The sequence below is a fragment of the Catharus ustulatus genome, chromosome 4, assembly GCF_009819885.2.
Source record: "Catharus ustulatus isolate bCatUst1 chromosome 4, bCatUst1.pri.v2, whole genome shotgun sequence".
Taxonomy (NCBI): Eukaryota; Metazoa; Chordata; class Aves; order Passeriformes; family Turdidae; genus Catharus; species Catharus ustulatus.
This window is the reverse complement of record NC_046224.1, coordinates 74,749,941-74,868,556: the sequence shown is the minus strand read 5'-3', so window position 1 is coordinate 74,868,556 and position 118,616 is coordinate 74,749,941. Positions and strand designations below refer to the sequence as shown.

The window sequence follows — 118,616 nt, the reverse complement described above, 5'->3', positions numbered from 1 at the left end:
CGCTCCCCTGCTCGGTGCCCCGAGGCGGGCTCGAAGCCGCTCCGCTCCCCTGCTCGGTGCCTCGAGCCGGGCTCCCTCGACGGCGCCCGGCGGCCGCAGCGGCGCTCCTGGGGCAGAGGCGGGCGCGGTGCCCCCGGGGCTCGGCCCGGCAGCATGGCCCGGGCCCCGGGGCAGCCCCGGCAGGCCCTCAGGAGGCGCGGGCAGCCCCCGCTCGCCGCCGGCCGCAGCTGCTGCTGAGGGCCGGTGCCTGCAGCATGGAGCTCTGGGCCGTGCCCTGGATGATGCTCTGCCTGCTCTGCCTGCCGCCCTGCGCCAGGGCCCAGACGAAGATCCCGCTGGAGACGTGAGTGTTTGTGTGCTGGCGATGCCGAGGGCCGGGACGGGCGGGTGGGAATGCTGGGCAGGCTCCTCCGGAGGGACACGGCTCCAGGGCCGCGGCGTGTCCCTGCCCCGGCCGAGGACACGGATGCCGAGCCCAGGCCTCGGTGTGCTCTTCCGGGTTTCAGGACGCCAGGAGCACCTTAGGGAGGCACAGCACTGGCCAGGCTCTGGCTGTGGAGGGTGCCCACGGGGCTGTGTGAGCCAGGACACATCTCTGTGTGCCCAGACGGTGCACAGCTCCAGAGCTCTGCTCCCTTGCATCACTGCTGGCTGAAAAGGCCGGGGTGGTTCGCACAGTCCTGTTTATTCACGTGTGTGGCCGGCAGAGGATGTCAGTGCCAGCAGGCGAAACAGAGCAAAGAGGCCTCAGCCCTTCTTGCTTGCGCTTGCTCCACCTCTCTCCAGAGGGAGAAATGGCCCTTCCCAGAGCCCTGGAGCAAAGGAACGAGAAGCTGAGCTGCAATACCAAGCCCACCGAGCCGTGGCTGCTGCACTCGCTGCACATCAGGGACTCCTGATGCGGTTTTTGGGGTGTGTTTGCAGGGTGCCCATGCCCGTGTCAGCGTGACGAGCGGCTCTGTCACACAAAGCTCCCCGACAGCCCCCCAGGAGCCCAGCAGCTCTCAGCAACCCCAGGTTATAAAAACTTCACCTTGTTAAGCTGATTTGCACACGTTAAATCCTGTAAGGATTAAAAATGTTAGCACTGCCATTGGTAAAAGTAGTGGGGGAGTTTCTGGGGTGCTGGGATAGGGCTGTGGGCGCAGGACGGCAGCTTGGTCTGGAGAGGAGACACCACTGCCAGCCAGTTTCAGAAGGAAATACATCTGAAAAATCAACTCAAGGCAGCTTAAGCCCTTTCCTGCGTTTGGGGAAATTATTTTATTCAAAAGTTGCCAATAACACCCCTGCAGATGTGCCACCAATACCCATCTGAGCAGGAGCTGCACTGACATTACCCAGGAGGGTCTCAGGAAACTTTGCTACCGATTCTTTTCTTGCACCATCCAGCCCTTCCCCAGCAAAAGTGCTTCTGATTTGGGTTTCACAGAAAGGACACAAAGGTTACAAAAGATAAAATCCAACTTCTGCCAACTTCAAATCATGCAAATCAACTTTCCCTGTCCAGGATAAATACTGCAAAGGAATGCCTTTCAGCATTGAAACCTGTGGTGTTTAGAAGCCAGCCTGTCCTTTCTGCTGTTCTTGTCACTGAATACAAGAGCAGGGATTAGAGGCAGGCAATCTCTGACCAAATCCTTTTCTGATGTGTTTTGTTATAATGTGATAGCCCTTTACTACTGAAAAAAAAAAAAAAAAAAGAGGTTTACGTCACTTTGCACAATTTGGAACTTATTCCTGTACAAGAATGAAGAATAAAATAAACAATAGAAAAAGAGCTTTTCTCCTCTGATACTAAAACCAGACCAACAGCTGAATTAATCCCTGGTGTTTCAAATCCACTCATAAATTTGACCAAAACACAGAAGTCCTCTTTTGAAATGAAATTTCAGTAGAGAAATACGTTGGCCAGAGGCCCAGAGGGAGTAAATCAGCAGAAAATGGCTCTGTTTCATGGGTTACATGGGGACATTTTGGGGACACAAAAGCAGAAACCCTCAGGCAGCAGCTGGGTTTGATCAGGGTGAGGTGACACACAGCTCAGCCTGACGGTGCTGCTCCCCAAGCCGTGTCTGGCTTTGCTGCGTCCTGCTTGGATCTCCTCCAGCTTACTCCAGAGCTCAGGCAGCTCCAGCTCCAGCAGCACAAAAATCTGCTCAGTCAGTCGCCAGTGATGCTCCTGGAGTGTGAGTGAGCACACAAAGCACCTCTGCTTCCCCACTGGGCACAGCTCTGCTCGTGTGCCAGCCACAGCGTGGGCAGGAGGGTGCTAGGGAGCTAGGGCTGCCTCCTTCTTGGGGCCATGGAAACGCTGCACAGGGCTGCTGGGGGAGGCACACATCAGCCTGCTGTGGCCTCTTCAGGCTGCTCCTGTTGCCTTTATACATCTGCTCCTGAGCTGGACTGAGCCAGACACCTTACAAGAAACTTCTCTGTCACCTGATGAATTTCAGACTGACTTTTTCTCTCACTTGTTTATGAAAAAAGATGAGGAAACGTATTTAAGTTCAACAGGATGCCCTTAATTTCCCAGTATTCTAATGTTGCTCATTTTCCTGGCAAATGCTTGTCTTTTAAATATGTAAATGACAGTGTATTTCTGCCTCTTCACGTTCCTACTCTTCAGCTTCCATGAATGCCACCATTTTTTGATGGCACAAACTTCAGACCCGTAGCACAGGGATTTGAGACCTTTGTGCCCTTTCATTCCTCTGTGGCCTTTAACTTTCCAACCAGTCCTCCAAAGCTCCCAGTCTCTGGCCTTCTCTTTGCTCCCCCTGTCTTTATTTCACCTCTGCTTTGAGACCAGAAGAAATCCCAGTCCCTGGGCCAGAGTAGACCTGCCAAAACTACACAAACTCCTTTTTTATTCAAGTTCTGCTGTTACTGGTAGTTTCAAGAACTTTCAAGAAGATGCTTAACTGTACTCATTAATGAGAAATTAACACCACAGACTCTTCCACCCTGCTGGGTTGAAAAATGCTGAAGGCTGGAAGGAGTAGGGGCACACTACACATATGACACAAAACAGAGGTGGGGGGAGGGAAATAGGGTAAAAATAAAAATCTCTGCTAAAATTACTGCCTCTTCATGTTTATGTTCTCTCTTTCTGTAGTAAAAGGTGAGGAGACTGGAGAGTATTAGTTAAATTCAGCACAAAACATCTTGTACATAAAACTTGTAAAGCCAGCAGAAGCAGATGGGCATCAAGTTAAACGTTGATGCAGAGATTCTCATATCTGAAGGAATGCATTAGTCACTACTACAACAAACAGGAAAGCTTCCCATAGGACCCCTGTTTCTTGTTTCCTCTTTTATTCCACGCTTGCTAGAATAACTCTGACACAGCCCAATAAATCCTGGTCTCCTAGAAAATACCTGTATTCTTTTTTCTTTAAGGATAAAATGATGAGATAAAAGCTCTGACTCTCGAGATGCAGAGCACAATGAAGAAACAATAAACTGACTTTAGCTGGTGCTAGTTCACACTGAGTGGTTAAATATGAAGTGCTCATTGCCTATTAAGGATTGATTATAAAAGGCACCCACTCTCTCATGCTTTTTCTGTAACAATAGAGCGATGCAGAGTAGAGCTGGAGCTTTGTGTTTGTGCCAGATCATCCCCTGTAGCTGCTTCTGTGCTCCTATGTGTGAGGGGGTCTGTGGAGGCTTTCCTAGGCTGAAGTGAGCTCTTGTGAGTGTTCCACCATTGCTGTGCTGGCTTTACTCCTGAGCATGTCTCTGTATCAGTGTGCTATTTGTGGTGCAGTGCACTGGGAAATCAAGCCCTGAGGTTCCTGTCTGGAACTCCAAGAATTCCACTGGAAGCTGTAGGTAAGACTCTTACACACCATGAATAAAGACTGTATTCTAGTAAGCAGAGAACGCCCCTTATTGCATTAAATAAATCTCTCTGAAGTGAATCCTTGCTGAGGAAGCTGCATGGAGATGGAGCTGCCTAACATGTAGCAGCTTTCTGATGGAATGCTCTGTCAATTTTGGGAGCTATGTGTTTCTATTTGGGTGGCTCAGTGTTCAGACTGCTCCTCGACATCCAGATGTTCTCCGTGTGGGATCACTGCCATCCATGATTTCCAGGATGGTACAAGTGTGAGAGGTGCTTTGCAGTGGCAATGTGCATAATCTGTTGTGGCATTTTCAGGCATCAGTGCCCCCAGTGAGAGCAGAGAATTTGTCTGGCTCATCAATCTCTGGAGGAGCCGAATCCAAGGGGTGCATCATGGCACCTTCAAGTCCTGACACATATTTCTCTTCAGCAGATTTGGCAATGAGTGTCGAGCCTTTCACTCCAGGGCCTGCCAGGGAAGACAAATAGGTGTCTGGAGAAAGCAATTTATTTCACTTTGCTAGTGACAGAAGGAGCTCAGATGCTAAGACCAGGTTATGTATGTCTAAAGTTAGGTGGGACAAATTCAGCTCCAAGCACAGTGCCTGAAACCAGCAGAACTCAGTGTTTCTCCCTGCTGACCAATGTCCTGGTACATTAGTGAAGAGCAGCCCTGTCTCCTGCTTCACTGCTTGTCTGTCTGTCTGGAGTCTGGGGACAAAACATTCCCGCTGCTGAAGAGTGGCTTTGGTTTGTACTCAGGCAGATGGCATTTCACCTGTCTGAAGAAGTAATTATTAACACTGAGTTTCCTTCTTTTGGCTTTTTTTAGGGTGAAGTCCTGGGCAGATGCCTTTGGTGGGGAGCTGTACTCCATTGTGACTAAGTATTCAGGCTCTCTCCTGTTGCAGAAGGTAGGCAGAATCTATGAGGGTTCCCTTTGCTTTGTATCACTTCCCTACGTGCCTCCCAAGGTTTCCCCCAGGGTGGAGGAAAGAATAAGACCCTGGTGTGCAGCTGTCTTTTAAAATCATGGAGGATGTCTTATGTCTCCCTTGTGCCTAATAGCCTTGAAGTAACCAGCTCATTGTTGCTGTGAGAGTCATAATTTTTCAGTTACTGAATGCTTTGCATGTAAACCTTGTCTTTAATACTTTAATAACCTTTCTGTTGTGGTTTTGAGATTGCTTAATTTTCTTCAGGCTTCTTGTTTGTTTCTTCCAGAAGAAGAAAATTGTGTTGTAAATTCAAGTAGTTGACTTCCTAGCAGGCTATCTCATTCCCAGAGACCTGGTGAGCTAACAGGCATCCCTTGAATCCCCAAGGGCAGGCTTTTACCCTCCATCACAGCTTTGCTCTGCCTTTATTAGAAAGCCCAAACAACATGGCAAAGAACAGACAAACTTGAGGAGTTCAGTCAAGATGTTTTCCTGGGTGAAGAGAAAAGGAATGTCTTTCACACTCCTAATTTAGTTCCACTAGCAGTGAGTAATGCAGCTCTGTGTACTTCAATAGGCTGAATTTTATGGAGGTGGGAACAAGAATATATATATTTGGTGACATATCTCCGTTCACAGATAAAACTTAGGATCCTGAATTCTGGATATTCTGCTTTTAAATCACCACCCCCGTCACTGCTGAAGGGGAATCTTAATGAATTGCTCCTACTGTTTTAAGCAAATGCTAAGTGCTAGATGAATAAGAAAAGGTTTTCTGTTAGAGCTGAGCTAACATTTTGGCCACTTTTCAACATCAGATCCTTTCAGCCTGACTCCTGTTCTGTAACTCATAGTGATTGCATAGCCTGACCCCCTAAGCACAGGTTGTACGGGATAATCTTGGCCAGCTGCATGCCCCTGAGCTGACTTTCAGCCATGGTGTCTGGGGACAGTATTGAAATCACAACTCTGTTGGCCCCCATTAGCAAAGCTGGGATGTATAGTCATCAATAACCAGAGATTTTCATGGCAGAAATACAGGCATGCAGTGGTTTGCTGGTTCATTTGTAGGAAAAAAGCTCAAATAGGGTTTGAGCTCAGACCTGGTGTATTCCTTAGCCAACTAGAACTTTCTGCAAAGTTTTTTTGGGGTGTTTGGGTTGGTTTTTTCCTTCCCATCTCTAGCTAGATCTTAAGGCTGGGAGGTGTATGCCATTAGCAGGCTGCTTGTGATTTCTCGTTATTTATCTCAGTAACATCTTCTTGTGAGTATGTCAATTTAAAAATAATAATGAGAGGGGAGAAAGCCCTGTTGGTTTTAATTGAGGCTGTGACCCGAGGTAACTGGTGGCAGGTTGCTTAGTGCAGCACGTGCTGGTGTGTCCCTCCTTGGTGAGCTCCCCCAGCAGAGATTACCCTGCTCCCCCCGAGCAGGGCCTGATTAAACTCAGCCTGGCAGGGATCACTTCTCTCCTGGCAGAGCCATGGCACGGAGCTGAAGGCGCAGACCCCAGCTGGGTGTGTGCTGTGGTCTCATCACCAGCCAGGGGCTGCAGTCAGGGCTTGTGGCTGCACACTGCTCCTCTGGCAGTGTGGTTACCCCAACCTTCCTGCTCAATTCCTTCTCCTCCTGCAGCTTCCCCCGCCTGCCTGTCCCAGCTCCCAGTGCAGGGGAAGCGAGCCTGGGGTTTTTAATCCAGTAAAACCCTTGCTGTTAATCATGCCAGACAGAGCAAGCAGCCTCCCTGCTATGCCTGCTGCGGGCTGGATGCTGCTGCTATTTCTGTCTGACCTCCTCAGCCTGCCCCATCCTCAAGGCATTTCCTCCTCTGCCTGTGCTCAGCCACCCTCCCGGACCAAGGAACTTCTTAGACAAAAGGGGCTCACCCTAAAGACATGCAAATTGCTTTCCCTGCTGCTTCCCTCTAATTGAAAGGTGTCATTAGCCCCTGCCATCTCCTTGCCCTTTTCACCACGTCATTTTTTTCCCAGTGGAAAAAGCCGAGCCTGGCTGAGGTAGCTGCAGTGATGCTAACATAAGGTGAAGATAGAGGGGCAGCTGTACGCACTGCAGCCAAAACTGACCATGAGGGACCAGGGAATTGCAATTGGTTGCCTTTGTGTTTCCACATTGCCCAGGAGATAAGGCTCTGTCTTTTCTGAAATAAGTTAATCATCCTGTGTCCTTTTGCAGGTTTCTTTACTCTTTTTTTCTGGCTGTCTCTGTTAGCTGTGGGATTTTTTGGAAAGGAGAAGGAAAGGCCATTGTATCCAGTCTTAAAAAAGCAGATTTCAGGAGGCAGGTTATGGTTACACAGTTTAGATGTACTCTTGGATTTTTTTAAATTCCTAGGTTATGTAAAATGTGGTGAGAATAAACTGGTTATCTCTGAAGCTGTCAGATTGATCTCCTCCTCAGTACAGCACCTCTCCCCATGGAGGCAGCACCAAGCTCATAGTCCTTAGGTTTTGGGAATTACCTCTGTGATGCTCCTGGACTAAATTATGCTCCTGGGTGCCAGTAAGTGGCATCATAACTGCCCCTCTCAGCTTTCCTGGGCAGTCTGTCCCATAAGCACTGAGCAGACCCTCCTTGCTGGATTCCTGGCAGATTGCTCACAGATGCTGTGCCTTTGGGGCAGGACAGCCCCTGCACTGCTGGGTTGTGTCCCCAGCAGTGCCCCAGAACACTTGTGACTTAGGAAGAGCTGCAGTGACAGCACATAGCTGCATTCCCTTGCTCTTCCCTCTGCCCTAAGCCATCTGGAGGTGAGTGATGTGTATGATGCTGTGGTGGCTGCCAGTACAGTGCATGGTTTGGGTTTTTAAGAGTTGGCCTGGATTTTTTGAGCTGTCTATGCTTTCTGACACTGACTCCCTGGAGAGCCCTGCTTTTGACCTGAGGCCTTGGAGAAGGCTTCCAAATTTGAGTGATGGAGTTAGAATCATGGGTGTGTAGTTCAATAGAAGTATGTGCTTTCACATGAGGAAGGGTTTGGAATTTGAGGTGTTTATAATACAGTAATAGGTATGGGACTAGATGGAGAATTTTGGGTGGTGTGTCTTTGGATGCTCATCTTCCTTTTTCTGCATGGTTTCAGGCAGTTTCTGGTTGGACAGTTAGTGCTGCACTACGAGTCACAGGAATTTGGTTATTAGGTTAAAAGTATCAATAATATAGGTGTTAATTCTCTATTGGACTGTTTAGCTTTAAGAGACCTTGTAGCAGCTGGATTCAGCTCCATTTTGCTCACTTCTAGCTGGTGGCTGGGAGTGTTGGTGAGCTTTCTGTGCTTTTGATAAGATTTAATAAACAACCAAGCCCAAACATGAGAAAATTCGTTTCCTTTGTGTGTATTTTTAATGCTGGCTCTGAGAGAAGACAGGAGGAACTCCAAACAAATCAGTGATTAAGTGATGCAAAATACCACTGCTGTTACATTGGCCTTCTGCTCTCTCCAGTTTGTAGGCACTAATAGCTTCAGGTGCATTGCTGCTTTCAACAGCCACCAGCTCACAAGTGGATCAGTTGCTTTTACTTGGTCTAAGTGGTTTGGGTTAGGGCCACTGTTCTGCGCACCCTGAATTACGGGGTGGAAAAAGGGGAAAGGCAAAGATGCAAGGTGATAAAATCAGAACGGTTGTTTCAAAACAAAGACAGTCCCCAGCTACCAATAACAGATCCATCCCTCCCCTTAAGAACCTCCTGCTCAGCAGGATTTTTCTTCTTTCCCTTGAGTAGAAGTACAAGGATGTGGAGCCAACTCTGAAGATCAAGGAGGTGGATGGCTTGGAGCTGGTGAAGAAGTTCTCAGAACAGATGGAGAGCATGCTCCGCAGGAAGGTGGAAGCTGTCGAGGTATGACCGCTGGGCTTTGGGAAGGCATTTGTGTCCTGCCAGCCTCAGAGCAGCAGGAACAGGCCTCCTGCCTGCTCCAGGAGTGTGTGGGTGCAGGGGTTGTGTGAGGACTTCCCTGCCCAAGCAGGAGCCTGCTGGTGCAGCTGGCTGCTCTCACTGAGCTCTAAGCAGACACTGGTGGGAGGGTGTGGGCATTCAGACAAGGGGATGCTGGCTTCTCCCTCTGCTCAGATTAGAAAGGAAGACAAAAACAAAGTCTAGAAATAAATATGAGGCAATGAGCACTCTTCTAGGAGACAAGCTGTTTAAAGAAGGGGAAAGAAAACCTCTCAAAAGTGAAACAATCCAGCTCATCCTTCATTAATGCACTCTGGCTGCTGAAGACTAGAGGCTTGTTTCAGCTGTGTGTGTGGCTCAAGGGGAGTTCCTGCAGCTCCTGAACACAGGCTGCATGGACCGTGCTTGGATTTCCAGCTGTGTACTTGGGGAAGTGTGGAGGAGGTGGCAAGGGGTCTGTAGCTGTTGCAGTGTGGGAGATCAGAGCAGGTAATGGTTCTGGCCCCTCTTGCTTCCTGCATCTAAGGATTTATCATATTCCCATGTATTTACCTACTGTGAAAAGTGTATTTCTGTAGTCACAGAGCCTTGACTGTTCAAGGCTTCTAATGTGGAAGAGTCCTCCAGAAACACATCATTTGACTCTCCAAGTGAAATGTAGGAATATTTAGTCTCAGAGCTTTGGCCCATAACATTAAATTATTAGCCAAACTTTTCCAGTGTTTGCTTTGCCTTATCCTTTGTGAAGGAGCAAAATGTAGTTTTGCTGAGACTGTTGCTGATGGTGCAACCCTGAAAACACATGCGTATTTAGTTGGATCCCTTCCCAGTCTGTACTAATGGAGAATTGGTGCCCTGTAGCGTCCTACTGGAGACAACTGGCTGGTTTTATTGCCCTCCATAAATGGTAAGAGATTACGAGTGGCCACAGCATTGCTGAGCCTTTTGCGAAATCCAGTCATGGTCTTTGTCTCAGTAACAATATCAGACTGGGACTCCCACGAGGCCTTTTCCTTTGATGAGATACTGACGTCAAACTGGGGCTGAAATGCCTTTCCCATGGCTTTTTGGAAGGGTTCATGGAAAATGAAATTAAATCTGTCTGTCGTTTCTCTAACTGGACATGTTTCTGTTTGCTTATGTCCTGTGATATCTAAAATTGCAGGGACTCTAGAGTAAGTAGGTGTGAGTACACTTGGCAATAAATTGCTGCAAATAATGTACATTCCAAGCTGTGAAATGGTAGCACAGAATGACAGGTCATCAGGGAAGGGGCGATGTTTATAACCCCAGACTTGCTTGTGGTGAAGGAGGCAGCTACTGATAGAGCTGGAAGAGCTCCTGGAGGGCTCTGCCACAGCACCCACTCACCTTGCTTTGTGTGCTTGCTTTAGAGGCTGGTGGAAGCAGCAGAAGATGCAGATCTGAACCATGAGTACAACTCCTCGCTGGAGGTGAGTTTGTCCTGGTCAGTGACAAAATGTGGCACACAGCCAGGAGCCCCCCTCAAGTTCCTGGGCAGGTCAGGGATTGCCTTGTCTGCAGGACACTCAGCTCCTCCAGACACTGCTGCAAGTCTGAGACATCCTTGTTGGCAGATCTCAGACCTAGGAACACTAAAAGGGTTTGTCCCTTTGGCTCTGGGAGGGGAAGGATTTGGGAAGACATTGGGCTGCATGATAGTGGCATTGCTTTTACTGCACGGTGATGTTTTAGTGCAAATTGGATGGCACTTTGTGGGTTACTTGACTGGAAAATGAGCTAAAAATTAAGTGTGAATGAACAATGTGGAGGATGCTGTTATAAATACCCACAGCAAACCCGTTAATCCTAATGAACTGAGTTTCTCACCATCTTTCTTCACAGCTCCCATCATCTTTCTGTAGCAGACAGGCACCCACTTGTCAGGACTTCCCTTAAGGTGAAAGTCTGGTGCTGTCCAAGCAATTTGGATAATTGGCTTTCTGTTAATAACTGTTTGTTGTGGCCAAGCTATGGGATTATTGCTGGTGAAGGGAGCTGGAGTGGAAAGGCTGTGGAAGGAAGTCCTCTGCCCACGGTACAAGCACAGACAGCTTACCAGAAGGACAGGCTACCCCTGGGAGTGCGTATCTCAGTGCTGGGGAAAATGAAATCAAGCTAGTTACTAATTTCATCTCACTTTTTAGAAATTGTCCTCTTTTAAAAAGGGTCCTGTGAGTCATGTTAGCTGGCTCAGCTGCACTCACAGTGAGGGTCATGGGTGAGCTGTGGTACACGAGTCTGTATTTGCAGACTCCACTTGCACCCTCACTAATTCTTACATCGCCTCTGGCTCAGATAAAACCAGCAAAAACATCCTAAAGACTTGGGTTATCCAAGGACAAAGAATGCCCTGAATGTACTGAAGTGACTGTAGGTGGTAAATCCCCAGGACCTTCATGGGTGAGGGGGACACTGCGTTTGTCTTTGAGCACCTTCTGCTTGATCCTTTGCTCTCCATGAGTGCCTGCCACTTGGAGTGACAGGATGAGGGGATAATCCTGGCTGGGTGTCCATCAGGAGTTAACTCAGCCAGTGACAGCTGCAGAGACAGGGCAGGGGAGGTCAGCACTGGGTGTCCTGTGCTAAACCTGGCATCCAGACTCACTGAAACACCTCACCTTTGCAGCTAATCCCTGCCCCTTTGCTCCTAAATGGCTCTTAAGCAATGCTCCTTGTGGTCATATGGGCACAACCAACTGGCCAGAAGCCATCTAGGTAATAGCTTGTTTGGGGCTCGTTTTGATCCTCTTTGAAGCTCCATATGTCCCCTCTTTGTTATAAAGAGTGTTCCCCCCATCCTCCACAGTGCTGCTGATAGTCTGTCCTGTTCTCTGTCTTTCTCTTTTCCATGATCTTCATCAACAGTTTGATTACTACAACTCTCTCCTGATTAATGACAAGGATGAGAATGACAATTATGTGGAGCTTGGGGATGAATTCATTCTGGAGCCAAATGAGCATTTCAATAACCTGCTGGTGAACACAACCTACAGTGACATCCAGCTGCCCACCAATGTCTACAATAAAGGTAACAGCCTCTGCTTTCTCACTGCTCGTAGATTGGTGTGGGAATTATCAGCAGTAATACTGTAAACAAGGATGGAGTTAAAAAAAATGACAGCTGACAGGAAAAATAAAAAAAGGTGCTGTCCTAAGGGACAGTCAAGTCTGTGCTGTCACTGTGGCAGGGCTTGGGTACACTGTGCTCTTGGAAAATCTCTCATGGTGGACAGGCCTGGGTCTCAGGCAGGCAGTGTGTTCTCTGGCAGCTCTCTGCCCAGCCAAAGGTGCTGTGAGACAAACCGAGGTGAGACTTTAATGGCAATTGTCGCTCTGGGTGAAGAGTTGGCTCTATCACAGCCTTTAGTTGTCAAGAAGCACCCTGGTGTCTGTGCTCACTGCTGTTATTTAGAGACACAATAGAGAGAGTTCTATTTCTCCCATGATTTCAAACCACTTCCATCTGCTCTGACAGCCCCAGACCCTAAAATTTTGCTCACAATAGAGCAGTCAGCAGAGCTGGCTGTGGGTGGGTACAGCAGAACTGGACAGAGGCCGCTGCCTGTTGAAACCCAGAAACCTGGGAGTTGTGAGCTTTATCTGCTTTCTGGCACTGATCCCCTGGAGAACACTGCTTTTGACTTGGTTTTCTTTTTTTGGGTTTTTTTTTTGGGGTTTTTTGGGGTTTTTTTTGTTTTTTTGTGGGGTTTTTGGGGGTTTTTTTGTGGTTTTTTTGGTTGTTGTTTTTTGTTTTTGACCTTTTTTTTTGCCTTGGCTTCCAAATATGAGTGATGGAGTTGGGATCATTGGTGTGTAGTTAAATAGACGCATATGCTTTCACATGGTGAAGGGTTTTGAGTTTGAAAGTTTTAGAATATAGTAATAAGTATGGGACAAGATGGAGGATTTTGACTGTCTTCTCCTTTGTCATGGTTTCAGGCAGTAGTTTCTGGTTGGATGGTTAGTGCTGCACTGCAGGTCACAGGAGTTTGGTTATTGGATCAAAATTGGGTCAAAAGTATAAATAATATAGGTGTTAATTCTCTATTGCACTGTTTAGCTTTAAAAGGCCTTGTAGGTAGCTAAATTCAGCTCAGTTTTGCTCACTTGTAGCTGATAGCTAGAAGTGTTGCAGAAGTCTCTGTACTTTAGATAAGGTTTAATAAACAACCAAGCCCAAACATGAGAAAATTAATCTCCTTCATGTTTTGAATCCTGACTGAGTGAAAACAGGAGAAAATGAAGACAAGCCACTAATTAAATGGTTTAGTCACTATTAAAGTGACCAAACAAGGAGTGGTAGGTGGAAGCCCCACCCTTTTTGACACTAATCCAGTTTAATCCTACAATGACCAGTTTGTCATGATTGACTGTTTCTACTGCTGCTGCTCTCTGTGGTGTCCTGAGGCAGTGAGTCAACACAGACACCAAACAGATACTGTCTCCTGGGAGTTCTTGGAATCTGCAGCTTCCTATTGATTCTGAGGAGATGGGGCATGGTAGGACAGCTGAGGCTTTGTCAAGGAAAGGGCAGGCCAAGAAGAAAAGAAAGATTTGATGAGGATAAGAAGAAAGTGCAGCTGTGTTAACTGGCCTCCAGGCTTCACTTGAATGGGCAGAGAGCAGGATGCATCCATGTAGAAGCTTTGTCAAGGTTGCATTCCTCCTGAAGCCACCTTTGTTCCCATCATGGTGAATGCCCTCCCTTCTTTTACATGCCTTGCTCCCCCACAGACCCTGCTATCCTCAATGGAGTTTACATGTCAGAAGCCCTGAATCCTATTTTTGTGGACAACTTTGAAAGGGATCCCACACTGACCTGGCAGTACTTTGGCAGCTCCACTGGATTCTTCAGGTTGTACCCAGGTAAAAAGAATAGAGATTGGCTTTGCTCTTTCAGGGCAACACAGTTTTGTGAGACAGGATCTGTGCCATGGAAGAATCCAAGAAGATTCCATGGCCCCTTGGATGGCTACATGCCCTTGTTCTGTGACCTGGCACATTCTGGGGAAGGTGAAAGCAGAGATGGCTGTGAGCAGAGCTTGTAGAAGGGAATCTGGGGATGTATCCATGCCACTGCTGCTTTTTTATGCTCTCAGCCACCCTCTGGGTAAAACAAAATCTGTTGTTGAGAACTAAATATAAGTGACAAAAAGATCAAAGTACAAGCAATTGCTTCCCAAATTTGAACAGACTAGGTACATCTTTTTAAGAGAAATTTAATGAACAGTTTTGCCAGAGCTGCCAAAGATCAAGCAGCTCTTCTGTATTTCTGCAGAAGGGCCACTGCTGTGGCCAGGGAACAGCAGCAGTGCAGGTGCCTGGGGAGCAGGGAGCATGCCCTGCCTGCCTGTGCTGACTGCTCCTCTTGCTGCTCTCTTCAGGAATAAAGTGGTTACCAGATGAGAATGGAGTCATCTCCTTTGACTGCAGAAACCGTGGCTGGTAAGTTTTGGCCAAAGCACCTTTGATCCCTTCCTCTGTCTCCCACCTTGGTGAGTTGCTGATGAGTGCTTCGTGTCCTGTGGTGCTCCTGCAAGAGATAGGGATATATAAACAAAGGTAATAGCAGGTTAGGAAGCCCTGCCAGCAGCAGTTTTCCCTGTGGTATCTAACACGTGCCACATGGAAATAACACTTCTGTGACTGGGAGGTAGGGATATTTAATTTTATATTTAAATTTGTTTCAGAACGGTGATGTGTTTATTCAGTCTGCTCAACATGACTAAAGCAGACCTGAAGAATTGTCACTCTTGGCTGTGTCTGCAGGAGGCTCAGCAGTCCCCAGTGCAGGAAGGGAGGTGCTGGGGCCAGTCTGTTCCTACTGGACAGCTGTGCTCATGGTGCGTGTGGTGGCCAACATTCCTCTTCCCTGGCTCTCACCATGCTTCCTGTGCCCTTTGTTGTGCAGGTACATCCAAGCTGCCACCTCTCCCAAGGACATTGTCATCATTGTGGATGTCAGTGGCAGCATGAAGGGCCTGAGGATGACCATTGCCAAGCACACCATCGTCACCATTTTGGATACTCTGGGAGAAAATGACTTTGTCAACATCATTGCAGTATGTCTGCCTCCATTCCAGTGCCGAGCTGTGTCCCTGGTGCCTCACCCTCTCCTCCTTCCCCTCAGCAAACCACAGTGACCTACCTTCAGCAGTACCTGTGTGGGATGGGGAGTTTACCCAAATTACCCTTGGGAAGGTCAGCAGGGTGGCTGCCAGGTCATCTCATCTCTCCTCCACAGAGGATCTTGGCTGCATCTTTTTGCTTTCTTAGGGATGTGACTGCAACAGATAACAAAGGGCTGCAGAGACACCTCAGCTAACCATTGTGACTTGTTGTAACTCTGTATTTGGGTCCAGCAGCAGCAGTGTAATCCTCAGGATAATGTTTCCCGGCTATAAAATTACTGCCATAGGCCTTTTTGTGCACTAGCATCCTGTAAGGATGCCCTAACAGTTGTGAATTGATCAGCAGAGCCTGCATGGAGCTTGGTCAGGAAGCCTCAGTGTTTCTCTCTTCCGTTTTGAGCCCTGGCAAGGTGAGGATGGGCTGGTTAGCTGCAGAGAACCAGAACCGCTCACCACAGAAAGCAAAATATCTTCATAGCAGGACTGGTGCCATGTTAAAGGCTCCTTGCCTTCTCATTTTCACAGCTAATTGAAACAACATCTCCTTCCCCCGGCTTCTTTCCATGATAGCTTGCCAGGGCACAGTACTGAGATATAAATTCTACTTTTTGTTGATAGCTTCTTATGTTAGCTAATTAGAAACTCCAGTGGCAACAATTCTGTCTTTATATGACTGGACAGATGGGAGAGTGAACAGTGTTGGCAGAAAAATAGAGGGGAGATATTAAGGAGTGTGAAATATCTGTTCTTCAAAAACAATCCCAGAAATACCCTGTTTTATATATATATATTACTTTACTGCACTCAGAGCAAGAGCCTGCGGCTCAGAGGCCTTTTAGCCTGACCTAAGCTCCTATTGATCAGCTGAGCATCAGTGGCCTCTTAGGAACTGCACTCTCATGAACCTTGCAGGAAAAGGTTCACAGGAGCCTTACCAAGCTTTACCTTACATGGAACAGCCTGGAATCATCCACTCCCCTGATTATCCCAGCCCAGTGGATGTGTGCTTACCTGGTTTGTTATTGTTCAGCTGTGCACCAGAAGCTTCAAACTTCAAGGTTCAGCTGATGGCTGGGGACTCACCAAGGCTCCAGAAGTTAAAATTATGTACAGAAAGTGCTGGAAGCAAGGCCAGGGGTGCAAGTTCATAAAGTGGGGATAAAATACTTGGTGTGAGTGGGGAGAAGAGAAAAAATTAGCTTTGAATGTGTAGATATGCTCAGCTGGAACTTGGCAAAACACTGTAATTAATGTGTTATTCAAACAAAAGATTGTCAAAATCCTTGTTTGGCATGGTAACTATAAACATAAAATAGATGTTTATATTTTAAAACATAAAATTTTTAAGGGAAACAGGTATAAAATGGTGTAATGCTCCATGCTGTTTTCTGAACATCAACCTAGGGCACGAACCCATTTTGTGAATTGTCTCCCTTGACAACCCCATTCTTTTCGTTTTCTCTTTGCAGTACAATGATTATGTTCATTTTATTGAGCCCTGTTTTAAGGGTATCCTGGTCCAAGCAGACAGAGACAACAGAGAGGTGAGTATCAGGCCCCTCTCAATGTAACTCTCTTCATGTAAGCAGAGCACAGGGTTGAGATGCTGAGAGATGAAACTCCAAGGACGAGGAAAAGGGTTTGCATTTCAGAAGCCAGCACAGTTTGGTGCTGTGTGCTGGCTCTGTGGCTCTTCCTAGCTTAGCCCAAGCTGCTGTGACAGGGGTCATCTGTCACAGCTTCCCTGTGTCCCCACTGCTGGACCACGAGCACAGCCAGTCCAGGCTGCCTTATTAAAAACTGTGTAGAGGGCAAAAGGTCTCCCTCTTAGACACCCCACACCCTCAGCCCTCAGCATGGGAGTAATCTGTCCTCTCCTAGTGACTGTGTTCTCAGCCTGCTCCATCAGGCTGGACTGCCAGCAAGCCCTCTCTGAGGAGGGGTTTTGCTGCTCTGATCCAGGAGGCTTCAGCAGCCCTGAGGTGGCCAAGCTGCTCCACCATCCTCTGGGCTGACTGGCATTTTTAGGTTCTCTCCCTAGTTTGTTTTTTTTTCCTTCCTCTTTCATTTTTTTTTAGTTTGTGTTACTACATCCCTGTATGCCTTCAACAGCCAGATTGCTTTCCCAGATTAGCCCTAGGTCAGAGGGTATGACTGCAGAGGGTGATGTCTTCTGCAGTGTTTCCCAAAGAATTCCCAATCATCCTAGACATCCTCTTGCAGAGAGGGTTTAAGCATAGACAAGCATTCAGTGTTGATTTTTTTCTTTCCCCCCCATCCTGTTACTTGTGGGCACACAGGATGGGGTGGTTTTTTTTTTCTCACCTGAAGGAGCAGAAAAGGCTAAGTTGGATTTCCAGTAGTTTTGCCTCTTCCAAGGTCTTGCATGGATTGTCAGTGGTTCACAGTCCAGAGACTGTAAAATGCAGTGCTGCTGGAGCTGGATGAGCACAACCTTTTCTGGGCTTCTTTCCTGCCCTGGTCAGAAGGAACACCCTGCTTGCAGCTCATTCCTGTTTGATCTTTCCTTTCTTTTCCAGCACTTCAAGCAGCTGGTGGATGAACTGCAGGCAAAAGGAGTGGGGACTGTGAGCAAGGCTTTGACAGAATCCTTCAAAATCCTCCGAGAGGTACGAGTTGGTTCTGATGCTTGTGTGGGGCACTGCCCACCCCTGCATTGCTCCCACCAGTGATAGCACTTCCCTCAGGGTGCTGCAGTGCTCTCGTGGATCCCGAATTTGTGACAAGCAGTGCGCAGGGCTCACCCATCTTAGGGGCAGTTGGTTTGTGCATGATGTCTACAGGCACCAGTCCCTGGCCAGGAAGGATCAGGAACCAGCCAGGAAGGATCAGGAGGCAGCCAGGCTGTGGCCTCACGAGTTTTCCTGATGAGCACACAACTGGGCATTGCCCAGGCACCCTACAGGTGGTGGCAATGAAATATAACTGATCAGCTGAGGGCCATGATTCTGGTTGTAAGTAATGTTATTAGTGAGCAGTGATGGTAATGAAGAACATCAAAGATTATTCTTCAGATTTATTTCAATGTCACTTTGATGAGTATCAGTGCTTGGGGAAGAAATCACAGGTACAGGAGAATTAATCCCTTTGGTAAGACCATAAATGATTCATTGCCTCATGTGAATAGGAAATTCAGTAGCCTGGTGGTAAACATACTCTTTAAATCTGTTTGTTAAGGAATGGTAACAAGAAACCAGCTGAATACCCCCATCCCCTCATGGCACTGTCTGTAGTGGGATCGTGGGTCATAAAATCATAGAAGGGCTCGGCTTGGAAGGGGCCTTAAAAGCTGAGACAAAATATGTCCTCCACTGACATAGCTGAACCAAAGATCCTTACAAGGAGAGAGTGCTGCCCATGAATCCCAGTGGACTAACATGACTCCACTGCAGTAATAAACTCCTTGGGGGCTAAAGAATTTAATTTTTCTCTATTTAGCATTTAAAAATGCAGTCAACAATTTCAATGGTCATCACTTATCTTGATTCTTGTTGATTGTTTCTTACTTAATGAGCTCTAAACCCCTCTGAGATGGCTCTTGGACAGTACAGCACCCAGTGGTGATAAAACCTTCTGCTGTTAGTCACTCACAAGGTGAAGTGATTAACACTTCTTGCTTTTTGTTATCACCTTGGATCTGGGGACGAGGCTCGGGCATTGGAGCACAGGCAGATGAGGAAAGGTGTCGTGCCTTGGAAATGGCTGTCCATAAAACAGTGGTTCAGATACTTTGTCTCCTCTATCAAATCTGTGAAACGGAGTGCTTTAACATCAGCAGCTGGAGCACCCCAGGCTCTGCAGGTGCCACAGCTTAAGGCAAAAGGTGCCCCCTGCCAAGTGCTCCTGGGGCTCTCTGAAATCATCTCCTCGAGTTTCTTAGACCTGTGTCGGTCATAGCAAAGGAAAAGGGTTTTTGTTAGTGTGCCCCAAAACAAATCTGTGCAGCCACAGTCAGCAGAAAAGGGAGCTTTGGTGGAGTTGTCTCATCAGACACAACTCCCACTCTCAGCTGTTCCTCTCCTGTTATTGCTCATGGGAGCATAAGCAAGAGAATGAAAATTGCGACATCACACTGATGGAAGAGGCTTTGCTGATTACAATAGACAGCCAGTAATAATATCTGTAATGAAAGTGGCTGCAAAATTTTCCTGGTAATTTTCCTCAGTCCAATTGCTCAGAGCATTAATAGCCCAGCAGAGACCTACTCAATGAGGTATGAGTAGCAGAGAGGGGTGGAAGAAGAGCACAGATCTCTCACTGTTTTCCCCCATTGCCCTCTGGGGGAGACAGGGCATATTTTAATATGTGATGCGGTTTTCAGACCAGTTTCGGGAGAGCAGTTAGCCAGAGACCCCCGTGTGCCTCTCTGCCATGCTCAATAAACCACTTGAACTCTCCATTTCAATTAAGCCACAAACCAAGTGGTTTCAGTAAAATATGCATCCCAGGGAAACCATGGTCTTAAGTACATATTTACTAAGTGCTTCAAAATTCTCAGGTGTCAAGTGCTATCTTTTGAGGTCTTTTCTTGTTTATTCAGTTTTAATCTGTCTTGCTGCTCTCTTCCTTGTTTCAACAAGCTTGGCTTGCCTTGTTCTTTCCCCTCTTTCCTGCAGGATTTATACCCTTCTGTTCTGCTTCCAGGCTGGAGAAGCGTTTTCCCAACACTGTATGAGTGCTACAGCTGAGAGCTATCAGGTGCTAAGCAGAGCAGATTAATTGCCTTCCTTGTTTTACACACTGTGGTCCTCTTAACAGGACATAAGACAACAGCTAAGTTTTTTTCAGGCACTGTCACATTGTTAATTCCTATCCAGCTGATGTGTCTCTGCTGCATCCCTCCCCAGGCAGTATCCACCCTCCTCTCCTGTGTTGGAGCCACTGCCTCTCCTTTCCAATGTACGTACATGTGTCCTCCTTTCTCAATATTTTGAAAGCTGTTGCTTTTCCCACCCTGTGGAGGACAAGAAAAGCCAAGTTCTGTTTTCCAAGGCCACCTTGGAATGATGTTTTCTCTTAGCACTAGGCTGATTCAGTCATGCCTTGACTCACTGTTGATCTCAGAAATCACATAAACATTGAAGTTAATTGAGTGGGTCATTCCAGAATGGCTGTAGGTGGAAAAAAAAGATGATGAAACTGGTAACGGATTGGATTTCAGTGAGACACAAAATTCTGAGTAACTGGAGCCGTAAAAAGAATGAACCTGTGTGCTGATGTAAGTAAACAAAGGTTTGTGGCCTCTCACAGTCTACTTGTGTGTGCTTCATTTGCACATTCACAAGAAGCATGTTACTGATTTTTCTAGCCACATGCTAAGTGTTTAAGGACAGTTTATCAATTCATTTTCTGTGCTTTTTGTGGATTCCCTCTTCACCCTTTGGGATCCTGTGTAGTCCCAGTCAGGTCTCAGCCCATGAGGCAAGTAGTTCAGCTGCACCTTCTGCAATTCTTTCCCTTCATGCTGAGCAGATTATTTAAATGCCTTCAGTTAGTTTTTGTTTTAACCTTACCACTTTTTGACCCTGCCCCTAATTAATTTGTTCTTTTCTTAGTTTATCGCTTCAGTGGGTACCCAGCCATTACAATATTTTCCTTTCGATGATCAAGGATGGAGGCTCTGAAGCCTCTCTGCTTGACCATCTCCCTCTGTTTTTTTTTATCATTTGGCATCATGTTATTTTTTACTGTCTTTCTTGCTTCTTCTCTGAACTCTTAGAAATTGTTTTTGGATTTCAGTCACATTTTTATGGTCCTGGATTCTACAGCTTATTTTTCAGGATATGCAAAGCTCATGATTTCTTGTTTACCAGTTCCTGCTATTTTGCTTAATGCCCTTTCTTGTTTCTTCTTCACTGGCTTTGCTTTGTTGTCTGCTGCTGATTTTCCCCCCATGAGATACCTTGCACAGAGTTTGAATATTCAGCAGTTCTGGAGGCCGTTCCAGAGGCAGGTCTGCATAATAATGGGGCAGGAGGAGATGGGAAGGGGCTGCTCAGTGCCCTGGCCAGGCGTGCACATAATCAGCACGCGTGCCTGCACATCTCTGAGCGGTGCTGATGGTTCCTATTGCTTCTCTGGGAGCTCTGTGCCAGCCTGGAACTGCAGAGCAAAAGGCAATGAGCAAACAAGGCAGTACAGGAGTCTGTGACCCTGAATTAATTAGAGCATGCCTGTTAGCCCTGGCAACGTGACTGAAGCTACACACCCCCGTGCCTCTTTCACTGAGCCAGCTCTAGCCTGCATTTCTTCAGACATCTCTGCTCTGGACATGCTAGTGCTCATCTCCCCTTCTTTCATGCTCCTAAGACTTCAGTAAGAGCAGGGAATTATGCTCAGAGCTTGCTGTGAATGCTGTCAGATCATTTGCTACAGCTGCAGCCAGTCACAAAGGACCTAAAAACCAGGGATTACCTCTTGTTCGTTTGTTTTCTAAATCTGTCTTTTTAATCTCCATTTCTATGACACTGATGATCTCATTTTCCCTCTTGAAAATATCGTCTACTCCTGTAATTAGGAGATTGCTGGTTCTCATACAAACATCTAATTTCTCAGTATCTCAGTATTATGAGTTCTGAAATAAGCTTCATGAAGAGATCTTAAGTAGTTTGAAATGGTGGGTGACCTTAATTAAGTGTTAATTTAATAATAATCTAACCAGACATATTGGAGATGGCAACAGTTTGGCATAAGCTGCTTTTGTAACCACAAGGTTCATGTGTCTGTGATCTGAGCCTCATCCTGACAGCATCTCCTGCACCCTGTGCCTCCCTGGTGGGCACTCACGCTGCCTGTGCTCTTTGCTAATCTGCACCCAGTTGATCTCTGTCCTAGAAACAGCTCACTTGATGCTCTGGTTTTTTCCTACCTGCTGGTCTTTAGCAGAATCCCATGTGGCTCTCACCTGCTTTTGCTCCTAAGAGCATTCTGTGTTTGTTCCTGCTATACCCCCTCAGCCTTGACTGCCTGTCTCCCTTCCTGAAGGTGCTGCTGTGGGGACACCAGAGAGCAGGAGCACATCCAAACACCTCATCCTGGCTCAGTGCTTCCCACAGATGTTTCACCTGAGAGCAGCTATTACAGCACCCTTCTCACTCCTGATCATCTGTCCTGGTTCTGGTCCTTGATAAAAGCAGGGGCACAGCCAGAGAGGGGTTTGTACCTGTGCTCATTCAGGAGCTGGTGAATCCATGCTTCCTGCAGTGAGGTTACAGGGCATGTGTGAAATGGAAGGAGGCAGCACTGATAACATAGCTGGAGGCAGAAGATAATGTTAGAGTGATATTAGCACTGAATCTGTGATTTCACAGTAAGGGACAATCAGGGCATAACTGTAGGAGTGGTGAAATTGAGGTATTAATGGTATTTGTGGTCAGGATGTTAATCTGCAGTGGAACCACAGGAGCAGCCATGTTGGTAAAGGCATTTGTCTGTCATAACAGAGCATTACCAAACCTGAAAGGAGTTGGGAATTAAGCTCTAAAACATCTAAGAACTCCCACCATCTAGGCTCTTGTTCTCCCATCCAAGGGTTTCATTTTATACTATTAATTTTGCCACTTGGATACCTTTTTTCTCATTTGTAAGATACAACTATCCTCTCCAGTTTAAAATTGCTGCTGTTTGATGTAACCTTAGTCACCTTTCAACTGGTCTCCTGTATACTCTTCATCTTGTGCTATCTCATTAATCTTTGTTAGCAGGAGAACTGTTGCCTTTCCTTCTTGCCATAATTTTTAGCTCTGCATCCGTTTCTGTACCCTCCTCTGTTGATGAGGCTTTTCCTTGCTCAGAGCATAGCAGCAGTGAGAGGCCGGACAAGGAGAAGCACAGAGTGCCACAGAGCTGGCAGCTGCAGTGCAGTGGCTGCTCAGTTTGGTCCCTGGGATGGCCTCAGCTGCCTCTGCTGCTGGCTTTAGCACTGTTTTGGTGCTGCATACGCCCTCAGTTCTCTGGAGCAGGGTGGGAAGCACACAGAGCAGGAGACAGGCAGTATTCCAAGGCTGGTTCTGCCTGGCTGGACAGGCAGGGTCTGGTTTGCTGGTAGGAGCCCATCTGTCCAACACCTCTGCAGGTGCCCTTGGGAGCACATCAGTGTTTGTAGCAGAGTCCTGGTGTACTTCTGCTCAGCCTTAAAAATCCCCTATGCATAGATAACAGGTCAGCTGTCATGTCAGTGTATGACCTCTCTGTCTGGCACATCCGTAACCTTTCCCAGCTCTGATGGCAGCAGCCTTCTTTTTTCATATGCTCCTGCCTTTCTTTGCTTTTCTTTGGCAGATTGATGGATTCACCCTGAAATAATGAGACTGATTTCCTGCTCCTCTTGCATTTTCTGCCATAAAAAGTGACAGTTACTGCTGTCAAATCAAATTACCGTGTTTATGGTCAATCTATAGTTGTTTTGAATAAACTAACACGACTGTGCAAGATGTGAAGCAGCAGGGAATTGCACCCTTCCTCCACTTCTTTTCTCCTCGTTATTTTACTTCTGTAATGCCTCCTGTGTCTGCATGTGCCAGGCAGGGCTGTATAAATAAAATCTATATGCAGCGTGTGAAGACAGTCTTCTTTCTGAGTGGTGTGAGGTTTGCAAATGGAAGTCAGGATCTGGCCCGCTGTGAATAAATAGAGTACAGCTCCTCAAAAGCAGCCTGTGCTGGCATAAGCAGTGCTCTCCCTCTCTGTTTGCAGTTCAGAGAAGCTGGCCAAGGAGGTTTGTGTAACCAAGCCATCATGCTGATCACCGACGGAGCCGTGGAGGATTACGAAGCTGTGTTTGAAAAATACAACTGGCCTGATCGGAGGGTTTGTCTGGGGAGTGATAAACAGAAGGGGAGGGGAAAGGTGCTGTTCTGCTGTGGTGGGAGTAGAAGAGCATAAGCCAGGATATCAGGCAAAGCTGAGCATTCACATAGTCCAGCACCTGAATCCCCATGGGCACCTGACTGTAAATGCAAGCACAGCAGCCAGGCAGGAGCCTGCTGCAGTGATTTCTGAGGTAAGAGGATTACAAATGCATATCTCTAGGTCAGGTAAGCTTTTCTTCTTCATCAACTGTGTTTTATAAAGGTGTGGGCAATCAAGATGTTCTCCTGCTAAAATTATAAAGATGGAGTTGAGTATTTTAAAATGACAAACCAACTTTTGCTGAGAGTTTTAATTCCTTGCAGGACTGTTTATAATTGGTCCTGTTCAGGAAAGGTTTGGCTATTCTGATTTCTTATGGCAGCCAGGGGAATGATCTAAACAGCCTCTCTAGGTGCCTTCCAGCACTGTTACTCTGATGTCTGTGATTACAGGCAGTAGCAAAGCTGGCTGTGAAAGTGGAACAGACCACTGCTCATCCTAAACCCTCCTGACTTAGTTGTTTACCTCATCCCAGCTAGCAGCAATGCACAAAGGGAGAGAAGCAGTCTACTGAGAGACCAGAGCAGGAAGCTGTTAAGACGGTTAATTTCGGGATTGGCTCTTTTGTTGGTGGTCAAACCCAAGAGGAATGGTGAAGCTGTCTTTAAATGATTCATGTGGCCAGCTGCTCCCCTGGGTAAAGGATTCCTGGGAGCTATAAATCTCTCTGCATGTGGTTGCTGAGTGCCTGGCAGAGCTGCTATCATAAAATCAAACAGAATTTGCACTTCTCTGTTATTCAGATGATCCCGGGTGCTGCTTGGCTTTCTGGGCTTATTGCAATTGGAAATCAAGTTCCGGGCCACAAAACAGGAAACAAATGGAGCGAGAGGCTCCTGTGTCTGTGTGAAGGCAGAGCTATTGCCCCCACCCCACTGACACCAGTGGACAAGGGCATGCCACACTTCAGCCATTTGGTTTGGTAGCACATTACAGCCTGATTCTCCTGTCTTTGTATCCCTCTAGGTGCGGGTGTTCACGTACCTCATTGGACGGGAGGTCACTTTTGCCCCGAACGTGAAATGGATTGCCTGCAATAACAAAGGTGCTGTGCACGAGCAGTGCCCAACTTCCTGCACCCCTCCAGGGCTTCCCACCACTGCTGGGGCCCACAAGCCCTTGCTTGGGAGACAGCCTAAGGGAAAGGCAGACCCTGCTGGCACACATGAAGTGTGCCTGTGTCCAGCTAACACTAGTCCTCCGTGCTGAGCCACCACATTTTCCTGTCACTGTGCCAAGGGATACTATGACCGAGATTCATGCTGGCTCTAGTCCACCTAAGTCTCTTGTGCTTATTGTATCCCAGTTGTTGGCTTTTGACAATCTGTCTAAAGTTCTGTCAGAGGCCTGATGTCTTTTGGCTGAGCTATAAAACAAACATTGCTGCTTTAAAGATGTTAGAGCAATTTTCACAAGGTCTGCAGTTTAACCCCTGTATCCTGGCCAAATTCTTTGTGTTTAAGTGGTTTTCACTGAGGTACCAAAATTGCTTGTTAATCCCACCCCAAACCCACTGGTCTAACGGGCACGAAATTACGCAAATGAGAAAATCCATCCACAGTAGGTGAGTCACCTCTATGCATTTGGGGCCAGTTAAAAAGCCAAGTTAGCACTGTCAGAGTCTGTAAGAGTCAAGGAAGAAAGAGAGGGGGGGAAAAAAGCCATCCATGTTTGGGGATGACCTGTCTTCTGGAGATAGTGTAATGCTAGTTACATCAGTGTCCTCTTTAAACAGGGAAAGGAAGGGAAAACTCAAGCTGACTGTCAGGTACAAACTGTGTTCCAGCAGAGCATGAAATACATGGGAACATATGCAGCTGAAAACAGTTGACAGGAGAATGTCTGTGAGCTGGGGATGCTCAAGGCTCAAGCATTCATCTAATTAGTACTATGAATTACACATAATATTTTTAGGTTTTGTTAAATGAAGCAAACCCCTGGGTTTCAGGTTGTATATTCAGCCAGGAGATTAGTGACAGAGTTCATAGTACTCTTGGTTCACTGTAAAATGTCAGACTGTTCTTCTGAATAACCAGGTAACACAAATGTGCTTTTTGTATTTTGATTCTCACCTACTAGATCTGAGCTGTGCAGAGGCCTCCCTGATTTTGGTTCTTCTGTTTCAATGCATTGTGTAACTCTTTTGGTCCTTGTTTTAAATCTGTTTCCACATCACATAACTTATCAGAACATGAGCCCTTCCACATGACAGTGTTTTCCTGGCAATAGGAAAGTTTTCCATCTATCTGATGCCTTCTATCCTATACCAAGCACAACCAATGCCTGTGGTGAAAAGCAGGACACAAGAATCCTCATGACATTGCTCTGTGTTAGCACTTCTAACTAGCAGCTACTTCTGAGGAAGTTACTTTTGGTAACTTGAGAACTTCCCCTTTACTCGTTTTAGCTTTAGACTGCTATAAATCCAGCTGTAGGGACAAAGCTTGGGAAATAGCTAACTTGCACTTCTTATTCTGCTTCCAGTGTCTAGATGGTAGTAGTTGCCATCCTTGGATGCAAAGCTAGGCAGACTGAAGAGTGCTGGAAAAAATCTAGAAGAGAAGATGGGAATTTGGTCTTAATATAAAATAGAACAGGGCAAGTGGATTTCCACAGATGCTTTTGCATAGGAGACATGTCAAGGCCCGTTTTATAAAAAGCATATTACCCACCTGGGTAGATACACTGTGTTCAGTTTTCTAGCTTTGCACTCACTTAGAAACAGGGGAGATGTGTCAGCAGAGTGACTCACACCTCTGTGTCTCTGTGAAGGCTACTACACTCAGATCTCCACGCTGGCAGATGTCCAGGAGAATGTCATGGAGTACCTGCACGTGCTCAGCCGGCCCATGGTCATCAACCACGACCACGATATCATCTGGACAGAAGCCTACATGGACAGCGCGGTAAGGACGTCGAGTCAAAACCTACATCAAGTCCTGAAATATAGATAAAACAAGCCAGGGCTTGGTGGCTGATTGCTAACTTACTGGTCTCTGGCTCTACTGAGACAGACAATATTTCTTTTCTGCTTGCTCTTGGAGCTAAGATGTGTATGCAGACTCAGATGTGAATCTGCAGTGACTCAGGTGATCACACAGGCACAACTCCACCTAAGATGTGCTTGTGTGCAAGCAGTACCTTCTAAAGGATTATTCACACCATAGATTATTCATGGCTCAGCGTGGGGTCACAGAGACAGCCCAGTAGCTAACTGCAAATTGCTTGCTACTCAAAGATAAAGATTTCAGCTGAGGCAGCAGGCTCACTCCTTCCTTAAACTACAAGACCTAACTCACCACAGTGGTCCTGAGCCCAGCCCTGTGGCCCAAGGGCACATTGCAGACAGTCAGCACTTCCAGTGCCCCCTGCTTTGTCTGCCCTGTTGCTTGACATTTGGCTCTGTGAGGGTGACCTGAGGGGGTATCTTCTGCTGCAAGTGAGTACTAATCAAAGACTCCAGGAAAGCTACTAATTACCCAGGAAGTTTATTTTATCAGCAGACTTGCCCCTTCTGGCACTGGTGTGTCGGGTCACGCTTCCCAAGGCAGCCACAGGCATTTGTTGGCTGCACGGTTTGTTCTGCATCTTGTTTCTTGCCTTTTGTCTTGCCCTTCTCTTCCTCTGTCTCAAGCTGTCCTGTCTGTGATTCATTCCTCCATTCATGTATTCATTTGTGTGTTCATCCATGTCTCCCACCAGCTGCCACAGTCTGAGGAGGTAACTGCAGCCTGTGTTTTGTGCTGTGTGCTGTTTCCCTTGTGCCAGTTGGTGTGTTAGTGCCAGCCTTTGCAGCCACAGCTGGCCTGTACATCTGGAGGGGGTGGGGGCTGCAGAGTCCTCTTGCACCAGCAAGAGGAGGAGAGGAGATACTGGATGTACTGGAGAGCTGTGCTGTTGGTTCAGAGTAGGTAGGACTGTCTATGTTGTGCAGTGGCTTAATTCGCCTGATCTCTTTTTCCACATGTCCAACAAGTGCAAGAGAAGTTTACTTGCTGTGTGTTAGTGTGAGTGTTGCTGTGAATGGGAAGATTCCACACAAATATATCCAGAGAAGCAACTCGACATACCAAGCCCGAATCTCTATCAAGTGACTAAATTGTTGACTTGCTCCTTTATGGCTCCCAGCATGGTGTGCAATAGGGACAGGAGGTCATATCTTGCTTTGACACTCTCTTCCCCAAATGAGAGATGGAAGGAGTGAGGCTACTGGCAACAAAGGATTAGAATCTTTGGACAGCTAGGCATGTTTGGGAGACTCCTTTGCATATGGCTTGCCTGTTACCTTCTCTTGTGTGCTTTTAGAGCATCTGCCCTCTATTGAATGGGGAACATCTCTTACCCATTACACATGCATGTCCTGTATCTCTGAGATAGCTCACTATGGTGTGTCTGCATCATGAGTTTTTTCCTGGGCTTAAATGGTTGAGTAACAAGTGTATATAAGTAGGCTTTGTGTGTATTCGTGTCATTTAAATATTTGTCTGTGGTGTTTTTCATTTGTGGTATTCATGAGTTGGCTTGTTTGTGATTTTGCTCATGTTTGTATTGCTTTTCTGTTCTGTGCTGCTTGTGCTGGTGGTATTTTGCACTCATTGTATCTACCCTCATAAAGAGTGGTAGGTATAAGCTGTGCCACCACTTCTACAGGTTCTTGTCTCTTCATTAAAACAACTCTTTAATGCATTTCACTGTCTTTCAACCCATCCTCATCACCCCACACAAGCAAGCATCCTCTTGGACACAGATTACTTAGAAGTGCTGCCTGTTTTCCAAGAAGTGTGGGAGGCAAGGAGGGGGCCAGCTGCAGTGCACATCTGGGCTCCTTGGGAGCTGGAGCCTTGCCCTGGGGCTCCCTGGGGTGCTGCAGGCCTTGCTAACACACATGCTGTTATTCTGTGGCAGCTCTTTGCATCACAGGCTCAGAGCCTGCTGCTCATGACGACAGTGGCCATGCCGGTGTTCAGCAAGAAGAATGAGACGGTGAGTGGGGGATGGGAGGCAGCAGGTCTTTGTGGGGTTCTAAAGCCAGAGGGCCTCTGAACCAACATCTGGCCACTAGGGAAGGCAGCAAACCTCTGCCAGGGTGGGTAGATGGGTGGTAATTTATCTGTCAGAATGCTAGTCTGTCATTTCTTCAAAATACCCTTTAAATATGACACTTCTGTGTTTTATCCCTTCCATTTTCAAGCTGAACCTAGTTCGAAGAGCCTGGAAAGGAACATTACCTTGTCTAGTCTGCATTTTATTGCAGGCCTTTACATCTCACATAGATGAGCCAAATACCCTGGTTTGGGCAAAAGTGTCATTGAGGAGAGGCATCCAGGCCCAAGCTCTCTCCATTGTGGTTTCTAAGTCCTTGTGAAAAACTGGTGTCTAAATTCTGCTTTCAATTTGTCTGACTTCACCTTTCTGTCATAATGGCTTCCTCAGATTGAAAAGCCTGTACTTTTAGTAAGTTCTCATGGGAAGCATCTTCTGCACTGCCATAAAATCAAACCTGTCTATCTTGATAAGATTAAAAAGGTTGAATAATTCAGATGATTTGATAAGGGCATTTCCTCTGGGGTTTGAAACCCTTTAGAGATTCTTTTCTGTGGCATTTCTCATTTCTTTGCATCCTTTTAAAAAGGAAAATGGTACCCTCAGCATTGCTGTACAAGGGATAAACTCTGTGCACCTTCCTTCTCCACTTGGGGCTGGCTGTAACCCACATTAGCTCAGCACTGCCTGTGTGTAATTTATCCATAGTGCTCTCCAGATGCTTATTAAACAGCCAGATCCCCATGGCATGGAGAGGGGATTTCCTTTTTTCTACATTAATAGTTTGGTATTTGGCATGTGATTTAGTTGGCCCAGTTTATCAACCCATTCATGTTGGTTTGCCCTATTTTTTTGACCTTACTGGTATTTACACATACTGAATTGCAGGGGCCTGCCCTCAAAACTTATTTTCAGTGATTTTATATTACTTCTGAATCACAGTAGTGAATACTTGTGTTGTGTAGAAATAGCCTTCTCCATAAACACTGGAATAACCTCTTTGGACTTTTTGAAGGATGTTGATTGGTTTTGAATAAGCCCTTTCACCCAGGCCTAGAGGGGATGAGTGAGAGACTACTAGGGAGAGACAATATTGTGTCTTCAGGTAGAAAACTACCCAGGTTTTGCTTCTGAAAATGGATTCTCCTTTGTTTTAAAGCGCTCCCATGGCATTCTTCTGGGAGTGGTGGGCTCTGATGTCCCACTGAGGGAGTTGTTAAAACTTGCTCCACGGTACAAGGTAAGACTGAGGTAATGCAATTGGTTTCTTTGCACAGTAAAGTCACTACTCACACTTGCATGGGCACAACTGAAAAATCACTTCTCTGCTCTGTAGGAAAAACTGTGAGCATAAGGGGAGAGCTGTTGGATGTAATGGTGTGTGCTTTCTATATAGCACATATGAAATAATTCACTGCTGCAAGCTTTTAGGCTGCTTCAACAACACAGGCACTGGGTGAACCAGTAGGTTGGCAGAAGGTCATAAACCTTTGTGTCCTGATGGTCACCAACCTAGATCCCTCAGAGGTGACAGCCTGTATTAGAAGAATTAAAGTTTTATATCCAGTTCTCAGTGGATAAGAGTTGCCGTGCCAGCTGGCAAAAAATGCACTCATTTTACTGTCAGTTTTCTTAGCAGAAAAACTGGGGGCTGAATGGGTTATGGAGAGCCAACTCTCCTGTCATGCCTAGAGGTTCCTTTCTCCAGATCAGCATGATGGTTTCTTGGCAGTGTACAGAAAGTTGGCTCTCACTTGCTTTGTCTGTACCTGGATGGAGTATTTGCTGTCCAGAATTGGTCAAAAAACTTTCTGGTAGCTCTATTAAAAAAAAGTTCATCCATAGGAAATTCCCCCCAAGATTCCCTGTTTGGTTTCTGCTGTAAATTGCAGGCAGTGGCCCTTTGTTTAGTCAGACTGCACAGCAGGGGACAATGAGCACATCCAAGGACCACCACGAAGTCTGGCAATTTGAGCCAACATTTCAAGTTTTTTGGTTTCTCTTAAGTAACTATCAGACAACTACTACCAATGAGGCAGTTGTCCAAAATCTGATTGCCGAAGACTCAGAGCACTGAAAGTGCTGTCAGAAGCTGTGAATTTGTGGTGCTTCCAGCCATGGATGCAGGGCAGATCATTAACAGGCAGCTGTAAGCAATGATCCTGCAGACAGCCCTGGAACTCAGCATGCAAAGCTGCCTGATCTGGGCCCATTTTTATATGATTAGTTTCTGTATAAGAATAATGCCTTTTCATCTCCCTTCGCCCATGTCACTCAAAGGACAGATAGACAATAATTTTTTTCTGGGCTAAGGAGGGTCACTGTTCTGTTCTCTAAGCAGTGACAGGAAAGGAGGGGGGAAAATTTTGGATTTCATTATATCAGCAGCAGGACACATCTCAAACTCCTCCAACTCCAGGCCAGTTTGGAAGCCTAGGATCCTCAACTTGAATTCCCTGGCATATGGGCTCCAAAAAGACCAGTTCCAGCATTCCAGATCATGGGAGCTTGTATATTAATGATCCTGCTTTTACAGGGCTTGGATATTTCAGCTTTAGTAGGCCAAGAAAGAAATTTGCTGATCCAGTGTATTGGTTTTATTCTTGCCACACCCAGTGAAACCAAGTGTGTTTTTCAAAAAACTGGTTCACGTAGAGATGGTCCAAGGTTTTGGTCTGGGATGTGTGAAATCGCGAATTGATTCCCTGAACGCAGAGACAGACTGTAAATGACTTACCTCCTCACTTCCCTATCATTATCCCTCCAGGATTGTCTCTGTAGGAAAATAGAGTTGCAACTTTTTTATTTGAGGATGGAAACTTTATCCATTGTTGTTTTCCTTGAGACACCTCTTGTTTTGGCAAGCACAGGCTATGTGCAGGTTCTCAGCAACTCGGGGTGTAGCTGGAGTTTTCATTATATATGGGCTTGAGCTGAGTAATTGTCTCAAATCTCTTGAGAGCAGGTCAGCCAGTGTCTGCTCTTGTTACATCATGCTATTCCTTAAAAAGCATTTTAAGACTACAGACTTGTACACTTGGCCTGGGTCAGGTCTGGTCTTGCCAACACTGAAACGTAACGCAGAGCTCCTCTGAAGTCTGAGCGGGTTTCCAGGGAAGCCATCTGTGAGATTCATCCTCACTTGTGCATTCACTGCTCTGCAGTGCAGTGATGGCACAGAGCTGTCACACTGGTTTGGTGCTGTTTGCAGTGTTCCCCATCATAGATAGCCCTTTTTCTGTGCAGCTCTGCTGTGGAGAGCCCAGTCTGCCTCTGGCTGCTAATTTTCCACAATGACAATCAGACCATGGGAGGGCCTATTTTTCTGAATGTGTACACAAACTACCTGCACATCTTTTTGTGCATCCAAGCACAGACAGAGCAGACAGATAGCTGTTTTGAGATGGATTCTATATTCTGCTGATCATTACCTTTAAAAGTAAAATACTCAATATTGGTGGTGCCTGGGTATCAGGAGCACCCATTACACAGCAGTGTTTGTGGCTAAAGCACTGATTATTGTAATGCCTCTTCCTCAGCTGGGTGTCCATGGCTACGCCTTCCTGAACACCAACAACGGCTACATCCTCTCCCACCCTGACCTCCGTCCTTTGGTACGTACAGCTGGGCAGCTGAGAGCCTTTGCTGCCTTGAGCAGTGACTTTCAGTGCTGCTTCTGATTTCTTTGGGGTTTTTGAGCTGTGAAGGCCAACAGCCTCTGACACACTGGCCTCCAGGAGCAGGAGGGCCACTTGGCCTCATTGCTGGGATGCCAAGGCCTGCGATGATTTTACATTTCAGACACGCTGGTCAGCACAAACCTAGCTGCTCACAGCTATGAACATTAGTGTGGTCACCACAGGAGACAGCTGCTGTGAAGCCCCATTGTGTCCCTGTCCTCAAAAAGACAGCTTTGCCCAGGGAGACCACGGGCAGGGCAAGGCAAGGGTGCTGCTTCCAGCCATCAGTTGGCATCTCCCAGTTGCCTTCTCCTCTGATCCCCTGAGATCAGTTGAGGAACCCTCTTTTGTCAGGTAGCTCTAAGTAAAAAGTCAGTGGAGTCAAAGCCTGATTTGCATCAGAGAAGATCTTCTGCTGGTATTATAACATTAATGGGATTATACTCTTAGCTGCAGGAAAAAAAAATTGATTTCCTGCAGGCAAGGGTGTTGTACTGATCTGTTTAGGAGAAGGAGGCCATAGCCTTTACCTTTAAGTTTAGCTGTGTTCTGTCTGTCCCTGGCTCCTGGAGCTGCCTGTCCCACTGGAACTCCTCCAGTCCCTCACTGCCAGTGTAAGAAAATATGTGACATGGGATTAAGAAGACATTTACGCAAACTCTGCCTTCCCAGTCATAAAAGAAATGAGACATCGCTGTTTTTCAAATGACACATCATTTCTCAAAGGGTTAGTTTAAGACATGATCTAGCCACTTACTTGAATAGTATTTTTTTCTTTTTTTCTTTTTTTTTCTTTTTATTTTAAATGCCAGTATAAAGAAGGAAAGAAGCTGAAGCCAAAGCCAAACTACAACAGCGTAGATCTCTCAGAAGTGGAGTGGGAAGATCAGGATGAAATAGTGAGTTTCAAAGTGAATTTAGCGTTTCTTGTAGCACCTTCTCTCTACTACTTTGTGTGCCTGAGTGGAAGATGTGGGGGCCACTCCTGTTGTTTTTCTGTGCCTGACTGGCTCTAAGAGATGGGTGGTTTACAAGAGGACAAAGCATGAAGCTCCCCTACCAAGTGCTTGTCTTCCTTCCCAGCATGAGTTTTCCTTCTCACGGAACGAAGAAGTGCTGGTAGGAGGAAGCAAGTGCACTGAAGGATGCTCCAGTCTGTGTGTACAAGGCCCTACTACTGCCTTCATATAAAGCTGAAGTAGTTCAGGAGTGTGGCAGAGTCCTGTGATGTCTTCCACACATGTAGTATGTGAGATGGAGCTGTGGCCACTTAATAGGGTCAGGAACAAGGCAGTACATTCACCAAGAGACTAAAATTTGCAGTCAGTATTAATAATAGTGGAATAAATTTTAAAAAATAGTGGAATAAAGGACTTAGACACTTGGGAGAAAAAAAATTCCAGAAACCACCTTATTGCACAGGTGGGAAGGCACTGCAAGCAATAAATCACCTGAGGGAAAAGATAAAAAAATAAAACCAAACCCTTGTATACTGTCTTTTGAGCAAAATTATTAACAAGTGATAACAAAGAAACAGCATGTACCTTGAACAGCTGCACACTTCTGCTTTGCACATCTAGGACCCCAGATAAAATGACAATATGGAGGTTCCTCTATGGCTGGTTTTCTCTTACTCAGAACTAGGACAAAATAGTTACTTAAATGGCTAAGATAAGAACTGAATTTGGAGTAAGATAGAATTAGCTGTTAGACACATGGTTCTGGATTACAGGGGAGACTGCTGAGATCAAGGGATCTGATGCTATAGATACCAGCTTAAACAGGTAGGACAAACAGAGCAGCACGAGGATCAAAGTAACTGCTGCCACAACTGTGGGCCAAGTATAAATGCAACATCAAAGGAATTTGGGAGGTGCAAGAGTGGCAAATGGAGAAAGCAAACATAACAGACCTATGCATTGTGGAAAGGAAGACAAAAATAAGAGGTTTTTACATGCAGTGGAACCACTAAGATGCAAGTTGCCAGCAGCTTTCTCTACGTTCATTGATCCCATAGGACTTTGCTTCCCACTGTACTTTTTTTCTCTCTCTGGAGCCACTTGTAGAGTTAGTCCTCTTTTCCTGGTATGCTATTTTTGAAAATAATCCAGGAAATGAAAGAGATTTGCTTTGCTCTCATATTTATTTGGCTAGTGGGTCCCTCTCTGACCAGCTGACACTGATACCTGAATGCAAATACAATACCAATGGTAAGGTTTCTGTCCATAGGCAATCAGAGTAAAACTTTCCAGGACAAAAAAAATCATGAAACCAGCATGAGAAACAAAAGCCACTTTGTGTTCCTGTACTGCATCTTGCAGAAAACAGAAAGGTTGCAGTCCCAGAGGGTGCAGAGACATTCAGTGACGTGAGCGATATCTGCAGTGTGACTTCAGCAAGTCTAGGGGCTCTCAAGATACACCCACTGCAGCAGAACGCTGCCAACATTTCAACACTCATATTTGTAGCTATGGTATTAGATCAATGACAGACTCAACACCAGTTGCAGTATAATCTCAGCAACACTGATAAGCAGCACATTCAGGCTGGGAAAACATGCCCAAGTGCTAGTACTGTGTACTACAGCCAGCTGCAAAAAGAAAGGCAGGAGAGGGAAGCTGGCATTGTCTGGAAAAACACCAACTGATGCACAATGGTGCAACCTGCCTCCAGGCAGCAGCAAGGGTTTGGCTTGCCTGAAAAGGAACACAGGGATATTCACAGCGTGAGGGGAAAAAGGGGAAGGGTCAAGGGTCTGGAGGAGAAGCCCTGCAAGGAGTGGATGAGGTCTCTTGGTCTGGTCAGCCTGGAGGAGACTGAGGGGAGACCTCACTGCAGTTACAGCTTCCCTGAGAGAGGGAGAAGGGTGCAGGCGCTGCTCTCTGCTCTGTGGTGACAGGGACAGGACCCGAGGGAATGGGCTGAGGCTGTGCCAGGGCAGGTTTAGGTTGGATAACAGGGAAAAGTTTTTCCCCCAGAGGGTGGCTGGGCACTGGAACAGCTCCCCAGGGCAGGGTCACAGCACCAGCCTGCCAGAGCTCAGGGACGTTTGGACAATGCTCCTGGGCACGTGGGGCACTCTTGGGTGTCCTGCACAGGGGCAGGACTTGATGATCCTTGTTTCCAATTTGGGATATTCTGTGATTCTGAACTCAGAACCCATAGCAAAGCCTGCAGGCTGTCAGACCACAACAGAGCATGCTGAGGCTCTGGAAGAAGGGCAAGCACTCTTAGCCAAAAAGGAGTAACGCTACCAGTCAATGTTTTTATTTCCAAGATGTGGGCCTTGGGAAACATGAGCTTCATCTTCTAGGTGTGTAAATAACCCACATCAAACAGCCATAATAAACAATACTGTGGCCTTGTAAAGCCACTCCAGTTGATACTGGCTAGCACCTGAATGGAGGCCTGTCTCTGGAAGTGAGGAAACAATTTGTGAATGAGTAAGTTACTTCCCACCTCTTTTTTTTCTATCCAGCCTGAGGCAATAAATTTGATATGTTCTGGGAGGCTGCACCTGAAGTCAAAGCCTTTGTGCTTTTGGAAAGATTTTCTGGATCTTTCTTAGCAGAGACTGGGAGTCACTGTGAAAATTTCATTTTTCCTGTGGAACCTGGGGTGAATAAAGTGGTCTTCTCACTGCCTACCCTGCTCTCATACAGTCTTGCTTTGCTGTGTTAACTGCTTTGCTGCAACTCAGAATTGGTGCTGAATACAGCCTATAATTTATAAATCACTTTTAAAAATGTCAAAGAACTTTGGATTCATCTGAGGGAGTTTGTGGGTTTCTCAGTTTTCTCCTCTTCCAGGCTCTCAAAGCACCATGCTAATGAATTTCTGCCTGCCAAACAGTGAAGTCTGTAACTGAGGCTGGCAATTTCATAGATTGCAGATCCGTTCTTTTTGCTAAAAGACATATCAACAAGCTTTCAGGATAAACTATTACTATTGTGTATCACTCATCAGCTTGACTGTCCACGGATTCTGATCACTGCAAACAGGATTGCTGTTTAAAAGAAGCAAGACACAGCTGGGGAGGAGAGGGAACCAGCAGTGATTCTTTCTGCCAGCCCCTCTGTTAATTCCTGCTGGGCCCTGCTTGGAGGCACTAACACCAAACTTGTTCACCTCTGCAGCTGAGAAGTGCCATGATCAATGGGGAAACAGGCTACCTCTCTATGGATGTGAAGGTCCCTGTGGACAAAGGGGTAAGAAATGATCCTTCTGTTCAGGTCCCACAGGGGAGTGGATGGGAAGTGGATGCTGAAAAACCACAAAGGATGTGGTTTTTAATGTTTGGCATTCCTGAGTGTGAGGATTTCAGTGTTTCACCAGATATAAAATGCATGTGCTAATGACATACAAGAGAATATCATTAGAAGTGCTCATTATAGCTACGAAGATTCTGCTCTCTGAGAGGTACTGGAGATATATCTAGTTCCCTGCTTTGTCTGGGCACAGCCAAAAAGCATGTTGTTTTTTGTGGAATGCATCAGAGATATTCAAGAGTTAGAATAAGGGAAGACTGTGCTGGACTGACTTAGACAGAAGGAGATTTGGAGATTATTTTACCACCCTCTTTCCCTACCCAAAGCCACTCATGAAAACTTTGTCCCTCACTTCATCAGAATGTGATTCCCTTTATCCAGGTCCAGGATTAAAATTCTATCCAAATATTTGCAGATGTTTTATGAAGAGTCCTGGTGAAATGGTGACTTCTGAACACTCCCTACCAGCTCTAGGGCAGGGTTACACATCTTCCTTTGGGATCAGTGCAAAACTATCTCGTACATTTATGTTCACTGGTACTTTTTCATTCATGTTTATTTAGCTCTCTTGAAGATTTTGGCTTTCACCATTTCCTGTTAGGAAGTATTCCAGAGTCCTGCAAGTTCCACTGCCCAAAAGGCTTCTATATTTCAGGAAAGTTTTCCATCCTTTATAGAGAGCGTTTTTTTCAGTGGCTGGCTGAGCTGCTCCCATGCTAAGCCACAGTCAGCACCAATTCCAACAAACTAAATGCTCACAGCCACTGCTGAATTTTTCTGTCTTCATTTCCTAATGAAGACACCCTTCTTTTTCCTCTCAATGACTCTGCTAGATCTTGTCACTACTTTGTTTCTGTCCATTCTTGGTGTTCGCAGCGCTCATGGACCTGCGATGGCTTTGCTTTTCTTCTCCTGGGCGTTGCTAACATCTGCATTTGAAATACCTGCAACTTTTGAGCTATTATGATTGTTCCCGATGATTCTTCTATCATTTCTGGCGCCCAAGTACCAGGGCTGAATTATGTGACTGTTTCCTTGTGGTTCGGTATACAGCAGCCACTCTCTGCAGCAGGATATTTCTGAATAGGGAGGCCCCAAATTTCCTTTCTGCTGTCCCTTCAATTTTTTTCTCCCTCCCACAGCTGCAGTGGAACTGCTACCCTCACTTCTGTGCTTCTTAGCTATTTTTACCAGTTGCCATTTTTCCACATGAAACCCACTTCTTTTCATCCAGCCTTTCTAATTTTAAGGGCTGTTGGGACACTTTTTTCAGTATACAGACAAATGTTCTATTTTGTATTGCAGATAGATCCCTGTACAGAAGGGCTGCTAAGGCAGAATCTGTTCCTCCTATTAGATTTTCTTCCCTTGATGGCCTGTTGTTTACTGTTTCTTTTTGTTTACAGTTGTGCAGCTAGTTCTCCCTCCATATCTTATTTAAGCCCACTTGAATTGATTATTTGGAATAAAAGTTCATGAGATGCTATTTGAAGTATTTTATATAAACTCAGATATATTGCATGTCCTTTATTTCCTTCATCCATTACCTTAGTTACTCTACCAGAAAAGTAATCAAGGTTTTTAGAGCAAGATCTATTCTTTGTAGGTCTAGATTGCTTCTTTGCTAGCTTAACCCCTTTGTGACCCCTCAATAACATTTCTTCTGAGTTATCCAATGATATCTTTTATATCTTTCAATATTTTAGAGACATCCTTCTGCTCCCCTATGCAGGGGGAAAAAAAGATAACAAAAAGTAGCCTTGGTAAAGAGATATTATTTGTTTCATTCTGCTGCTGTGGAAGCCTTATGAAGCACAATGGGGGACTGAGGCTGAGGCTGTGACGGTTTCACTATTATCAGAATATACATGGAGTGGAAACCAGAAATGAAGCTCAGTAATTCCCACTTGCACTCTGCTAGCTGATGAAGCAGAGCAGCATAGAAACAAACCAAGTCTGACAGAGCCTTGAAACAAAGAGCAGGAGGTGGCCAGACTGTGGAGAGAAGATCCGAGAGAAGGGGATAGAAATTATTCTGTCAGCCATGTAAATGTCGATACCCCACATTGACTTCAGCAAGGTATTGAGAATAGAGTGAGATAGGGAGGAAAAAAATAAGGAACAAATACAGGAGGCAGTTGTTAGGGAGTTCTATGGGCAGAAATCCCTTTGCTTGCAGCTTGAGTACAGAAGGGCTGTGTCTGTGAAAGCAGAAGAGAGAGGACATGGGTAGAATTTGTGGCAAACCTCTGGCAATAGCCAGGCCTGGATGCCTAGCACAACATCCAGTCTGGAAATGCACTTGTTCCCAGACTGCAGGGGAGGGCTGTCAGCCATCCTGTCACTGTGCCAACAGGGCCATGCTTTCCTCCCTTGAGCCCCACTAGCAAAGTCCTGCCTGATCATCCTCAGCCCCACTTGGCTCAAGGGTGCCTCTGCTTCTTTCCCATTCCATGGCTAAGTGGTGCTACCTTCAGCTGTCTTGGGGCTGGCTGAGCAGTCACCAGAAGAGGGGCAGATCAGGGAAAAAAGGAGGAGCAGAACAAGCCCTGCTAAATGAAAGGGTCTCAGAGTAGTGGCCAGGTCTTTTCTGTGCCTCCCTGCCTCCATCATCAGATCAGACAGGCAAGAAGGGGGAGGGTTAATACCTTTTGTACCACTCACAGCCACCAAAACACCATCAAGTGATATTCTTTAGGGGTATCACAGCCCTTTGGAAGATCTTGCACATAAAGAGAAATAACTTCATGGAAAGGGTTATTTAAAAATTGGAATGGGCTGCCCGGGGAGGTGGCGGACTCACCATCCCTGGAGGTGTTCAAGAAATGACTGGACTTGGCACTGAGGGCTATGGTCTGCTTGACAAGGTGTGATAGGTCAGAGGATGGACTCAGTGATCTCAGAGGTCTTTTCCAACCTCAGTGATTCTGTGACTCTGTGACTCTGTGTGGTCTTGGCCCAGCAGAAGAAGACCCTGTTGTTCAGCAGTACGGTTGCCATGCATGCAGAGAGAGGGGAGCAAAGGGGCTAAGCCATTGCTACCTCCTCACCTAACAATATCCTGAATCCCCATCACACCTCATGCTATCTCCCATCCCTGTCAGCACAGTGAGCACAAACTTGGTGCACACTGTGGAACTGGAGCCCTCTGTGCCTCACTCCACTTCCAGGGATGCTCAGCTGGAGCAGGTTAGAGCAGCATGACTTTCCCTGGGGAACTCTGAGTTTTCTGTGTTCACTCCCCTGTCTCCCACACACATCCTCTCACCTTGTTCTCAGACTGGGTCTAGGATTTTAAACATATTAGGCTTCATATACTGGCATAAGGCTTGGATAGAAACTTTCCAGAAACTTTTCTCCTTTGGAAAAGCATTCTACTGAAATCAACACTTTGCTACAGGAAAAGGCCAGTCTGGCAAACAGATGAAGTTCTGAAGCAGCTTTCAATAATCTGAAATGTCTTCAGTTTCCCAAATTGAAAATGTGAATTTTTTTAAACCTATTTTTTTAACAAAATTGGAATATGCTAATGTTTTGTCCCACTTTGGCATGAAAGTAAATGTCAAGAATATCAGCATTTCCAACAGGAGTGGGGGAACTTGGCCCTGGCTACCCACCCACACAAAGGATAGGTTTGCCATTCTGCCTCTCCTTCAATTCCACCCCTCCTTCCTGTCTGCCCCTGAGCCTCCCTCCTGCTTGAGATAATGATGATGATGATGATGATGATGATGATATGCAAAGCTGTGTCTAGCAGAAGAGCAGCAGGGCCCCAGCACATGTGCTTGGAGGGGGCGAGAGGGAGGGCAGCTTGCCCCCACCCCTTCCTGCAGCCTGTGCAGGACTAGAACGAAGAAAGGTTTATCTGAAGCCCCTGTTGGAAAGATAGAGTGGCTGCCTGGATCCTGAAAGTCTCAAGGTGCTGGATATGCTGAATACTGCACATTCATCCCAGCCTCCAGCCAGCCCTAGCAAGGTGTGAGGTGTTGGTTTTGCTCAGCCTTGGAACATTATCCCAGGTTCCCATCACCACTATGCCCTTGCTCTGTCAGATGGTTTCTCTTATTCATTTTCTTTTATTCAGAAACGAGTTCTCTTCCTCACCAATGATTATTTCTTCACGGACATCAGTGGCACACCCTTCAGGTGAGCAAGGACTCATGTGGCACCAACACAGTGTATCAGAAGGCTGATCAGGGTCAGCAGATTAGTCCCTTCCCTTCATAAATCTTGCTACAAGGCGTGAGGAGAACAGTAGGAATAACTGACTTCTTTGTTCCTATTGCCATTGAAATATTATTTGGGGTCAATTCAAAAGGAATATTATGATTTACCTGAAATTCAGAGTCCGGAACATATACCTTAGGTAAGGCATGTTGTTTCATTTCGGAGAAATGATGCAGCTTAAATTTTCATTTCCACTGAATATGGTATATGCTTCTGGTGTATGGCTCTAAAAAACCCCAGCATTGTTATACACTGAAAATTACAAACTAACAAATTACAAATTAAGCAAATAGTGTGTGGGAGGGGAGGGAGGGGGTGTTGGTTTTATTCCCCCCCCGAAATGGTTTGAAACTGGCAGAGATTTGAGAAATGTTATCATGGACCTGAATCTACAATGTTGGCCAAAAAAACTGTCACCAGCAATGCCTCGTAGCTCTACAGACAGGTTCCTTAGACCCCTGTGCTGAAATCAGAGCTCATTTAATCCTCTTCTGATTGTGTTCTTTCCTTTAATAGCTGTGGAGGGAGTTCATGTCTGTAAGGGTTGTAACTGCAGGGAATGACACCTTTCCTTGCTGACAAGCTCTTTGTTTTCCTTCTTGCCTGCAGCCTGGGTGTTGTGTTGTCCAGGGGGCACGGGGAGTACATTCTGCTGGGGAACACTTCAGTGGAAGAAGGTAGGGGAAGGACAAGGGAGCTGCTCTGAATGTCACCTGTATGTGTCTGCTTCCTCACTGAACACTCCATGTACTCTCTGGTTTCAGGTTTGCACGACCTGCTCCAGCCAGACCTGTCTTTAGCAAATGAGTGGTAAGTGCTGGAAACCCTGTCAGGGACACAGCACTTTGTCATGATATTTGGGCCAAGCTGCCAGCAATCTGGTTTGAGTTCAGCACCCTCTGTGGCCGAGGGAAAAAGCAGTGCTGTTTGGGTGCAAAGACTGATGGTCTCCAGGCAACTGAGTTTCACCTCTTCCTTTGGGAGACCCTACCAAGACTTGGCACATTGCTTTCCTGAGAAACAGCTGAGATTTATCCTCAGTCTTCTGTGCTCAGACTTGCTTTGTTCCTCCTCATGTTGCTCAGAACTGTCTTACAAAACTTACACTATGTCAGACTTGTTAGGGAATTCTGTTGCAAGCTTGGTGAGAGATTGAAATGCTTTTTTAAATTCTAGTTTGTTTTTAGTTGGCATCCTTCTGAACTGAGCGTAGACCTAACTTCCAGTGAACAAGGAGGTGATTTATGACCCCTGTTTGAAGAGCAAGCAGAATTTAGGGTTTTGCCTGGTTTGGATATGAAACAGGGTGAAGCATAGCACTTTCCATTTATTGCTGTGAGGTTTGGGGTTTTCATGAACCCAACATTCAGTCCCACTCAGTCACGTGAACCCAGGCTGTATCAAAGCCAAAATAACTGTATTCAAGCAGCTCTGCACCCCATCTCACCTCTCATTACACTCTCAAGTTTCACAAGCAGCACACTTGAGACACAAACAGCAACTTCTTCTGACTTCAGGTGTCAGCTTACCACACTTTACAAATTAATTTCTCTTAGACTTTTTTCATAAATCACTTCTTTCAGCCCCTTTATGAGTTTTAATTCACTCTTGTAACCCCTTCCTCTCCCTTGTCCTGACAGTGGAGCAGTAAAAATTGGAAGTAAGATTAGAAGACTGGTTTCCTTTACAGCACAGAGCATTTCTAATACAGTCTTCTGCTTGTCCCCAAGCTGTGTCCTGAGACTCCTGCACTTGTGTCCCCATGGGACAGTTTTTATTGTCACCAGATCACACTGCAAGATCATTCCTTATCTCACACTTTGTTCCTCTGTTATTTTTTCTGCTCCTGGTGTGGTTTCACATTGCACATGACCCTCTGCTTTTCAGGTCTCTCCATCACACTGTTATTGTCTATACAGGCACACGTACGCATCTTGCACAACATAACACAGGAAGCTGCTGGCAGGATTTGGAACAGCTCTGTTGCATTGTGAGCTTATGCTGGAGAACACAGCAACCCTACTGAGCACAGCAGTCAGGTTAATTGGTGTTTGGTTCAGTGGCAGGGTTTGACTTACGGCCACACTGTTAGGTTTAGAGTGGGCACAACGTGCAGAGTGGTAAAGACTCTGCAGACCAAGGTTTCTTGCTGACTTTCTTTTCACAGTTATTGTAATCCAGGAGCATTTGTTTGACTATGGTTTCTCTTTGCCCTTTTGGGTTTCTTCGCCTTGTCCCACCAGGATTTACTGCATCACTGACATTGATCCTGACCACAGGAAGCTCAGCCAGCTGGAGGCTGTCATCCGTTTCCTCACTGGAGAGGAGCCTGACCTGGAATGTGAGTCCCAGGCACTAAAAGGGCCCTGCTGGGGTTTTCCTGTACTCATCACAAGGGAGAGGGGACTGTGACTAAGTGATTGGTGACAGACTGAACCCCTGAGGCTCTTGCTGAAACAGGCAGGACTGAACTCAAGCCCGGAATAATTCACAAGTGGAAATGAGCTGAGAATCCTTGTCTCCATCAGAGGATTTTTTTTCTGTTTCAAAGCTGACACATAACTCAGCCATATTGGAGGTCTTAGCATAGGAAATACTGCAAAGTGGAAGGCTTGAATGGTGCTTGGCAGGGGCTGCACACCAGGTTTAAGACAGACTGACTGACTGGCCTAGAGGGGGCAATGGGAGGAGAAGCCAGGAAAAGTGCTGAGACAATTCAGTTTCCCACAGACACCAGGCATCATCCTCCAAGGTGCCCTCTGGAGAGATGGGTTCTTTCAAAACAAAGATTATTTATGTTGTTTTCCAAACACAACAGGTAACTGATGTAGGAGAAAAAACAGTTACATGATTATTATCTTTCCTGCTCCCCCTGCTGCTCATCTCTTGCACCAGGTCCCATTCTCCTGCAGCTACTGCAGCACCACTGAAGAGTGGGATCTCTGTCAGGGGTCAGAGATGGGCAGCTGTGCATGGGAATTCCTCACAGCATTTGGTTTTAGGATGTCCTTCATCCCCCTTAGCTGTTGCCAAGTACAAGCTTTTGCATGTAACTCTGCACCTCAGAGGCACAAGGATGGGAATCTTTTAAAAGTAAAATCAACAACAATGCAGTAATCCTTCCTCTCTTGCACAATGTGAGCAGACCCCTCCTGGCTATCCTTGTAGTAGGCTGCAAAGAGGACATGCATGAGTTGAACAGGCCAGGGAGGAGCTCTCCAGTTTGAGGAGAGCTGACTTGGTGAAATATGTAGGCTTAGAAGTGTTGTGGAGGAAAAGACAAGTATGATTTGAACACATGAATCCTAGATATGGGGGCCCTGAAGAGGGAGAGATCTCATGGTGGGCTCTGATTTTGAGGCTTGAATTACAACTGTGGAGAGAGGGATCCTGAGATCTGTGACAAATTTGGGAGAACTTGAGCTAAAACATTAAGGGAACACCTGGAACATTAACCCAGAAAGTTTCAGTGCCAGAAACACTGAAATTGTGGGGTGACTTCATCTAGAACAGCACTGAAAGGGGCGTTTCTGCAACAATCACCATGTTCTCACAGATTAGTGCAAGCAGGGCAATACAGAAACAGAGCAGGTCAGAGAAATGGGGTTCTGGGGCATGTCATTTAGTACATGATGATACCTTGAACTTTCCTAATCACTACTTAGCTCCAGACTAAAGTGGATTAGACTGGTAGCCTAGACTGGCTTGAGCTTCTGGTGAAAACCAGGACAGGAAAATGGTTTGTGACTCACAGGAAGGAAACGGGGGCTAACAGAGAAGCCAGTGAGCAAAGGGACAGAGTAGAGGCCATAAAAAAAAATCTCTAGTGGTTTTGAAGGAAGCTGCTTGAGTGGAAGGTGTTGGCTGGTATCCTCTCTACTGGATACCCAGAAAAAAGGTCAAGGCAGGGATTTGAGGCAAAGGCCTGCTCAATGAAAGAGTCAAGTGACGGTCTAATTCATAACTTCATTTGAAAGCCTCTCACTTGCCCACACTTGTTTGGGCACCACCCTTCCACAGAGTTTGCAGGGGAACTGGTCTGATGATTTTGGACATTAGGAAGAAATTCTTCATAGAAAGGGTGATTAATTATTGGGACAGCTGCCCAGGGAGGTGGCAGAGTCACCATACCTGGAGGTGTTTAAGGAAAGACTGGATGTGGCACTCGGTGCCATGGTTTGGTTCACACGGTGGTGTTGGGTCATAGGTTGGACTTGATGATCTCAGAGGTCTTTCCCAACCTCATTAATTCTGTGATCTTGGCTGTAACATCTGCTCCTGTGGTTTCCACCACCTAGGGTGTTAGGACCTCTTCTCTGCCCTATAATTGGAGGCCTCTTTTTTGTGCTTCAATGATCCGCTGTCCTGGACAGGCAGATGCTCTTACCAAGGGACTCTCTAAAACATCTAGGGAGAAACTTGTCTTTCTCTCCTGAATTTTTGTTTCTTTTTCTCCTTAGGTGATGAGGAGTTGGTCCAGGAAGTGCTCTTTGATGCAGTGGTCACTGCCCCCATGGAGGCCTACTGGACAACACTAGCCCTCAACATGTCCTTGTAAGTGTAGGAGACAAAAATATGGGTAGAACACCCCTGAAGATGCATCTCCAGATAATATGGGTTTATGCAGTGCCTGAAATAGTCACAAACTTTCGTCAGCATATAAGAAACTCTAGAAATTGTTCAAAAAGCTGATAGAAATAGCTCAATATCTTTAGAAATAGCTTGGAAAGTGTCTCTCAGGAGTGAACTCCACTAAGCTGAGCCTTCTTGAGAAAGTCTTTAGTTTGATGAGGGTTTTTCTAGTGGAGAAAAGGGAGTTGGTCTTGTCTCTATTGGTGGTACCTCCAGATTGAACCCCAGGAAGATAGTTGACAGGCTGGCTTCAGTAAACAACTTTGTAGTTCATTATTTCCAGTGAGGCACCTGTTGCTTGTGGTGTCTTGTATCATGTCACACAGATCTTTCAGCAGACAGCGTGTTCCTTACAGATACACATGGTCACTGGACTCCTGTCCCCGTTTCAGTTCCTTGTATCCCTACACTAACAGAAGCTGAGCCAGTGACAGTACTGCTAGGACACCCAATTATCAGCACACCCTTAAATAGCTACAACAACACACCCTCTTTGGTCACATTCCTGCTGCATTTCCTCTCCTGCACTTGAGCCTCATGAGAGTATCCTGGAGCAGAGCTAGCAGGGCCAGAGGAGGTTATGGTCTTTTTAAAAGAGAAGGAAATAAGCAAACTTCCAAGGTTTAAATCTGAGCACCAGTCTTAAACCTGCTAATTGTCAGCCAGTAACAACCCGTTGCCATTAGCAGAGAGGAGTCAGTACCACTCCTAGTAATATTGCAAATGAACTTTGGGCCAGGTCTCGAGATGTGGCTTCAAGTTTGAAAGGCCTTCACCTTGGCGCAGGGATCGTGGCTCTTCTTGTGAGAGCTGTTTGCTTCTGCTTGTGTGTTTCTGTTGCACAGGGACACTGAGGCAGGCGTTGAGATGGCATTCCTGGGTACTCGTGCTGGACTCATGAGGAGTGCCCTGTATGTGGGCTCTGAGAAGATTTCCAACAAGTAAGTCCCTAAAGTGCCTTAAGGGGTTTCTGTTAGTGTCTCTGAAGGGACAGCAGGAGATCATCACCACCCTTAGAAATGCTTTTGGGGAGATAGAATGGAAAGAAGCAACACCTTGATGGTATTAATGTTGATTCACAGAATCAGGGTGGGGGGGCCCTTTCTCTTCCTCTGGTCCTTTTGAGTTTTTCTTAAAATACTGTCCCAAAGTGCATTCATTTGAACAAAACCCTTCAACCATTCCCTGACTTCAGTCAGCTAAGACAGAAAATGCCCGCAGTTACTGCGTATCCCCAGGACCATTGCGCAGTGCAAAGGCTCTGCACTCCAGTGCCCCAGCGACATTCCAGCCTGGCTGTGTTTGATCTTTGTGTCTCAACTCCACTTGCAGATTTATGGTGTTCTGCCTCTCACACTGTCCACATCCCAGCAGCATCCCAGTGCCTTGCAGTGAGGCGTTAAGTGATGTGACTGACATCTGTCACATCCCATTCACTCTCTTGTGCTCTCCCTCAAGGCAGAAGTGTGTGTGCACTGACGGGTTTTGACGTGGAAAGGGTAGTTTGCATTCTGTTGCATTTTGGATACACAGGCTGGTGCATGCTGCCAGAGGAAAGGACAGGTCACAGAGGCACACCAGCAGATGGAACAGAAAGGGACCATGTGGGTGGTGGTTATTAGCTGCTTGGCAGCTGTTTCACTGTCCCCAAGTTCCCCAAACATGAGTCCTACACTCAGGCTCTGCTGTGCCTGAAAGGTGACACTCTTCATGTGCTAGAAGCAGTCTGAACAATTCAGAGTAGTCAGTCTCTGGCAACAAGGGAGGAATGCTGTGTGCTGCAAGAGGCAAACGTGATGATTCCCAATTCCCCACTGCTCATCAGGAGCAGCATTCAGTGCTTTAAACAGCCACAGTCACCACACTGCAGAGACAGACCCCCACGTATGCCACAGGAGGAGCTTCTGGAATCCCCTGAAAGGAAGGAATCGTAAATGAGGAATTAGCATTACGTCAAAATATGCAGCAAAATAAGAGTCTGAAAACAAAGGGATTTGCCAGGCAAGCTGTATGAACCTCCAGGGAAGCAAATGACCTGATTTTCATGAGGTCTCTCCTGAGCGCCCTGTCTTGCCATGCTCCCAGGACACATCCTCTTTGCTCCAGCACCTCAGTTCCTGCCTCTCTAGGAATCACAGAATCATAGAATTTGTTAAGGGATTGGAATGGACCTTGAAGATCATCTGTTCCCAAGCCACTCTGCCATGGGGAGGAACACCTCCTGCTGGACTCAGTCATTTAAGGCTTTATTCAACCCAGTCTTGAACACTGCCAGCGTTGGAGCATCCTCAACCTCCTTCAGCAGCCTGTGCCTCACCAGCCCCATAGTAAAAGATTCCTTCCCAGTATTTTACCTAAATTTCCCCTCTTTCAATCTGTACGCATTTCTCCTTGCCCTAATCTCTGCAGTCCCTAACAGAGTCCCTGTCCAGCTTCCTTCTTCAGATACTGGAAGGTTGGCTGTGAGGAAGGTTGTCATTCCAGGGTGTCATTCCCGGTACCCCCTCCAGGCTGCCTGGTTCCCCCTGCCCTGCTAGGGTGTCATTGCCGGTTCCGGGTGTCATTCCCGGTACCCCCTGCCCTGCTGGGGTGTCATTCCCGGTTCCGGGTGTCATTCCTGGTTCCCCCTGCCCGGCTGGGGTGTCATTGCCAGTACCCCCTGCCCTGTTGGGGTGTCATTCCCGGTTCCGGCTGTCATTCCCGGTTCCTCCTCCCTGCCCTGCTGGGGTGTCATTCCCGGTACCCCCTGCCCTGCTGGGGTGTCATTCCCGGTTCCTCCTCCCTGCCCTGCTGGGGTGTCATTCCCGGTTCCCCCCGCCGTGCCCGGCCCTCAGAGCCCGCCTGGGCCGGGCCAACAGCGCCACCTGGCGGCGGGCGCGTGAGGCGCGGCCGGCCCTCAGGGGCGAGCGAGGGCGCGGCCCTGCCCCGGGGGACACGGCGGGACACAGCCACAGCGACACGGCCGGCCCTCAACCACGGAAAAGCCCCGAGTGCTGAGGTGTCCCCCTGCACTGCACCGAGGAGGGCTGCTGCTCCTCCACATCGTGTTATAACACAGCGTGTTGCCTCCCGGCAGGAAATTCCTGACACAGAAGGACAAGGAAAGCATCTTCACCATGGACCACTTCCCTCTGTGGTACCGCAGAGCGGCCGAGCATCCCCCCGGCAGCTTCATCTACAGCATTGTCTCCGAAGACGATTCAGGTAACCCCAGCCTGAGCACAGAGCAGAAAGAAAGCCTTCCACACCTTGCATCCCACACTGCTCCATCCCGATCCCTTTACCGCTGAGACCTGCCCTCTTGGCGGAGAGCTCGTGGCCAAGGCACTGATGGCAGCTGGAAGATGACACTGCAAGGTGTGGAGAAGGCAGTCAGGAATGAGTGATGAGGGCTGCAGAGGAGGAGAAGGATGGAAAGTGGCATGGGCATGGAAATGGACACAGAAATGGACATGCAGGGAAGCAGGAGCTGGGAGAACACAGGCTACTTGTGGTGCTGGAATACACGCGAAACATGAGAAGGGAACAGGACAGGTATTGCAGAAGGAATGAGACACGTAGGTGTGGCCAGGCTTGGGAAGGAACAACATCAGCCCTGCTGGACAGTAACAGCTGGCACTGGTGAGGGACCAGCAAACAGTCTAAGTTTAGAGAGTGTCAATGTTTCCATCACCACTTTCCATGATAGGAAAGGATGGGTTTGTTATGGAAGATGGTGGAGGGAAAGGGTGGAGGGGAAGGCTTTTTTCATAGCACTGGTGTCCTGCATCCTTCTAATCCTAGTACTAGAGTATGGCATCTCTTGTTCAGCAAAGAAGTGTTTGAACTGAACACAGAAGAAAGCAAGGAGTGGCTTTTCAATATCTCTTGCTTAGGGTGTTGGTTCCTGTGAATATGCAGGGCCAGCCAGGACCTTCTCAAAGGCTGGAAGAGAGCAGAAGGGCCTAAAAACAAACAAGCAAAACAAAATACTCATGTGAGAGTCCTCCACAGAAGGCAGAAATCCCCTCTGTGCTCCTGCCTGGCCCCTAGCTCTCCATCTCTGTCACGGAGCTCAGCACTGTAGCTGTTAAAGCTTTTTGTGGCACAGTGGTGGGAGTCTGGTGGGTGGGAAAGCAAGTAGCAAAGAGAAGAAAACCAGCCTGGGAGGCAAGAGATGAACGAGGATGTAAAGGAATGGAAAGAGAAAATACTTGAAACCTACATAAGCCTCTCTCTCCCCACCACTCTTACATCTCACTTAAAAGGCAAGTGTGGAGAGAGGGGGAGAGATGGCAGGAGGGACCTTTTACGCCCCTGCAAGCCATGGCATCTGCTCTTTAGAGCAGTGTGGGTTGGAAAACCAGGCAATGACACCCTGTGGGACTTCCTAGGACAGCAATTACCCAGGCCACAGTAGTCACTGCTGGCTAAACATTGGGGTTGTGGCTTGCTCTAGCTTTCTAAGAAGTCACAGCTATTTTTGGATCAAGACAGAGGACAAGCAGTTGGCATTGTTCTTTGTTTTACACGGCCATGGGTCAGAAGCTTCAATCAAGTCCAGAACCCCACTCACCTGGAAACCCTGCAGGTACCTTGTAAAAAGCAGCACTTGGCCCTGAAGACCTTGTGCCCTAAACTGTAAGGGAGATTAGTCTTTAAGGATGAGCAGCTGGGCTCAGAGAGACTGTGATTCATGGGATCACACAATATGCCTGGAAAGGCTCAGGAAATAATACCCAGTGGTTCACTGTAAAGCAGAGTCCAGGCCCTTCCATATCATCTGATGAAACAGGGCTGCCCCACATTTAAGCCGAAATAGGCCACCCAGTTTCTTATTAAATTCTGTCAGATGCTGAAATCCCCTTTTCATGTTTTCCACAAGTCCCCTGCTGGGACAGGAGGTTTTCATGGCAGATGGATTTCTAATCATCTAAGAAGGAAAAGCCCAAGAGCTCTCTGTTGGGGAGGAAGTGGCTGCATGTCATCAGAATCATTTATGTACAGCACCTCCTTCCAGTGGCCAGAAGTCTCAGAAATAAAAGAGCAGCAGGGAAGCCTTTGTATGTCAAGTAGAACTGTTCTTGAAGCCCAGATTTTTCATGTGTTGGGTAGTTTTTTTTTTTTTTTCCTAGAGACCCTAAGTGTATTTTGCTTCTTTGTCTTGTCCTAGAACAAGAAATTTGAGGTTCACCATAAAGGCAGGATCATGCTCAGGGCATGTATTTATTTCATAAAGATTTTACTGCTTTAGACACACTTGAGCAGGTTAATCTGGCTTCAATCAAAAACCAAAAAATAGTGAGAGCCTGCAAGCTAAACTGTGGTAGGCATTGAATTGTGCTCTGGACACACCTAGAATGATGAAGGCAGACATGGAAAGCAGTAACAAATGCTGGAGTTGTGGGGAAGGAAAGAATCCCTGACCCATCTGGATTTCCACAGAGCATGCAAGGAGGGAACCAGGTGCAGACTACACAGAATCAGACTGGCCTTCAAGCTGTCCCCTGGCAGTTCCCAAAGAGGTGCCCCAGCTGAAGCTAATCTAATCACTTAAAAAAAATATTACAAAAATGGAATCTGCCACGTGGAAAACTGCAGGCTGAAATAACTGCACTGAGAAAGAGAGATAGATGGGGTTCAGTTGCTTGAGCCTAGCTAGCCCTATGATTTTAAATGCCCCATGGGAGCTCAGAGATCTGCACAGGGCTGACAGATGTGTCCCAGGACCTACAGGATGCTTAAAGCAGCAGCTCAAGGATAATTGGGGGACCCTGGGGCATAAGGGAGTTCAGGCAACAAATTCCCAGAAGAGTTTGTTTTTGAAATGGAGTGCACTCTGGAAGCACCTGGAAGTGCTGTATCTGCAGTTTGTAGAGCTGCCCTGGCCTGGTTACGAGTTAGGCATAAGCCTGGCCTTTGCTGTGCAGGTGTTACCAGAATTACCTGTCCTGCTTCTCTTCTGGCCACAGAGTTTAGATGGTGCACTCAGCAGAGCAGCTCTCTGACCTAAGAGAAGCTCTACATGTCCAAAAGAGAGGAGGCCAAACCTTCATATTTTATATACAGAATCATGGAATGTTTTGGGCTGAAATGGACCTTAAAGGTCACTTAGTTCCACAGCCCTTGCCATGGGCAGGGATGTCTTCCATGAGACCAGGTTGCTCAACCCGCCCACCCATCCATGCAGCCATGGACACTTCCTTTATGCTGAGGATGCCACTTTTATCATGAGCCATAGAAAAGATAAAAATACAATCTACTTATAGCCCATTAGGCTGCTTTTGTGTCTTGATGCAGCCCTCGAAATTCTGGGATGTTTCAGAGTTGAGGCATATGTACATGCTGTCCTGAATGGGAAATTGTGTGGGCAAGCTGTTCCTGCTGCATTTTTATGCTTCTCTGGGGGTAAGCTAACCAAGGCTGCTGTATTTGTGTCTTGACAGAGGGGGGTGGCCTGCCAAAAGTGGTGACAGTGAGCACGGCTGTGTCTGTGTCTGTGGACGGGAAGATGGGAATTGCTGCAGGTAGGACATGCTGGTTTCTCTTTTTATCTTGAATGGAAAGGCTGCATCTTGCCTTGAGTGTGGGAGCTGAGAGCTGTTAGCTTGTCATTCAAGGGAAGTGACAGGAGCCACAATAGCTTGTGGTATTGAGAACTAGGCTAAACAGAGAATAATGGAACAGGTACTGAATGGCTGACAGGCTTCTGAAAGGGAAATGGGCTGTTTGAATGGAAGCTTCCCATCTCCAGTGCTGGTGAATTTATGGATTGAGACTTTCTCTGGAGTAGGTTGGGAAGTCCCTGCAGGTTTAAATATTTGCAGAAAATGTTTTTGACTTTGGAACAGCATCATGTGTATGTGTCTCCATTGTTATCTCAAATGAAAAATAACTTCTGCTGGTGGAATGGGCATGTTGCTGGAACTCCAACTCACACCTATAGATTGCCAAAGTTATTGTTGTATCTGAGCTTTAAACTCCTTTTGGCAGACCTTCACTAGACTGCATCTTCTTTTGGAAAATTCATGCAGCACATTATTTCCAAAAAATGCTTTTCCCAAAGCTTTTGAAGATTTACCATTTTCTGTACTGGTGGCTTCAGCCTTTATGGAAGTACACTAAGCTCAGAAGTGAAAAACAGCAGCCATTTAACAAAACAAACCAGCCTTATCAGTAACCCTGGCACCATATCCAACTTAATCACTCAGAATAGGAATACTGGGGTAAGAGAAGATGTAGCTCCATGGAAATTGTTTTAGACCTGGAAACAGTGATTAAAGGAAGAGGCTGATGGAACAGGTAATGGAATAATTATATTAACTTCATCTGATGAAGCATTCCTTAATTTCCAGGATTTCAGTAAATTCTAGCAGACAGCGATACTCTTTAATTATCACCTGGGCATTGAGAAAGTACTTACAAGCTGAAGGAATGTTCTGAAGTAGAACATTTCACTCTTATGCTCAAAATTATTATGACGTCTGCCCAAAGACACCTATGAACAGTGATGGTTTCAGCAAAGTTCACATTAATAGGTGCTTGGATGATAGAACCTGCTCTCAAACTGATACCAACTGACACTGATATACCCAGCAGAAAATGAAAGAGCATTGGAACCGCACCAAGGGCCTCTGTACACCACTGAAACATTTTTCTAAGCATTAATTTCAGAGAAGAACATTTTTTTAAAAATAAGTTTGTTTTTATGATCTTTTTCCTTCTCTTTCCTGACCTGTGGATTAGAGCAGAAGCACACAGGCAGTTGATCTGTGTTGTGGTTCAAGCCCAGCTGGAAATTAAGCACCACACAGCTGCTCACCCAACCTCCCTCTCACCCTTCCACCCCAGTGACTTCAGTAGGAGAATCAAACTAAAATTTGCAGTTTGAGATAAGAGCAGTTTAATAATTGAAAATTAAGTAAAACACAATATTAATGGTAAATCATGATGATGATTAAAAAATAATAATTAAAAGAGAAAAACAAGCAATGCAAGATACAATTGCTCACCACTCACTGACCCATGCCAGACGTCTCTTCCCAAACCCAGACTGCTACCTCTTCTGGGTAACTCCCCCCAGTTTCTACAGTGGACATGATGTTCTGTGGTGTAGAATTTCCCTTTGGTCAGCTCAGGTCACCTGTCCAAGCTTTGGTCCCTGCAAGTTTCCTTTGTTCACTTCCTCACTGGCAGAGCATGAGACAAGGAAAAAAGCCCTTGACTTAGAATAAACACTAAGCAAAAAACCAAAACATTCTCATTATGAATTCAAAACACAGCACTCTAACAGGCACTGAGAAGAAATTAACTCCACCCTAGCTGAAACCAGGACAGTCTGTCACTCAGCATAAATACGAGGAAGGAAACTTCTCTGTGGAAGCGCTGCAGCAAGAGCAAGTGGCAGGAGGGTCTGGGCCTGACAGAGCCATTTCTCTTCTGTCAGCAGCGTTTTTCACAACCCTTGTGGAGATTTCCACCCACTCACTTACGCTGAATACTGTCTGTGTGGACATCCTGTGAAGGGGCAGGATCCTTTGCAGAGGGTGGAGGAAAGAGCAGAGGATAGGGAAACAAATCGTGTTAAAACAATAACAATAAGGTGAAAAATCTGTCATTTTTGGAAATGATACAGAACCAGTTTTCTCACAGGAAACCACAGTAGTTGAGACACAGAAGTGAATTTTCAATTGCCTTTGTTCCTTAAAGGTACCATGGTCCCTGTCCCTAGCAGGTGCGTTAGGTGACCTGACCACAAGCATCTTCTGCTACTCTCACACATGGTGGGTGTTCTTCATTCCTGGTTTCTCATGCTTTGATGAAAACAGCCCATCTCTGATCCATGGTGTGGTGGGCTAAATGATAGTATCGGGGCATACACTCTCACCCAGAGGGTCCAAAGTTCTTCATGTCCCCAGCTGTAGCCTCCATTGACTTCAGCAGGAGCACGAGGGTTTGCCAAGGTAGGTTCCATGTACTGGCTTGGGTGTTAGTTTACACCATGTTTGGGGGGTTCAGGGAAGAAAAATGTGCTCTATTACCATTTTTTTTTGTTTCCAGTAGTGACAAGGTTCGTCATCTGAATCTTTCATAGTAGAAGTAATTTAAATAACAAGTCATATTACCAACTGAAGTGCTATTTTTTCTTGAGGATGTCAGCTTAGAGAGTAAGGATGTAGATCTCACATAATTTCCCCTCACAGTAATATAATTATCCTGAATGGCTAGATCTTGATTCTAGGGGACTGTGAGGGGCTACAGCAGAAATGATGCTAGGCAGAGCTGCGACATCATCCTGGGTACAGGAGAAGGGTGAAGGAAGGGGAGGGAGTGTGGAGGCACACAAGAGGCAATCAGAGCAGAATGAGATGCAGATTGTTGTTATTGTTATTCTGATGGCATCAGCCCTTACTGGGACTGATACCATGGTAATTTAGTTACGATGCTACCAGAAGTTTGGTGCCTAGCACTGGATCACAGAAAGCCAAATATCTGGGTAGACTTGTAGTCTCTGAATAAATCCAGCCACAGTTCTGTAAAAGAGGAACAACAGAGACTTTTTAAGTGCCCCTCTAAAAGAACCAGTGGTATGAACTGGCCTGTCATTCTGCCACTGATCATTACTGTCACTTGTTTGACTTGATGGTGCTGGAGGGGATTTGTAAGCACTTTGAAATGTTCACTATGCATGCAGGGAAAAATTAAGCTCCAGGATTAACAGCCATGCTCACGGGGAGGGAGCACCCCCAGTGCCCCCATGGGGAGAATGCCAGTGACAGGGAGCATTGGGCCCCTTTTCTTCTGGCAGATGAATGGCAGTCCCCAGCCAGGGCAGAGTAAGGCAAACTGGTGAAATCAAATGTCCACGAAGATGACACAGGCCTGGCTGCTGTCAGGGAGTGAGGGAGCAGTCAGATGGGATTAGAGAGTTGCAGTCTGGAGAAGGGATGGAGGGGGAAGCACCAGGGCCTCCTTCCTCCCATTTCAGTCTGTCTCAGCTCAGTAGGAAATCCCAGAATGGGTTTGAGGATGAGTCCAAGCTGCTCCTCTTGCCATTAGAGATGCTACTCCACGCTCCAGGTGGAGAGGTGGCCGAATTCAGGAGGCCAAGGAAGTGTCCTTTGCCCTGCCCTATCCTCACCCCTTTTCATCCACCCCTCTCCCTCCCCCATGGGCCTGGGAGGGGTGCACAAGGGGTTCAGGGTACACATGGATTTCTTGGAGGACATAGTGGAGCTAAGGCAGGGCCCACTTGTGTGAGCTGAGTCACTGTGGTCTCCTGTGGGAAGCCACACAGGCAACCCTGGCTTGACTATACCTGTTTCTTGGATGACTATCATCTACCTGCTATATTGTGCTTTGGCACTTGAAAGCACTATGAAAACATTAAGTAATGCCTGGATGATTAATTATCATTAATTAGAAGGCAGCTATTCTCCTGGGATGTCAGTCCAGTAATTTTCGCGCACACTAAGTGCGTTGGAAATGAGAAATAAGGAATGGTGATGGCATTCTCCCCAAGCCATGTCCTGCCCCAGATAGCACTGTCATCTGCTCCCTCCCTGAGTCAGTAGCCTGGGGCTTTCTGGTCCTCAGGCTGCAAGGCAGAAATCACATGGAGTTGCTGACAGAAGCTTTTAGTGATTTAAAGCCTCAGTGAAACTGCTGGAATCTGTGCAGGAGTTCAGCTGTCACTTTGGGCTGTGGATGACGTCTCTTTCATTGCCTGACCTTCTGGCTGTTCAGCTTCTGGGGCTGTCAGCTGGCTGCCAATCCCAACAGGAACAGGTAGGATAAGGTTCCCTGCCATAGCTGTCACATGGCAGGGATGGGAAACAGACAATAGGGCATGCACATGGTGCCCAGGAAAAATAATCCAAATGGGCACTTGCGAGATGCAGGTTTATGTTATTCAACACTTCTCTCCTCTTGATATTGGAAGTAGTTGTACTTACCAGCAGTTATTGGACCATAGTGAAATCATTATCCCATGACAACAGCAATTCATGCAGATGTATTTGGGGAGAGCACCAGGCAAGCTCAAACCCGGGGCAGAGGAGAAATGTTATCTCTATTTTAAAGACAGAGTTTCGGGGCACTGAGTTATGAAGACCAGTATTTTCAGAAAAGCTCTGTACTCACAGCAGGAGCAGATTTTAAAAAAATATTTTGATTTTTTTTTTCAAAAGAATTTGAAAATCAATCAGTCTGAAAAGTTGGTAATGGGGAGTAATTTTGCCATTTTACCTCTGGTTAAAATCAGTCTGATGCAGCTCTTCATTTGAAAAGCAATTCCTGGCCAGCTTGATGTCTCTCCGTCCCTTCCTTGATCTCCAGTTTTGGCTACCTGCTGTCTGCTACTAGCAAGCAGGAGCAGGAGATGCAGGTGTCTTTCAGCAGGGCTGTTGCTGTGGCATGTTTTCAAGCTAATCTGCCCACAATTCTGTATTCCTACAGTTTTGTTGCTTGGATCCAACCTTCTCTCTGGAAAGTGACAGTAGCATCAGTAGAAGCTGTTAAAATGCATGGAAATAAGCTCTAATAGCATAAGCACCTTTTCCATGGAAATAGCTGCATATAAACTGGAGAATTGAAATTATTTCACTAGGCTGGTTCAGAAAGCAGCATTAGGCTACCCATATAAAATATGAGGATAGCTGATCTCTTGAATGTGTGCTGCAGTATTCTGAAGGAATGCTGTCCCTCTTTTTGTGCCAGAGTTTTCTCAGTGCTGAAACTTCCATGAGCCCCTGAGGCATCACCAGGTGCCTTTATGGAAATCATGGTCCTGCTGGCATGCAGTGGTAGGGTGGATAAAAAGGAAGACAACTCATTTTCAGCCCATCACCTGCTATGTCTGGTCTCTCCCTGATGCCAGCCCCTTCTGGCAATCCCCAAAGCCGGAGCAGTTTCTCACGCATCCATTTGATCCCACAAAACCAGAGACGTCTGAACAGGCTGTGCCCTGGCAATGCCCTGCTCGTAAGGCAGAAATGCTGCTGATTTTAATGCTGCCAGGAGCTGTGACTTCTCCACCTCTCAGGACATCCGTCTGGGGGCTGCTGTCAGTGGGGACACACTTGGCTGGCCTAAGGGTTGAGCCACTACTCCAATGTCACAGTGTCCCCATGACACGTTAGTGTGCCAAAACCAGTGTCTCTCGCACTCCTCATCTGCCTACCTGCCACTCACTGCATTGTGCTTACACACCGAGCCTTGGGGGGTACCTGTGAGAACCCAGGCTGCTTTTTGGGGTGTTTCTGGGGCACACACAAGCTGTTCCACAAGGTAAAGTGAGCTGGTTGCATTTCTTTGCGCTGGCTCTGGTCTTAAAACTTTGCCTTTTGTCAAGGTTTGGCAGCAGTGCTGGGGCCACGTGGTTCCCTTTTCAGAGCTGATTATCCTCCCACCGGGTCAGTGAGCAGGCAGAGAGAGCAACATCTGCCTGCAGAACTCCAGATAGATGTCTGCATGCATAGATAGTAACTGGGGACAAGAGGGACAAATAAGTCTATTTTGACCTCAAAAGAATGCTAAAAATAGTCATATGAGGCATCTTTCATAGCATTCTGCTCACCCTGGCTGGACCTTAGCAATTTCTTTTTCTTCCATGGTGTTTGTGCTGTCTGCATAGGCTGTAAGATCTTCAACATGGGGACCATGCCTCCCCTCTGTGTGTGCAGACATGGTCTGTTATCTTGGGATGAGGTCTTGTCTGGAGAAAAACTGAAGACAATAGCAAATTCAGTAGAGTAAGTATTTCTTTGTAGTCTCTGCTGAGTACCTGACTTTGTACGCTGTACCACTTAGCAGGTAAAAAGCTCTAAGGGAGTGAGCCTGCCTTCCTCAGCCCATGCAGTGCCTCACCTAGCACAGACCCTGGGGCTAGGTTCCTGTGCTCAGCGCTTTCAGGGAATTTTCTCAGTGGGACCCCAACAGAAAATTGTGAGTGATGAGTTTTCCCATTTGGGGTCTGGTGAGGCATCTGTGCCAGGATATCCTCAGCCCTGTTCCAGGCTGGAGCTCCAGCCCAGGACCCCATTCTTGCCTGTGTGTAGCAGAAATCTTGTTGCCTAAGGTTATCCATCACTGCCGCCTCTACAGCTCCTCTGATTGCCATGGCTGTCACTCTTGAAGTGAAAAGAGCCCTTGACACTGACTCAGGAGAGACTTGCATATAGCTGGATTTTTTAGATTGGCACTCAGTGCCTTTGCCGTGTTACCTTTGCTTGCAAATTATTTGATATCATTTTAATTCTGAGCCGAATTAGAGCAGTGCATGGGTTGCCATAGCAACCATTACCTTGTGCCTTTTGGTCTGACTCATTGCAGACAATTACTCTTGCGCTCCAGGATTCACAGATGTGATAGGAGAAGAATCATGTGCTGGGCTTTCAACTTTTTTTGCTTTTAATTTCCTTCCCAGCCTCTCTTCCATTAACTCCTGCCTACCTAGCATCAGCAGGGCCCTGTGTCCCCACCCTGGGGCGCTCGTGGGAGTTGGATGTGATGATAAATGATGTGTGAGGTGATTTGTGCATGCATGTGTGTATCTGCATACATAAACAGCTGCTCTACAGTGTGTTGTGAGATCCCTGGGCTGCCTGTGTGCACATCTTGCTGGGGATGTGCACAGACACTGAGAACCACGCAGCAATTTGCACTTCTTCCTGTCTGTGCTGTTTTCCAGATAGGGACAGGATTGATCCCTATGGCCATGGAGTTCTACCCGGTGTGCAGGGGCTGCCAGTAAGCACTGGGTATTTGGGGGCACTGACAAAGTGCCAGGGTCATGAATGGTGCATGACCTTCCATTTGAAGCTGTGAGAAGATCCACAGGGTGCCAAGCTGACACCCCTGACACCACCTGAATCTCTGTGTGAATGCAAGGCCAGTTCATTACCTTGCTCGCATCTATCCCCCCAGTTCCCCATGTATGTCATGCAGTGTGCTGTTGTCTGTAGTCTTAGCACAGGGTATAACTGATGTCCTGAGCTGTATTAGCACCTACAGTTCAACAGAGGAACAAAGCCACGTGAGAAGATATTGAAAAGGATCACATGAGCAGTCTGTAGATGTGAGGATGAAGGTGGTAAATGTCACAGCAGAGGAGGTTATAGGAAATGTCTTGTATGGTGGTTTAGCTTAAATTCAGCCAAGGCAGAAGCAGACAAGTTTTGCAGGGTGAGAACCACAGAAACTTAGCAGAGCTGAGTACAGCTCCAGCCTCCTCCTAAGATACATTTTTTTTTAGCCACTAAAGTCATCCTGAATTCTTATTCTCCTGCCCTACCTATCACCTAAGGCAAAAATCTTTGTAATGGGATTCTGACTGCCATCCCTTTCCCTTCACAAGACCTTTTTCTTCTCTTCCTTTCTCTCACTGGGGCACAGAAACCCCACTCACAGGATCACAGATAATTCTGGTTAGATGGCACCTTTACACTCTGCTGCCCCGTGTGTGGAGGGTGCTGCTTACTCGTAGCACTGCTTTCACAGGCAGCAGTGCAAAGTCTGGAGTGTGGGGATAGAGCAGATGAGCTTTTGGGGACAGTGTGAAGCCCCCATTTTTGTGAGAATCCTGATGCTCTTGCCCTCCGTCTGTCTGTGACGGCAAGCAGCTGCTTAAGCTGGCTCTGCAGAGAGACTGCGTGGAATGGAAAAAAGGCAGACAGCAAAGAAGGCTGACTTGACCAGCCCTGCCCCACCCTGCCCTCCCTTAGAGGTCAGAATTGTAGGGATAAAGTGAGGATTGCTTACATGTCAAGCTGAGCTAGACCTTGCAAAGGTTGAAACAAACAGCATAATATTCTTCAGCTGTTTGGGGAATTAAAAAAAAAAGAAACAAGTAGGGTCACTTCTGGTCAATAAGAGTGAAGTTGGGATCAAGGAGTCTATAGTCTGAGCAAAAACTAAAGAAGACTCAGTGGCCAAGGTATTGATAAAGACAGAAATATCCTTGGGGAAAGAAACAAGCTGAGTGCTGTGAATGAGCAGCTCAAGCTGCTTAGTGCGCTCACAGTGTTGGGCCTGGGTGCTTTCTGGCCCTGGGAGAGGAAAACAAACACTTACAGCAAAGAGCTTTTTTCAACTCTGCACACAGTGGTGACACCATGCAGTCTGCAAAAGTGAAATTTTAACAATTAGAATTAAAGAAAGATGAGAAAGTTTGTCAGTCTCAAACTTTTAAGCATGACCTCTGCAACATTTGTAGTACTTCAGAGGAGAACTTGAAGGAAAGTGTAATTATTACCAAGCAGTTAGGGGAAAAGGGAGTCAGACAATGAGTTTTTCAGTGCTGGATAACACCAGTCCGAGCCAACATCTTTCTTTCAAATGACTGTTTTCCTGGAAGGCAGAAGAAATTCCAAAGGTCTTATCTCTCTATTTCAGTAAAGTATTGAACATAAGAAGCAATTAGTTAGACTGGAGAAGATCAAGAGAGGCAGAGGAGTTGTAAGGGGCAGGGAGAGAGAAGTTCAGTCTGGGATGACAGCAGCAGCAAGATCACCTATCAAAGTCTAGCAATGTGTTACTTGTCACACTCTCCATGATCACCCATGGGATAAGCCTTTGCTAATATTAACCTGAGATCCTGATTCAGGTAGCTTGAGAGAGTGAGAGAGTATCCTGATTATTCAACACTAGAAGGCATTACTAGTACAGGGAAGGACCAGGATAGTGCAGAGGAAGCCTTGCTTGACCTTGGCAGGAGGACCAGAAACAGAATGAATTTCAGTAGTACGACAGACGAGGTCATGTGCTTGACAGCTAATAATAGAAATCTTCTGTAAGCTGGGAACTCTGAGAGATTTGGCAAAGAGCACAGCAAGCAGGACTGGAGGCAGTCCTTGTCTTTTGGGAACTGTTGAGCCAGTTTTGCCAAGTCTCAGTGAGGATCCTCTGTGTGGATCCTGTGTAAGCTGTATTGCGCCCTGATGCACACATTAAATTCAGGGAACCATTGTCATCTGCCAAGACCTGGTCTGAGAACCTTGCTGAAATGGAGCTGGATAGACTTAAAGAAAGGATCTATCCTGAGAAAGCTCGGGGAAAAAAAGGCTGTGATCTTCTGTATTAGGGGATGGGGCCGTGGTGGTGAGTCACAGTGTGATGTGGTTATGGACAAAGCAAACACTGTTCTAGGGCCTAGGGAGATATTCCCAGTGGGAAAATACATTGATGCTTCCACTCAGAGCCCTGTGAGACCTCTCCTCTGGTCTGTGTTACAGTTTGGTCAAAGGAGTATGGGCTGAGACAGGAGCAGACAGGATGGGCAGATGATGAGAGGAATGGGAAGTCTCATGTGAGAGGACCCTCGAGTACCCAGCTTGTTTAACCACGTGCAACCAAGGACAAAGCAGATAGGATTGCTGTAATGCTGCAGCTTGGAGAACACATTTAAACTAAAGCACACAGTTGTACGGAGATAGTGTAGTACAGACAGGCCAGCAAAATAATTAGGGTGCAAAACTAGAAGTGGGTTTCTGTCTGGCAGGGTTATGCAGCTTTACCCAGAATCTGAGGTATAAAGACAACAGATTTAAGCTGGAGCTTAAAAAGTGTGTAAGAAAGTGGTGGTGCCTTGAACGGAAAGAGCTGAGACTGTTAACCTGGAGTCCCTTGAGCAGGGAACAGCGGAAGTCCCTGGTCTCACCATGTCAGAAAAGAAACCCAGCAACAAGCAAGGTAAGCACTCAGGGAACTTCTGAGTCCCTGCAGCATTCCCCTTGGGCACAAGGCTGGGCATATTTACTCTATAGTTCCCACACTCCATGATTTTAATCATGACTAAATAAAAATAATACAGCTAAAAGCCCCAGCACAGCACCTGGGAGGCCAGAAGCTAGGGCTGACCTAAACCCCTCTCTCAGCCTTTGACATTGTGGTGGTTTCTCTTGATTGCTTTGGGTTTTGCAAAGTAAAGAACAGTGAGTAGAAAACCCCTGTTTACGATAACAAACCCTTAAAAAGCAGATGGGGATGTGGGCGCTGGTTGTTTTGTGACAGTTGAGTAGACCAGAGCAGGGAGAATCAGAGAAGCAGCTGGTCACAGGCACTCATTGAAAAGTGGATGATCAGTCACAAGAAGACAAAAATAAGGGAGAAAGAATAAATGGGGAATGCAAGACATTCATGTCTAGTGAGAGATATGTGAAAAGACACCATCTGAGGCTGTGAGTGGATGAAGTGGAAAATGCTAGAAGGGGATCATCCTTTTAAATAAAGGGCTAGATTTGCTCATGCCAAGAACTGTATAAATCTGGAGGCTCATGTTTAAAATGCACTGAATTGATACTACTGTCAAGGTAGGATCAGAACCACTTACCCATAATCTGCCTTCCTCAAAATTACTTGTTAGGGTTTTGTCCTAGCATTTACATTTACCTCCATCTTTAAAGCAGGAACAATGTTCACACAGCCTAGTCAGTGTACTGTGAGACATTCTTTGGTGGGAAGGAGTAAAGTGGCAAAAGTCGTGCAGTGTCTACAGTATAGAGCACAGGTGCTGATGGATGAGGAGAATACTTCTAAAAGGAGGGGAAAAAAGCTGGAAGCAGTGTGACAGTAGGCTCCAGTGTTGTTCCAGAGGTGAGAAAATGCTTTCAGTGAAAGACTTAATGAACTCAATCTGCCTATTGTACCTAAAAGAAAACAGAGAGATTATTTGATTTAGAGTATAAAGTGCCTCTACAGAGAGAGCTGCTGGTTACTGAAGGTTTATTTTTCTTTAATATAGTGGAGAGAGTGACAAAAGCAGAAAAACCAAACAAATTCACACGAGTTAGTAAGCATGAATGCTAACAATGAGCATGAACAGGTATTATGAGAAGATGCCAAGGGAAACAATATTTTTCCCTTTCTTGAATGTTTTTCAAATCAAAGGTAGATGCCTTTCTGGAATATTCAGCTTAGCTGCATGTAAATACTCATTGTTGTTGGTCTTTCTACAGGATAGCTTTACTAATTTCTGTTTCATAAGCTAAACAGATTGAGCTTTTTCAGCTTTTCACAGGAAGGCATTTCCTGCCACCCCCAAATAATGCTTGTGGTTCTTTTCCACACAGTTTTCAAGTAGCGTGCGATACACAGAAGGTCAGACTGGATGATCTAAAGTCCCTTCTGGCCTTTATATTCTCTGAATCTCTGCCTCTGTGAATTCATTAATGTTTGCAAGCTCCCAGAGAGCTGCCAAAGGCAAGCACTATAGAAATGCAAAGCATTGTTGTTACTCTGCATATTTCCCTTGAGCTTTAAACGGAGCTGGTTGAATGTCGCAGGGTATGTGTGTGTATATTCCCTCAAATGAAACACCTGCATTCCTCACTCCTGCAGTGCCCTTTCTGAGCTGATTTTCTGCAACTGTGCTAACAAACAAGTTTATTCCCAAGTTAGGACTCAGAAAAAGCAAATGCAAAGGGGCAAATCTCGGCCTAGAGCTCCAAGCAGAGAGCGGCACGTTGTTGTCCTGGCCCACCGCCTCCCTCTATGCAAGGCAGAGTTATTGTTAGCATCATGCTCTGCTTTCTCCTTGGCTCCAGGTGCCTCTGCCAGGCTGCAGCACAGCAGAACTGTGGGAAACACAGATCTGGCCCCTGTTGGGTGCTTTTTCCCCATTCTCTGAAGGGAGAAGAGCTGTGGGGATGCTGCCTTGGCCCCAGGTTTCTAGGGCTGCAACTGATGTGGAGAGCACCCCAGAATGACGAAGGAAATGTTTATTTACTCACATTTCATTCTGTAATTGTATTCATGGCTAAAGGCTTGTTGTATTGCCCATTATTCTTGGAGGGAAGTGTTTTTGACCCTCAGAAATCCCATGCTAGGACTTAGATTTATCTGGTTGTAGGATAGAAGCTGACCCTCTGGCCTGTGCTTCCAGTCAGCGCTAGCAAACACTCTTCAAGCCAGCACAGTGGGCTGCTGATGGATTACATACTGAGGAGGAATCCTTTTTTTACCTGTTGTATGTGGAGAATTACATGGTTATTATATAGGGTGTTATACGTGTGCATGAGTAGGTATGTAAGCAGGACAAATACATTGGTTCATATGAAATAGTCAAATCAAATGGTAATAAATCAAATTGCAGATAATCGCAGCCTGTTCACAGATAGTTCATGAACTGAAAAAGCCTAGAGTCATCAGATGAGTGTGTTGGCTTTGCTTTTTTTCTGCTCTGTGTTGCTGGTATAATATGAAGTGCTGAGTAGTATTTGTGTGCACTCCCCTACCTATCTGGCAAAATTAGATTAAACTATGTGTCATAGACACCATGCTATTAAACAATAATGGTGACTCTCCTGCAGCACTTACCTTTTTAGCAGAACAGATGCCTCAGCTGTGAGCGGATTATGAGTAGCTGGGTTCTGCTCCCATTTTCTCTCTGAAGAGCAGACTGAGCATGGCAGGATGACTGAGTACAGCAGCGTGAGCAGGGTGGCACAGGGGTTTGCTCATGATGGGGTTTAACATCCTTCACAGTTTCACACGCGTCAGGATCTTATTCTTACAGCAAGGGAATGTGATGAATTGTGTATGCTTAGCACTGAAAGTGGCCAAGTGGGGAATTTAAACTTCTTAGCCATGTGTGATAGACCTAGCCAGAGAGCAGCTGGTGGAGAGACTCTTTTAGCTCTAGGGGTAACAGCTTGTGTACTGGGGGTGCAATAGGATTAGATAGCAATTTCCATCCATTTTGAAATAACCTTGCTCAAGACGGTCAGGAATCTGGAGATGTAGGAACCCATAGCTCCCTATTTGTTACATTACGTTCTAATTAAAAAAAAAAAAATTAAAAAAAGAGCTTTTGGAATCAAATTTGACCTGAATATAACTCCATTGGCTCCTGCGTTCTTACACTAGGGATTAATTTGGCCCTTTCTACTTTTATGTAATGAGCTGATTGCCACAGTATCTTATCCTTGTTACACAATCACCCTTGTCTGGCTGTGTCCCTGCAGCTTTCTGTGTGTGTGTTTCTAGATCTAGGGTCTCACCTTCACTGCCTGTGTTTAGTCCTAGAGCCTCACCCTGACTTACACTGATACAGTCTGTGTGTGTGGCACGCTCACAGTGTGTCCAGACAAGAATATGTCTGTGGGAATTGAGGGGTTTTCTGGCTGTCTGTGTCCCTGTGGTGTTTGCTTCTGCAGGGGATAGGGAAAGAGTGAATGGTACAACCAGAGATCCCATTTAAACAAGAAGGAGCATAGGAAAATACATTCTTTATTATTATTCTGTAACAACAAGCCAGAAATATAATATACCTTTAAAAATTTTCTGTCTCATGCCAAAGAAACCTCCATTCAATCATTTTAGAAAATCTTGTCGCTCTCCCTCAAGCGGTAACAAAAAAGAAAAAAGGAATTACCAGTGCCATCTGTTCCCTGCAAGGGATGTGCCTGCCTGCCCCACAGCTGGATGTGTAGGGGAAGGGGAGCGGAGGGAGCAGGAGGGGTGTTCCTGGTGGCCCTGCCAGCCCTACATCGCCCTGGCATGTCTTGGACCTGCCAGCCCCACAAGACCTTTTCCTGAGGACAGGCACCTGCAGGTGTCACTGGAGCAGCTGCCTGCATCCAGGGGGATTCCCCCCACATCCAGCCACACCTGCAGGGACAACAGGAGCTGCTGTCCCCACACACAGAGGAACCCACTGGCTGGGCACACAAGGAGTCTCATTTTGCACCCAGCATCCCAAAGAGCTCCGTTTCTGCCTGCTGTGTGTTCCCTGCAGTGCCTGTGGGCAGTACAGCAGCTCAGTCTCACCAGGGCAGCCTGATTTCCAGGTGTGCTGGGGAATGGAGAAAGACCCAGTTTGCAAACAGTGCCATGAAGAAGGCTCTTCCCAGTGAGCCCTGGTACTCTACTCTGCATGCAGAAGGACAGGTCCTCATCCTGCCAAACAGAGTATTTGTTTCCAGCAGGACTCCTCCTAGCCAGCCTTCGTGTTTCCCAGCAACACTCAGTTCTCCCCTTTCCTGTCTTCTTTCCTTGGGTGGGTTTCTAAACATAGCACTCCCTTGTCTAGGGTTGAGATAAATCCAGACTCTCTGCTGTATAAATTAAAACAAAAAAAAAGAGAGGATGGGCAAGGTCATCACCAGCCCCACAACACAGGATATAGAAAATATTATTAGCAACAAAGAAAAATTGGTCAGGGCAGGAGGAAGTCACAGGGAAGGTACAGGGAAAGGAGGATTTCATACCCTCAACCCCTGCATTGTCCCCTACCTTCTTCCCATTCATTTCACCTCTTGTCTGTTCCCTTAAAAACAGTCTCTCCTATCACACACACACACGTGCACACACACACACACACACACACACACATAGATCCCATTTGTTTTGTGCAATATGTCACCATTATTTGATGCAAGTAAAATATAGATCTATAAATATACCGCTCTGACTCAAGTCCCATTTCAAGTATGATTGCGGAGTCCAGTATGGTAAAGGGAGAGGTTCCCCTGAGAGGGAGGTTGGGGAGAGGTTTGGATCCAGCAGGCAGAGCCTGATCCTGGCTTGCTGGGAATGTGGAGCAGCAGTATCACGCATCCGGAGTCTGCAGTGCACCAGTTCTGCCCTTCAGAGTGGGCTACACTTGGAGCAGATGGGATAGTTGGGGTGGCTGGGGGACGAGTCCTTCCTCCTCACATTTCACCAGCCCCCCTCCTTCTCTTCCTCTTCCCCACAGTGTGCTGGAAGCGGGGGGAAAGTGTGTGTGCGTACCGGTGGGTGGGCTGACTGCTTCTCCCAGTTCTTCCTTCATGGCAGCCTGATCTTCTGCTTCCCTGAAGAACATCCTCCTCCTCTGCCCCATGCATCCCTGTGTGCAGGGAAGTCATGCTAAAACAGTCCAGAGCATCCTGCCTCCCCGGCTCTGGTGACCCTGGGTAGACCAGGAGGGATTCTGCCGCTCCAGGCTTGGAATAATGATGTTGTGTGCCCAGGGGTCAGTACAAGCACCTGTCTGGGACCAGAAGGAGTGAGGAGCCAGCGTGCACTGCTTGCACAGGGATGCAGTCACAGTGAGCAGGAGGGCTGTGACATGTCCGACAGCACTGGGATTCAGATGGAGCAGGTGGAAGAGGTGATATGCCCTGGCAGGGCCACCTGCAGAGCATGCAGGGCTCTGAACACAGGTTCCTCGTGAAATACCCTGCAAAGCTGGGCTGCCTGCCAGCTTGTTTCCTGATGGCAGGGATCACACCATCCACAGGCACTGTGGATGCACGACCTCCGGTGTCATCTTCCTCGCCCAGGAATACCCACTGTGACGGGTTAGAGCAGGTTACCATGGCAATGTGCACTCTCCCCTGGAGACAGCATTTTATCCCACTGCCAGTGATACAAAATGAGTCCTTATGTTGAGTTCCTTTCATGTTTTTTCCCCTCTCACTTTTTTTTTTTCCCTGTCAGGTCAGAATGAGCTAAGACTAATAGGAGGCACTGCAGTCTGAGGGCTTTAAAATCTGGTTGGGGCAGTCACCCTACGTGACAGTGGCAGTGTGCATGGCTGTGTGTGTCACTGGACACCCCAGTGATGGTGAAGGGTGTGCATGTGGGCTCTGCTGCCTTCCAGACCTTCCTGGGCTCTCCCACATTTGCCATGCTGTGCTCCAGGTTCCAGCCTTCACCTCAAGACCCTCCAGAGCTCTGTCCACTCTTTTTGGCCACCACAGCTGCATCATCCTGTTCCACACACAGTGCTGGCCCCTGTGCCAGGCATGGCAGCTCCTGGGTTGTGTGACTTCTTCCCCTGACACCTTCCCCTAGCTTATGCTCCTGGTAAGCCACCTCCTCCTCTAGTCTTTCCTGATGACCCACTTCTGATCTGCCAATCAAACATTTCTAAATGGAGGATTCCCTCCATTCCCCCCTTACTCTCTCCATTTATTAGAGAAGACGTAAAATAGATTAGAACACGCTGGTTTTTTTTCATGCTGTGTACTTATTTCCACAGACTGGTGCTGTAATCTCAATAACTTTGCCTCTCTGCATCCTCTGCTGCCAGTCCCCACTGGCTCTGCACTATGGCTGAGATGTTTTTGTTACACCTTAGTGGCGTGTGCATGTTTTTATCTGAAGCAGAAGGTGATGCACACTGCTGTGATCAGGGTAAGGTGAAGTGGCTGGATGTATCCATGGCTGCATGCAGAGGGTGGGTCAGCATGGGCATGAGTGGTAGCTCTGCATGTGCAGGTGGGTACCTGGAACTGGGACTGGCTCTGTGTGTGCGTGTTGGGATCAGAATGAGTCAGTGTGTGTGTGTACAGGAGGAGGACTCTGTGCCTGTGCACCTGCAGCAGATGACGTGTGCTCAGCTCAAAGGTTTGGACTTGGCCAGGAGCAAAAAGAGGGACACTGTGCTCCCTGGGAGTGTGTTAGGGTGATACAGGTATCTTTCCACCTCTAAAAGTGAGAACGGAAATCTCTCACTAACTGTTACCCTGCCATAGGGACCTTGCCTCCCTTCTGATGTAATCTTGGCAGCACTGATTTGTAGGGTAGGCAAGCAACTTAGTGTCACACGACAGCAGTGACCTAACGGTGAGGCATGGCCACTGCTGGTGTCCTGCTCCCCACAAAAGGTTTCATACAGCTGCTCTCTGTTTGCAGAGAACACTTGACAGGATACAAGACGGCTCAGGACCGAAGCTGAGAGGATGACACAGGTTCCCAGAAGGTGCCAGCTGCCTTTGCAGCAGGCATGTGAGGGAAGCTCTGTGCAAGGGCATGAGGTACAGCAAGCACTCGAGGTCTGACTCTACTTTATTTGTCTCGGAGGGCCCAAGGGTGAAAGGGCACAAAATGGGCCTGGGGCAGAGGAAAAGAAATTGAGCCAGGTGCCCTGACCCCCAGAAGCATGTTGTACTACTTGGGTGAGTGGAGCAATAGCACAGTCTGTCTGGGAAGATGTATTTTGGGAGGACCCCATGCTTGACTGCTCTCAGGTACCTTTTTTCATCGCTGTCCCTTCCTTCCTAGAACAGTTTCACGCCACAGAAGAGATTTGTTTTTGTTCTTCGTGTTCACCTTCTGTGTCACCCATGAGTGGCTGCCTCTTCTTCAGCTCCCGGTGGTACTTGGCCATGAGGGAAGCATAGATGCAGCCGTAGGCAGCTGCCACCACCATCATGATGCAAACGATGCCACAAACCACGCCTGCAATGATCACAGTGCCAATAGCCCGGCGCACGCTCACAGGCCTGTACCGCTGTTTCTGAGGGCATCCCACACTGGGCTCCACTTCTGTTTCTGGTCCTGATTTAGATTTGGAAGGAGCAGGGCTTCCTTTAGTGCAAGGTGGGCCAGTATTTTCCAGCACTGTAGAGCTGTTCTCGTCATCCAGCTGGGAGCAGTAGTTGAACATCTCCATGGGCACCATTCGCATGTCCTTTCCTTTCAGCTCCTTGGGCAAGGTGCAGGCCAACTGGTCGATTTTCCCACCTGTCCAACAGAGATAACAGGAGTCAGCCACAGCTCCATCCCATGCAGAGACAGCAGGGTTAGATCCTCAGCTGGGGTGAGTTCATGGGCCTCCATTGACACCTGCTAAAGTATTTTCCCTGCAGAAGCTTCAACCATGCCAGCTGGCCAGTATGCCTCTGCTTAGGTTGGGTTTGACACTGGAGCTCCTGGTGCATGGTATCTGCATAGGCCAAGACATGAAAGCCCTCTGAAACCATTTAAGTCAGCCTCATACTGTTTAGTGAGTTATGTAAGTCTCAGTAGAAGCACTTTAGAAGAGGAGAAATTAAAGCATCTTCTCAAAAAAAACCCAACAGATACACATCCCATCTTCTGACAACTAATCTATCTCTGTGAAAATAATGACAGATGTTGAAACAAATGCTTGAGTGACTTTGAGCAATCCCCTTGGAAGGGGAAGAAAAAAAAGCAAAGTTATGTCTGCGTCCTTTCCACTGATTTTGCGATAAAGTAGTCAAGAAAAAAAAAATCAAATCTAAAAAAAAGTGGAAAGGGGCACTCATATGCTTGTTAGATTCTGCTCCCACAAATGCCTGTTTCAGACTGCAGTGTAGCCATAGGCAGAGATAATCTCCTTGCAGCATAGCTGTGATCAGCAGGGATGTGACAGCTGACTGTTGCTAGCTGCATGAACCTATTCATTGGTTCCAGAAACAGAAGGTCAGGCCCTCAGTCCTCACTCCTGTAAAATGTGCCATCTTTCTTTGAGTTGCAGCTCCTGAAAGCATGTCATCCCATCAGCATTCCTGATAAGTGACATGTACCGTTCTAGTCTTTTGTGTTTCAAGGAAAATTTAGAAATACAAACTTGTCAAAAACTGCTAGATTTGAAATGACGATTTTATAGCCAGTCTGACTTGGGGCCTGACTTGTTAATTTGAGCTGTAGGTTGGGTTCTCCAATATGAGTTGCAGTGTTTTTCCTAAGTGTCACTGTTTCCTAAGGTTCTTTTTTTTGGCAGAAAACCTGGTGCATTACAGCCAAATTTGACTTGTAATTCTCTCAGCTTAAGAAAGAGAATGGGATGGTTATTTCCAAGTGTGAAAAGCATTTCTTCTCTTTAGGCAGAAAGAGTGAGGTGAATTCATAATCCTAAAATTTTAATGTTACTTGTGGAAAGTTCTTTCTTCTCTCAAGATTTAAAAAAAGAGGTAATAGTTCTGATTGGAAACAAAACAAGTACATAGGAGCTCTAGAGCTGCTGGGAACTTCACAGACTGGCAGTGCTGCTATATGAAGGCGCAATGGCACTTCAGTGCAGCAGGGTCCTCTTGCTCTTTGGCTGGGACCTGTCCTTCAGGTCAACCTCACCTACCAGTTGTATCTGCTCCTGTTTCTGCCCTGCCTGCCTTTACTTCCTTTCCTGGAAGAGCAGCACTCCTCCTCTCCCTCCCGCAGCGCCGGCACCTACCTCGGTAGGAGAACCACTCCATCCAGTGCTTGAAGTCTCGGAGGTTGCAGTCGCATTCCCAGGGGTTATCCCCAACCTGGAGTTGCTGCAGGCTGGTCAGAGGCTCAAAGGTCACCCTGTCCAGGCTCTGCAGGCGATTGGACCTGAGCGAGAGGGAGCGGAGAGCAGGCAGGTCATCGAAGATGCCCGAAGGAATCTGGGCCAGGCCGTTGATGGAGAGGTCCAGCTGGCGCAGCAGGGCCGTGTGCTGGAGCAGGTCTTTGTCCAAGGCCCGGATGCTGTTGTTCCTCAGCTGGAGCTCTGTGAGGTTTCCCAGGTCACTGAAGATGTTCTGAGGGAGCTGGTCCAGGAAGTTGTTGGATAGATCCAGCCTCTGTAGAGCAGAGAGGTTGGAAAACACTGCTCCTGGCAGGATGCTGAGTTTGTTGTTGAGAAAGAGGAAGGTCCTGGTGTTTGTGGGGATGTCTGAGGGAATGGAAGAGAGGCCCAGGCCACTACAGTCCACTTCCAGGTTGCCACTGTTACACTTGCAGGAGGAAGGACAAGCGAAGAAGGATTCAGCAGCACATAGTGAGAGCCAGCAGCCAAGTACTGGAAGACAAAAAGCAGGGAAAAAAAGAGGGCATGGATTAGATCAGTGCTCTCCCATCCTCAGCCACCACAACTACAACACAGCCCTCACAGCAGGGCTCTTCACTGCAATGCCCTGCAGTGTAATGGATTTCCTCACAGCTACATTCCTTTACTGCTGGCCTGCATCTTGACAGCATGACTTTGGTCTTAGCCTGTTTTTCTATGAACAAGCAAGTAAATATCCTTCCAGTTGCACAGTGAAGTCAGAACAGTGCATCCCAGTGGACTTTGACAACACTTTGCTGAAGCACTGGTACCTGTCAGAGGAGAATGGAACAGAGAGTGGTGGGAAGTGTCACCTCTGACAAAGGACAGCTCTTTCTGAACAGTCAGGGTAGAGAGAGGAGGGACTAGCTATATTTAAGAAATTCCAATTTTTCAGAAACAGATACATTACTAAAAAACTTTTAAGAAAAATGAAAATAACCTACATTTCAGTTGTGCTCCTGCAGTTTCAATCCTAATATTTGTGGTAGATAAGAACCCAGACCTAAGACTCTAAATCAGGGTGTCGTTTGCTTAACATGTTCCCAGTGTGTCATATGGGCCTTGTATCCACTTTTTAATTAATTACATTACATCACAAAGGGATGACCAAGATGACTGCTAAAAAGTAACAAGGAGTCCATAAATCAGTGGACACCTGGTACTTGCCATTGCTCTTAAAACAGTTTCTGAATCCCATAGCAACAGCCCCAAAAGTATCTCTGAGTGGGCAGTCACCACCCCAGTCTAGAGGTGGTAACTGGGTACAGATCCAGCAATTGTTCTTATTAAAAACTTTGGACACATTCTGGACTACAGTCCTATGCAGATCATGCTGGAGAACCCTGAATCGTGGTTTCTAATTGGGCAGACAACAAACATGTAAAGAACAGTTCAAACCACATCTGACCAAAATTGCCCCCAACAACAGCACGAGGAAAAGAAGTGTATATTGGAAACAAGTGTCAGGAAAAGAGTTAACACACACCCACACCCTTTCTCCTACACTATCTCAAAGTTAAGGATGGACAAACCACAAACCAGCATTTTTTAGAGCTGCTCTGGATTGCAGACATGGGTCCAGATCCTGCCAGTGGCACCAGGGCACTAGTTACCAACCTTCCTGGAAGCCAGTGTCTTTTCAAACTCTCTTTTTTGTGACAAAGAAGTATTATCAGCAAGAAAGCAAGCTTTGTACCTCTTGTCATTGGAGGAGTGGGAGTTATGTTTAAGCAGACTATGTAAAACATTTGCATCCTTCATCTTAGTTCCTTTTGTGGAATTGAGAACTCACAATGAATTCCACTATTCTCCAACGTGGGAAGCAAATTCAGCTCCCTCGCAGTTTTTAAGGTGACAAGTTTGAGCATTTGACTAAAACTGAAGCAGGTTTGTCTGTACATCATGCCTGTCCTCTCCCTTTCTCACTTTTCTTCAGAGAAGGCAGTCACTTGGGTTGGTAGAGTCTTCTTAGGGGTGAATGGTAGCTAAAGGGGATGCATTTATTGTCTCGCCTTCCTGAACTGGCAGTCAAGTTCTTCTGTCCTGCTTTTCTTCAAGGAACCAACAAGCAGGTGTTTTACTTCTTAATCCTAAAGGAATTGTGAAAAGACTGCCACAAGGGAGGGAGCCAAAGGAGACCCATGCTGTGGAGAAGCTCTGCCTGGAGCCGTTTTGCAGTCAACCGTGTTCTTCCTTTCTTCCCTTGTGCCACTCTCTGGAGTTTAATCTGACCCACAGACCATTTTTTATGGCAACTTCAGTCAGCATTGTGCCTTCATTGTGCCTCCAACCCTGCCATTCTGCACGGGGCAGGTTTTGTGTTCCCAGTGATCCTTGTGAGAATTGGCAGATTTGTGGACCGATAGTCTAAGGAGAGCTAACCCATTTGAATACTAAGCTATATGCCTTTATTAAGGACCAAAGGATAAATGTTCAGAAATAATATATCAGTTCTCACTTATTTAATCTGTCTTTTGCAATTCTTCAATAATTTTTAACTATCCTACAGTTGAGATCTCAGGTGTACAGCAGCCCAGGCCATGCCAATAAATGTGCTCTTTTAAGGAGAATTATGGATCCTGATGGTGAAATGGAAGACAGATCTTTACCCAAAGCACCTCTGTGCTTTCTTGTCATGCAGAGGCTGGGGCCCACAGCAGAAATTGCCATGAAAGTAGATCATAGCCTGTGGACTACTACAGTACAGGTACTGACTGGCTGGCTGATATTTAATTCTGTCCACAATATGTCATACTCTTGTTGTAGGGGAGAGAATTAAAAGAATGGGAGCTAGACTGGGGAAGGGAAAGAGCCGTGAGTCATTCAAGTGACCCCCGTCTTTTCCTGGATGCTTAACAAAAGCCCAGTATTAATAATAGATTGGCAGCTGTGATGATGAGATAACAGCTGCTTTGTGCACCAAGAAAGGCAAGAGCAGCCCATGTGTAATGCTATCCAGGTGGCATTCTGCTCAGGGCTTATCTCTCAGAATGCCTGGCTGCCTCCAGCGCCGACTGGGTGGCTGTGGGGTTCCACCAGTGTGTGTGCTGGCAGTGGCTGGCAGGAACAAAGTCTCAGGCAGCTGGCTGTGGTTATGTTCAGGAAATGGATTTATGCCAAGCTTCTGCAGCCATGTAGGATATGCCAAAAATGTCTTGTTGTTACCCATATATTGCTGTATGCTTTTGGAAATATTTTACTGAAATCATACAGAAAAGAGATTTAGTTTTCATTTCCCTGCAAGAAGTGCACATGAGGATGTGAGCTGAGGCCAGGAAATTCATTGTGTTGGTTAAGATGCAGCTCTACAGGAAAGAGAGGCAGGGAAGCAATAGACAGAACTTGAAACTGTCTTCCAGCCCTACAGAACAATGGATAACAAGTGTTTTTGTGTTTGGGGAAGATCAAGTTATTTTGTGGGGTGTTTGGTGACTCTAGTCAGTGGCAGAAAGCTGATCCTGGTGTATCAGATTAAGCCAAGACTCAGTAGCACTCATTATAAATAATTTACACAGTCTAGTCTGTGAGGATGGATTACAGTGTTTGTTTTCTGGAGAAAGAAATAATTTCCCCAGCTTCTTACAGCTGCAGCTCCAAATGTGACCAGGAGGACTGGAGCAAGGGAAACCACAGACCTACTTGGTGCCTGGGCATGCAGTAGTGAGGGACACTCTCCGAGTGTCCCCTTTACTCTGCTGTGGTCCCCAGATGCTTCTCTGCGATGCAGGTAAATCCCCGGAAGCCCCTCATCACCCTAGCAGTACCTGCTCTGCACTCAGGGATACTGTAGCAGCTGCCCCAGCCCACTGGGAATATGCACAGGCTGAATGTTCACAATTTAATTTGAAAGAGAGCTTCTTTATTTACTCCTTGATTTTCACTGTATATGGCAGTGCCCAGTAGGAGAATTCTGCCTTCACATCCTGCATTTCCTTCTAAAATCTGTTACGACTTTTGCTGTGAAGAGCTGGGAGCCTTGCTCATCAGCCTGTGCATAAATCCCAAGCACAGAGAGGAGTCTGCAGCTCACAGGATACTGATTTGAGAAATGTTCAGGGTGGATCTTTGTGCGATGCTGTCTGTCATGCTGTTTCTCACCTGCCAGGCCCACTGGAATTCAGAAGCAATCATCACTCGCTGTCCCACTTTAAGCCCATCTTCAGCTTTAGAATATCACTCTCTCTCCCAGCTAGCCTGGCCTCTAAAGGAATCAGGAATTAGTTCAAACATCTCCATTCTTAGCTGTCCCTCTCCCCTGTTCTTAACCCTGATGTGACCTATTTTTTTTTCCCATTCCCTTGGCAAGCAGGAGTATTGTAGTTGGTACCTGAGTGGGCATTACTTACGACAGGCCTCTTGCCACCTCATGAGGAACCTGCTCCTCCACCGGTGGCCAGCACTTGTAGGCAGCATCGTGGTCTTCTCCAGCGTGTCCTCACATCCAACAGCCAGCCTGGCACACGGCCCCAAAGGGAGAAGGAATGACCTTGTAGCCTGCCTACCACGTCCTGGAGAGGGAAAGCAGAGCAGAGCAGATGAGATTCACTAACCTGGGTGCAGCACACAGGGCTGAGCTCAGTGCTGTCCTTTCCCTTCTCCAATTAGTGTTTTGCCTTAGAGGCATCAGTTCTGTTTTGGAGGAGAAATGGAGGATATTTCAGTGTTGAAGGCACAACATTAATTCATTTCGAACCTCACGGTGAAGAAATAAAACCTGATTCACCTAAGTGCCAGAGAGAAGTTTGTGCTTGAATAGCCTGCTGTGGTAGCTACATTAGCCTCATGCACAAGGTTAACCTGATGAATTGCTAAGGTGACCCTGCCAGGGCAGCAGACTCTGGCTCATTGCTGTCGCCTCCACACAGGCTGGTGCCACTGTGCATCCTCTGCCTGACGCACGGCTCAGGCTCGCTGCGATCTGGGTACCAGCGGCCGCCCAGCTCCTTCTCCCCCTGCTCCTCCTCCTCCCCTCCAGCTCCACCACACCCCTCTCCCCCCTCCTTCCCCCCCCCACCCCATGCCGTATTCCCTACCAACTTCCTGTCTGTTTTAAGGTAAAATGGATGTGGTGGCTAGAGCAGCTCAGCTTCAGCTTGGGGATTTCCCACTGCAGCAGCTGCAGGAGCTGAAGAGCAAGCGAGCCTCGGAGGAGAAGGAGAAGGAAGGACCTGAGGCGAGGGAGACTGAGTGGGAGTGTTGTAAAGAGAGGAATTGCATCTTAATTAGTAGAAGGAAAAATCCTCAGTCTAATTAGAAACCCAAAGACCATAAACTCTCCCCTGACAATAAGTGACTGACAACAGGTTTCAACTTCCGTCCCGCTTCCCTTTTGGATCCAAGGAGGCAGGAAAAATGGAAACACCACAAACCCTTCTGTCCCCCTGTATACTCTCTGCCGTGCCACCCACAGTCACAGCAGCAGTTCGATGGACACATTTCAGGCAGAGTACAGAAATAAGCCATTCTCCGTTCCCTCTGAGGGGCTCTGACAAACATCCACAGTGGCTATTTCAGCTGGGTGCTGCACTGCCACCAGGACACTCTCCCCACACACGTGCCAGGTGCCTACCCTCCCCCAGGCTCCCAGACTGATTTATTTTACATGGGAATGTAAACCACCAGGAAATATTAAAATTAGCATCTTGATGAAAATTATGTGCAGGTTCAGTACCTAGGCTAGCACATTTGGAAGGCTATTTAGATCGTTTGCCTAAATGCCAATGCACCAAATGCCTCTCATGCTACAGAAACCAATTCAGCCTTCATCCCTTGCAGCCCCCCACTCCCCAAACTGAGCTGGAGCCCTTTCCCTGCAGGCTGCACTGAAGGAGAAGCTGCAACAAATAGCTGTCCCCATTTGGTGCTTGCGCTCGACCTGACCGTGGAGACTTTCAGCCTCCCCCATAGAAACGTCTCCATCCTAAAAGCCACCCCTGAAGTCTCCTGTCCCCGCCTGTCCACATGGAAAAGGAGGATGAAAAGCTGCAGGCACTTACCTGGAGGGGTTCTGCCTGCAGCCACTTCCACCCGACTCCCCGGACACTGCCCAATTACAGCCTCTTCCTTCCCTCTCCCTCCTTGACTTTCACTCCCCAGCAGCAGGCTTTCCGTGTGCTCTATTTAACTCCCTACAGCACTGGAATAAACGGCAGAGTTAAGCTGACAGCCACAGAGCCTTATCTGCCTGCTGGATAGCGCCAGTCGATCAGCTCCAAATCCTGTTGCCAAATGATCACGTCCTTGCTCTCAGCATCAGGGACAGCCGCCTGCCATGCTCTGCCTTTCCCTCTTCCCCACCTTCACTCCATCTAACTTTGTCAGGGTTATAGATAGCTCTGTTCCTTGTGCTCTTGCCTTTTGGCTCTGTTTTGTAACACCCCATCTGTATCAGCTGGCTTGATTCCAATTAGGGGGGCTAAGCAATTAAAAAAAAAAAAACCAAAAAAACAACAAACCTAAAACCAGCTTCCTTGGATGCTTTGTGACACGGTTTCCCTCTGTGATGTCCCCTCAGCCCAGGCCCCTGCTCAGGCCATGCACTGGTGTCTCTCCCCCCATGCTCTGTACAATTTATCTACGCTGTCCCCAGCCAACGATGGGGGCCGAGGGCAGAGCTGGCACACCTGAGCATGAGGATGGGGACAGGGTCAGGGTTTCCACCCCTGGCTCCTTTTCCTCTGGCAGGGCAAGTCCAGCTCTTGCACTCATTTCTGGTGCCTCACAGGCGCATCTTTTCCTCAGGCAGCATCAAGGCTCAAGCAGAGAGTGCAGGGTGGGAGGAGCAGCCATGTATAAATAAGCTTTTTCCCTATGTTTAGAATTTATTACAGTGCATAGTGATTAACACCTGTTCAGGCTTTAATGCTGTCTCCTGCACTGCAACATGCACTGAGATGGAGGGGCCTTGATAAACCCAGGATTATTTTAAAGCATGTCACATATATGCCACACTCCCCACTCCATAGATAGCAGCCACCCTGTGTGCACTCATACACGTGTTTCCAAGACTTAAAAGCAACTACCTTCATGTACAAATGCACAGAGTCACCAGCCTAGCTTACATTTACAAATGTGAGCACGGAGTTGGGCTTGCACATGTGCTGGGGACTCTTCTGTAACCCATATTTATTAACCTCCATGTCTTCCACAAAGCTGCCTGCTTCTCCAGGCATACCATATGCCCAGGTGGCAGAGCAGTAGGTTTGGAATATGTAGAGGTTCTTGGCTGCTGAAAGGTGGGGGTCAATGAGCTTCTGCATTTATACCTTGGAGAAGTATGTTCATGAAGATATTTTAATTCCAGAGATCCAGAAAAAAAAAAACAGTTTCTCCTACACATCTACTGCCCATAAGAACATTATACCCTTAGTGATTAATATTCCATAGTCAGGAGAGAGCAAGGAGGCAGACAGGATTTTTAAGAGTTTCTTTTTTAAAGTTTTCCTCTGACTTGTCTTGAATTCTGATTTAATTAGCAGTTTTCTTATGGCCCAAGAGATGCCTTCTGCTCTGCAGAGCACCAGGCCAACTGTACTCACTGCCAGTGCAGCACTGGGAACGTGTAATCTTGGAGCAAATAGCACCTGCCCACACCTCCAGCCTCTCCAGAGCAGCACCAGACGTGTCTGGCTGCTTTCAGCCTGACAGGCAGGAATTTTTCCAGCAGCGAGCACTCTGCCAGACCTAGGAGTGCTCCCTGTGTGCCCTCAACTCAACAAGAGAGGCACTGTGCCATGTGTTCTGAGCTTGCCTGGCATTGCTTGGATCTGGGGCCTCGAGGCTGGTCAGCATTGCTGGAGCTCTGAATGCTCTGCAGTCCCCCAGGGGCTCCACATTAGTCTTTCTCATGGGCTTTCTAGATGGTTCCTTCTCCCTAGAGCAACATGTCAGCTGAATGCCCTGGGATGATCCATGGGGCACAGTGGCCAGAGCTTTCTTCCATGTGCTTGGAGTTCAATGTCTTTCCACATTGTGGAGAAAACAGGGTCGCCTGTGGGGCTGGTGATGGCCTTTTCCTTTTACTGTTTCAAATAGGACAGTAAAAGACAACTTTTTTCATTTCAGCTCAAGGCAAACAAAATGAAATAATCTGTTTCTGGCCCATGGGCTCCAGTGGCCAAAAATACACCGAGCTGAAGTGCCACTTGGACATTTGGCCTGCTGTCAGAATCTAGAGGACTCTCTAATGAGGATTCCCCTAATTAGATTGAACAGCGAACCTTACTGCTGGGGGCAGGGGAGGGAGAGAAGGGGGGGATGCAGAGGGGATTGTAATGACTCTGCAGCACTTGCCAGGGCCTAAAAACTATGGCAGGGACTATTCCTTTCTTGTGCCTGCTCCTCTTTGCCCAGACACTAGTAATGTTTGTAGTATCACTCCAAAGCCATAACTTTTGTGGGGAGGGTTCCAAGGAGCATGCTAGGAGAGTGGGGAGGGTTTCAGTTTACTGCATCCACATGCTGGCTTAGTAACTCTTGGCAATTACATGTCACCTTCTATCCAAAGCTTGCCATGTGCTCTATGAATGGCTCTTATCATAGTTGTCAGGTGGTCTTATTTTGTGTGTAATGACCCCCAGAAAAAAGGCTGAGGTAGGAGCTAGTAGTGCTTCTGCTCTGGGTAAGGGGATAAATCTATCCCATTCTCCAGACAACAGCACTGAGGCTAGAGACACAGGTGACTGTGTCACTAGGATGAGACACTGTCAGAAGCAGAGCCCAGCAACCTCTGTCTCTGATTATCTCTCCAAGTCCCTTGCACTAACCCTTGGATCATGGCTGAGGGATCAGACTTCGTTAACAGCCTAGCTTATGAGCACTGGCAGGGCATGTGGGTGACCTATATTACAGAAGGGTAGGTAGCAGAGACTGCAACAGATGCCAGCAATAAATTATCAGAAAGTATTCACAGACTTTCATCCCTCCCCCACACTCTCCTTGACAGCAAAGTCCCTTTCCCCTTTCCAATGCTGAATTGCTTTAGTCTTTATCAGAAAAGCAGCAGCATGAGGGAGGGCATGGAGGACGCTCTAAGGAGATTATCTTCTTTCCTTCCCCTTTCCTTGTTGCTTTTAGGATTGATGTTTTATTGCTATCACCCCATAATGGAGAGGGACAGTGGTACCCCAGCATTTAGTGACTAAAGCATGTTGTTCTGTGCATATCCCTTCATCTGCTTTTGGTTAGGTAAGTGGCAGCAGAATCTGTGTGGCCAGACCATCACACCACAAGTGGCTTTGGAAGGCATGAAGACCTCCCCCATTCTTAGTCCCCCAACAGACCTGTTAGTTAGACCTGTTAGTGCAAATTATCGATCCCAAGAGGTCACATTGTCTCAGCAGCAGCCCCTCATTTGTCATCTCTTTGGAATGCAGAAGCACTCAGAGGTGGCAGATAAGCTCAGCAGTGCTGTAGAAACATCCAGTGCATGTCACTACCTCAGTGAGCTTCCAAGCTAAAGAGCTGGGGGCTTCATTTGCAGCACTTGCTGATGCATTAACACATGTGTTCAAGATTCATTAGTGTTGTGCTGTCACAATCAATGGAAAGCACATTTTAAATTCATAGGAGAAACCCAGCTGCAGAAGAAACAGTGCCCTCTGACTTGCAGTGATCAATCACAGCTAAGGAATACACCTCATACAGAAACCTGTAAAGCAAGTAGAAAAAAATTGTGAATCCTGCTTGGTCTTGTAAGGGAGTCTGCCACATTCCTGGCCTGCTGTGAATAAAAACCTCATCTTCTTATCTGTGATGTGAAAAGGTCAAAAAGCTTCTGATTTTTAGATTGGCAATGTAGGCACCTCTGAAATGCAAATGTGTTGATGGTAAAAAATGTTTCCTCCCCAGGACCCTCCAGAAAGATCAACTTTATCCCCATTTTACGGAGCGGTAAACTATGATGCAGGTAAACTTGGCTGCTGGTGGTGGCTGGCTGAAATTTTAGTGGCCTTGCTTTTGATACTTCATCATTAGTCCACATCGGTTCCCCTCTCACTCAGGATTTTCAAAGCTGTCAAGTCCAGCGTTTGCACTTGGGCTTGTAAATGCTCTCCTGTCTTGCAGAGAATATTTGTAGGCTTTATCAAAGTCACACAGAATAAAGGATTTTGGGCCAGGTTTCCCCAGTTTCCTGTCAGACTTGTGGCAAAAACAGGAGAGAAGCTGGTTTCCTTGATTCCTCATTCCATACCTTAAGCAGAAAACGCTATTTGCATCCCAAGCCTCCCTGACCAATGCACAATAATGAGACTGGGAAATTCTGGAGGAGCTGGAAATACCAAGGGCATAAAGCCTCAGCAAATCCTCTGAGAAATACAGAGCATCAGAAGGGAAGACAGGGAGGGTAGCACTGCTGGGAAAGACCCAGATTGCTGTGGAGATGTGGAATTCCTTGGGAAGATGTGGAAGCAGGTGGAGGGAGCGGGATATCCAACCAGGAGTGACAGGAAAGTCCCAGCACAGTGAGAGTGCAGCATATGGAGGAGGCCCAGAGCAGCAGCAGGAGGAGAGCTGAGGGGGCAGTTGACAGGAAGAAATCCAGCCATGTGTGTGCCAGCATCTTCTCCAAGTATTACTGAACGCGACAGACCACGTGCATATTTCCTCCCTGCAGAACGGAGGCAGCTGAGAAGGGAAGCGGGTGAGGGAGTGGGAGAGGGGCTCAGAGGAGGGACACGTGAGCTGACTTCCCAGTTTCCTCCTCTTTTTCTTGCCACAGGGTGATGTTTTAGTTCTTCTCACACTGTTGGCAAAAATTGGTAACCAAGTGAGATGTGAAGGGGGGTTCTACATGAAGGTTGAGATAACATTTTCTGATTCAGCTGGGAACAGTTGGCTGTGGGTGGTGGCTTGTCACCAGCCCTGCCAGTTCTAATCCAGATCCCAGTTTTTCTCATTCTATCAGCTGTGAAAAGCCTTCCCTACAACTTTAATTTCCTGCAGGGGTTAATCCCATGGTCAGTGGTAGCTCAGGCCCTTAATCCTTTCACTCAGTCCCTTGACAGAAGAACTGCAGCCACTCCTGTCCTGGCAGGTCTGAGGGAGGCAACCTTCTGCTCCCAGTTCCTCCCCTACACCCCACGAGCATCCTCCAGCTCACTGGCATTTAAAATGCTGCTCCCCCCTTCCTGGCAAGCCTACCCCGGGGGTGTGGGTGGGTGGTACAACCAGGAAAAGGTTGCAGGCAGAGAAGACAGCTTGGTGGGAGAATCCTGGCGCTCTGGTTCTCATTCCCATCACTACTGCACTCACAGGTATGTTCTGCACTTCTTGGCTGGACAGTGCTCTGAATCCCAAAGTCTTCTCTTTCTTGTTCTTATTCGGGTGGTGTTCAAGAAGGAAGGTGTGTATGGGCCCATTGTGAAGGATTCTCTGTGGGGTCAAAAATTTTAACATGGCCCAGCACTTTCCCTGGGTCTCTTACTTAGTAAGAGTCAAAGGATGCAGCAGATCTGTTAGAGGGAAGGTGCCAGCCTGTCTGAGATAAGAGATACATTTACGTGCACAGAGTAGTAGATGGAGGTGCATCAATTTAGCATCAAGACAGGAAAATGTAAGTTTTAAATCAATATATGCTCTGTCCCTGCAGTGCTAGGACAGATGTCTATTGAACAGCATGACCAGACTGCCAAATCAACGGGCTTCCAGATCAATACCAAGAGACCCCTGTTTACATCTTGTGGGGCTCAAGGCACTTCAGCCATGAGTCTTTCTCTTTGTGGCTTCTCATTCCAAAAATGAGGCAAGCTTTTACAAGCCTGAGTGATCCCTTGCAAACAAAATGCCCCACCCTTGCTTTTTTCCCATCATTCATTTCTGCAATAGCCCAAAAACTGGTTTTGTTTTTTTTGTTGCCTGCATTTTGAAATACACTGGGCCCTTGAGCTCACTTGCCTTCCTTATGCTTGACTCTTGTTATTTTTCTTCTGATGGAGCAGCCAGCATGGTGAAGAACTGCTGCCACCAAAGCTGCTCCCCCTTTTCCTCACTCCCCTTTTTGGCTGTGCTTCCCTGGGTGCCAGGCTCCCAAAAAATGAACTGCAAGGGTAGTGGTTTGTCACTTTGGCAGCTGGAGCAGGAGGAGAGAGAGGATGTAGAAAACACTGGAAAAATGGAAGAACTTAACTAATGTCTCATGAGGCTGTGCCCTGGGCACGTCCAGAGGGGCAGGAACCATCCATGCCTGCACAGTGGTGAGGCAGAGCACAAGATGCTGGCAGTAAAAATCCTCCCAGCTCTTATCATAAGGGAATCAGCAGCCCAGCATGCACATAGCTCCTGGCAAACCTCCTGAGGAAAGGCTGACTCTCATCATTCCCACACAATGCTTTTGTACTGGACTCTGAAGGAGACCTTTTCCTGCCTTAGTGGGTTGCAGAAATCTGTCTCAGTTGGTAGCCACTCTAGCACAAGGTTGTGGGTGCTGCCTCTAAGAGCCTGGAGCTGTTGTGGCTCCACTTCACCTTCACTATCACCTTCCCATCACCTTCCCAGAGCATCCAAGAGGGGCAACCCTGCAAAGTCCGCACAAACTGCTTGGGATCTGGGCTGCTGCCTTCAGCTCCAGGGGTGCCAGCAGATCTCTGGGACACATTTATGCTTTTTACAAGCTGGGAACATTGCCCACAGCTCAACAAGATGTGGTGACAGCTCTTCCAATCCAGAGCTCCAGCCAGGATCTTTGGGTGCATCTGGGTTAGCACACACAGATCACAGCCTCATGCTGCAGAGCTTGCTGAGGCTGAGGAAGGTCTGTACATTTGATGTGACTTTAGTTTTCTACAGGGTTTGCAGCCACAGAAGAGATACCTTTATGGCAAAGTTGACATCCCAGTGAAATCACTAGAAGTGGTGTGGTGAGCAGGGCTACCTTCAGCCCCTCTGTCCCTGCACAGGCACCTCACAGCAGTCACAGCAGCACCTTACCCTGCTTTGGGCAGCACTGGCACTACAGAGTCTCACCAGGAGGGGAAAGGCAGCCCAAGAGATGAGTGCCAAGCCGAGTTGCCTTTACCAGCTCATCTCTAGACTCAGGGTGAGCTCTTGCTTTTTTATCCCTTGTATGAGAGCATGGTTCATGAGGAAGGAATCTTCCCAGACTCCTTGAAGTGAGAAGGAGCATGGGAGCAGGGCCTGTCTTCCAGGTAACAGCCTGCAGAAATTACAACAACAGCCTTTTCTGGCAGTCAGTCCAGAAGTTCTGGCTTGTGTGGCTTTGCTGTAAATTTAAGTCTCAGTCCTTCCTGTGGTGGGCATAGAGCATTGCAGAGCATAGATAATAGACAGTCTTTTGTTTTCCCATTCATAAAAATATAATGAGGAAATTGTCATTTTCATTAAAAGAAGGAAAAAAAAAATTGCCATATGATAAAACAGGCTTGCAAAACCAAGGACTTAAATGTGAGCTTATACTTGCCCAGCCTTCATTCAGCCACTTGTATGGATGCAGCACAGCACTGCCTTTGCTTACCCAACCAAGTACTATTTCTTTTTTCACTGTCCCATACTCAGTGCAAAGGATACATGATACTCAAACTAACCATGAGGATGTTGTAATAAACAAGGCTGGTTTTATATGGTCAGAATTAAACATTAAACCACAGTTTTGGCAGGAGGCCACAATCTGTACATTCCTAATTTTGCGGGTGCCCAACACGAGACCCTAGGGGCCATTTTGCAGAACTGCTGAGCACTGACAGCTGTTTTTCCAAAATGCTGGCAGCAAACTGGTACAATCTCAAGGACTCAATAGCACTGAGAGCCAAGAGGTCCCAGGCTCTGGCCCTGCACCTGCTGCTCCTTTCCCATGTGGCTAAAAGGGGGGGTCTCTTTTCCCTTCAAAAGCCAGGAAAACAACCACTTTCTCTTTCCTCATCAAGAGCATAAATTCTCTATCATCAGCTACAAGGCAACTGTAGCTGCTAACATCTTCAAAACACCACAAGACAATGAATAGTGATGTATTGCCTGCAGGGCTTGCTTGGCAGGCAGTAAACAAATAAAATAGGCACACATTTTGCAGTAACAAAAAAAAAGAAAAAAAAAAGCCCCCTGCTTCACTCCTTGAGCACCATGTAGCCAAGTACCCTGAATGAAGCAGCTCATGAAAATAACAGCATGTGATCCTACCAGTCAGGACTGCAACCCAGTGCAAGTGGCATGCCTCCAGTACCAGTATTTCCTAACTTTCAACTGCTTGTTTTTGCAATATGAATAATGTATTTCACATAATCCAACCCCTCTCAGATGAAGCAACTTTTCCTTCCATCTCTTGAGTCTGGAACTGAACTAGTTGATAGAAAATATGCCGTTATCATACCCTTCTTGCTGTTATCATACCCTCAATCACAGGAAGCTTTTTTGTGAGCCAGCGTTTTAGTAAAGCCACAGCAGGAATAAGGTATGTGTGACAAAGTATTTCCCTGCAGCAGGAGGAACATCCCAGAACTCCCACTCCTGCTTCTTTCCACTGAGAACTGAGTGTGTGTCATGGTGTAGCATGCTGAAGCATTACCCAGCTGGCAGGAGCATCCCAGTATGGTCATCTGAGTTATGGTTTGAGCCACCCAGGACTGGGACAGTTGTCAAGCAGTGTAAGCAGCTGCTTGTAACCAAACATGGCAAGTGAAGTAAACTGCCTGCACTGTCTTTTGACTCAGCAACAGGCAAGAGACACCGAAGAGCTACCCAGAAATGCCCTCCCACAGGCTTGAGCCTCTCCCCATCCTATTCCAGCCTCTGTTGCTCCCTGAATGTTCCTGTCCAGGTATCCCTGTGGCCCTGTGCTGCTGCTGACCCTCCCAGCCCTACTGAGACACAGCTCTGCCTCCATCAGGCTTCTGTGGTACAGAAGAGCCTAGAAAATCCTTTCTGCATCAGCCCTAAAAAAAAAGCCAGAGGAAGGACAGGAAGCTGGAGTAACTCTTAAAGATGTCTGAACTGAGATAGCTAGCATGTGACATTCACTTTGCTGGAGGAAAGGGTAAAGCTATGATCTGGTATAAAAATTACATAAGAAGGCTTCCCCTTTCTCTTTGCAGACAGCCCCTTTGCTCAGGATTAACCATAATTCCTCCAAGTGGACAGGATGCACTAACAGAGGCAGCACTGAGGTCTGACAGGGAGACAACTCCCGCAAGCCTTTCACTCATGTGGAATAATTCCTTTGCAAATGTTGTTTGCCCACAGCAGTTAGAGGAAGATCCACCCCCACCCCCCAATAGACCTGAGCAGCAAAGCTCAGAAGAAAAATGGTCTGCAGTTCTGGAAAGGCTCCCTTCTCCTCACTGCTAGGAATATTCCCTGCTTTGGGACAAGTCACTGTCTGTGTTTAAGGATTCCTGTCTTTTTAGCATTTCTTTCTCCTGCAGTAGCAGCTGCTTCAGTCCTTCCCCAAATGAGATCTTAATTTCTCTCTCCATCCTTGACGGGCAGGTCAGAGCCCCGCAGCAGAGCAGTGCTGTATCCTGCCTGCTGCCATTCCCATCAGGACTGTGCTGGATGTGGCACATTCAGGTTACCTGACAGTCCACGTGGTGCACCCGGGGCCCAGCTTGGTCATGACCTGGTTGGAGCAATAGCTTCAAAATACCCTCTCTCCCCAAATCTGGAGAGCTCCAGTTTAGCATGTCTCTCTTAATTAGCAGGAGATGCAGGGACAGTAATAAACTGGTTGGGCAGCGGGAGGAGGAGGGGGCAGGATGCCCTGTGTGGGATGTGTGTGTGTGCACGTGTCTGTGCGTGCCTGGGTAATGCACACACACAGACACACAGACACAGACAGGTTCACACTTACAGACATACACCCCTGTCCACAGTGTGCTTCACCTCGGCCCATTTGGGACCTCATTCTTACCCTTTCCTCCCACTCAGGGCAGGAAAAGCCTGTGAAGCTCCTCTGTGCTGTGTTTCACCACCCCCCCCTCAGTGCTGTGCCTTCCACCCAAAAGTTCAGAAATCACAGGCTCGCCTTGCAGAGATGCTGAAGGCAACTTGGGACTTATTTTTCTCTCTACTTGTGATTTGGCATCCTTCACTTCATGTCCTGTGGTCATGTACATGAGCACACACATCCACACACTTATACACATACATCCCCCCGGACCTAAAGCTGAACCTGTTTGATTTTGGTCCGTACTTCTCCATTTTAGGTTGTTCTTACTGACACAGCTGAGTCCAAAATGATAGCCAGCAGAGCCATGACAAATCAGGCGAGTGGCAGCTCTCATGCTGACCCCTGTGAGAGCCCCGAGGAGGGGACAAAAGGCAGGGCTCCCCGGGAGCTGCCCGGTCGGGCGTGACCCCAGCACCGAGTTCTCAGCCTCCGAGCCGCACCTGAGCCGCCTGCGGTTCAAGGAAAGCTGCCATTCTCAGCTGGGAGAAGTTGCTGCCGGCTGCCTGCACTCAAACTGGACTGGAACCAGTAAAAGCAGCAACCTCTGCAGCAGGTTTGCACGGGGGAAATCGCTGCCCACTTGTCAGTCTGGCACAAGGGAGCCTTGAGCGCTGAGCTGCCTGGCACACGGCGCTGCCCCGGCTGCCACCCTCCTCCCCGGGGAAGCTCCACTCACCTCGCTTAGCCGGGGACGGGGAAAAAACGCTAAAGGACAATGTCTTTGCTTACCTCTCTCAGGCTGGAATGGACCCTCCTGTGAGAATGGCAGCTCTCGCAGCTCTCCGAACCCGATACAATCCCAAAGCAAATCCAGCAGAAAGTGCCTCTGCTCGCAGCTGGGCTCTCGGCGGACCCTAGCTGGCAGGAGCCCTCCCTAGCCAGCCACTTGCCTCGCGTGGAGGGTAGGGGAGCCGCACAGCCCGATGACAGCGTGGGAAAGGGGCTGCAATCCTCCGTAAATAATAAACAGGGGGAGAGAGAAAGAAGGAGAGAGGCGGGAGAGGGAGCGACTGTGCGCGGTGAAGTGACAGCTGGGGGTACATCTGCGATGGCAGCAGCACACGCACAGGAACGCGCACAGACAGTGCAGAGGAGTCGCCCCGCCAGGCAGGCAGGATCTGCTCCCCAGCACCCAGAGCGAGGAGCTCGGGAGGCTTGCGTTCCTCTCAGCGCATCCTGGAGAAAGGGCAGTTGCTGTCAGTGCCCCTATCTCCCTCATCCCGCCCTTGCTGCCATCCCTCTGCGGGTGCCAGGGCGGCTCGAGCAGGGGTGAGGAGATGCCAGGACGGGAGGAGCTCCCCACAGCCCCCCAGGAGGCAGACTGGTCAGGCACAGGTTATAAGAGAAGGCACCGAGTGGAGCAGTTCCTCCCCTCCCTCCACCTCTACCCTGCTACGGCTGATGACAATAAACTCGGAGAGAAAGGCGTCAGGAGGAGAGCGGACGAGCCCATGCTTTTGTATAGGAGCGAGGCGAGCGGCTGCAGCGATGGGGAGACAGCGGGGAGAACCCGGGGGGCTTGGGAGAAAGGCACCCCCTTCCTGCCAGTGCTCCAGAGACAGTGCATCCAACAGGGACACAGCCGAGAGGTGCCCACAGTGGGCAGCACAGCCCTGCGTCTGTTCCCTTAGGGATTCAGGGAGAACTTGGGGGGTGCTGTTGGGGTAGTTGGGATGAGGGGAATGGGTGACAGATTCGTGCCCCTGAACTTTGGGTGCAGCAGAGTGTGTTCAGCCGGAGGTGCGTGTGTCAGGTGCGGTGACATCCATCAGAGACAGGCGTTCCCTGCCCTCCCTGACATCGCCTGCTGGTACAGGCATGCAGTAAGCAGCCACATCCAGCCCAGTGCCTCTGCTGGGATTTCCTCTGTGCTCTCCCATGGGCTCCTGTAGCCTTCCCCCAAAAAATCAGACCCCTATCTTGCCTTCCTCCATCTTGATGAATACCTCGCATTTGTTAAGAATACTCTTTTGTTGATCTATTTAAACACCCCCTTCTATCAGGTCCAGTGTCATAAACACATTTGATTTGAGCTTTTTGCTCATTTTAATTTGTCTGGAAGTTATCTTTTTAAGTGAAATTTTTTGAGTACTCAAAGTAAATTTCAAGCTACTGATTCAAGAAGAAAAATATTAAGCAATAGGGAATAGAGAATGCAAATGGATGGTACAGGCATGGCTGTTCTGGTACCTTCCATTTGAATCACAGGTTTTATGTAACCATTGAACCAGCTGCCATGAAAGCAGGTTGTGAATGGCAAGGTAAATCTTGATAAGCTCTCTGCAGGATGCAATCTTGAGACTTTGTTATGCCTTTTTGTTGTGCAGCAGGCCCAAGAATTAAATCTTGGGGAAAGCTCCTTATGTGAGCAACATATGGATAATCAAAGAGAGAAGCCAGAGACTGCAGTCAGAAAGAGAGGGCAAGCAGGGGATGAGCTAATGAAGCAGGCATGCTCAGCAGAGGGATGAACAGGTGGAGGGGAAGACTCTTCTCTCCACGGAGGGCGGCTCCAGGGAAGGCCCACTGCAGCCATGGCTTTGCAGGCACGGTGGGAAGTGGTACACTGCTTTGGGTACCATGTCAACACAGTGACGCCCACCTGTGCCAGGTGTTCAGCACCGCTTGTCCTCCTGCTTTATTGCATTGCAGGGCTGCTGCAGTGGCACAGGTTGCTTGCATATGAGTGGGAATAAAACTATTAGCCATGGTCTCCCTGGGGACTCTGCAGCAGCCACTCATCATTTCATGGACCTCACATCTTCTTGCTGATGCAGCATACCCTTTGCCACCAGAGCAAAAGGGCTCATTAACAATCAGCTATTCTTTGGAACAAGCACAGAGGAGTTTATTCCAGTTTTTTCCCTCTCACTTGAGCTATAGCATCATCCTTATCTCAGACTGAATCACTGCTTTCCTCCTTTCTCCTTGACCTCACCAATAGCGTGAAGATGCACAGGTGACTATTTTTTACTAGCACTGGGGGGGTTGATTGTGGCCTGCTTCTCTTCAGCTCCCATGTCTTACTCAGGTCACCCAGATGTGTGAAAGTTTCTCACAGTGCTTGCCAGTAGCTGCTGCTTTCTGTCCCTGCCACTGGCCACCAGTCCAACCCCCAGGTTTACTTCTTCATCATGTTGTAGGCAGCTCTGTCCAGGCTAGGTATGTGGTACTTACGCCTCCTGGGCAGAAACAAGGATTTACAACCAGGGGCTAAGACCTCTCTGAAGAACAGTTTGAGGCCAAGTGTTCCCACTGGCAAAATCAAGAGCCACTGAGTAAGTCTGCAGTGGAAGATTAGTTATGTTGGTATGGACTCCTCTTCAAGTCTCATGGAAACTGTATGTCCTGCGTAATGCGCATATCCCATTGCTGTGATCTGCTGTGATAAAGGGAATGACTCTACCTTGAGATGGTTTGGAAGGATGAATTTATTTAAAGCTATATACCAAATCAGGTGCGTGGGCCTCATGGGTCTGAGCAGCAGCATCACCGCTGCCTGCTGTCATGGCATGCTGGTTTGTCAGCAGGGGCACCAAGCCAAACCATGCCTGCCACAGCCTTGCTGAAGCCAAGGAATCTTAGCCCAGGCCACACTCAGCCCTGTCCTTCCTCTTCTGTTTGCATTCTTTGTCTTGTCTGGTTTGTGCTCTGCAAGGATTAGGGCAATGCGACTCTACAGAATCATTCCTTTCCCCTACAGACAGGCAGTCAGATTCAGTTTACAGCAGGGAGAGCTGGATGAGAAATTTGCCTCTGATATAGGGGATTTGTAAGGTGTACCAGCAGTAGGAATGTGACAAGGATACTGGTATAAAACACAGAGCTGATGCCAGGTGCCAGGGTCTCTGTGCATGAGGCAAGAAAATACACCATTGCATGCTCCATATGTATGGGTATGATTTTTTAAATTCATACCCATCTGAATTAGAGCATCAGATCACACTGTTAGCTTAAAAGCACCCACACGGCATGATTCAGATTTAAAGGATCTGTTCCCCCTTTGAAGCTCCTTCTAATTCAGAGGAAATCTGTAGAAACAGTAACACTTCATCCTCCTGATATTGGTGTTGTGAAAAAAGGCTCCAGATTTCCCTCCCTGTATTTCTTTTTCTCCCTCACTTGCACTTTATATTCTATTTCAAGGTCCTGCTCGAGGCAGTAATTCCTCCAGAGTGCTTGGATTCAACTAGTTGACACACAGCCCAGTTGTTCCCCATCACTGTGCCAGACTGTGCATGACTGCACTGGTTACTGTGTGTGCTTGTAGGCAGCCTACCCAGGGACAGCCAGGTTGTCCTGTCAGAGAGACCCTGCACTGTTCCTTTTCCTCTGCAACTATGCCTTAATTCAGGAGCATGATGCTGGGAATGGAAGGGAAATTAAGCCAGGAAATTAGGACACACTTCATTAAGAAACACACACACGGAGTTCTGCTTATCCCACCGTGCACTAGGCTGGGACCAGGTAACAAATCACTACTCATAATCGACCCTTTCTATCAAGCAGCATTCATAATTCTGTGCTTTTGTAGTGGCTTAGGAAAAATCTAAATCTCTGTGGTTCCCCCTTGAGACAGGTGGGTTTTCAAATTAATCCCTTCCCCACTAGCCTACTTTATTTCTGATTGATGTTGCATGGTGTAGGAGTTGAGGTTGGGGCAATCACAAACATCCATTCTGACCAGGCAAATCTGAAAAAGACAAAGGCAAAAAGCTCATGCCACTCCTGGGGGCTTTGGGGAATTTTTTTTGGTTGTTGTTGTTGTTGATCTGTTTGTAGGTTCGTCGTGTTTAGTGTGACGGAAATCTCAGTACCTCGGTACAGTCAGTGTCCCCTTTTCCTCTCCCTTGTTAAACCTCTGACTCTCACTTGGCAGTCTGACTCAGCACTTACCATTCACACTTGAAAGCAGGTTGCAATTGTGATTTCCATCCCATCACCTTGGGCGTGTACTTACTCCTCATTTCCCAACTTGTATTTGTCTTCAGTGCTCCTCTTTTGATCCTCCTCTCCTTTTGTTTCCTGCAGCTGTGGGTGTGCAAATAAAGCTGGATTTGCTGCAACGCAAGTTTTGGATGGCCATGCAACAGGTAGGAGCATCAGCAATCATGCAGAGACACAGTTTAATGCTCTTCATCAGCAAGGTCGATGCTGTGTTACATCACATACAATGGCATTTTAATGAGGGCTTTTGTGGAATTCACATTAAAAGATTTATGAAGTAGATTAGTTTGAATTCACACATTTCTATAATCCTTTGAGGGCACTAATGCGGTGTGAGCCATGAGTCTGTTCTGCAGATGCTGTGGTGACAGTGTGAGTATCCTGGCCTGGCATTAGCTCTGCTGCATCTGACACATTTAATTGTGGAAATATTCTTGTGCTCATTCAGCCTTTCAGAAACCTCATGGAAATCTGCAACTTTGGGCACACAGAAAAAAAAAATCTACTGCCTTCTCTTGTCATCTTGCTAGCAATAACAAAACACTACCAGCTTGCCAAAATAAAAAATTATTTACTGCAGGGATAAGCTTTTGGTGTTGTCCTAATATTAGATACTCTTCTGGACTGAAAGAAGAGGAATAATTAAAACAACTCCCCTGGTCTAGGGAACAAGAAAAATGAAACACCTTTCCCTCACCACCCAGGGCTTTCTCCCCAGGCTTTGCTTTCAGGGAGGTCTACTGGAGGGGTGAGCATGACAGCAGTGTAGCAACACACAGCAGAAGTGGCTCTCTGCTGTCAGAAGAGGGAACTGTCATCAGATGGGATGACAGAGAAGACAGGAGAGCAGGAAGCTGCTCTGTGGTGGCAAGAGCATCCTCATAGGTGGGAGATCACATAAACCTAACCTGAGCTGAAATAGATTTCTGCAAAGCACATGAGCACACCCTGAAACAGCAACATAAAGCTTTTGAAAACCCTCCTCAGGGCCATACCCAGGCAGTTCTCACACAAACAAGCCCCAACAGATGTATAGTGAAGCTGGGAGGCCTAATGAAAGCAGGTGAAGGAGGCCTGAGTGCCAAGTGGCCACAAGGCGTGGCCCTGGTAGGTGCTGGTGTGAATAAAGGCTCCATGTGGTTTCCCAAGCTGTGAGTGCTATTGGACGAAGGAATGACTAACAGATTTTGTTTTCTCTCTCTCTCCTGCCGCACTGATGCTGTGCTGCTCTGGCTGTCCACACTGTGCCTCCCAGCCCAATGACAGTGATGTAAGTAGACAAAAGCTGGGGACAGGGAGGCATCCTGGCGTGCCTTGCAGCCAGGCTTGGCTTCCTAATTGTGTCATTTGTGTGCCGTCATATTGTAGGCACTGTCCCTTGTGTGCAGCCACTGGAGAGGGTCCAAACCTGTCACAGGCTGTGTTTGTCTTCACAGTAATTAAGTGTCTTTGGCAAAGCTCAAACTGCTCTGGGTCACAGAGACCTGACCACAGCAGGAGGATGCTGTGAGGTAGGCTGGTCCCTGAGGTGGGAGCTGTGCCCTTGAAGCAGCAGATGTGATCTCAAAACAACCTGGGAGCACAGGCTCAGTTCTGGCCCATCTCAGAGGCTTCCTGCAAGCTGCCAGTGCTCTCAAACCAGGGTCCTGGCTGTGGTGCTGCTGCTGTATGTCCTGCCCAGCACCAGGCACTGCTGGAACTTTTTCCAGGTCTGGAAGTGCAGTGGCAGTGCGACTCAGCTGTCACACTGCTGAGGAAGATGTGTGACACGAGCCCCTTCTGTGGAAAACCACTGTGGTTCACATGGGATGGTTTCTCTTCTGATACCTGAACCCTGGGCTCTGTATTTGTTATCCCCAATGCCCTAAGCGTGGTTTGTTGTGACCATGTTTCTCTGCTGACCAAAAGAAGGAACATGCCAGGGTGAAGCACAGGGCCACCTCTAGGAATACATCCAGGGAAATAAAACAACCACATGCTGCTTTGTGGTGAAGCAGGGGTGAGATGGTGTTTGCAACTGTGGATAAAGGAATTTTTTTTAAACCATCAATCCCTGGAGTCTCAAAAAGCCAGCTGCATTCAGAGTGGGAACATGTGATATTGCAAAGCCTGACTTGGGACTTGAAACAAACTCAGGCATCTCCAAACCTCCTCTGAAATTGAACAGAGAGATGGAAAACCAGTTTTGTTCTGCAAAACTCAAGGGGAGAAAAAAAACTCTAACTGAAAGTTACAGTCTTGTTGTGGTCTGCAATGTCCAATTTATCTCTTGTTACTGAGAATCACCAAGAAAGGGAGATTAATTTAATGTCTAAGGGTTTGAGAAAATAGTGCATAGCTGGCTGAGAGCAGACTGTGTATGTGGTATGCCAGTGTCCTTCCCTGACCCCAGAAAACCTCTGGCAGGAAGGGGACTCCACGCTCAGAAAAGGCAACACCATCTCAGCTTTCTTCCCTCTGCTACTGGAGAAAACAGAATTAAAAAATAACACAAAGAGACAGACACATGCAGCCATGGCAAACTCTGAACAATTATGAAATCAATAAGCACCTGAAGGGCTTTGTTACTCACCACTTAACCCCTCGTGTCCCCTCCCCATTCAGTGTTGTGAAACACATGTCAAGTCCACTACACAGAAATTCTAAATGAAAGAAATGGATGGTGCCTTGGGCTACATGTGCACCATTCACATCCTATTTTATCATTAGCTGTCTGGAGAATAAAGAAACCAACAGCAACAACAACAACAAAAAAATCCCTGCCTGAGAAGAACCCTGAACTAAAATACCATGGTATGTTCTTAGTCCAGATACTAACAGATGCTGAAATGCATGCTGGTTTCTCCCTGGTGCACAATAACCTTTGCTTTTGCCCTTTCTTTACAAGTGCCTCCTCTGCTTGGAGTGCACAGGTCCTGCTGGGAGCATGTCAGGGAGGCAGGTGCTGGATCTGAGCCCTCAGGAAAGGGCATGTTGCTCATAGAGGCAGGGAGTTGGAGTGGCTGACCTGGGGGTGCTACCTGTGCGTGCTGTCGAGCCTGTCCTGGGGGAAATGCCAGCAGAACTGCAGAGCTGCATCAGATACTGTCCTGGAAACCATTAGCCCAGCAGTCCCAAGGGGAAGACAGTAAGATAAGCTCATGCCATGTGCTGAGGGATGCACTCAGAGCAGGTGGCTCTGGGTACAGCTGCAGGTTGAGTTCTGGGAGCCCCAGGCAAGAGGCTGTGAACTGGCACTGACCCTTTGCTCAACAAAGGGCACTACAGGGATGTGTAGGACAGCCAGGTGCCCACACAGAAGGAGCACATGTCACATCAGGACAACCCCAACCACATGCATGGACTGTGAGGGTACAAAAGCCCAGTTTCCTTTGTTTGGGGCCCCTCCTCAGAGACACCAGCTTGAGCTCTTTCTGTGTTGCTGCACCATTAATAAATTGCTTTAAGGTTCTGGATGTCTGAGACCCTGCTATGGGAAGCCCGGAGTTGAACGAGTAAGGTAAATTTGTCTGGCTGTGTGCGCGTGCAGTGTATGGGGAGTCAAGCAGAGACCTGTGGGGTCACTGCCTCAGTCCCAGCAGTGAAAGCCTCTGGTGGGGGGGAGTGACTGCTACAGCTCCTGCATGCTTAGACTGGGAAGTTTCCTTCACACCATGGTTAATTCTCTGCTTTCCCTTTGCAGTGCAGTGCCGTGGATGGAGCCTGTCCACTCAGCTGTCAGGATGACGTAAGTTGCCTCGGTTTCTTCCTGGTACCTGTGATGGGTGTGATTGACCACCTGCTCTGTGGAGATCTCTGTCTCCCCAAAAAAGGCATTGCCTTGTTGTGTCCTCACAAGAGATTGCATAGCTGGGGGCAGGGACCTCATCCTAATGAGACAAATCCACAGTTTAGGTCTTGTCCCCAGCCAGACCAGGGCAGAGACATTGGGATTCCAGTCAGTGAAAGCCCATCTCCTTTAAATCTGTCTCCCTGGCATCCTAGATCTTAAAAAAAAAAAAAAAATGGCTGAGATGCATGGTGGACCCCTCTCTTTGTGTCTGTGGCACTGCTTCAGCCTTGGTATCAGGAATATGGGGGACAGGAGCTCCTCTGCCCTGAAAAGTAAGATCACCAGAGATTTTTTGTGGTATGTTCATGTAGGATTTTCTCTGCTTCCTAGTTTTTGCTCTGCAGGACCTGAAAGCTTTCATCTAAACTCTGTGTGTCTGTTTACTGCTTTGCAAAATAAAAATAAGGTCAGCACTGAATACTCAATGGTGAGGAGAGGGTTATTTCATGAGTGGCTATAAGACTCGGAAATCTGAAGATGGAAAGCATTAGATGCCATGTTATTAAAGAGAAGAGCACTTCAAATATCCTGCCTCTTGCCAGAGACAATCTCTGTCACAGTTCATGAACTCAATACCTCAAAATGGAGGCAGAGCGGGAAAAGAATTGTGTAAACTCATGGTAGCTGAGCTGTGGGGCTTGGCATGGAAATGCTGAGGCTGTTGCCATCATCACAAAGCCACACTGCTCCATCCTGAACACAAACAGGGAAAAAGCCATCTTTAATATTGCTTCTCTTCCATCTCTGCAGATTCTGAACTGCTTCCTCATCGACAACAATGGCTTTATACTTGTTTCCAAAATACCTGAAGAGGTAAGAGAGTATAAGAGAAGGAGAAGAGTGGGGTTTGCTTGTTCCTGAAAAACCCACCAGAGCTGGTTAAAACAAATGAAGTTGAATTGTGTAATAAGGGTGGCTATGGTGTATTTAAATTCAACTGCACAGTGAGGGGGAAGACTCCCAGCAGAGTGACAGCACATCCTGGGTGAGGAAGGAGCTTGCAGTGATAAGGAAGGAACTAGTCAAAATATCTTTTGATCAAAAGAAAGAAAATTAGACTCCATTCCCTTGGCACAGATGCTATTGAAAGATTATCTGAGACAGTCCCGGAGGGGAGGGGAGGAGAAGGGAAGGGAAGGGAAGGGAAGGGAAGGGAAGGGAAGGGAAGGGAAGGGAAGGGAAGGGAAGGGAAGGGAAGGGAAGGGAAGGGAAGGGAAGGGAAGGGAAGGGAAGGGAAGGGAAGGGAAGGGAAGGGAAGGGAAGGGAAGGGAAGGGAAGGGAAGGGAAGGGAAGGGAAGGGAAGGGAAGGGAAGGGAAGGGAAGGGATTTTTGAGTGCTTCTGAAGTCAAAGCAGGTGTTCTTCAGGAAAGGAAACTGAGGGGATGGTAAGAGCAAAATGCTAAAGGCAAAAAACAAAGACAAAATAATTTAGCAAATTGGAAACAGGAACACACCTAAAGAATTGGAGAATTTACTAGACTTGCAGAGGTGAAAGGAGCAAGGGAAAATGCTCAGAATCAAAATAAAAATAAGGTCTGTGTTTCTACAGCCATTTCTAGGGAGCTGAAGGGGTGCAAGTTTGATGTGACATCCTGTGCAGCTGGATAAAGTCAACACTACCAGCCACTGCATGGTTGAGCTACACTTTTCTGTTCTCTGAAAAATTCACCACAGAGCTACTTCTTTCAAAATAATTGTCAGAAAGTGGTATGTGGGAACAGTCTCATAAACTACAATGCCATAAGTCAGTAGTAGGAGTGGGCTTAGAGAAGAAATGGGAAATGAAGGGGGTTTGTTACTGACAGAATTGTGGAGTTTCATTAAAATTGCCATTGTACTGGAGTCAACAAATGCAGTTTGAGGATTTCCAAAAGGCAGTAGATCCAATCCCATAAATTACTTTCTTCAAGATGTGATAAACAGGTTGAAATGGAAATTAAGGTAACAGAACTCCTGGCGGATGTGATTAGCACAAGCAGCACAGCTTCCAGAGGAAAGAAAACTTATCAGCTCTAGTTCTTTGAAAGTGTGGCAAAAACAGGAGATAAGGGAGACTAGATAACCTATTGAATTTCAGTTGTCTTCAGCCTTGAACAGAGTCCCTTACAAGAAGCTGGTGAAATAGTGAAGCATGAAGTAGTGACATTGATCTCAAAGTAGCTGGGACAGAAAAGAAAGAAGAAGAATTTTTAAATGGTTATTTAGATGGAAAACATCTGTATGAGTCCCATGGTTTCCCACCTGGACTTGGGCTGGTTAGCATATTCAGAATGGACTGGCAAAAAAAAAAAAAAAAAAAAGAGACTGTGCATTCTGTAGGCAGTGAGTTCAGAGAGGCTGAGATGAGACTCTTGAGAATCACAGAGCAAAACCAATCACCAATACAGAGGCACCAGGGGGGTGGTTACAGAGAGATACCAAGGGGAGTTTATTGCAAGGGATAATCAACCTCTTTTCTGCAGGAAAGTGGAAAGTGCCCTACCCAGCACACTGAATAATCTGGTAGAAGTGTCCCTTCAATTATGTGGTGTGTCAAAAAACAAAATGCAGATAGGACTTGAAAAATAAGGGAGGGAAATGCTGTAAAAGTTGCTGTGGCTCCTTACTCTGGGAGGCCAGGTCCTACTGAGCGTTTAGGGTGAGCTGGTGGTCTTAGGAATTGCAGTTTTCTCCTCTGACCCCCATGGCTTTTTCAAAGATGCTTTACTGAGTCCAATGCTGTGTGTCCATCAGTGGACACAGCTACACCTTTTAGCTACCATGTCACCTGTGTGTCCTCAGCACTGCCCTCCTTGGTTCTGCCTCTCTACTTTTTCCTGCATCTTATGGAAAATGGGTCGAAAATGAGTTTTCCCAAAGCTCATCTCTGAAAGATCTGAGTAGCAGAAACATGGAATTATAGTGGATTTGGGTAAATTATAAACATTATCCACATGCCTCCAAGATTAGGCATTTTGGCAAGCACCAGAGCTGTCCTCCTCCAGCTTTTACCTTCCCTCACCTCAGAGAGTTCACCACTGGTTTTTTTTTCTGATTTCTTTATCCTGTTCCAGTTACTATTTTTATTTCCTGGTGGCACCATGAGTCTCCACCATTAAACCCTACAGGGAATTCAAGACAGCAACACTAAACCAATGCCCTGAGTTTCCAGATTTTGACACCTGGATGCTGCTGCATGGGATCACTTGGTGCTGTGCGGCCTTCCCTGCCCCATCCTGTAGTCTTTCATCAAGGCATCCTTTAACATAATGCCAAAAAATCCTGTAGCTGGATTTTTGTGGGTATTTTGGCTTTTCTGCCTTCCAGAGCTGCCTGCTGCCTGCACCTCCTTCCCTGGGTGACCCTGGAAATCAGAGTAGCTTTCTGCAGGAATGGGGTGAGGACAGACTCTGCTCTTCTCTGCCCTTGGGATGGGGGATCAAGGTGGGGGATTGGCTCTAATAACCTCTGTATGAAGGCAGCAGGAAGCTTACTGGCAGTTGGAAACCACCATGAAAAAGGGACTCGGGATTTTAATGAGTGACAAGCTGGAAGCTCTCTGCAGGATTACTTGGGGAAGAACGGGTAATCTCTTAATTCGAGCTAATCTCCCCATCCAGTCTCATCCCAGAGGGAGCAAAGAGTTAAAACAGAGCCAGGAGAAGGGAGGGAGTGAGGACCAGGTGCTCTGGAAGGAAGGGAAAATAAGAGGCAAGGTCGGGCTGTGCTGCAGGGAGGGCTGCTCTGCATTTTCTGCCATGTTTGTGTCGTGGCCCCACAGCCATCCCTGAGTTTTTAACTGCCTCTCACTGCCAGTCATAGGCACAGCTGTGGATCCCAGGTCTTGGGCTCCCTCCGCCTGCTGCATCCAGATGTTCCCTCACTCGATAAACCTCTTTTTCTAGGACTGCTGCCTTCTGCCTGAGGCATTTTGCAGAGGATGTCTGCAAGCTCTGCCCAGGTACTCCTGGAGCAGGGTGCAGGAAGGCAGCCAAAAGGCCAAGATGCCATCATAGCTCAGAGCTTGTGGGGAGGCAAGGACTGGCTCTGTTTGAGCCACGACAGAAAGAGGCCGCCTGCCTGCCCAAAGCCTGGGCGATTTGGCAGATCCTCTTTGTCTACAGCTCCTGAGTGTACAAAAAGTGTAAATTGCTCAATAAGCCAGCAAAGCATGGATGCATGTGAGCCGTGCTGTAGCTTTTGAGTCATATGTGTGCTCTCAGCTGCATGTCTTTCCTGTGCACAGGATGCACGTGTGTCTGTACGCTCAGCTGCAGGGGGGAGTGACACAGTGTGTGTCACCCAAGATGTCAGAGCAATGCTTTGTGCCGTCAGCCTCTGAAATGCAAGGGCCTGTGGAAACTTGCCCGGAGATGGGAGTTAAGAGAAACACAACAGAGGGATACCTAGGATAGGAGCAGTCACTGAAGGAAGCAGGATATAGTGAGAGCTGCTTTACACAATATTGCTCTAGTACAGGACCACTCCGGTTTGTGCCAATTGATGCTTTTCTCTGTTACTGCCTAAAAAAGCAGCAAACTTCGAAAGTCTGGTTTGGTGTTGGAGGCCAGTTTACTGATGCCTTTCTGAACACACTTCCTAGGCCATACTCTTACTTCCACTAATAGTTCCTCCTTCTTATACCTATGCAAATGATGTCCAACATGGAGAAATTTGGCCAGACATCAGCACCTTTTGACAGAATGGGCCTCATTTACAGCCTTGCAGGGCCCACTCTCCTTGCCCCACTATCTGCAGCTTGCATTGTGTTAAATCTCACTGCTGGGTCTGCAGACTGGTATTAAATGGAAGCAGCTGGCCTCTTCACCACCCTAATCAGATTGAAAGAGCGAGGGGGGTGAAAAAAAGTTAGTGCTTGCTCAGGCACATTTGACTGTCTGAGACGATTACAGCCTAAATGCTGGAAGGGGAGTTGATGTTATGTATTAATTTATACAGTGAAATTACTTCTAAAGCCTTTTGGGAAGAGGCTCATAACCACAACACTACTGTTACATGATTACCATGTGATCTTAGGTAAATCTGCCTAAGGTTTTTTTGTGGAAATGTCCCACTCAAATAAATGAAGTCATCTGTCATCTGCTAATACATGCTAAATGACTGCTAGCCTATCAGTGGAAAAGTAAAATATCCCAGACTGTGTGAATGCTTCCATAAAACATGGGAACTATTTACTTTGTCAGGACCCATGAGCCAGGAAAACAGACAGAGGACAGCTCATATCAAGACTTTGATTATTTACAAACATTTCATTTACTTGCCTGTGAACAAAGCAATGGACTTGACAGGTTTGAAGCATTTTTGCAATAGATTTGTCATTGTTTGGTAAGCAGGAAGACCAGAATTGTTTGAGGAAATCTTTAAAGCAGCAATTTGAGATTGGGTCCGTATTTGAGGGTATTGACTCCAAGGCACACATGGAACCAGAGGGCCACAAGCTCCACTTTTAGTTTGGGCATGCAAGCAGGACTGGGGAAATGTTGTCCCCCCAGATGCAACTTAGTGCTAGCCATGCCTGTGCACAGCATCTAAGCTACAGGGATGGATGAGTTTGTGTTGTGTAGTTTGGGTTACTCCCTGCTCAAAACTCACACAGCAGTGAGTTGTAAAATTGCATTTGCTACCTAAATAAATCTGTACGTCACACTTGTGCATGGTGGGCCAGTTCACCTAGGGCAGCAGGAGACCAGAGGTTTCCAAAACCACTATGGCCATGGGTAGCAGAGAGGCTCAAATGGAAGACTCAGGCATTCAGATGCAGAGAACATGGATTCCAGACAGCCCACAGGAGAGTCCAGGCTTCCAGTGATTCAGCATGCCTGGGTCTCTGCAGCTTGAGAGTCTGCCTTTTTCTGACACAAGTTGCAGGGACTTACGTGGGCTAAATCATTTTCAAGCGTGGTAGGAATGGTGCAGGATGCCCAGCTGGTGATGGGGGAAGTCCTCCCTCAAGCTTTCCAGCCAGCCAAAGGACAAAGCTCGGTGTTGCCTCCTTACAAAAGCCCTCATTATGTACAGCAGGCCTCCAGACAGCAGGCAGGAGCCATAAAGCATTTGGAAAATTTGCAGTTTACTCTGTTTTTCCCTTTCTGTGTTTGCAGACTGGAAAATTTTTTGGTGCAGTGGATGGCTCAGTGATGACCCAGCTGCTAAACATGGGCATGTTCAGGCGGTAAGTGGGGGATGTCCACACTGTACTTCCTGTTCTTCACTGGTGTGTGGGTCAGAGCATGTTGGTCCCTCTAAGAAGCACTTGAGCAGGGAAAATGCACATGCTGATGATGCATGTGACTCTCTTACTCAGACACAAGAGCTCCTTTAGCTACCTGCCCCCTCTGCTGACTGCTCAGCCATCATCAGCACATACACACTGTTTCTCCTCATCTCTTCCTCTTCCACCTGCTGCAAAACGCAGAGAGACAGAAACTCCCAGTCTCTGTGTGGCCAGAGAGCATCTGCTTCTCTCTCTTTCCAAGGCAAGATGTTATGAGAAACACTTCTTGGCATTTTGGGTACAGAAGTGCCTCAGCTACTCCTGCCTTTCTGGGGAGTGGTTGTCTGAGAGCCCCACAGATGCAGCATTGCAGCTGGGTGACCACATTTCTCTCTCTTTCTTAAAAATACTTCTGTTCATTTCACTCCAGTCCCCCAGCTGATGTCAAAAGAGAGTTCAGAGATTCAGTGGCTTTGAAAACAGGAACTAGGGGGAGCTGAGGTAGTTACAATTATAATTCCTCTGCTTTGTAGTCTGCTTTACTCACTCTCTGAAATTAGGGACATATCTCCTCCTGTACTGACCCAGTTACATTAATCCAGAGCCTGGATTTCTTGCTCTGCAAGATCCTGCACTGCCCAAATAGCAAAGACCACTGCTTTAGTGAATCCAGGAAACAGTTCATACATGACATTTTTGAGAAAAAGCTGATGTGTCTGTCCCGTGGGTGGGTGCATTGCTTGCTTTTGACTGTGTGCTTGTTGTGTTTTGTTGCAGAGTGACCATGTACGATTACCAGGCAATGTGCAAGGTGCCCTACCACCACCACAGTGGTGCCCAGCCCCTGCTCAGTGTACGTATCTGTCACCATGCAGCTCTCCCTGCGCTGGCCTTCCTCCTGCAGGGCTTCTCCACATTCCCCAAAAGACTTTCAGGTGATGGGACTGTCCAAACTCACCTCAGGCACCTCCCTGAAGCAGTGCTGGCCACTGATGTTGGTTTCCAGTGTGGCTCTCTATTGCCATATAGGATCTCACTGAGAATTGGAAGGACCAGGGAGAGGAAAGGAGTTAGACTGTGACAGGTTCTCCTGAAAGCCAAGCAATCAGCTAGCAGCTGACATGAACAGGAATGCTTTTACAGGGCATGGTTTTACTCAGCTCAAGAAGGAGAGTTGCAATGTCTGGGAACGGAACATCTGGTGGAAAATGGCAGTCATTGGGGTGAGCTTGGAGCAGGAGAGGGAGTGAGAACGCTGGTAGCCCAGGGAACAAACTAACAGAGTGAAGGGTTTTACCAGTACCCAAATGCAACCTCTCTTTAGGCTGACTCTAATCCCACTCCACCTTCCCAGCCTTGCCTCAGCCAGGCACAACAAACTAATTATTCACCACTTAGGCCACTTGAAACTGTTTGACACAACCCTAAACAGGGATGTGTTCATCCTTTGATACTGGAAAGAGTGCAGGAAGTACTCCTTACAGCATGACATTGTAATTTTTTTCCATCAAAAGAATTTTTCACCAAAGTATTGCCTTTTAACAACATTCTTAACAATAACACTTTTAACAATGTCTGCTTTGCAATGGCTATAATTAGGCTGGCTAGATAACATACGGTGATCGTAGTGAAAATATTTGCTGCATTATATCCTCCCATTCTGATCACTGAAAGAAATGTCATAAATTATGAGATGCCAAAAATGGGGTGAATTGGGAGAGAATAAAAAGGTGAGCATTCAGCCTCCATGTCTCATCTTCCCCTCTTAACAAAACCCTTGAGAAGGAAGGAATCAAGAACAGTCAGTTTTACATATACAGAAACAAAAATCAGTCAAATTGACAGCCATGTGTACATTTTACTATTTGCTGACTTACTCTGGCCGAAGAGAAGTCATCAGTAATGGAACATTATCCTGCATCCTGTGACTACTGCATCTGTTATGAGTTTGAGAACATGGGCATGATTATGAGAGAGGGAGATGAAAATTAGACGTGGTTACCATGAAGAAAAGAAGCAGCAGTATCCTCTGCAGATGAACTGTCCCTGGGATAATGCTGAATTTCCAATTTTTAGCTGAAAAGCAAGAAGATGATAGAAGTCATGCCATCTTGAAGAAAAGCTGGATGAAAGCACAGTTAAGCATAATCAATCAATGGCACATAATACTAAATCCTGGGCAGTGCTGTCACTTGTCCTAGAAACACCACTTGCTCTCAGAACACAAAAGCATCCTAAACTGGCGGTGTCCCATTTAGCTGTGTTTCTCTCCTGCTCTGAGCTCTGAAGGTCATCCACGCTGGAGAGAAATCATCAAGCAATTACATCTTCAAAGTCCTTCATACATTCCTGATAAACTCCCTGACCCTGATGGGGAGGGGGTGAGGAGGTATTATTAGTAGGAGGGCAGTTCTGCTGGCTTTTGATGTATTTTGAACATTTTCCAGTGATGCCCAGACCTTGAATTTCCAGCCTGTCTTCAAGAGCTCTGATCAGTGGAGGGACTTGGTCTAAAATTCGGAGTCCTGCATAACAAGTATAGATTCTCTGACCAGGTCCTTACGGTATTTCTCATTTCTTCTTTCATTCTCCAGCCAATTTATGCCTTTGTAGCTGCAGTGAAGTGGCTGATAAGTGATTTCCTCATGTGAGTACCAAAAAACGGGGGTGTTTGGGAGGCTCAGACCAGGAGGGGCAAGAGCTGGGAAAGCTACAAGCGGAATACCCCGCATTAGGGCATTGCTGTCAGCCTTCTCCTGACATTCAGCTCTGACCGTGCTCCTGGGAGACAGAAAGCTATTACTATTGCCATTTTGAGAGGCAGAGGCCCACAGCAGGTCTGGGATTTACCTGAAGTCACTCAGTACAAAGTGCCTGAGTCAGAAATAGGACTTGGGTCTCCTGGGGCTCTGTGCAGATCCTCAGTGCTGAGTCCTCTTGCCTGTAAGGAGCAAATGAACATCTTCCTCTCACAGGGGGAGAAGGCTGAAGGCAGCAAGCCAAGCAGCTCAGGTCTGAGTGCCAGGCAAGGGGGGAGAGAGGGGAGGCTCTCCTCTGGGTTTGGGTTCACCTCAGTCTTCTGGGGTGAATCAGAGTTCAAGCTCAGATGAGGATGAAGTGCCGCTGCTCAGCTTGCCGGGTGTGCAAAAGGGGAGATGAGGTAAAGGTCCAGCTCTGAGGGTACAGAATAATCCCATGTAGTTACTTCCAAGCAACCAGAGTGTGGGCTTCTGATGGCCATCGTGCTTGCTCCTCAGGTGGGTCCTACAGTGGCTGAATCCCCTCCCAGCCTCAGGGACTGCCATACTTGTTCCTCCCCTCACTGGTGAGCCCCTTGCAGAGGATATACTTCAGGAAAATGCCCATTCAGACTTCCCACAGTACGGATCCCATCATACAGAACTAGATTCTAGCATGCAGAGTGGGGGAAAAAAAATAAAAAATTTTTAAAAATCAGACTTGCACTGCCAGAAATTTGTAGTAAACATTTTAGAACTGATACTCACTGGGCAACAGGGCCATCTCACTGACACCTGCATCCTTCCAGGCTGCTGAAAAAGCATCCTCTGTTCTTGTTCTTTTGACAGCTTCCTTTTGGAGTTTAACATGAGTAGTTTCTGGCACTCAGACAACTTGGCAGATGGTGAGTACACAAGAGTCCAGCCGCCCCATAGCACGTGAGTGTTGCAGCCACTGGTGACAGCAGAAACTGTACTGGGAAACCTGGCCTTGTGTGAGGAGCCTGCCCTCTGCCCCACACCCCCTCCTCCACAGACACTGGAATCCAGCTCCCAGATCCCACCATCTCCCCATTTCCACTCCATTCCAGGCTGCCACAGCACCAGGCTGGTCAGGGTGAGGTGTGTGCTGCTTGGAGCACACTGCTTGCTTCCCTCGGGGTAATTTGCTGAGGAGAGGGAAGACTATTCTTCCTGAGGATGAGAGAGGCCATCAGTTGCAAACAACTCCTGTTGGAAAGCCTCCCTTCCAGTCTGCTGCAGGACACGACAGGCCAGAGCAGGTGTGGAACAGCAGAGATTCCCTGGAGCATAGCAGAGGTTCCAGGAAGCCAGACAGAAACCTTAGAGTTCAGTGACACACAGAGGGTCTTCCCTTACCCACTGGACCTGCTCTGGAGGAGAGATGATAGCACATGGTACTTCATAGCAGCTGAGTTCAGCAGAGGGGTGTGTCTCCTTGAAATCCAGACCTGTCCTGCAGCTCAAGTGCTGCCTGCTGAAAACACCCCAGCAATCTCTGCAGTCCCATACCAGCCTCTGCAAGCAGGGGGGATGTTAATGGCCCTGAGGAGACTCAGAGGGGAAGAGGAGGTGTGCTCTGTGCAGCCAGGCAGGGGCTGTAATTAGTCTTGCTAATTACTGATGACTAGCAGTGCCTTTAGTGGACACAGTGGTACTTTCCATGCTGGCTGTCTTCTGCACTGAGCTCTCCTGGCATAATGGGGAAACAGTCATATTTTGAAAGTGAAATTCCCCTCTAGACAATAGGTCTGTGGGTCCTGTTTAAGTCCCATTCCCCACCTCCAATGAGATGGCAGTAGAAGCTTCAGCAGTCCCCTAAACAGCCCTGGCTGCTGTGTAACACACAGCAGGATAACAGGGGTGGCCCCATGCAGAAATAGGTGAGGAACAGTCAGATGAGCAGGTGCAATACTCTGAGAGACTGCTCATTCAGGGGAATGGGGTCCTGCTGTGGATGTACTGTGGCTGCTGTCTGATTTAGTCTGTGCTTGAGGAAAGCAAAAAGGGAGGGGTCGATGTCACTGCTGTCCTACTCATCACCATTTCCTTTTGTGCTGCCTTCATCTTTCCCACATCATCTCAAATCCCTGACTGCTGTGTGCAAATTCATGTCTCCATGTCACTGCCATCCTGTGAAACTGTCACGTGTCTCCATCATCACTGTGTGTCTGTGTGTCATGGGACTTCTCCAGCCAAGGCTGTCTTCCATCACTGTAAGTAGAACCACCTAAGAGTTAAAAAAAAAAGAGAATTAACTAGAAATTCCTAGGCTAGGGAAGACTTCTTTCCACCTTTTGTACAGTGGGGGACTTGTATAAAGGTGTGACAGGGCCAAGGCAGAGCCTGGCTCTGTTTCCCTGGTCTGCACAGAAGAGATGCTGTTGCTCATTTAGCTGGCTGAGCTGGTGATTGAAGGTCTGTCACTGAGGAGTTGATAAAAGAAGGAACACAGGAGCCTCCTGAAGAGCTGCAGGCACAGACAGCATCATCACTCATTGCTGTGGCCCATGATCCATGGCATGTCCTTCACCATGGCTCCCAGCTGGCCCATTCTTTTCAGCTGTTATTCCCAAACCCAACACCAACCTGTGCTTTCTTGTAGGAGAAATGACAAGGGTCTTGTAGACTTCAGTTATTAAGAAGTAACTTAAGTCTTCTTTTCCACACACCATGGCTTAGCTCCTTCTGATAAATCCCAGCCGAGCTCTGGGATAATGCAGGAGGACTTTCAAGCAGTTCAACGGATAAGTATATGCTGTAGTTCATAAATCCACTCCTACAGAGTAGTTAGAAATTCCTCCAAGACAGAGTCCAGACTGTGGCTGTGTTTGTATCTCCCTGCTTCCATATCTAACTTGTGTTTGCCAATTTGCTCTCTGCCCAGCAAGACGTATGTGTGAGACAGAGATGGAGAAAGAGAGACAGTTGGAATGTGTCTTACTGGATGGAGAAGAGGAAGAGCAAGAGAGGGTGTCTGCAGATGAAAAAAATGAGTGTCCATGTGTGTGGGGGAGTAGCACGGTGGAAGAATACTCTTGGGGCTGGAAGAAATGGATTGCACATGTTGTTAAGAAGGGGCTGTAGATTTTTGCCAGAGACGTTAGCATTTTCTTGACTGCATGCCAAGGCTGGTGTATGCGAAAAATATGAAGCGAAGGAGACATTTTGTGAGAGAGAAATTGAGCACACATATTTTTCCTCGTTATGTGCAGAGGAATTAATGATCAGGGATCTAATGCTCTCCCTTGCCTGACTTTGTACCTCTGGCTCTGCAGCACTAAACCTATTTCTGCTTCCCAAATTCTCTTGTTTTCTGGGAAGGTGAGACTTACTGTTGGAACATGGGCGTGATGTATTCAGACTGCACTCATCATACAAATCTGCTTTTCAGAGGTGGTGAGAAAACATGTTTGCTGCCACAGATTTTTCTTTGCTCTCAGCATCTCAGTTTCTCTCTGTGTTCATAAGGGCTTCTGCTTTTATGGACATCAGCACAGGTTTGAAAGTTTTTAATTAAGCCAAAAATATTTCCAGCAAGGCATGCAGCCAAGAAAGAACTATTTCTACAATTCTGTAGATCATAAAAGTTTCTCTTTTTTAACTGCATGATAATGTTCACAGAAGGCATTTTACAAGATAATTGGTTAAATTCTACATTTTTTATTGGTAACTAAGTGGTAGGTTTTGTCACATGTCCCAGAGTAAATCCTCTGACTCGAGTGCACAATTTATGCTGGTGGGAAAGAGTTCACAATCTGGGCTCTATAGTTCATAATGAGGCACAGCAACTGCCTTTGCTGCTCAGAAGGATTGGTTGCCAAATGTCTGACAAAGTCTTTCTGGAAGTGCAGATGGTAGCAATGACAGCCTGGAATTAACTCAATCTTTGCTATAAAGTTTGCAATTGTTATCAGGTCTCCTCTGGCTGTTTACTAATCCCTGACCAGCGGACTGTCAGGGCACTGATAACATTTTGATGTCCAGCATGTGCATGCAGAAGCTCAGCCTGAGCCTTTTGCTGATGATGTACTTGCTTCTCTGAACCTCTCAATACTGCTGCAGCTGCATTGCTTCCCAGCAAATTAAGTGGCAGTAGGCTTAAGCATAATCTGTGTCATAGGTCTTGTCTCTGTGCAGGAGTTAGATTTTCAAGCAGCTTCTTTTCATTCAGTTTCTGCCAAAAGCCCAAAAAAACAAACAAACAAACAAACAAAAAACCCTTAAGGTCTGTGCAGGCCACTTCTGCCAGTTTAAAAATACACCTTGGTGCTGGCCATGTTTATCCTGGATATGGTTCAAGCACTCTCTTCAATTACCTTTTCCCTTGCAGGGCCTGGTTCTCCAAGCCCACCATGACAGCCCTCATCCAACAGTGGCTGAGGCTGAGATCAACTTCAATTCTGCATTTTCCAAGCTGATAGTCTCATTAACTACCCCCTGCAGCCTGTCCTTCACACCACTGTATTTTATATTGCTTGAACTCCATCTGCTTTGATGATGTTATAACAGGAAGCTTCTAAAGGATATGATATTATAACAGGAGCTAGTAAAGGATGTCATCCTTTACCAGGGACAGCAGGAAAATTAGGTCCTGGTATGTCAGGGCTCTTTGCCACTCATGACATGAGCCATATGTTAAATTCTTGCAAGCAGTTTGCCCCCAACTCTACGAGGTCACCTTTGTGGTCATCACAGCAATTCTTCTGAGCAAGAACTGCACAGTCCATTGCCAACAGCTGTGCTGCAGTGGCAGTGCTGTAAATTCAGGGCCAGCTCAACAGGACTGTGGTGGTTTGTGCTGAGGGATCAATGTGTGGTCTTGCCACAAGCATGTCCCTGAGAAGGGCTGTCCCTGGTCAAGGCTGTCGTAGCCTGGCCACCTGTTTCAGGGTTTGGAGCTGCTTTCCCAGCCCCCAGTACAGCAAATTAAGGCTGAAAGAAATGCTGCTGTGTTTCTCACACTCCTTTAGTCTTAATTTGGGGATTTTCCTGGCCAGAATACACTTACCAGCCCTGCAGCTGCTCAGAGACAGAAAATGTTTGCAGCTTCTCTCCTTGCAGAATAAATGGGGATATTCTGCATGCCCCATCAGAAGTGTCAGAAATTCACCTCAGAAACAGAGCTGTCTTCTGCTCATCCCAGATCTCCTCAGGACTGCCCCTGTGACTGGTCCCAGTCAGAGGCATTCTCCATCAGCAGAAATGGGAGAGGATTTTCCCTGCCTCTGCAGCAGGGAGTTTGCACAGAGGGATAGCAAATGGTGGCAGAGCACAGCCAGACAGCTGCTGGCTGGTGGCAGAGGTGCTGCTGGCCCCTGGAATGACAAATTTGGTTGATTAATTCAGTGTGAATCCACAGTGAATACAGAACTAGGCATTGTGCTGCAGTCAGGCTCTGGGTGCTTTTGAATCTGTGTAAAATGAACCTCACATGTCACCAAAAGGTGGGTCCCATAGTCTGAGAGGGTTTAAGCTGAGGGCTGCCTCTTGAGTGCTGGTTTTTGAGACTTCTGAATAAAAGCACAAAGTACAATTACCAGAGACACTGCACTGCAGGGAGGGGTTTGAGTGCCCATCATATGCACCTGGGCAAGGCATTAGAGGCAAGATTGGGCTGCAGTTTCTGGCTCTTAATGGATGTCTTGTGTTGCTGGATTGCCATGGTAGAGAGAAAAATCAGAGAAAATCATGCAGTTTTTCTCTCTCTTATGCAATCCACATTGTTTAGATGGCAAGCTCTGCAGGGAGGTGCCTGCTGCTTTCTGCCTGCTCTGGCAGTGCTGGGGGGAGAGGAGACCATTGCTCTCAGCAGTGAGGGTTTTACAGGGATGCAAGTCACCTGTCCAATCATGGATGCCCTCTTGATGCCTGCTTACCGTACATTTGCTGATTAAAACCCAGGTTGCTGCATTTTTCTATAAATCTTCAGCATTTCTCTGCAAAGGCTAAACTGGACAATCTCCAGGTGAGGAGGACTCTTCCCTGCTGGTCCCTCTAGGAGCACTGCCTGTAGCTGCTCTGTGGGTGAGGGGCTGCAAAGCGAGGCTTTTGTGCTCAGACCCAAAGCTGATGTAGAAACCGGTTCTGGTACTTGCTGCTGGCTGAGCTGCAGCCACCTCTGGCCTAGCAACAAAGCTTCACATTTCCATCAGCAGCAGTCCCCTGTGTGTCCTACAGAGGCAGGAGCTGGCTTTGCTACCTCCAACTGCAGAAAATAATTGCCAGAAGGGCCCAAGGCACTAGTTTCAGGGAAGACAGATTTTGCTGGACTCCTAGAAAGAATGCTCTTGCTTCTTGAGGGAGGCTTAGTGAGGTGGTTCGGCTCCCCCTCATCCCCAAATTACTTTGGGAGTCCCACAGAGTGTGACTGGTGGGTGATGGAGCAGCTGCTCCATCCAGGAGCCAGTGCTGTTCATTAGCTGGGTCTCTCCTGGTCCTCAAGAGCTGTCATTTGTTTCCCTGTGGTCTCAGGCCAGGTCTATTTGCTGATGGTGGTTTCTTCTTTACATGACACATACTGAGCCCCTCCAATTTCCTGCTGTGGGCTCGCTCTGAAATGTCAGGGCTCAGGAGGGATCAGCAGGTGATGAGAGGCCCACCACAGGGTTCCCACAGGGGCAGAGCCCTTGGCACAGGCACAGGAGACCAGCCCAGGCACACGTTTCAGTGTTTAAAAACTGCATTAGCAGGGCTGGCTTAGGCAGGAGAGATTTCATTGACACGGCTGGTTTCGGTAGCTCCTTTGAACATAGGGGTTCCTGTGCCCAATGTCCCTGCCTGCCTGGCCACTGCAGCCTCCCGCTGGCTCCGGGCTTGCTGCAGAAGGCGAGTGGTGATAAGGGAGGCATTTCTTACCTAGGCTGGTATTCCCACACCACCTAGTGGGAGCAGGGATCACTGCCTGGCTGTTCTCTGCAGCATCTCCTTCCCTCTGTTCTCGGTGGGCACCTGCTCCCGGCCACTGCCGGAGGGTAGCTCTCCTCCAAAGTCCATCAGCAAGTGTGGAACGTTTCCAGCTCCCCTGTGCCACTCACGTGTATCCTTGTCTCGTCCCCTGGCAGCTCACAAGCACAAGAAGCACGACATGCTGCAGCCCTGCGACACCGAGTACCCCGTGTTCGTGTACGAGCCGGCCATCAAGGAGACCAATGGGCTCATCAACTGTGGAGACTGCCAAAAGTAAGAGCTCAGTGCCACTGTGCCCCTGGCATGGCCACCACAACATCCACAGAGCCATGCTGGACACAGAGGTGAAGAGACCAGGGTACTGACTCTTAACAAAAAAAAAAAAAAAATCTCTTAATAAGCTAGACAACAGCATTTAAATGTATATATCTTTCCACAGATTTCAGAAAGGAACTTTTTCTGTTCTTTATGTTTCTGGCAAAAACTTTCTTCTTAGAAAGTTTTCCTTCTCGCAATGCACTTGGCTTTCCTTTTTTTTTTCTTTTCTTTTTTTTCATTTTCCCTCTTTTCTGTATTTCTACAGAAACAAACAACAAAAAAACAGGGATGCAAAAAATGTGTTAGACTTAACAAAAAACAAGAGCTCACTTTTTTACTTCCCATCTTCAGTGCAAGTGAAAGGACAGTCAAAAGTAACAGGAAAGTCATTGTGAAAAGAGGCTGTTTTCAGTGTTTGCACAGTGCCATCAGCAATCACATGTGGAAAGGTGACAAAAAGATTAATTTCCACTGATACAGCTTTTCCTAACATGAGGAGGCCAAACAGATCTGACTGGAATTGTTCCTAAAAAAAAAAAACCAAAACCAAAAAACAAAAGAATCCTATCTAGTCTTCAGTATTGGATCAACTGCAGGAAAGACTTAAAGGTTAGAAAAACAGCCTCACTGGTCAGCATGGCTCTAGGAAAACCAGAGCCTTGCCAAACATTGTTTCAGAAGAGATTGCAAATTTGATGAGAACAAGGTATTGTGTTAAGCTCTGGGCAGATCCAGAGGAACTGAGTGACCTCTTTGGGTCGCAGATCTCTGCCACAAACAAAGGCTGGGACTGCCCCTTCCCTGCTGGAGGCAGCACTTCACCAGGGCTGGAGCAGCAGGTGCTGTGTCCTGCTTGGCTCCTTCATAGTTACAGCCTCTGGCTCCCAGGTGCATCTTGTGCATCTGTTATCCAGATATTTGGGAGAGATGCTCTATGGAGCATTATCCAGGGCCTGGCATTCCTGATCACATTCCACAAGCTCCTGGTGGAGCAGGGGCATGCTGGGTGCTCCATCCTGGGCAAAAACTTTGGCTTGTGGATTGACTGATGCATAGAGCATCTCTGTCCTGCTGACTGAATCTGTGCATGGGTTGAAGGCTGCTTGTCAAAGCTCCCAAGGCAGTCATTAGTCAGGGAGCCCTAATGTAATGGCCAGTTGCTGTGTGGCATTCAACACTTTAAAAGGGGACACAGAAATCCTCGAATGCTGGAAGGCAGCAAGGCCGGCTGGTGAATAACCAGGGACACTGGGCACTCCTCCAGCACAGTCAGCTTGGCCAGTGCAGTGGACACATCCCCACAAGGCTGTATTTCTGTGCCAGAAGCCCTCTCACTTGGCTGAGCCATGGTTAGCAGGACTGGGAGTCACTGAGCCATTCACCAGCTGCAGCCTCACAGCCCTGCCATCAGTGCAGGCACACTGGGCCTGATGTTCCTGTGCCCAGTGCCTCCAGGACATGCTGGCTCCCTGCCAAACACCAGCTGGCCAGTCCCATCACACCAGTGTAGCTCACAGTGTTACTGGGTTCTCTCCAATAACGTGAAATTTAGCACAGCTCTGCTCCTCCCAGGACCACACACACCCGTGCATTGTACAAGCATACACATAAACACACATTAAATAGGCAGTGACATGCCTCTGGGTGAAGCCAGCCTTTGCTCAGGTGTCATCTGCTCTGACCTGCTGCCCCATCTGGGGAGGGCTTGTCTTGGGTTTGGCTGCTTGGTTGGGTTCTTGGGTTGATTTTAACTTTTGTGCCTGGCATGGAGTTGTAGATTTGAGCCAGTTCAGAGCCAAAAGGAGGCCAAAGAGGAGTGCTGATGGAGCTTCTCCCTGTGCATGCCGGCTCACTGATCTCTCCTGCTTTCTGCTGACACCCTGTTTCCAATAGTCTCTGATTGCTTTCAGTTTCTTTGCTGTGATTCAGACAATGCCAGGGCTGCTGCTCTGGGCTGGAGAGTTGTGCTTTTTGTCATCTGCTGTTCCCTTGCAGGATGTTTGTGGCACAGCAGATCATCAGCAGTAACCTCCTGCTCCTCGTCACGGACACTGTCTGCGACTGCAGCATCTTCCCACCCGTCCCAATGGATGCAAAGGAGGTCAAATATATCCTTCCATGCAAGCAGGGATGCAGGGCTCCACATGCCTTGTCATCTCCGTGTTTGCCAGGCTGGAAAATATGCTTCTGCTGCCATTGCATGGGTATGCAGAGCATGACCCGGCTTGGAGGGGTCTCCAGCCCGTGCAGGGTGACCTGCCCTTGCCCTTCCCTTGTCCTCCGCGGCATCTCCCGGGTGCTGCAGTTACAGCCAGCCCAGCTTGCAGCGGAGCCCCGTGGGGGTGGGTGGCATCCAGCCCCTTTCCCTGCCCGCACTGCCGGTCCTTAACAGCCTCGCACACAACGCTTCGGTGAAGTGTGAGCGGATGCGCTCCCAGAAGCTGCGCCGGCGGCCGGACTCGTGCCACGCCTTCCACCCTGAGGTATCCCGGGACAGCGGGGCAGGGAGGGACGGAACGCGGCCGGAGGGCACCAGGGCCGTGCCTGTGCCCAGAATGCACAAATGTCTCTTCCTGCAACCTGGCATGGTGCCCGTCCTGCTGGCTGCAGCCTGCACGGCCCTGAATCCCCGAGGGGGTTCCTAGCAGGAGGATTTCACTTAGACCACCTGGGAGGGGCTCGAGCTCGGAAAGCACAGGTCAGGAGCACGCGCACACACACACACCCAGACACACAGACATCCACACACACACAGACACACACACACACCCCCTGCTAGGAGCCGAGGAGGATTCCGAGCCCCCAGGGGATGCTGTGGCCAGCAGGAATCACAGCCGTGGGTTGTTTCGGCCGCAGGCATTGCTCCCTCTCCCGAAGGTGACAGGGGGCTTGGCAGCAGGCAGGCTGATTCTTGTCTCCATCTCGCAGGAAAATGCCCAGGACTGCGGTGGCACTGCTGGGATTTCGGTGTGTCCGGCGCTGCTGCTCCTGCCCCTGGTGCTACTGCTGCGGTGACACTGCCTTAGGTGGCAGGGGACACAGCGGTGCCAGGGGAGGAGATGGGGTCCCCTTCTGGAACACCCTCTGTGGCTTCCCGAGGTGTCCTTCACCCCAGGGAGATGGGATAAGGAGCAGGGGTAGCTCCTGGCACAGCCACAGCTGAGCGGCTCCTCCCCAACACCGCCCCCAGGCGGGAGTGCTGCGATCCTGGGCATGGAGAACATTGCACATCAGCCTGCCTCCCATGGGGCCAGCACGGGCGTAGAAGGCTCGGAGGAGCAGAGCTGACTTTAGCAGAGCAGGATACACCACCTGCCTGTCCTTCAGGAGGAGCCACCGGGATTTTGGATATCTGGCTGTGGAAGCAGCATGTCTTGGTCTTGGGAGTGGTCCTTTAGCCGGGACCCCAGGGGTGGAACACGGCACCAAAACTGAACTGCGCCAACCTCGCCTGCAGCTGGACAGTGGGAGGCAGCCCAGCTCAGCTGGAGACCTGCAGCCATGCCAGCTCTGCCTGGGAGACCTCTGACACTGCTAGAGCAGCATCCAGGTTCTTGTCTACATGTGGATTTACCTCTGGAAAGGGGTTTTGTATGACCCCCCAGAAGATACTTACTGCTCTCTCCATTGCAGAAGCAGCTAAGAACCAGCATGTTTTCCCTGGGAGCAGTACTGCCCTGCTCGTTGCAGCTGCCCTTGATGGCTCCCTCCTGCCCTGAGCCTGGCATTCCCAACTGGTGGGCACAGGACATTTCTCACAGAGCTTTATGGACAACGGACAAAGGGTGGAGAACACCCTTTTTTTGTTTGTTTGTTTTTTGTATGAACTGTTCCATACCATCTCATTAAAAACAGCACATCCTCATCCCTCAGCACATCCAGTTCAAACATCTCTGATGAGCATTCCATAATCCTGATTTCTGCTAGCAAGTGCCTTGGGAATAAACCATCTCAGAACCATTAAATGGTTATTTAGTGGCTGAAGTGAGCGCTGCCCTTGCTGCTGCACATTCATGCTGGGTCTAGAGCCTCTCACATGATTGCAGTCTGGCCTTTGGGTCTGAAGTGAGGAAGAAGAAATAGCACAACCATTGAAAGATTTTTGCAGTGGTACAGCAGACACTTAGGTTTGGATGATTAAGTCTTTTCATGAAAAGGATTCCAAGGCAATTAAGAGAGAAATTATAATAAGTGACATCTGGCAAAGAAGTCTTTGAGAGCTGAGTGTTTGCAGAAATGTTTCCTCACTTCTCCCACCAGAGGGCAGTGTTTTCCTTCTGAAATGAACCTGAGGAATATTTAAAAGACAGCTGAAGGAATGAACTTCAAAAACATTTCTCCTGTGAGAAAATCAGACCCTAAAACTGTCCTTATCATTGCTCGTTATTGCAGCAGGCTCAGACTGTGTCCCAATAATTTTGGAAGTTCACCTGTGTGTCTCTGTCAGGAAAAACCATCCTGAGATATCTTTAGCACTGTACTGAGGGTGAAGTCAGGTACATGTACAAGTACACAGACCCTGGAGACTTTGGGGGAAACTCTAGGGAAGAGGATTAATTCAAGGCACCAGGATAAAATATTTAGAAATATAAAATAAAGATTAAATGAGCTTGTTGCAAAGAAATAAAGAGCAAATTCTCTTATTTCGTCACATTCAAATATCCTACATTTGTCATCCCAAAGTGAAAACTATGGAAAAGCTTTACTGCTTAGCTCTTTCACACCTTTCCAGGTTAAGAGAATGGGAGAACTCAGCACGGATGGTTTGGGATCATGGATCTCATTCGGATATCCCAGCAGAGGGATCCCACAGACACCACTAGAGGGCATCTCCTACCCACAAATGCTGAAATCCTCTAATTTCCAGCAGAATGCAAATTTACCAAGAGCAGCCAGTACACCATTAGATGGCATCTCCTACCCACAAAATGCTGAAAAGCCTCTAATTTCCAGCTGAAAGCAAATTTACCAAGAGCAGCCAGAAATTCCTGCTTGCCCGTATGAGCATATGAGTTTTGTGTCTTCTGTAATGAAGTAAAATGTCACTGCCCCTACATCGAGCTCATATATCCATCAGGTTTTTAATCTTTTTAATATTTTAGTTGTTTTTTTCCTTGAAAGAAGTGTTAGAAGAAATACTTTTAATCATCATGGTGGTTTTTGTGAGAGTGATACATATTTGTTTCATAGAGGGGAAATGTTAGGTCCAGAGAACCTAAGAGACTTGCAGAGATTATTAGATATTGTTATTAATTCTTGCTGTACAAGCATTATCTGCTCCGGGCCAGAGACTGTTTAAAGCTTTTTTAATTTGCTAGGCCCAGCTATCACAGAAGTTATAAATGGACCACAAGTTTCTTCTTCAGCCTTTCTTTGATAAAATGCCCAGCCTTGCACTGAAGTGCTGTTTTTATACAGCCAAGTGCTGACACCAGTTTCCAACATTACCTCAGCTTCTATAGAACACATTCACCTGCAGCTGCAGGATAAGGAAGCCTGATGTAGCATTTTTCATGGCTGAATGCAAACACATGGCTCAGCCAGAATAAAGAACATAATTAAATAAAATGTAAACTGGAAGTGTATAGCCATTCTACCTTTCACCCCATTTAGGAGCATACCTGATGCAAGATATTATGCTGTGTCTTAAAAACATTAAATGGATTATGTTACACTTTGCAGCAAATTATTTAGCAAAAATAAATAATTTTTCACAAATAAATATTGGCAGCAGTGACCTGAGGTTGTCAGGTCAGCCTTTCACATTACATTGCACATTGCTTTGTAGTGCATCCTAAAATATGAAAACAAAATGCTGAAATTATCTGACATTTGGAAAACTGGGCATTTTAGAGTTAAGGAACAGATCATGGGGACACCAATGGGGTAACACATTTTTCCTAAGTCATTGATGAGAAAGGATGGGTTGGTATTAGCATGATTAAGTTGGTATTGCATTTTATTCTTTGCGTGCTGGAAGCTTGAGGAAGTGTGGAGCTGGATGTTCCTTCCTCATTTTGTTTGCCTACACTTCTCGGTATTTTGTATTATGCCTCTTATTAATGTTAAAATGCATATTAAAACCCAGCTGATGTATTTT

At 47.3% G+C, this 118,616-nt stretch overlaps 2 protein-coding genes and 1 pseudogene across 5 annotated transcripts; 1 reads left to right on the top strand and 2 right to left on the bottom strand.

Moving 5' to 3' along the window:
- The first annotated feature begins 212 nt into the window (after positions 1-212).
- Positions 213-118,016, top strand: CACNA2D4 (calcium voltage-gated channel auxiliary subunit alpha2delta 4). Of its 2 annotated transcripts, XM_033057445.1 has the most exons (39): positions 213-343; positions 4,683-4,764; positions 8,531-8,647; positions 10,099-10,158; positions 11,594-11,756; positions 13,463-13,594; positions 14,113-14,173; positions 14,640-14,790; positions 16,329-16,403; positions 17,400-17,489; positions 23,575-23,688; positions 24,757-24,835; positions 26,563-26,696; positions 28,696-28,773; positions 29,993-30,073; positions 32,373-32,447; positions 33,326-33,412; positions 36,650-36,721; positions 40,866-40,927; positions 41,618-41,685; positions 41,773-41,818; positions 43,252-43,349; positions 45,469-45,562; positions 46,486-46,581; positions 48,717-48,844; positions 52,066-52,146; positions 92,569-92,630; positions 93,740-93,754; positions 96,167-96,211; positions 97,067-97,129; positions 102,418-102,488; positions 103,308-103,383; positions 105,125-105,177; positions 106,118-106,173; positions 107,485-107,505; positions 112,354-112,471; positions 114,512-114,624; positions 114,917-114,999; positions 115,445-118,016. In XM_033057445.1, exons 1-39 carry the CDS (start codon positions 255-257, stop codon positions 115,529-115,531), a joined length of 3,276 nt encoding a protein of 1,091 aa, XP_032913336.1. In that variant the 5' UTR covers positions 213-254; the 3' UTR covers positions 115,532-118,016. The 2 variants fall into 2 exon arrangements, with proteins under 2 accessions (XP_032913336.1, XP_032913337.1); XM_033057446.1 differs by lacking the exon at positions 107,485-107,505 and having other exon boundaries at positions 115,445-118,015.
- LRTM2 (leucine rich repeats and transmembrane domains 2) lies at positions 69,374-88,930 on the bottom strand. 3 transcript variants are annotated; one of them, XM_033057452.2, is made up of 4 exons: positions 88,267-88,930; positions 75,989-76,150; positions 71,523-72,113; positions 69,374-70,069 (listed from the first exon to the last, which is right to left on the bottom strand). In XM_033057452.2, exons 2-4 carry the CDS (start codon positions 76,053-76,055, stop codon positions 69,615-69,617), a joined length of 1,113 nt encoding a protein of 370 aa, XP_032913343.1. In that variant the 5' UTR covers positions 76,056-76,150; positions 88,267-88,930; the 3' UTR covers positions 69,374-69,614. The 3 variants fall into 3 exon arrangements, with proteins under 3 accessions (XP_032913343.1, XP_032913344.1, XP_032913345.1); XM_033057453.2 differs by lacking the exon at positions 88,267-88,930 and adding an exon at positions 77,639-77,954; XM_033057454.2 differs by lacking the exon at positions 88,267-88,930 and adding an exon at positions 76,676-77,353.
- Positions 107,526-108,985, bottom strand: LOC116995093 (annotated as a pseudogene).
- Positions 118,017-118,616: the final 600 nt, after the last annotated feature.

Excerpts from the sequence above, each read along its gene's own strand:
- LRTM2 (XM_033057452.2), bottom strand. The coding sequence starts at position 76,055 with ATGCTGCCTACAAGTGCTGGCCACCGGTGGAGGAGCAGGTTCCTCATG. Across the intron at positions 72,114-75,988 it reads GAGGTGGCAAGAGGCCTGTC|TACTTGGCTGCTGGCTCTCA; the intron begins GTAAGTAATGCC and ends TTTGTCTTCCAG. Across the intron at positions 70,070-71,522 it reads GGAGTGGTTCTCCTACCGAG|GTGGGAAAATCGACCAGTTG; the intron begins GTAGGTGCCGGC and ends TCTGTTGGACAG.
- CACNA2D4 (XM_033057445.1), top strand. The coding sequence starts at position 255 with ATGGAGCTCTGGGCCGTGCCCTGGATGATGCTCTGCCTGCTCTGCCTG. Across the intron at positions 10,159-11,593 it reads AGTACAACTCCTCGCTGGAG|TTTGATTACTACAACTCTCT; the intron begins GTGAGTTTGTCC and ends CTTCATCAACAG. Across the intron at positions 28,774-29,992 it reads TCAGCAAGAAGAATGAGACG|CGCTCCCATGGCATTCTTCT; the intron begins GTGAGTGGGGGA and ends TTTGTTTTAAAG.